The sequence below is a fragment of the Sipha flava genome, unplaced genomic scaffold (genome assembly GCF_003268045.1).
Source record: "Sipha flava isolate LNK unplaced genomic scaffold, YSA_version1 237_pilon_pilon, whole genome shotgun sequence".
NCBI classification, from domain to species: domain Eukaryota; kingdom Metazoa; phylum Arthropoda; class Insecta; order Hemiptera; family Aphididae; genus Sipha; species Sipha flava.
This window is the reverse complement of record NW_020272879.1, coordinates 273,396-393,234: the sequence shown is the minus strand read 5'-3', so window position 1 is coordinate 393,234 and position 119,839 is coordinate 273,396. Positions and strand designations below refer to the sequence as shown.

Below are 119,839 nucleotides of genomic sequence, written 5' to 3'. Positions count from 1 at the left end.
ACGCGCGCGCTCGCACACATGCACGCGTCGTTTGCTCGCACCACCGACGCCGCCATTCCCGGCAACTCGTACGGACGCGCAACTTCCTTTCGGTTGTCGGGCGCGCACCGGTTTTTTTTCCTCCTTCTTCCACCACCAATTGGTTCCTAAATCGGCGCGCTCCATCTGAAATCTAATATCGCCTTCGTCAGGGGGGGGGGGGGGGGGGGGCGACCGAGCAGCCGTTGCACACCCATTATTTCGTCATACGATTACGTTATTTCGTGCAATCACATCGCACATGAGAATGTAACGTGCCGTACGCTTTTACGAATACGCACGCAGACAGGGACTGGTTTATCCGTCATTACCTGTCCAGTAGAGAACAATGTTGTACGGGGGAGCAGTGAGCGTGAGAACGCGTCCGCGTACGATTGTTTATCGTCTCGATTGATGCGTTTGAATTACGTTTTACATACCGACTCGCAACTGCATTATATGCTTTTTTCGCCGCAGTGAAAACTTGCAATGTCCACATTTTTCGGTAATCCTATAGACTCGAAAGGATAAAATTTTAATTTTCAATTGATTCGTATTTTGTTGAAATACGTTGCGAACATTATATTATACGTGTATAATACGGATAGGATTATAGGCAGTATTGGAGCGCGTGCCGAGATATCGAACGAATAAGATTTTAGCTAATAGTTTTGCGTAATATGTGAAATACAATCAAAAATTTACGAACATTGATAGTATTATACATCTTATAAAGCTATGTATATGAATTATACACACTTAAGCACATGAATACCATAGAAAATGCATTTACCTAATAGTTGGTGCATTAATCACTACTTAAACAATTCAAAATTATTTATTTAGTTGAGTTTTCATTATATGTACAGTAATTTAAGTAAAAAAATACATTTAAATTTGGATTATAAAACACATGCAAAGTAGTCATAAGAAACACGAATATTATCAATGGCGAATCGGTACAAGGAAGAGTACAGGTAAAAAAAAACCAGGTGGACCAATCAGTGTGACTCCGTCAGCCATCTTTACCTCTATTCACCTGTACTCCAGGTATTATTACTATTACCAGTAAGGTAATTTATCCAATGACACACATTTTTGAACCCCCTTATAAGAAATGGTTTTTAAATTACAAAAGGAACCCCCGTACGAGGATTCAACATTTATTATATTAGGTTTTTGTATTCAAGATATTTGTATTATACGAACGTATACAAAAGTATTTTTCTTATGCTCAGTCTTTCCGCCTTTTACTAGTTCTCTGTCTTGTTTCCCTTCTGATTCTAAGAAATGTTGTTCAGGTCAAAAGTAACCCTTATATTGACCTTCATTTTATGTAGCCTACTGAAAAAAAGGAAGAATGTTCTTAAAAGAAAGAACGTTGTATTCATAACAAAAATAACCCTCCAAAAATATGAATGCGTATAAATAATACACGTGTATATAATAATAACGTTTATTGTTATAATCAATTTTATTATAAAAAAAAAACATGAAATTTAAATCGATTTTAATTTTGAGTCTTATTAATTATACAAGAAATGTACTCATATAGATTGTGATTATATTTTTTTAGGAGCTATATAATTCGTAAATTTATTTTCCTCAAATAAATCATCATAGAAAGATCCAAAACCATTATTATCGATTTCATGTTTAATTGGAAGAAGAACATTATTTTCTTTTTTTTATTTGAGTTTAAAGTATTTCAATCTTCTTTTGGAATTTCTTCACTTTCATCACTATACTCCACAGTTTCTACTTCATAATATATTTCCTGTTTCTTTTCTTCTTCTTCTTCGACTACAGATCGTTTAGAGTTCGTTTTCTCTTTTAAATCATTATCTTTTTCTGGCTTAATACTCTGTGTTGCTGAGTGTTTAGAATTAGGTGTAGTTGATTTTTTCCCTTTTAATGGTAAATTCTGTGATGAACGTGTAGTTTGGGGTTTAGACACGGTTGTTTTTTTATATTTTAACAATAGTTTCAAAAGTTCGTCACATTCTTTAGATGTGTCTGGTTCTTTTTTTTCCATCAGCTTTAATGCATCTTTTAATGGATTTTTGAGGTGTATATTAAAATAATCTAAAGCAGATTGATTACTGATTATCTTGGATTTTAGATTTTGAAGATCATCTTTTTTAATAAACGAATATTGCTTGGTAATTTTAGTCTCTATTTCTTCCCAAATCTAAATAAATAATTTCAATAAAAATTATTTAAATATTGTAGTGCATAAAATAGTTTTTAATAATATAGGGTGTAATGGATAAAAATCAGTAATTTAATATTAAATATGAATCCGAACTGAATAAAGTTTGGCTGGAACTAGATGCCCGTACTTTAAGTTTGTAAAGACTACCACTATCTATAATGCCCATAGAGCCATATAATTTATTTGAATTATCTGAATCAATGATGTATTTTTAATTTGTACAATACCTTATTTCTTTTATTTTCATTTGAAGTGTAAGTTGAAAACATCTTCGATTTATCATCATTAAAAGATTTAGACGTTGTTATCTATTTTTAAACATAATATGAAAATTATTATTAACATTTTTTTAATTTTATTATTAACCGAATAGATAGTGAGATTGACAAGGAATTATTATTTATTATGTTATTATTTAGACTTTAATTTATGTAATTTTATCTATTCATTCGATATTTTAAGTAAATTTACCTTTTTAATCCTTAATATCTGTCGAAGAAGTAAAGACATCATGATAAACAAGTCAAAAATGATGTAAGTTTCTATAAAGTCTGGTGAAGATACTAAGATAATGTACAGTTACTTACGAAATAATTCAATTAATTAACTACTGATAAAATTTAAAAAAATAATAGCAGACATTTTTGATTAGTTTTGGCTTAGAAATAAAACCATATAGTGTTTATTGATATTTCGTGAAAGATATTTTCTCAAAAATATAATTTTTTTATCTAAGAACTAATTAAACTAATTATTAGACATTTGTATAATATACTATATTTTTTCATTCGCAAATAAAAAAGTATTTAGAAACAAAATAATATATTTGGATTTTAATTATTTAAAACTTATTTATATTCAGTATTTTCTTAGTAATTTATTTATTAACATAAATATAATTCAAAAATTAGAATTTTTGAACCTAAAATGATTTGTTAAATGTGAATGAAATGCTATAGGCAGGGGCGGATCCAGAGCCTTGGTTATGGGGGGGGGGGGAGGAGTAAGTAATAATTTTACAAAATATTATAACAAAAATAAAAAAATAATTTAGTCCGTACAGAAATGTGTGCTACGCAATTCATGTTTTGAACATTATAAAATGAAAATATCATAGTATCATACCATAATATATTTTTTATTAATATAGTTTATTTATAGCCTTATTGGTTCTTCATAATATAGATAGCAGGTACATTGTATACACCGTCATACCTCTATAGCTCTACATACTTGTGCGTGTTGTATAATAGTCCAAATTATGGGTGTATGTAATTTGCGTCAAAAACAACCCCCACAAAAAAATATATATGTAATTTGCTCCACATCTAAAAATTAATTTTGGTAATTTGTGCTACTTTTTAAAGTTGTAATTTGCGCCACATAAAACTAAATAAAAGGGCATTAAGTAATCTACACCATCGTGTACCTACAAAAAATTTAATTTGCGCTATTTGTCACCTTATTAAAATTGTAATTTGCGCCACTTTAAAATTACTAAATCATTTTTTTTAAACAGATTAAAATATTGTATTCTTAACCATTCCATTGGCCAATCAAGTTCACATTAATAGAAAATTGCTTATAGCCTTTGGAAATTCTTCAATTGTTTTTGGTAATGGTGGCACCATTTTTCTACGGCGTTATACATATTTTGTCAAACTAATGATATATCATCGGTAGTATTGGTTTGTAAATGAAATAAATTTTCAGAAAATTCTGTTCGTAATATCTTATTTGGTTTAATATACAGAACTTCCATAGATTTTCTCTTACATCCATTTGAATATATTTTTCTGCGTATACTTGGTTGATCATGCCCGTTAGGTTCATTTACAATTTTAACTATTTATACAATATTTTCTAAAGATGTGTAGATTTTTGCAATGTAAGTTCTGACAATACAAAGCTATCGCATTGAACAATTTTTAGATTCATGAACTATTCGATACGTAACATTTTAAAATAATAATAAATCTTTGTCTCTAATACTTTTAATAATTTCACCGATATTTGTATCCATTACTTATACTTTTATATCATTTTTAAATTTGAAATATAAAATATAAACCCACACGCCATTAATATCGGACTAATTGTAAATATCAATATACTGCTGTTCAAGGCCGTATCTGGCGGGAGGGGTCCAGGGTATCTGGGACAGGGACATTTTCACTACTTTCATATAGAAAAACAAAATATAGGAAAAAAAAATATACTATAATTTATAATATATACAAATATCATTATTATAAATATATATATATAAATATAAATAATAAATGTTGTACATGTGTAATTATTAATTTCTTAGAGTTATTTTCAAGAATTTACCCTCCCCCCCCCCTTCTGAATAGCGGACACCTCTAAATTACGGACAAAATTATGACGGCCTAGAGAGTCCGGTATTTAGAGGTTTCAATGTACATGATTTGGACCCTTCCCGAAAAAAATTTCTAGATACGGCTTTGCTGCTGTTTAATATTATTCAATATTATGACAATTGATAATTTTTATTATATTTGACGTATCTATTCGATTTCGCTTCTACTTATTATTATTAGTAGAACACAACAATAATATATCCAGTACGCATTGGTATTATTGCATTTCCGATGTGTTATCGGTAAATGTATCTGCTGGTAAATTCCAACAATTAAAGTTGAAAGTGTGGCGCAGATTATATGTTCTATTTCGTTTTCTGTTGTAGCACAAATTACCAAAATTAATTTTTAGATGTGGCGCAAAATACATAATTAATTTTTATATTTTGGAGCAAATTACATACGCGCTTAAATGTACCTATTGGTGGCGCAAATTACAAGTAATAAAATTGACTCAAAATACCATCTCTCCATATTATAATATGCATTTTTATTATTAACAATATACATTTTTTTATAAATACGGTACGGGCTTGGGGGCGGCCTCTATCCCCCCCCCTAGAGCCACCCCTGTCTACAAGTGTAAAAAGTTATAACGAAAGAGAAACATCAAATAACTAAAATAGGAACTATTAGTTTGATGTACTATTACAACAATACCTAAAAACTAAAGATATGAAATAAAGTAAAAAAATATATTTACAAATACACTATGTTTAATGTACATAGATTTTTATAATATTTACCGAGTTTTTATTATGGTTGTTATATTTCCATGAGTCTATAGAATCACCATTTAAATTACGTTCAATGCCATTAAAAAGGTATATAGTTGGTAGTGAACACATGCAATTACTTTCTTCACAATAACCATACCCAAATCCTTTATTTGAATAATAACATCTAGCTGCACATCCTAGATTATAGCAACTACGACAAACTAAAATTTAAAAAAATAATTTGTATTGATCCACTTTAATTGAAATTATATTTATATTTAACCTGTATAAACATTAAGCATTAACCAACGTGTGTAACATATTTGGCGATTAGTGTTAGATGTATCTAAACTTATTTATCATGAATAAACATCATGTTGATAACTTAACAACAGTCTTCACTTAATTATAATAATTATTCATTTTGACTAACTTAAACCTAATTTATAAAAATTTTAAAATTTTGCATTTGATGTTCATATTTTTTCTCCAAATGTTACTGTACAACACAAGCAAATATCGTATTATTCTTAGCTATAACTATTAGTTAGCTTTTACTTAAAAATAATTTTCACTCAGAACATAAGAAAATATCAACATAATTGATTTAAATAGACAGTAAATAATATGGTTGACAGATTAATTAAGACCAACGAATGTCTAATGAAATACAATAACTGTATGAAATAATGATAAACAAAAGTAACAGGATTTAAATTAATTACATTTTGAATTGTATATGGATAACTCGTCAATAATTCACGGAAAATATTTCGCACGATTATTGTTCGTAGATATTTGTCAAATATTCATGTGTAAATTGTCCGAATAAAAATTAATTAAGTAATAATTTTAAAATACTACATTAAAATAATTAAATCAATAAATATTCTTATAATCTAAATTATAATTCAGAATAGGCTTAAATGGAAATAGTAACGAATTCCAATAAGTAGTATTGACAATAGTTAAATAGTTGTTATGCATTTTTATAATTGAATATTGTTAGTATTTCCTATAAGTTTTTTTTTTTAAATTCTCATTTTAGATAATTTATTTTACTTGATCCGCAACATACTGCTGGATTTTTAAACTATACATTTTTTCTTTTTTTTGAAGTACTGAAATAAATTTCTAAATTGAAGGATGGTTGGATAAATTATGTGTAGACGAAAAAGTGTTACCTCTTTCCTTCCGTAAATTAAATCACATATACTTAACTGACATGTATGTAAAAATATTATATTAGATTAAAAATTGTCAGGAAAAAAATAACCATGTACATTTTATGCGAACTATTTTCTGCAAACATTTGGCGTTTATCTTCGTATACGAGTACAAATATTGATGAATTTAGTATTCAAAACTATAATTTTTTTATTTATTAATATATTAGGACATTAAGTATTAAGTTAGTTATTATTAATTTTATGAAGTTTCCAATAATAATAAAAAAAATATCTTAATTTAAAATATATAATTTTATTTTGAAATAAAATAAAAATAAATTAGCTCTGTGCTTAAAAAGCATTGCTTACGTGTCACGTTGATAATCAATATAAAACATATAGTTTTTAAAACAAATGATTGAATTGCTTGATTCATAATATTAATGTTTAAAATTAATTTAAGAAATATTTAATACGTTCACAACAAACTCTTTTTAAACATTGTAGCCATATGACTCTTTTTAAAAATTATTTATTTGAAATATGTAATTATAGGTGCCTAATTATATTATGTCTGTCGTTAAAAACATTTGGCGTTTTAAATAATTATATGAATATATTTGTAAACTAGTTAAATTGTATTTTTTTCTGTTATTGTGCAATATATATGTTTAATAACATTGTTTATATATAATTAGGTATAGTCGCATGATACCGTTTTATGTTTCAAAAAGTATTGACCTTGAAAAACCTTAAAATAATGTATTGACTTAATGTGATGGAAACTAAAAAATAAAAATACTACTCACTCACTGATCGCTATTTCTCAATAACTACTTAACGTACGAACTTAAAACTAGAAATAGTGGTTCTTCTAATACTCTAAATATGCAATAAGAAAGGATTTAAAAAAATGTTGCTTTAATATAGATAAATTAATTATAATAATTGACTTACAATACGTATGTACGGTATAGCGGCCCGTGGGTTTCCAGCCATCTTCGACCCACTCTTTTTGTTTGACAATTAGGTGTTTGATACCGGCGCGGCATGTAGATACTAATATTTCCGATAAGTTAATCTATGTATACCTAGTACTCGTATTAGCAACTATCCTATACAGGCTGCGGTAAGGGAGAAACAGTTTTTCTACCCAGAATACCTATGATTAAATCTGATGACCCACAACATTTTTTTAGTATATTCAAAAAGTTTCAGGTGAAGTGTACGATTTCACAAGAGATTACACTTTCATTTTTTTCGTTTTTTCTCTACATTCTAAAAATGATTTACTTGGACGACCAACCATAGAATTTCCTTCACTTTTATTGGAAGATATTTCAGCCAAAGGTAATTTAAATATTGTTTCAAACCAATCATTGTTCTTTTTAATAAATTTGTCAAGTGTCCAATTACATTGATACAATTTTCGTGCAACCATTACTGGAAAATTTAGTTTATTATTTTTAATTTTATCAATATAATTACAACTCTAATTTTCACCAGAATATTTTTCACGAATTTTCGAGAATAATAAATCTCTTGACTGGATATTTTGTGATTTTATAAATCCATTGTTTCTCAAAATCATATAAAGGTCTATATATTTAAATTTTTTTAGATCTTCTTAAAATAGTTTGATTAAATTAGTTAAAGAAAATAATATCAGTAAAATATAATTATTTAGAAAAAAATATATAGTTTATTTTATATAAGTACATATTTTATACTTTTTTATATTAATAGGCTTATGTGATATAATTAATAGATATAGCTTACATAATAATCCAATTAAAAAAATGGAACTCTTGATAAAATTCATTAAGCTCAAATAATATTCATAAATTTACGAATTCGTAAGATTTAAATTTTTTTTTTTTTTGTTAGCTTCTCGGAGATTGAATGTTTATATAATATAAAGGGGCATAAAGAGGCAAACAAAAATATTAAAAAGTTAAAAAATTATATCAATACTTCATCTGAAATCTAGTTTGAAAAAGTAAATTAAGTAAATTTTTATATATTGACTAACATATAAATAAAAAAAAAAATTAAAAAATGTATTTTGATAATTAAATATTATTAATTTATATATATATATATAATAAATCACACTTGCCTTGTTCTTGAGAACTCATTTAACCAAATTTAAAAATTTTACTTAATTTTATTACTTGAACAATATTAAGTATTTCATTTCAATATTGTACAATATTTTATTTGATTTATTACTATAAAATTACGAAACTAGAGCGAACTTGATAAAGGTATAAGTCCGTAAAATGACTGATTTACGAGTTAGCATTCCACACAAAGAAAAATCCTGGATAAGCATACACGTGTTAAATGCACTTATTAATTAATGTTTACGATTCGCAAATATTTTAAAAAGTATTCATAGTTGAACTGATATAGCATACTGTACATAATAACATGTATTTTTTCTATTTTATCAAATTAGAACGACTATAAGACATCGGAAAACATGGAGTGTTTAATTAAGACTTATACACTGTATTTTCGTTTAAAATACATGTACGTTTGATATCTTTCTAGAAATAAGTATTTTTAATTTCAAATATAAAACTAAACATTATAATAATAATTAATAAAAAAAAAAAATTAAATTTTGCTCAGCTTATGATTGACTTAACTTTACCTATATGTAAAATTTACCTAAAATCCGTGAGTAGTATTATTAAAAGGTTAATAAAAATAAAAAAAACTGAAAAAAATTGAAACCCACTATTAGTCTTCAGTGATACCCATGAAATATTAATTTTTCGACAAAAATAGTAACATAGAAAAATAACTTTTCATACATTTATCTGATTGATAATTACTAGGGAACGGATTTATATGTAATAAAAATACATAAATATGTACATATGTATGTAAGTAAAATTTATAAAATATGTACTAAAACCATCCAAATATGTAGGAAAAAAATTTAAAAAAAAAAAAAATAATAATTATTAAATTATCAAAATGATTTGTTGCATTGAATAATTACAATATATTTTAAATTATCAAATATTAAATGTCGCCTATTAGATCTGAAAATATTTTTAAAACGTCTAAATGATCGTTCCACATCAACCTATATCGGTTGATTTAAGCATATTTGAAGGGCATAATATTAGAAGGCGATAATTCCAAATTTTTAGAAGGGTGTCTGCTACTAATTTTGTCATTAATTGATTTAAAATCAATATGGCCTGAAATTTTTTTCTGTAAAAACATGAATTTTCTTTTTTACTACTTCTCCTATTGGTCCGTTTACGAGTTTTCATTTTGCAATCGTTGATTCGACAATTTGCATACTTTCATTCAAGGACATATTTTTGTTTCTAATTTTTTAATTGTATGTGCAATAAAACTAAAATTCATTAAGATGAAAATTAAATTTGTTTTCAATGTTTCATTTTGCATAATATTTTGAGCTTTTCTAATAGCGATAAAAGTTCTAGATCTAAATTTGAAATAATTTTTTGTATTTTTGTACGAAGAAGACGTATGAATGATGAAATAATAAAATATGTTTAAAAATATTTACAAATTAGTGAAATATGTAAAAATATGTAATTATACCAAAATATGTAAAAATATGTAAAATAAAAGTAGCATCATATTAATAGGAATGATTTAAATCATGAACATTTCTTATCAAATTTTAAATATCTCGTTTTAATAAAAATATGTATTTACATATAAATCCGTTCCCTAATAATTACAATATTTATTTTATTACAATAATTTTTATTTTAAATTATACGAATGTTTTTAATCATTGATTATACCATATATGAAGGAAAAGTCTAATATATTTTTATTTTATAAATATGGTGTGAATATAATTGTAATGAACATAACTTTATATTAAATTATGAATATAAAATTAAGACTGACAACTTACGTATCCCAATGAATATTCATAAACGTCCAAATTGTTATGATATTCTGTATGTAATTGAGTAATGAAACAAAATACACATTTATTCTGGCATACAACATAATATACAAATTGTATATTGAGTTGTATTTAAAATGCCTTTTATAGTGATAAAAGACATTTTATGATCTACAATTCGAAAAACATTAATAACTTTGAACCTAAATGTATAAACATACATTAATTAAATTATATTAATTTAGATTAATAAAGGAAATACTTGATATATAATTATTTTATAAAGTATTTCGATAAAACATCTGATTATGGAGGTCAGTAAATTAACGAATCAGCCAACTGGCTAATATACTTTTTAAGTATAATGTAAATTAAAGATTGTTTACAACTGATGTGGTAAATTCGATAACGGTCGAAAAATTGCAATCCATAATAAAATAGGGTAAGATTGAGACATGCATGCAAAAATAAGGATGTTCAAGGTATATTGCATGGTAGTAAACAGGACTCGAAAAAAATTATAAGGTGCCTAGTAGCTACTGCACGATGAAGTGGCCGTTGATATCTTCGAATCGACATATGTACGCGGTGTTGTCTGCGAAAAATCCGTCGACCGTTTTCGCAATTGTTTCTTCGTCTGAAAAATTCAACGAAAAAAACCAGCCGTTAACGAAGTCCACATAATCACATCTAGATCGTTGTCATGGTTCGCTTTGACCAGCCCAACGATTACAAGGGACGATTCGTGCACCTACGTATTATTGTTGGTGGTATCCTCGTTGTGCGGCGGGAGAGGAGGCATAAAGGTCGTATTTGCGTATTCGATTGGGGAGGAGGACGTGAATAAAATGTATAAAAGTTACTTGGGTCGTAGGTGTGGAAGCTGAAATTTTTCGATACGAGTTCCGCGAGGACCTTGAACATGGTCTTCGTGATTCGTCCGGCATCGTAGTACGGTTTCATACGAGCCACGACCATTCGCACGATTCTTTTGAAGGATACGGACCGCTCCTCGGGCTCGGACAGTTCGAAAGCGTGTTGCGTTCCGGTGGTGTCTCGGAAGAACCGGTCGAGCATTTCGTCCACGCGGACCCGCAACTCTTCGGGCAACTCCTTCAGCCGCCTCCGGAATTCATACGCCTCGGCCACGCGGTCGCTTTTCACTGGGCTCGCGAGTACGGTGTCAACGATGCGAGGTCGCATGGTGGTTGGGTCGATGCACGCGGCAGGGATTGCCGATCTCTGGCGGATACCCGTGCGCCTGTACTTGTCGACGGCGATCGCGAATATTCCGTTTTCATCGTACGAATCTGCGAAAATATTAGGTGCTGTTGGACGCGCGACGAACAGTTAACGGTGTTTCGCATGACCATTTAAGATCGAAAGATTAAATCGTCAAAATCACGTGATGTCTACAATAATAGGTGTAATTAGAGGGGAGCTGAAGGGGCTAAGCTCCATCAAAAACATCTAAAGCTCCACAAAAACCATGCAGACCTTTATATTATTAAATTAATAAAAAAAAAATATATGTGATTACTACTGAAAAAATGAAATTATTTTTTTATTCTTAAGTTTTATTTGCCTTTCAATAAGCACATTTTTTATAGAAGGTGAAGGGTGGAAAAAGTTTCTGAGAGACATTGATTGAAAAATATATGGATGGTGCTGAAGCCCCCTCCCATATTTTTTACTCTAATTGCGCATAAGTCTACAATTGTACACGATCAAACACGTTTTGCTTGACGTATGTTCGCGCAGTAGCGCACAACTCTGATTACCGAATGCGATTCGCGTTTCCGGGATCCCTTCTTCACTGGCCACGGTAACAACGGACGGGACATTAAATTCATCAGAACTATTTACAGTTTCCGTGCATTCGTCAGATAGTTCAACATATATCGGTAGTCCCTTCGCGCACGAAGACCCGGGATCGGCCATCGCCGTCGCGTTTCTTTCTGCAGGAATTTCTTTTTTTTGCAGATCGATGTTCGCGTTGAGGATAACCGCCTTCAGTGCGCTATGCATCGATCCGTTATTTGTACTCGTTTTTACGTCATTGATCTGTGAATATTATAAACAATGTTCACCCTATTGTTTTTATTATTTAAACTGGTATGCATAATTGATTTTGTGTCAATGGAGTTTCGTGTCAAAATTGTAAGTTTTCGGTGTTCTTATGACTACAAACGATTGATGTTCAATACTTTCCCCCGGTTCCGTTCACGTACGTGAATCGGATTCGGGAAATTAACATTATCAGTTTCTAACCATGGTCGAAAACTACAGTTGAAAAAAAACGTACGATGCGCGCCATTCCTTCGCGGTATAAATTGGCCACCATGCAATTCCTGATCGCGTTCTTCTCCATCTCGGCCATGCACGTGTTGATGTAGCTCTCAATCAGCTGGTCAACGTGGCATCCCTGAATCAACGCACCAAGGTTTTGAGCCAGTGTTTCGTGCAGCCTTTTCAAATATTCTCCTCTCACCATATCGCACAGTCCAAAGCCCATGATTTCAGGATCCATATCCATTGGCGTGGCCGGCAAATCCAAATTCCAGACGTTGGTCATCATGGTTAATTATTGGTTTGCTTCCGTAAATATTATTATACAATTATAACTTTATATTCTATCGTTATAGTGGATAACGGTATTGAAAAATATGCCTTGAGCAAATGTCAAAAGTAAATTTTCAACGTAAACGACTGTCAAACGCGAATGACTAATTTCAATTCGGAAACTTTGTTAGGAAATGGTTTTCCGACTTATACACCATTAACAACCAGATTGTTATATGTCCATCTGATGATTCATGTGCTGGCTAAAATTTTTCTAAAATAAATAAACATTATATTCGTGTAAAATTTTTTTTTTAATCACAGAGAAAGTAATAACACAATCTATTCATTGCTTCGCAATAATAATATATCTATGTGTATTCCATTTTTTTCTTCGGCCCTTTAGAGATCTGTTTCTTAAAACGTAACAACACTAGATCAAAAATAATACATATAAATTACAAATAATGATAAATTTATTTGAAAGTTTATAAACAATGAATAATATAAAACATCAGTGGCAATTATCACAATTATATGTTTAATATACGACTATCATAAATATAATGAAAACAATGGATATATCAAAAACATGTGAATGAAATTTACAAAATCAATAATTTACTTTAATAAATTATTCAAAAACTTCCCTGTAAACTACATTTGATGTTTTTCCTCCTAATGCCAAAATAACTTTAATTGATGGTTTGTTACCACATAAAATTGTTCATGAGGAAAATAATCTCTGATATCGATTGTTGTTGTCGACGAATATGGATTATGTCGAAGTGACATTCTATCATATCGTCGTTGTTTAACACGTTGAGTGCATTACCTAATTAAGTATAAAATTATGAATACAATTTTTCATTATTTGATTAAAATTAAAATTATTAAAAAAATTGAACTCTAACAATTGTTTACAAACAATTGAAATAATATCATAATGTATAAAAAATATAAAAATAAACCATAAAATATTGAATACATTACAAAAAAGTTTAATTTTAAAAGTTGGTGAAAATTGATAAAACAAGGTTCGAAACACAATCTAGGATGTGTTCATACACGCACATTCAACAAACCTTACCTATGTACATTTTTTTTATCATTTTAACAATATAAGGGCCGATATTTCAACCATCGGTTTTGTCTCGGTTAAGATTTAACGCTCCGTAAGAGAGGAACGCCTGTATTACAAATATCGATAAGGGCCTTACGAATACAGTTAGAGCATCGTTTCTCAACTTTTTTAGTGTCGCGACCCCCAAAATAGGTATAAAATATAGTCAATCACTTCGCGACCACCCCTCCATCTAGGTTAGGTAAAAATTTAAACAGTAAAAATATCCTATCATTAACCAAACGAAATATAACATTTTAAATACCAATTTATAAATACCATATCTAGTAACTTAAGCTTATCAAGTTTGAAAGTTATGTATCGGGTCGTTGGGAATTTCCATTAGTGGAGTAGTGCCCGTTTTATTGATGAGGTATCTACATTTAATCGACTGCTTATTATTGTTATTTTTAATATTATTTTTGTATGTTATGAAACGATTAATTTATCGACGACAGTCGCGCGTCGCTCGTGTTGTAATGTAAAAATGTAAACTTAAAAAGTCCTATTCTTGATCGTGTTTTTGATACCATGAAAACACATTTAAGAGAATTGAAAATTCAACTACTCGAATATTTCTCGTGTAACGACAATGACTTCTCAAATAGATAGGTTCTTAATCCATTTGATGAAAATATTGTTGCAGTTGCCAAATTATCAGTTGAGACTCACAACCAACTGATAGAATTATCAGCTGATAAGAAATTACAGCTACGATTTGGATTTCAAGATTTAAATAAGGTTTGGATTGCCCGGAAAAATAAATATGGAAGTTAGGTAACAGAGGCATTGAAAATTTTGATTCCGTTAGCTACTTCTTATTTATGCGAAAAAGGATTCTCATCCATGGTGGCAATAAAAACTAAGTACAGAAATCGTTTGTTATCACTAGAAAATAACTTACTTTTATGTGTTTCAGATGTTGAACCACAAATTAAGCAACTTTTAAATGTAAAACAAATTCAAAGATCACACTAATTATTTATTTAAAATTATTTAAAAAGTCTTAAATATTTAAATAAAAAGGTACATTTTGTAAATCAGCGTTTTATTATTTTTGACCTGCGCGACCCCAAGTCAAGGTGTTCGCGAACCTTCTGGGGGTCGTGACCCCCTGGTTGAGAAACGCTGAGTTAGAGTAATAAGAATTAGTTACACTTCCGTTGAATGTCGGGCGGTTAAAATATCATTACAGTCTGTAATATCCATATTAATACATCGTTCACCGCAATAAGTATTTTCATATTTTATTAGTGTTGTTATCAATCCCGATACACTACATAGTCCCGATGCTGTTCACCGTTAACCATGCAGTCAGTATCGGTCCGAGTAAAAATAGTACACGAGGCAAAATCAAATTTACCCGCCTCTAAAAAAAAAATGAGCTCTTGTTTTAACTTAGCCCCTCTCCTATTTTTTATGTAACATATCTATATAATAGTATAATGGTTAAATATACACTGCCGCGGTGGCGGTGGCGATATCAAAATCGCAGACCTGAACACATTGCGGCGGTAGCGGTGGCAATTTTTATCCAGTATAAACATAATATATTTATATATTACATTCAATAATTGTATAATTAATTAGTAATCGCAAAACTTTCACCCATATCACCCAAAGCTATCAATGTACCAGGATTTACCTACAGCGACGCAAAAAAATATATAAAAAATCTTTATGCCATAAAGTGGCAACGATATTGGTCAAATCAATCAACCAAACTCAATGAAATTAAAAAATCAATTCTCCCATGGCCTCCTCCTCCCGGTTGTTCCAGACGACAAGAAACAATTTTAAACCGCCTAAGAAACGGCCATTCATTACTAACCCACTGCCACCTTATGACAAGAGAGGATCCCCCCAACTGTACTACCTGCGGTGTCCAACTCACCATCAAGCACATCTTCACAGAATGCAGAAATAACCAGCAAGAACGTATGATAACCCTTGGAGCCACCCACTTATATGAAATCTTCAGCCCGGAACCAACCGCAACTCAAAAACTATTTATTTTCCTAAAAAAATCTACCTTATTCAAAGAAATATAACTTTATATTGTATAAAATCATGTAAATATGTAACTATGTAATTTATTTAAGTCACTGTCTGACCAATGGCCATAGCTGCCGCGGTCTTTTTGTTCTTTTAATAAAAAAAAAAAAATTAATTAGTAAATTCCTATGCCATTGATAAATTGACGATTTATCTATATAGTACGTTAGTACTATATTAAGTACTTATACTATTGTACATATTATATTCATTATATATATATATATATAATATTGTATTGATTATTTTTATATGAATTATCTTTAATTAAGTTAAATAATATATTAAACTATAACTTGAATAGTTTCTAGGAAATAATCGAAGTCTAGACTAATATACACCATATATATAAGATAGTATAGGTACTATTAGCATATATTTGATAAGTCAATTGAAAATACCGCTGCATGGTGGCGGTGAAATCTAGCATGCTGCGGTTTTTATAAATATCGTAGCGGCGATATTTTACCGCGGCCGAATTACCGCTGCAGCGTGCGGACTCCCATTACAATACGTGTGTATAAATTTAACGCCACCGCCACCGCGGCAGTGTGTGAGGACCTTTACTTTTTTGTTATAATAAAAAAATTGGAGGTCTAGCAAACAAATTTCCAACGTTCAAGAATAAGGACCAACCTAATAAATAGTGTATTCAACGATAAAGGTAACACGAAATATTTTCAACGCATCACCTTGTATTTAATTAGGTTTTTTTTTATCTGTAAAAAGACTTGCATTTACACTTATTTTTTAAAAATTCAAATTTTTAACATTTTTTCCTCGTTCATGCGCAATAAAACAAATAGCAACATCTATTGTTGAGTTCATATTTGGATTATATTAATTTTTTTAAACAACTTTGACTTAAACAGTTTTGTTCTAGTTTCAGATATCTTTTATTTATCAGGGTGGTACTGGTAAACAGGTACACAAAATATTCTTACTAATTAATAAACAGAAAGTGTTAGGGCAATCACTTATGCATGTGTATTATTAACTATATTGACTACAGCCCGTAGAAAGTTCGAGAATTTTCCAGAATTTTTTAAAGAGTACTAACCGACCTGTCATGGTTTCATCCGTGTTTGTTTATTTAATTTGCCTTCTGACGATGATATATAGAATTTTTTAATCAAATTCTATCATTTAATAATATCGGCAAGTTAATATAAAAAACGGTTAATGTAAACGTGTTGAAATGCTTCTAGCGGGATTAATGACAAAAATATTTTATTAAAAATGAATACAGATACAAAAGAAATGCTGAGTAATTTATGGCTGATAAAGAATTTTATAAAACTTCTGAGTATATGATTTTTTTTGTTTTAGCTCCTGTTGAAATTAAAATCATAAGATTTGCAAGTATGGAAATGTATAACTCGTGGTTGTAAATCTTATTTTAAGCGAAATAGTATTGGCGAAATGTTTGATGAACATCTGGAACACACCCACTTACATTTAAATGACAATGTAATAAGGAGGAGGAAATAAGTAGTAATTTAAAGCGTAAAGCTCAAGAAAATTTGCATGAAAAGCCCGCGAAACTTCTTCAAACTCAACTTGAACCGAACGATTTAAATGTGTTGACGACACAAGATATCAATACTATTTAAAAATCTGTATACTATGTTCGTTCAAAATCTTTACTAAAATTACCAAAATCAACAGAAGAAGCTCAAGATAGTTTAGACAAAATTAATATTACAACTTTGGCGGGTGAGAATTTTTTATTTTTTAACGATAAAGCGTCAAATATTGTTATTCTTACATGTAACACCAATTTAAATATTCTTAAGGAAAACCGATGTATATATGTTGATGGCACCTTCAAATTTTTTTATCAAATATTCACCATTCATGTTTTACATAACGGACATTATCTTCCCCTTATTTACTGTTTTTTACCAAATAACACCTCAGTAACCTACAGAAAAGCTTTTTCAGCATTGTGTGATCACTTAAATCCACAAGTTGTTTTCGTAGATTTTGAGGAAGCTATTCACATTGGATTGCGAAAAACGCGGCCATCGGTTAACATAAAGGAGTATAGATTCCATTTGGGTCAAAGTTGGTTGCGGATGATTTAGTCAGTGGGACTTGCTTCAGAATTCAGAGACAAAGATTCTGGAATCGGAAGAGCGTTGTATTATTTATTTGGCCTTCCTTACTTGCCACCGTCAGACGTCTTAGATTGTTTTACAGATGATTTAATGGCTATCAAACCCATAGATGATAAAATAGACAAAGTTTTCGACTATATTTTTGAAAATTACATAACTTCAGATAGTCGTTTCCCTCCCAAAATGTGGGCTGAGTGTTCATCTGCTCTTTGACCACAAATGGATGTGAAGCGTTCCACAATAAATTCAACAAATAATTCAATACTACACACCCAAATATTTTTAAGGTTATTGACATACTAATCAATATACAATCTGAAATGCAAATTAAAACTCGAAGTTATTTTAATACACCAAGATCGAAAAAAAAGCAAGAGTTCGTCGAAGAAATCATTTGCGAGTTTTCATCAAATAAAAATCATGCATAGACTATATAAAAAAATTGTGCTTAACAAATTTACCCGATATACGATTTTTTTAATATTTTTATTTATACATTTTTTAAATATTTTTTTAACGTTAAAAATTTAAAATGTAATATTATACTATACGCTTTTTTTTATATAATTTTAATAATTTACATAGTGTACACAAAGACATTTTTAACCACACCTCTTTTGAGATTAGTCCTAAGTCTGTATAAAGTGGAAAGGAATTTGTGGTGTACAAAACCGGAGCCGTTTAGGAATTTATCTGTTCATTAGATCTTTTTGGACGGGAGCCGTTTGGGAATTGACCTTTTTGTAAAACAAGAGCCGATTAGAGAAACGGGAGCCGAATGGGCTACGACCTAAATTTAGCTAGATGTATTATCAGCTTATCGCCCATCAGGATGTAAAGTAGTAATTGCACAGTATTAAATTATCAGAGTACGACCTATAATTTCAAACAGGTTTTTATTTTATATTGGCGACGTTTTTATAAAGACTAATTTATTAACAAATATATTTTGAAATATACTCAAAATCCGACATTTTTATGAAACATTAATAAAAAAAAATATATATAGCAAGTAAAATGCAGTAAAATGCAATTTTATTTTAAAATATGCATATTTATGTAATAAACCTTAAAATATGCAAACTAAAATTTCATTTTTGAAATCGTCAGGTGGTGATTCAAATTTGTAGTTCATCCAGCAACTTTTTGATGCACTCATTAAGAACATGCTAATGCATAAATTTCCGGGCCCTAGTGATCACTATTTACCATTAATTGTGACAGGCAGGGTTTCCGAACGGAATGTAAAAAAACTGTTAAAGAACATTATTGTTATTCATAAACCAAAATATAACGGTACAAAACTAATTATTTAATTTAGTTTATTGGTCCTTCATATGAAATAACTATATAAACTATTAAGTTCACTGACTTTTTTCATGAAAAACGTTTTAATCTTAAAAAAGTTTTTTAAAAAATTGACATGAGAAGTGCCATAACCTATCAAGTTCTTTGAACAATTGCTAGAAAAATGTTATAACTTATTAAGTTCTTTTAACAATTACACGAAGAACGTAATAAGCTAACACGTTCTTCAAACTTTTAACATATTTAACAACACAAACTAAACCGTTTTTCGAACTTTGAAAATAACAAAATTATTTTTTTTAACTATTTTGAATTTAAAATTATTTAAGAATAATTAATACTTTAATATGAAAATTTGAATTACATCTAATCCTGTCTTTATTAATAACTAAGATAAGGATTAAAAATATACCCCAACAGCATAATGTGACTTTGAAAGAACTAAAGAAGCTGTAGCCAAAATAAATCCAATAGCCGATCATTTATTATTGACAATATAAGAGGATATAATATTATGATGATAATATAGGTAATAAGTTATTATGAGTAATAATATAGTAGTATATTCATATTCTTGAGAGATTCCAAATTTTTTGGTAATCTCAACATCTTCACAAATCTCCGTGATTTGTTTATAGTTGATTCTATACTTTATATTTTAAATACATTTAAAATCGATAGTTGTAAAGTATGAGCAGCACATCGCCTACTCCTCCGATGTATTGACTGCTGCACCCAAATCGTTGAAGATTGATGGTAATGTCTCTTGATTATTTTCATTTTCTTGTTCATTCAAGAACATTCAGAAACATTGTTACTGTTTTCTTCGTCTATGTGAACTTGGTCATCTTCAAAATTGTGTTCATTTTCAGAACGTTCAAGAAATAGAAACGTTATTCAAGAACGTATAACTTTAAAGCATTCGATAACATATGATTGTAAAACGTTCTTCTAATTAAATGTTCAAGAACTTAATATTTCGAAATGTTCTTCTAATTAAATTTACAAGAATGAATAACTTAACAACGTTTATTAGGTCTACCATTCAAGAACTTTAATTTTTTTTACGTTTTTTGGGCGAACATTTCAAAAAACATTAACAATTTTAACGTTTTTCTAGTAAAATTTTCGGTGAGCCATTTAGTTTACAACGTTAAAATTTAAAATAGAGATGTTAAGTTCGTGAACGAATAGTTCGTTTGAACTATTCACTTTGATGAACTATTCTGAACTGTTTCAGTACCTGTAACTTAATAGTTCACTGTTCGAAAAAAATTGGTAGCATTGTAGAAATGAAATAGTTCGCGAACTTCTTTAAAAATTCTCTGTGGTTCGTTGTTCGAAATCCTGTAAATGGTAAACAGCCGTTTACAATTAGATAACAAATACTTAATTGCCCATAAGTAGTGTGAACTACTGCTGAACTGTGTACTGCTATACTAATAGTGATAAAACGAATAGTTCATTGCCAAACAATATCAGTATGATCAATAAAATAGTGAACTACGTGAACTTAAGAATAATTCATTTGAACTATTCACTTGAATGAACTATTCACAGAAATGAACTAAACTTTCCATCTCTAATCTAAAACCGTTTGTTGAACATAGCTTGATTTAACGTTTATCATAAATAAAGTTCAAAAACAAATTATGGAACTGAATTAAAAATTAACGGTTAAGCCGGGTTCAAACTACACCGTGACGTGTATTTTACCAGACCGTGTGTTTGGAAAATGTGTGATACCAATCAGTGGCGTAGCCAGGATTTTTAAATGGGGGGGGCTAACCACTTTTTTTTGGATAAGTAAGGTAAGAGAGGATATGAGAATTCACCCTTAACCCCACCCCAACCATCTACCACCAAGTTTCTAAACTTTCAAGGATTTTAGTATAGTTTTAAAAATATTTATTAATATATAATTTATAATAATAATAATAATTTAGTTTCAGTGTTCAGTCACTTGCTCCACTCTGACAGCTGCATTCTCTTAGGCGAATTTCTGGCAAATTCAGTTATTATTTCACTTTCATGGAATTGCTCTTTTTTATTTATATTAGCCATAGCTAACCCATTCAGTCTGTTTTCCGACATGGTGCTTCTTAAAAAAATTTTTAAGCGATTAAGTGCTGAAAACGTTCTTTCCGGAGTGAAAGAGGTAACTGGTAACGTGGCGAATAATTGTAAAAGTATTTTAATGTTAGGTCGAAGATTGGTGCGATGAGAGAGTGAATCAAGAGCAGAATTCGGTTTTGGAATAGTATTTTGACTCCATTGTTGTCCCCATATGAACAGGTCAGCTCTGATTGTAGATGAAGTATCATCATGGAGATCTTGGACTTATATTTTAGCAGCTTTTATAATATTTTTATCGTCATACATATTTAAATTGGCCGGAATAAGTCCTTCAAGTGGCATAACATCAATAAGCCTTTGATTAAAAGAGCATTGATTCTATTAAATAGTCAAGATACATTATACATATAAACACGGCCCATGGGGGAAGCTATAGCCCCCTTAGCCCCCCCTTGGCTACGCCACTGATACCAATATATATCTTATGATGATGCTATCAAATTTTGGTTACATATTTTCGCAGTTTTTTTTATTAAATATGAAATATTTTCATAAGTTTCAATAAATAATAACTGATGAATATTAAATTACATAATAAACAGTATGTATTGTATAATATTATTAGGGTTCCGAACTTAATGCACTTAAAAAGTACTAAATATGCATGTAATTATGCGCTTAAAAAAATACAAATATATTTCAAAAATATGCACTTAATTTTTTTTTAACACAAAAATGTTCATAATTATATTTTATTAAATATACACGTACATAACAGTACAAATGTTGTTAGTATATTATACTAAGCTAAACATAAGTTCTAGGTATAAATATATAAGATAAAATAAAATAAAATAAATAATTTGAAATTTAAAATTTTTTTTCAAAATGTTCCCATTAGGTTTTTCATAGTGTCATGAAAATAATTTCAAGGTTACTAAGCAATAAATTGAATAGCCCAATAAAATCGTGTAAATGCAACACATTCCGAGCCCTTTGTTATTATGACTACTGTCATCATAGAATATTAAATTATTACTATTAAAATCGGTAATTACACCCTCAAAAGTTGGATAAGATCAACTTCACGGTATCTTATGGTTAGTGAGGTAACTTGTGATTTATTATACGGTATACCTTGATGTAACAATATGGTTCAGCCAATCAGAGATAATTATTGTACAAGACACGACACGGCACGGTGTAGTGTGAACCCTGCTTTAAGGAAACCCTGGTGACAGCTTGTCCTCTCACAACCATAAAAAAAAAAATAACTGATTACGGTATTGCCAACATAGAAACTCGTTAACAAGCTAGGGAGGACATTTGAATGATATTATTTTTCATTCGTAAACCTGATGTTATATTGAGACTGTACTTTTCCCTTATTGTATTTGTTTGAAAAATAAAATGTTTTTTTTAGCTAATTTAAAAAAAGCGTTATTTTTAGGATATCAATAAATTATATATTACAACATATTATAATCTTTATAATATAATGCCACATTATTTTTGTTTTATTATTATTATATTCCCTTTTTTCTTCTTTTTTTTCTTATATTGTATGAAATGTGTTAACTATCTCTTTATTCACCACTGTTATTACCATGACTGAATTTTAAATTGAATATTAGCCCATTAAAAAATATTTATATACTATGTATATAATACGATTAGTAACCAATACAGAAAACATCACACATAGTTGTTTACTCAATTCGACATGTTGGCCATAAATTGCGTTCACGCAGCAAACAGTTGCGCTAAACTATCACTCCAAAACACTATGTTTACCGATTGAGTAAACTGTTTTCTCAAAATTAACTAGTCAATACACACTTATTGTTATTGTATATTTGCCACATATTGCTACTTTAATTCGTATATTATCAATATCCTCATCACTGTGAGACAATTGTTCCACAGAATACATTTATACGTTATACATTGATACATTAAACATTGGTTGACTTGGCAAAATTAAAGAAAGGGGACACAGTTTACTAAAAAAAAAACAAGAGCGTCCCCAAAATTTGTTAAGAATTATAATTATAATGTAATAACAGTAGGGGGACACTAACATTTCTGAAAATTATTGGGGTACTCCGTCATCCCTAAAGTTGAGCACTGTTATTAAATTATAATATAATAATGTATACCTATAATACATATAATATTTAATATATTATTCTGTGATTGTTCCAAGCTTTTCAAACATAATTTTTACTATCAAAATTTGGCGACACTGTTGGCAACAAGTAACCAATGTAACAAATATCAGCAGCGAACGGCCGAACGAACGACCTAATAGCTGCCATACACCCGCGTCTCTATAATTGTTTTTCATACTTCCAGTTTATTGTTTGTCGTCTTCAAGGCGGGCTTTTTTTTTTCACCCAAGAACTTTCCAAATAACGTCCAGTTACGGCTAAATGTGTTCGCTGCACTCTTAGGGACGACGACCACACCAAGCCTTGAATTATCCGTTCAATAATTACACTTCATGTCTGCCGAGTTGAGTATTGAACACAAAAGTCGTGGTCGTCGTCGTCATCCATTTTTGTCCAGTCGGTTCCGTCTCTCGCAGTAACTACCTTTTCTAGTCAGACCGTCGTTCAGAATTTGCAAGTACTTGTCACCTTGCTTCTCACACATATTGGTTGTGTTGTTTCGATCACAAGGCACAGTGACGACTATTTACCTGACTTCATGTTATCGACATTAGTCGGGGCCGACGACTATTAAGATTTACCGGACCTACAAACGGAGACTAGTAATGGCGCCGGTGACCAGGAGAAGTAAGTGTTCTATTTAAAGTTGTTCTTGAAAACGATTTCGTTGCTTTTCTTTGATGCTATAACTATTCTTATATGCCGTCCCTTGATAGCTGATCAAACGTACTGTCCCGAGCTCATGTTTTCTAAACAGAAGTGTGCCTCACTATTCTTTATGTTGGATGTATTTCGTTTAACACCTTAAAAATATTATACAGATATCATCTGTGCTGGGCAGCAGCTATTGCCAATATAAATAAAGGTAATAGCGGCTGTTCATCACAGATTTTCACATGTATTATGTTATCAACAATTACGCGGCGTATATTAGGAGGCTAGATTAGAAATATACTTGCAGAAGTGAATGTGTTAATTGAAGGGAAAAAATAAAAATTCTCATTCAAATTAGATAGTTTTATGAGTTAGCATGGTATCATGTACCATTAATGCACTTTTAATTATTTAACTTAGCTAGTTACTGTTGTCATTAGTATGCTTTATAAAATATCTTATTCTTCTCGTGTTGATTTTAATTTAAAATTTGAATATAAATAATTCTTCTTTACCTAATGTTCTTTTATATTAAAGAAGTATTATATCCAAAAAACTTGTGGTCTAATCAGTTATAATTTTTCTCAGAACATAAGAATGTACGTAAGGTAACAGCAAAACAGCCGATGCTCAAGGATAAAATGGTAGTGCTAAGCCTTAGAGATGGTAAAGCGTGTATGTTTTGCAATAGAAAAGAAATAAGTGAAAAAGCATATGGTCCACTTTATCAACTTAACGATATCATTGTTCATTATTTTTGTATTGTAAGTACAATTTATAAATTTGCAGTTGAACTTAATTTTTAATAAAAAAAATTTTTTAGTTGTTATCTTCTAGAGCAGTTCAAAATGGTTCAGATAAGGAAGGAATTTGGGGATTTTTATTTAAAGATATTAAAAATGAATTGATTAGAGGAGCTAGAGAAGTATATAAAATATTGTATTGTACATTATAATATGTAGGATATTTATAACTGATAATTTTAGATCTGCACTTACTGTAAGAAACCTGGTGCTACTATATCATGTTGTACCCCAAGATGTCGTAAAATATTTCATCTACCTTGTGGATTGAAAAATGGATCAATGCATCAATTTTTTCAAACATTCAAGTATGTGATTTTTTTAAAAAAAATATGCATCTGATTTTAATGGAAACCGATGTGTTAGATCTTTTTGCCAACAGCATCGAGTAGCACAAAATATAGATATCCAAGACATACAACATTCCACTCCGGTTCAGTGTTCTATTTGTAAAGAAGATGTTATACCTACTCCTCTTCCATCATCTATCTGGGCTCCATGTTGCAAACGTAATGCTTGGTTTCATCGAGACTGTATTCAAGAATTGGCATTAAATGCTGGCTACTTTTTTAAATGTCCATTGTGTAATAATGTTGAATTATTCAAGAGTAGGATGCTTACTCTTGGGATTTATATACCATCAAGGTAATACTTTTTTATCTAATAAAATATTATCTTAAATTAGTAAATAGACATGTATTTGTGTAAAACAAAATTTTTAAAAACAATGAAGTAAAAACCTATAAAAAACAAATTAGTAATAAAATGAATTATTTTTTATTAAAAAATTAACCAAGTTATAATCAAGAAGAACCTTGTTAAGATGCATTTATAGAGAATATTAAATAAAATAACATTTTTTCTATTTTTGTTCCTGGTTAGTAATTGGTTAGTAATTTTTTGTTAATTCAACACCAATAATTTAACTATACTGTCTATACAAATTGAATAACTGTGTTTGCCATCAGACAAAATGTCTATACAATTTTCATATAGTTTATTAAATGTAATGTAAACAATGTTAAATGGTTTAATGGACAAGATAAAATACTTACTGATACTTGGAACCATATGAATCTGTCTTAACAAGGTTAAACTGTATCAATAATAATTTTTATCTAATAGTTAATTTCAAACAAATTGTATAAATTTATTGTAAAAGAACTTAAAAATAATTAAAATCAAGTTGAGTTATTTACTTATTAAATTAAAACTATTGTTTTGAGCACATACATAGTTTAACCGTATATCGATTTGGTACTCGTTCAATTAGTTTTAAAATATTTCCTTCTGAATCTTGTTTTCTACTATTTTTAAGAACTTGCATGGTGACATTTTTATTTTAGTACATGATTGTTCATTGCTTAATAAATCTTGTGTATTTATCAGTTTAAAAACTTATATCTTTTAATTTTAAATGTAATATTGTTACAAATAATTACAGTCAATATCATAACGCAAAAGATTGACTATTTTCAGATATTATATATATATATTAGTTGAACTATTATAATTTCTATTGTAAAAAGCCTAATTTAAATTACAAAATTATAAAATATCTATAGGTATAATAAAATTTGATAGGAGCCTATCATTATTCTTTATAATATACTTCATCACCAAATGTGCTGTAGATAGCATATTGAACGAGTGCCTAATTTTTATATATACACAGTCACAAGAAAAAATTAATACGCAGGGATGCATCATGGGAAACAGTACCTGACGCATATGTTGAGCTTTTAGAACGTCATAGTACTTGCAATGCTGATACATGTTTATGTCCTCATCCAGAGAGAAGGAACTTTCAACAAGAGACGTGAGTAATATGTTTATTTAATATTAAAATTTTACAGTTATTTTTTATTTAATAAGTTATTTAAAAATTAATAAATTAACAATTGGTATAAATGGTTTATGAATATTCGAAACACTTAGATTTATAAAATATTTTTATAGTTTTATTGAATATCTTACATTATTCAAATATTACAATTTTGATACTATAAAAAAAATAATAATAATAATAATAAAAAACAATTTTTTCTTATACGTGTGTATTATTGTATATAAATAGGGTTCATTCTGTCTTTACTCAGGACAGAATAAGAAGATGATCAGAGGCCTACATATTTATATTTGTTTCATTCAGGCAACATTATTAAATTGGCCACCAAGTGCATGTAAAGTTTACACTTAATTATTTGTATGTACTTTGGTATTTACATTTATTTATTGTGTATAATGATTAAACTCTGTAAAGAAATTGGGTGTTGGCTTGGTATGGGTAGAAGTTATTTTGTTCCAGTCTGTTGTGCACGAATGGTTATCTTCTTATTCTGATCCAGGTATATATAAACTTGTGAACATATTTTTATGTTTTTCTGTTACACATAGAATTCAATTTTGGAATTTTTGTTTTTACTTTTTTTTTTTCTATTAGTGGATCCTGGGAAATAATATTATGTCATGCTTGTGGTTCATATGGTACACATAAGTTGTGCAGTTCTCTTAAGTGTAATGAACAGTGGTACTGTAACTCCTGTCATAGTATAGCTGGTATGATTTTTTATATTATTTTATTGTTTACATTATTTTACCTCCATAATACATTTTAAAACACTTAAAATTAATGTATGTAGCAATAGCATTACTGATTTTATGAACTCAGGATTACAGAAAAATGATCAATTCCATTATTACTATATTATTAATTGAGATAATTTCTAGGTTTACATAAATATGACTTTGTAATTTAAATAAACTTATATTATTTGAATTAAAGTGCTAATCATTATTTTAGGTTTATTAAATTTAAAATATTCTTCATGATATTTTCTTTAAATTTTTTACCATAAAATTAATAACTAAATTATTTTGTGTTGGTTTTGATTATTTTTTTATATTTAATTATTAGTTACAGAAAATCCTGTCACTGTCAGAATAAGACGATTAGAAATTACTGATAACACAAATTCACCTACAACCACCCAAGTAGAAATTACATCATCCCAAACTAGTAATTTATCACAGGTTGATACAAGAGGAACATTAATGAACTTGACTTCTAGAGATAGAGCTAGACAGGTTAGAAACAACAGAGGTGTGTTAGGAAATAATGTAGCTCGGCAGCCCTTATTTGCGACAAATGAAGTAATTTCACTATTATCTGATGATGAAGAAGATGTTCATGAAAATAATGCTGAAGCTGATACTAGTAATGGGAATGACGTACAGGTAATTAAATTGTATATTATACTATTTATAAGTTTAAATAAATATTTAATTTATTATAGTTATTAAAACCACAATTTAGTTATTAGTTTGTTTTTTTTTTACATTGGTTATTTAAGCAATTGTCCTTGTTTCAAGGTTTGAAAACAATGTATTGTATTTTCTAGGTATGGCCAATTAGAATATGTGTTATTCTTTAATGTATACCATACATGTTCTAGATCTAGTACATATTCGAAGCATAAACTGATAGGTTTTTTTTTTATGGAACATTTTGTATATTGATTCTACTTTTAATACATTTTAACCATCACAAGAATGCAATTTATTCAATCTCAACCAATATTAAAAGTAATTTATGATTTTTTTTTTTTTTTTTTTGTTAATGAATATCAAAAGTGGACGTGCTAATGAAAAGTATTAACTTGGGTGAAATTATCACAAAAAGTTATGAGTTAATAGTTAGTAAAATAATCAATTAAACTAAAATAAAAAGTTCTTTTGAAAACTAGGTTATAAAAGTTAATACTGGAATTCCTTAAAAATTAAAAATTATTTTGTTGTTTCTATTTCATAATTATGGTGCACATTGCAATATTATATGTATACATATTTATTTTGATTTAAAACTAATTAAAACTCACTACTTAATGTCCACTTTTGATGAACATCTAATACTTAATATTTTCTAACTCTTCATCTATTGGTTCTTTATTTAATTTCTTTTGTTGCACTGAATGTGTATGTTACTGTAAAAATTAAATTATTAGTTAAAGTTAGGTGTTACTATTTATATTTGGTAAAAGTTAAACATTTAAATTTTATTCAGGCTTTTACTGAAGATGAACAAATTGTGCTAGTACACATTTACTGTGATGAGAGATAAAAATAAAAATAATTGCAAATCATCATCTATCTGAATGTTCTAATAAAGTCATATGACAAATTACTTCATGCTTTAGTTAAACAAATAACAAAAATTTAAATTGTCTGGTTTTTTAATTGGTCAGACAATACAAGTAAAAATTCCAGAGAATGACCAATAAATAACTTGTTTTTCTTAAAATATTAGCCATAGTTATTGATATTATTAGAATCATTATTTATATATGTTACCGGAAAAGATGAAAATTCAGGAATTGTCAATATATCCTAGTCATTGTTGACAATGACTGGAAAAGTTAGGCAATGTTGGATATTTCGTAGTTTTATCAGCATTTCTGTATTATATTAGGCAATGTTATAAATCCGCATTCAAACAAATATCAACACCGCTTTATCGGTGATCGATTTGATTATGCTACATTCAAGTTTTCATGAAATATATATTAATTTTAAATGACGAATATTTTTTTAAATTTTTTGTGGTGTTACAAACGGAGCCCTAGGCAAACCATTGCGGAGCACCAAAGGCTTCGCGGAGCATACTTTGGGTACCGCTGTACTAGATTATATAATTCCAAGTGTCATAGTAGTTTATCACGTAACAATAAAGATTAAGATTATGATTTTTACTAACTAGCTAATAAGTATTAAAATATATCAGATTCAATTTTAATGTTATCATCAATGCCTTCTTTTATTAGGAATTGTTATCAATGACTAGGTATTGACATTAATTCCTTACTAAATCAGGCATTATCGTTATTGACTAGTCATTGTCAACACGGACTGATTGTCATTTTTTCCGGTAACATATATAGTAATAATTACTGATTTGAAAAACAGTTTTTTAACAAACAGATGTATAGTTGGAATTGAAATGAATTATTTTATGTATTAATCAGATTTTACTATCACTATTTTTATATCCTAAGATGTACAGAAAGCTTTTAATTAAAATCCAAATAAAATGATAATTTTTAATTTATACTGAGTACTAGATAATAGTAAAACCTAACTTAAGCTAATTTTGAACTTTTAAGGTAACATATATATTTGCTCTAAATCATTAACAAAACTAACTAATGGAATCCTTTGGTGGTTCAAAACAAAATTTTAGGGTTTTGTATTTACTATTTATAACTAAGTTTAAATAATTTATTAGAATTTTTTAGTTTTTCTCTCAAGATCATCAGATCTTGCAATGATTTTTTTGATATTGAGCTCCCCTTTTCAAAAATTATATGCTGTAGAGTTTTGAAACTAGTTTAACTGTATACACAGCTAGTTATTATTCTTTTTTTATTGTGAAAAAGAAAGTCAGTAAGTTACGTTTTTTATAAACATGAAATGCAGTCTATGAGTAACGAATATGATTGCTTAAAGTGACATACTATTATTAGTGAAAGTTATAGCTATATGATAGCATAATATTATAAGAATGCAGATGACAATGATAAAGTATAATTTTATGCATTATTCTGTAACCAAGTGTCTTAGAGTAAACTTAGTAATAATAGGAGATTAATGAGTTAATGAGCAAGATATATTTATATATATAAAGAACAATCAACCATAATATAGTTTTTGAACAAATTTGTGACTGCCAAAGTAAAAAAGGTATAAGTAAGACAAGGATGCACTGTATCATCAATATATTTTAATGTTTGTATGGAATAATTTATCAAAGAAATTAAAGTTACACCTGCCAAAAACAAACTAGCTTAGTAGTAGAAAAAAAATTAATGCTGACTACAAAGCTTTTCTTACCAATAATATGAAGAGTGCTAATCGGAATGACAAGATGTTTCCAAGTATATCACTTAACCTAGGTAATGGTGTTTCAAAAAATACATTATATTTATAAGTTAATGACTTTAAATTGGTAATTACACCCTTCACCAAGTAGAAAGATTTAGATATTTAGACCAGAGGTTCCCAAACTTTTCCTACTCGTGGCGCCCTTTTAGAACTAAAGTTTGCTCATGGCGCCCTTAATAAAATTTACGACCTTTTTTTAAATAAAATAACATGTATAATTTTCAATAGATAATATGGAAATATTTATTTTATATAATTATACACTGAAATATTTAATTTTAATTTTATTAGGTAAAGTAAATTAGACATAGTTTATTTGTAAAAAACAACTGAATTAGTAAGATGGATGAGCCTGGACATCACTGCATAGTTTTTCAAATCTTGGGATCAAACTTGATACTGCTACTCTCATTTCTTTCTCCACATTAATTTTTGACCAATATTTGCTTTTTATCACAGCGACCGCCGAAAACCCAGCTTCACATACAAAGGGATATTCATTTTATATTGAAATATAAAATTATGTCAATTCCATATTTAAAATTTTTGATTTCAAACTACTGTCGCAAGACAACTCAATTAGACTTTCTTCTTTAGTAGAAATAAATTCTGATGGAACAATGGAGTTAAATGGATCTTGAATCTATACAAATTTAGCAGTGTCTTCATTTTTAAAATATTTCTCAAACCATATCACTAGCTGTGCTAAGTGATCTTCAAAAATGGATTTCATATCTTGAGAAATCTCAACTCTATTAGAGGTCAGAAACTGCTGCAATATGGAAAATTAATCTTTGCTCGTATCTTCATTCGTCTTCTCCATAGTTTGAGTTTTTTTATAAACGCTGTCATTTTATCCATCGACTTCAAAATGTTCATATTATTTCCCTGCAATGAGGTGTTCAATGCATTCAGTTTTTCAAAAATGTCACACAAGTATGCCAATTTTATTAAAAAATTTTCGTCAGAAAATTCATTGGCATATTTGTGCCCTTCTTCTTTAAGGAATATATAAATTTCTTGGCGTAGTTCAAACATACGTGATAAAACATTACCACGAGATAGCCATCGTGCACTGCTGTAGTACAACAAACTTGATTGTTCAGCTCCCATATCGTCACATAATTTTTTGAAAAATCTTGCTTTCAGTGGACGAGTTTTATAAAATTGACTACATTCTAATACTTGGTTCAGCGCGGGACTTAGATATTTTGCCGCAAGTGCTACTCTATGGATAATACAATGGGTCCACAGTGCATCAGGGGCTAAGTGACTATAATCCTCCATAATTGCCATACATGGAACGAGCGCCAACGCATTTAGTCCAATCCAACATATTTTCTGACATAAAATTATTATGAATATCAAATAAGTCCTGAGCTTTGGCGCTTGCTGTAATATTTTTACAAAAGAGTAGGTCTTCTAACATGACATCATCATCTATAAACCTAACATAGCATATCAAATGAGCATCCTTATTAGTATCCGTAGCCTCGTCCAGCTGCAACCCAAATTCCCTTTCTTTGATTTTTTCTATCAATTGATCATTGAGGTTCTCCGCCATATGGTGAATTCTGCGGCTAACCGTATTATTGGACAAGGACACTTTTGAGAATAATTTCCCAGCAGATTCACCAACCATAATATTTACCATATCTCTAGCAACCTGTAAGATAAGTTGTTCTGCAATGGTATGGGGCTTTTTACATTTCGCAATTCTATAGGACACCTTATAAGATGCAATCAAAGCATTGGTTGGTATTGATGCATTCTTGAAAAACGTACTTCTTTCCTGTATTAGTTCTTTTAACTTTCTAATAAAATAATCTCGAGGTTTGTCAATCATATACTTGTGGTTTGCTTCTAAATGGCGCTTCAATTTACTCGGCAACATGCATTCTGATGCCAAAACTTTCATACATACTACACATAGTGGTCTTTCTTCACCGTTAATTTCTGTTGACGTAAAACCAAAATCCAAATAACTATCATCGACAGTTTCGCTTTTTTACTGTTTCACCGCAACTGGTTAATTGTAAAATTTCTTCGTCTTCACATGTACTTGTACGTTTACGATTGTTTAATAAAAATCGATACATAATAAATAAACACAGAACAAAGTTACAACTTAAAAAAAAATCACAGAACTTACTATATATATATATTCTTAAGAAACTTTAACAAAATATTATAACACACCGAGACTGATACGTATACGTGTATAGGTAATAAATAGGTACTAACGCAAAAACGAATTTCACCAGACACGAACAGTCGTTTATCTATATCAAATACAATAATTAGTTAGTATAGTAATAATAACTTATTGTAGGAATCAAGATAATGGTAATAAAAATGACGGTATTCGTCATCATAAAATACCGTTGTTTATTTTTAGACCAGATAACATAGTCGATATCGAGTCAGCCGCGGCGCACAGTTTGGAAACCTCTGATTTAGATAGTACAACCAGCCATGATTGAAGGTAATTAAAATATAATCTAGGATTGTTCAGTCGATCAAGTTTTGAGATGTGTAGAAAAAGAATTATACAAGGTGAGAAGGACAGAATAAAAAACAAATGACATTGTAGAATACAAAATAGATGAAACTAAGAAGATACTCAATATAATTAAAAATAAAATAGGAGATATGATTGAACATGTTCTGAGACAACAAGAGAGTTTTCTACATCTTATAATAGAAAAGAAAAAAAATTACATAAAAAACTAAGAAAAATCATAAATATCATACATCAAAACCATGTCTGATACGAAACTAAAAAATTACAGAAAATTGAAAAGGCTAGTAATAGTTATAGAGTTGAGTGGTGAAACTGGAAAATTGCTAAACTAACCTTAACGTTGAATACTGAAATAAGAGAATTATTTCATAAATATTTATACATGTATTTTATATGTATACATGTTTTTTAATATAAAGATATTTATTGTATTTACAATTATTGTTATGATCAATTGTAAATTGAATTATTAATATTTAATATTATTATAATTATTCTATGAGATATAGCGATTATATAATGTTTTATAGTTGCATGGGTAATAATAAGGTTTAAACCATTCTTTCGTTTAATTAAAAAGAATGGAATTATGGATTTACTTCTAGGTAGCCTGGTCTTAAAGAGTATTTTTTAACACGCCTTTTATACAATTATATTATAATTAGTGATGGAAATAATCGAATCGTTCCATTATTTTAATAATAGAATCAATTTGATTATTTTTAAAATCATTCGTAATTTTATTAAATAACCGAATAAATCATTGAAATAAAATCATTCGAACAAATTAATCAAATAAAACATTCATATGATAAAAATTAGTAGTAAAAACCCACAGATATATATAACAACACAAAAATACATTTCCTGAACTTAATACAATTGAAATATTTATGTGTTCCCGTGACTTATGTGTGTTTTAAAAAACGGGATAAATAACGACTGTTGGAACAGACTTCATCCTGAAAATTTTAATTATATTGTATTTTAAATAGTAATTTAAATTTAACTTTATAAACCGACACTTTTTTTGCAATTTAAGACGCAGTTTCCAGATTATCATTAATATTTTATACATTATTAAGTTTTTAATATTGTGTGAGTTTCAAATATTTTATATTTATGGTATTTATTTTATATTTTACAATTAAATACTTATAATAAGTATTTGTTCTATTTTATATTTTTTATTCTTTACTTGAAATAGTTAATTCACCGATGATCTATTCAAAAGATTATAAAAAAGTAGTTGATATTACTTCCAGTGAGTTTCCTAATTGTATTACATATATTATTCATATGTATAACACACTGTACCATTAACTTTAATGTTATCAATAGTATACAGGTAGTGAGATAAAAAAAACCATTCAATTATTTTATCATTCAAGTGAGAAAACCATTCAATTTTTTATTGTTTTGAGTGAAAAATTTATTTGATTATTAAAATCAATCAATTATTTTGTTGTTGACTACTAATCATACGATTATTCGATTATTCCAATCACTAATTACAATTGTTTTTATATTATGATTTATACTCTTGCCTAAAACTAATCAATTGCTTTATTGATTTTTTTATTAACATTTTTTAATATATTCACATGTTTGTATTGGAAATTGCTTAAACCACCAATTATATTAAATTATCGTATTTACTATAATTATTATAGTTAATAATAAAAGTATGATTTTTTTTCAACAGTATATAGCCTATATAGAACCACCAAACCAAGTTATTGAACAATCTTTTCTACCAGTAATACAATGTTACTCATCAGTGAGTAGTAGTACTTCAAATGGCCTCAATGAAAATGGTTTCCACTACAAATCTATTACGCCTTCATCATCCACACTTAGAACTGCTATGTATTGCCAAACTGAGAGTGAGTATTTAAACAGTTGTAATATAAATAACTGCACAGTAACAATATAAAATTGTAAAAAAAAAAGTTTCTTTCTGTAGAAAGCTTATTAAATTCATCATTCGAAGTCCAAAAAATAGACATAATATTTAATAGAATTTATTTTTGAAATTAAGAACTATTATTATTTAATAACAATTCTTCAATATCAGTTAGTTAATTCCCATGCGGTACCTGATCCTTTTTTAAATTTAATATTTTTGTTCGTTAAATATTTATTATTAATAAAACAAGTATATTTTTATGTATTCAGGGAATAGCGGGGCGACAGTTATTTTAATTTTCATACTCTAATTTTTTAAGTATATAGTAAAGATATTAACAGTTATAAAAAAATAATATTAAATATAAAGTATGGTAGAAACCAGGGCTTGCATTCAAAGAAAAAAAATCGTTTTATGTTAGTTACAATTAAAACGTTTTAAGACTTGCGTTTATCATTATTTAAAGTTATAATGTTAAGTAACATTTATGTTTTGTGTTATCAGTGATTAAAACGGTATCCAACTTTTCATTATAAAATATTTAAAACGTTAAGATGTTACACGTTAAAAACTTTTTTTCATTTATTCTATTTATTAAAATATCTACAATCTAAATTATCTATATATATATATATATTTTGCCTTCATTAAACACATTACAACAAAGCAATTAGGTTAAAATAAATCAGACTAATTACACATAAAGAAAACTAACAACTGGTTAAATTAAGAAGCTAGATGAACTAATGAATTTGATAATGAAATGGATGAAAGAAATGGAGCAAGAATTAAGGAGAAAATTAGCTTCAGTAACTATATAACCAAAAGAAGATAGGCAAGAAAAAAAGAAGTTGTAGGCTAGGGAAAAGAGGAAGAGAATGACAGTGAAAAATAATATGATTGAAGTCACAGACGGTGTCATTGTGTTGTACATATAGAAAAAGAGTTATATGAGAGGTTAAAGCCATGGTAAAGAAGTAGATTGTAGCCTATTCTAAGGAGGGTGAAAGTGACGATTAGTTGTCTATAAATCTTTAAGTCATTTAACCATAGATATTAAGGGATAGTGGGAGTGATTTGTCTATGCCAAACACCATAATTAGAAAGGAGCATTTAGATTGCCAAGCATTCTGCAATAGTTTGCAGTGAATCGGTAAGATAACGGGAGCTGGGAATTTGATTGGAGAATTTAGTGTCTGATTGTTCATTGCCTGTGATATCAACGTAACTTGGAACTCCCAAGAATTTGATCGTTTTTTTATTAAAACTGAGGTGGAATATTAGGGTTTAGATGAAAACCCAGGAGGGAAAAGAAAGGAATTGAATGAATCAGAAGATATAGCTAGGAAACATGATTGTGAGTAGGAATTTATGAGGAAGTTACTAAAGTCAAGAGAGAAGATGAACTCAAAAAGCGTGTATAATGGTGTAAAACTTCGCAGTAAAATATGACAAAAGCGAGTTTAGGTTGTTAGAAAAGGTTCTATTTAGTTTGAATATGAAGAGGAACAATCGGCTGAACTGGTTGGTCAACACAGAACCATCTGTAAAGACCAGTAAGGATCTTGGGAAGTTAGACTGAATATAATGGTTAAACAATAAATCCACGAGGGGAGACAATTTTTATGTTTAATTTTGAGTTTTCATGGTGTTTTGGAATAATAGGACATGAGAGACATTTAATATACAAATACTCATTCTATAGTAGATTAGTGACATGACTTGTATGGGAGAGGGAACTTTAATTATTGCCAGGTTAGCACTTGGTTAACTCTTCTCGTCCATTAACATTGTAGTAAGTTTATTTTGGCTTGTTTGCTGTGTATATACTGTTATTTAAAGCAACGTTTCCCAAACTTTTTTTCTGCTGGACCCCTTAGAGATAATAAAAATGATCGCTGATCCTTTAGTACAAATAAAAATTAAAAAACAATAATTAATAATAATACTTTGTATATTTTAAATTTACGTTCGCGGACCTCCTCCGGTATATGTGAGGACCCCTAAGGGTCCACGAACCACAGTTTGGGAAACTCTGTAAATTGTAAAGGGATTAAAAAATATGGACTATGGTCAAAAAAGGCAAAGACTACTTATATACTCTGTTAGTAAAATAACTATAAAATACCTATATTATGGTATATGTATATCTTGGTTTTTTATATGGATTATACCAGTGGTCTCAAACTTAAATTACCAGCGGGCTATCTATATTTACGTCAAAGGTTCACGGGCAAAACACTTTTTTACTCATTTTAACATTTAACCTAAAATTAATTAAGACAAAATTTATTTCTTTTATTAATTATAATTATTATTACGAAATATATATATTATAATTATGACAATAATGGACATTGTACTGTGTATTGATTTTGTTTAATAATTATAATAATTTATTTTTATTATCGAGCATCACTTGATATTTGACAATTTTCTTTTATACCAGGCTGTCAAAAAATAAAATATTATATACAAAAAAAAAAAATTAAGAAATAAGTATTCATTGCGGGCCACATTGAAATGGCTCGTGGCCTGCGGGCCGCGTGTTTGAGACCACTGTATTATACATTGAGAAAATAATGATAAAATAACAATGTAAATTTAACCCGATCATCATAAATTAATCGTTTTTAATGGTTCTTTAAATTGCTAGTAATTTCCTATTTGATCATCTGTTCTTATCATCGACTGCCCCAATGAAAAAGGCCATTATTCGTTTTTTCTAACTTTACAATATGAATAAAATAAGCATTTCAATTCATATTCTTATTCTATTTTTAAACGTACATTTTCAAAAATAACATCATTGGTAGAATGGAGGATACCGTAATTATTACAAGTTTCAGTATAAAAAAATAGTCAAGTTACAACCTTTTTCATTGGGCATTTGATATGATGGTTAGAAAAATAAAAGTAGATTTATACTTGATTTAATTAAGTAAAATACAGTCTATAATGCTTATCGTTTGATGGAAATTAATTGCGTTAAAAAATATTTCCATGAAAATAAAACCCTAAAAAAAATAAAGATATATTGAATTATACAATATAATATTAATTTTATAATAAATATTCATTTTTTTATTTTGTTTTATTTAATCATTAAATGATACTTATATCTATAGTTAATTGTTATGTGGTATTTTGATTTTTCCATTTGATTAGATTTAAAAATGTTAATTTTTATTTATCATGTATAACGTTTGCAAGCCCTGATAGAAACTAATAATGACAATATTGAAGGGACTATAAAAGTAGTTGTTTTTATTGTAGGATTAACACATTAATGGAACTCCAAAGTGTATTCATAGATATTGTCATATATAACTTTTTCTACTGGATATACATTGATTCTGGTGAAAGTTAGAAAGTTAATAAGTTAAAAAGTTAGAAAGTTAATAAACTATAGCTAAGTCTTGATAACTCAAAACTGAGGAATGTAATAGTAAATTTAACTTATATTAAGTTTTTCTAATTATCAAAACTTTATTGTAATATTCCTGATACATTTTCAATAAATATAGTGTATATCTTATTATTATAATATTTATGCTATTGTTAACTTCATTCTCGATACAAATTTTAAAATTTGTTTTTTATAATAATATTAATATTTTAATAATGGTGCACATGCAAGTGACGTTGTGTGAAAATATGATGTTCTAAATTCATTTTTTAATTATTCATATTCATATTTTTCAGGTATTGACTTAACTTTAGATGATGACTAAATTTCAATTTTGAATGAATCATTGTGCAGAGCTAATGTATTTTTACATACAATTACTACTGAACAGTCATTAACAGAATTAAGACTGATGAATGAAATATTTCTTTGCCAATTTGAATTAATATTTCTAATCATTTTAAAGTAATGGTTTTTAAGAATGGTCTTTTATATTTTACCTAAAGTTTAATAAAATATTGTAAAAATTGATTCATTTTATTTGCTTAAAAAAAAAAAAAAAAAAATTAAATCACTGCCCTTTAATTATGTTTTTCCCTAACTTGTTTAATTATTGCATTTTAGTATACTAAATGTGTATTTGTTTTGAACATTTATGTATATTTAATTATATTTATAATGTATAAAACAGAATAAGAAAACAAATGCAAATGTAAATAGAATTAATGTTTAATGGATAAAAATGTGTTTATGTTAAAATTGATAAAAAATACGGTTACTTTTCTACTATTGTTGTAAAATAAAACTAATTTTATTGACTTCAGCATTTCTATATATTCTCTTATGGCATCTAAAATTGCCATGTTATTGTGATCTTCTTACTTGTTCTTTTAATCTTTGATGTTCTATATCTAATTGTTTCCTTATACTTCCCAAGTTTGACAACAAGTGTGTATCAATAAGTTCATGATTATTTTCCAACAATCTTTCATTGTAGTTCTATAAAAGATACATTTTGAAAATTAGTTATGGACAAACTAAGATAATTAATTATACAGGATACAGAACAAACATCTGATTATCAATGCGTGTACTATTAACTAACTATGCCAACAAATTTTCCCCCAAATTTTAATATACATTAATATCTTCACTTGAGTTTTTAAATTAAAACCATAGAAATGAAAATATAACATCATATTTATTTATATATACAAAAATGGACTAATAAACTTAAGAACTACGATACCGATATTTTTGTAGTTTATTGCAAAATTAGCAATAGTCAAGCATTGATGGGTAAACTAGTATCATATCTTAATACATATTTTACTTGATAAATTATGATACATGCCATATGTCCATGTATTACATGGTATGATATGATTGAGTGAAAGAAATTACGAAATAAGTCATATTGATGAAATGATTTTAAAAAAAAATAGCATATAGATGATGTCTACAAAGATACAAAGAATGTCATATATTTGAAAATAGTAAGACTTAGTAGATAAAAATCAGTTAGATCCTAATGATAATGTGTCATTAAAAGTAAATGTAGATTCATAGTATTTACTTCTCAATATCTAAAAATTGATCGATGAATGATTTTTAATTACTTACATTATTTATGCCGATAATACCATTGAGAATCGACCTGTACACATAATTGGTTAATTTTACTAGTAATTACTAGGGGTGTGCGATTATAAATCGATCTTATCAATTTTTTTTTTTTAATTATAGCTAATCGACACTACCAAACCATACCACTCTTAATATAAAAAATTCAATCGAACTTTCTTCGGATAATACACCAATTCTACTCACTCTTAGACTCATTTCACACTTATACGGTTCAGTGAGTATTCGGTTCGTTTTCTGTAGCCGCCGGACAAATGTGAAACGGTGATGCGGTGTGTGTTTGGTACCTAATAGACAACTGATAGAACCGAAAGAGCCCCCTCGACATGAATCGGTTTCGATTCGGGTCCAAGGTGCATAAAAGCAATTGGTCATTTACCCATAAACGGTTTAGTTTCGGTTCGATCACGTTTTCGGCAAGCGAAAATATTATTTCATTTTAAATGCATATGTAATTCATCAAATGATGTAGACATCCTGAAGTAATTTGAAAATTTGTCTTCGTGCTCCCTTAATTTCGAAAAAAGGGTATAAAATGCACCAAACTCCACCCTTTTGGTGAGGATTGGGTGGTACAGTGAAGTCGATTATTCCTCTTTCGTTTTCTGATTCTTCTACAGAGAAATAACATGGCAACAATTTGTCTTTTCTCCATAGTGAGTATTGTGGGCAAAATGGGTAACTGCGTATTTGGTGATTCGAGCGTGAAATCAAACCTTATACTAACCGAATGCGTGTGAAGAGTTTTAATTCGTTTTCGATGCTAACGAAAACAAACCAAATCGAATCGTATAAATGTGAAACTAGCTTTAACAATCAAATTTAAAAAATTTAAACCAGAAAATCACAGTGCCCACCACTCTATGCTGGAACAATGATACGGTTGATTCTCTTGGTTCGGCTAACTTATTTTCTAAGTACTTTTATTCTATGCATAACAACTCTATTCCTGCTCCCGTCAATATTTCTAATATTAATACTATTCCGTATGAACTTTCTTCAGTGGCGCAAATAGGGGGGGGCTTGGGGGTGCTTAGCCCCCCCAAAATCACTCAAAGCCCCCTCAAAAAATAATAATATAATATATATTAAATGTTATTGTTCTTAATAAGTCGTTTTTACCGGTTTTTTTAAAAATTTTTTACTTTTTTACTAAACATTTTTTCTTAACACTAATAAGAAAATTGCTTTTATAAAATAAAATAATATTACAATCGGGATTACAATAAACAATAATACTAATAGACAGAACTACAGAAGTTTTAATGTATTGTATAATAATGTCTAAATAATATTATATAGTTAGTACTAAATTACTTATTCCCCCACTAGCTACAGACCAATCAGTCTACTACCAACATTATCCAAACTGTACGAAAGAATATTGCTGAATAGGATAAAACCCTACCTTCACGTTATCCCGAAACATCAATTCGGATTTAAAACCAAACACTCCACATGCCACCAAATCCAACGCATATCCGAAATAATTGTACATGGTTTCGAAAAAAAACCATATACCACAGCAGCATTCTTAGACCTAACCCAAGCCTTTGATAAGGTCTGGCACAGTGGGCTTGAACAAAAATTAAAAATATTAAAATTCCCCGAATACCTACTCAAAACTATCAAATCCTTCATATCCAACAGATCTTTCAAAGTAAGAGTGGAAACAGACTTCTCACAACTACACCAAATCAAAGCTGGAGTCCCCCAAGGATCTGTTCTTGGACCAACCCTATTTAATATTTACTGCTACGACATCCCAATCCCTCTCAACTCTCAATTAGCAATGTTTGCGGACGACACGACAATTCTCACCCAAGACAGTTCCTTAGAGTTAGCAATTCAAAATCTACAATCCTCATTAAATGAAATAATCACCTGGTTCAAAAAATGGAAGTTGAATCTAAACCCAACTAAAAGTGAGGTTAAAATATTCACCCTTAAAAGATATACCAACCCCAAAAACATTTACATAAATAACCATGTCATTCAATGAAATAACAAAGACGACGCAGTCAAATACCTAGGTGTCCACCTAGATGAAAAACTTACTTGGAACATTCACATAAACAAAAAACTCGTACAGGGCTACACAAGGATGAGAATTCTTTACCCTCTAGTCAACTATAGATCAACGCTACAACTTAAGTCATCACTCCTCCTATATACCTCAATAATCAGACCGCTTATAACGTATGCCTGCCCTGTCTGGGCAGCAGCCTCAAACACTAAAATTAAAAAAATCCAAACTCTCCAAAACAAATTCCTTAGAATTTGTCTTAAAGCACCTTGGTATATGAGGAATCGTCAAATATACAATGATACAGGAATATCCCCAATAAATATCTGGATTAAAACCCAACTAAAAAAACTTTCCCACCAAACTGAAAGACTCGGACGGAGCCCGCCATTACCAACTAGGAAAGAAAACCCAAAATAGGCGACTGCGACCCCGACTACCTCAAGACATTCTCATATCAGACACCGAAGAGCCCTCATCAGAAGACGAAGAATAACCAACAAATAATGTCAAGCTTAACTATTGACTATTATCATTATAACTATATACCACCTATATACCATTGTAATCACTAACATAAATGTAAAATATTAAATTTCAACTGTTAATGTAATATAACGTACCGTACTTGTAATAGCACCTAAAATGCTGAAACATTTTAAAATAATAAATAAAAAAAAAAAAAAAAATTACTTATTATTAAATAAAATATGAACGGTACAACGATAGTGACTGTGATGTTTGATAAATTAGTCACGTAGGCCAATGATTGGGAAAACCAAAAACATTTTTAAATAGCTCCAAACGAATATTATACTGGTTTGTTCATGTATCATGTTCATACTTATTAGTGATTACCGGCACAGTCGGCACACAGACAGTTAAATTGACCATTTCACATTTCAATCTAACCATTTCACTTTTCAGTATTTCACAAAAGCACGTTTAAAATTTATAAACAAATTAATTACAATAATTTAAACAAATAATTGTTGTTTCAAACGAATTACTTATATTAGTTATAATCATATATAAATTTAAATTCGTTAAAAAAATAAAATGTTTAGTATTTTTAATAAAAAAAAAAGCTCTGATGATGATCAACTAAATGTGCTGGAACATACGCCTACGCCTTCGTCTGCAGTAAATACTGAAAGTATAATTGCAGAAGAAAATGAATTAAATGATATTGATAATGAACTTGATTTGGGTAATTTAAATTCAGGACCGCGTCAGCCAATATTAAAGGTAAGTAGATTTTTAATTGAAATGTATATTAATATTATAAATAAGATTTTCAAAAATGTTTAAAAAGGAGTATCCTAAGACAAAATTTGGAAGTCAAAATCGAGGATTTACACCTTCTTACTTTAGTGAGTTTAATTGGCTTGAATATAGTGTTAGAAAAGATAGCGTGTTTTGTTTTCCATGCCGTATTTTTGGAACTGCTCATCTAACGGAAAATACATTTACTGTAATAGGATTTAAGAACTGGAAAAAAGTAAGTTTCACAACTATTCTTATTAAGATTCTAATTAGTCTAAAGTTGAAGTACCTATGTATTTAAAACATAAAAAATAACTTTTTTTTTGTTTTTCTCGCCGCATTTGAATGTTTTTGGGAATTTTCACTTTTCACCTCTTCAAGGTACCTCCGATATCAGACTTGCTACCGAAAACACATCATGGGGTTCAAAATTGAAGAATTATTTTGAATAGTTATAGTGTACACAGGCACAAAAAAAAAAAAAAACTCATCATAGTAAAATCAATACATTCTTCACTTTGTCCAGAATCTAAAATAAAATGAAAACTTAATTATGTACCTACTATGTAAAATTATAGGCATAATTTTATTATAATAATTTCTATATATTTAACACAATATTTTATCTTATCGTCTATAGCTTTGTGGATCAAGAGATTCAAAGACCAAAAAATCAAAACTAAGTTTGCACGCTTCAACAATTAATCACATTAATTGTATGTCAAGATGGTTAGAATATAAAAATTCTTTAAAACAAGGTAGTATCATCTCCAAATTATCAACAGCCTACAAGGAGCACATTGACAAAAATCGGCAGTATATTAAATGTTTAATTGACATTGTTATATTTCTTGGGCGGCAGGGACTTCCATTTAGGGGTCATCGTGAAAATGAAGATGCTTTAAATAAAGGTAAGGATAAATAAATAATATTCTTCGTGATTTTAATGATTTCTGTTCCTTTAAAAATTAAGTATAATATTTTAATTTCTTATTTAAGGTAATTTTAAAGAGCTGTGCTTGTTGTTTTCAAAACATCATATTGAGTTTGAGAAAAAATATATTTTCAACTCAACTAACCATACTAGCTGGGCCATTCAAAATGATTTAATAAATATTTGTACTTCATATGTGAGAGATAATATTGTTTCTGAAGTTAAAAAGTGTGGCATGTTTTCCATTTCATGTGATGAATCCAGGTAAGTAAAAATAAATATTTTTAAGAATGATGCTTAGTTATTTTGTAACAGTTCAAAATAATAAATAGCAATGTGTTTGAATACAGATCTCATAAAGAAGAGCAAATGTCCATCTGTATCCGTTATACAAACAATTTAGAGGTGAAAGAACGTTTTTTAGGATTTGTTGATGTATCATATAGACAAAATGCTGATGCATTATATTCATCTATTATCGACTTTTTACGTTTTTGTAATTTATCTGATATTCCAATTGTTGGCCAGTCTTTTGACGGAGCAAATGTAATGTCTGGTCAGAAAGGAGGTGTCCAAACTAAACTTAAGCAAATTTATCCATATGCTATATACATTCATTGTATGGCACACAAATTAAATTTAGTGATTGTGGACACATGCAAATATTTGAAGGTAATCCAATTATTTATTATTTCTTTGAATAATATTTTATTACTTAGTACCAATTAATAATTTATAATAATTAAAATCGTATTTTGTTTAATTAGTATCTTAGAAAATTATTTAATGGACTAGAAGCGATATACGTACATTTCTCATATCCTTCAAAAAATAAAAAATTCAATGAAATTCAAAATCTACTTGGGTTGAAAAAAAAATCATTAGTTCAGTTAAGTGAAACAAGATGGGCCTGTCGTTTTAAAAGTTGCAGCTCAGTCATACAAAATTATGGTGTATTAATTCAGTCTTTAAAAGAGGAAATTGATGCTCAAAAAAATAAAGATGTCGCTGAAGCAATTGGTATGATTTATGTAGATTCATATAATTTAATGGCAACTATATTTTATTTTATTATTCAGTGAAAAATATTGAATTTAAATTGTTTTGTTTTAGGTATTATTTCAACAATTAAGTCTGTTGATTTTGTAATATATTTATTCATATTAAAGGAAGTCTTACAAATTATTCATATACTATCAAATCATCTACAATCAAAATCAGCAACCCTGGGTAATTCTAAATCTTTAATAACTGGAGTAATTACAACTTTACAAGAACATCGTGATTCTGAACAACATTATAATACACTTTGGAATGAAATGCTTGAATTTAGCATTAAACATGACATTTCTCTTGAAATTCCTTTGCAATGTAAGAAAAAATATAAAAATACTGAATTTGTAATTTATAATTATTTATTTATTTGGTTATAGCTGTATCAAAGAAAAGATTACGAAAAGAGCCATCTCAACTCAAAGATTTTGTTTGTTTGTCAACAACTAGTGCTAGTGATGATCATACTGCAGATATTGTAGAAACAAAAAAAAAATATTGGAAAAAAAAAAGCTTATTATAGTGTATTAGATACAATGATAAATATTTTAAAAAACAAGATTTTCTGAAGAAAGCCTTCAAGTAGCCTCATCAGTAGATAATTTACTAAAATTGAAATTTGAAAGTTCTTCATTTTTAATTGATCATTACAAGGTACATGTAAAATACATTATTATTTTTCAAGCATTTAACTAATGTTTAATATTTGTTTAGGATTTATTTGGAATTTGTAATCAGTCACTGATGTCTGAAATGTCTGTTTTAAAAAACATTCTGGGTGAAAACTCTAGTTTAGAGGAAATAAAGCAACATTTGATATTATATGATGGTAAAGTATTTCCAAATTTTTGTAAGATGTTTCAAGTAGCTATTACTCTTCCCGTAAGTACAGCGACCTGTGAGAGATCATTTTCTACTATGCGGCGTATTAAAACATGGTTGCGTACTTGTATGAATCAAGATAGGTTCAGCAATTTAAGTATTATGAATATAGAAAAAGACATTCCTATCAATAATGAAGACATATTAACTATTTTTGAAAAAACCGAGAGACGGATACAATTACATTAAATATCTATTTGATGATATTTAATGTTATATACCTATTATTATATATATATTTACATAAATGTACTATGTATAATACATATTTTAAAATTCAATAAATACAGATACCATTCTTAAAACTATGTACCTATAAATTATAATTTAAAAAAAAATGTGTTGGGGCTTGAGCCCCCCCTAAACATTTTTCCTATTTGCGCCACTGACTTTCTTCTAATTGCCACTTCACCCTCGACGATGTACATCTTGCACTCAACTCTAAAAAACACCAATTCTAATGGTCCAGACGGGATTTCAGCACGTTTACTTTTTAACTGTCAAGATTCTATTGTTTATCCTTTATTCCTACTCTTTAGGCAATCTCTTGATGAAGGTATCTTTCCAGCTGCTTGGAAAACATGTTCTGTCATCCTCGTTTTTAAATCTAGAGATCCCTAACTTGTTTCTAATTACAGGTCTATTTCAATCCTAACATACATTTCTAAATTGTTTGAATCCATCGTCTACTCTTCAATCAAAATAAGTCTTAACCATATTTTAATGGATGAGCAGCATGGTTTCCGTAGTAGAAAATCTACTGTCACTTTTAGCCTATCTTTTACATCATACATATTAAAAAGCTTTGAATCTGATTGTCAAGTTGATGCTGTGTTCACGGACTTTAATAAAGCTTTCGACACGGTCATCCATAGCCGCCTTATATCTGAATTGGATTCACTTGGTATCGGTAATCCTTTACTCTTGTGGCTCCAATCTTATTTAAGTCAAAGAATGCAATTCGTAAAAGTCCACGGCGTTGTCTCTAACTTATTTATAACTCCCTCTGGAGTCCCACAAGGAGGACATCTCAGTTCTCTTCTGTTCATCCTTTTCATTAATTCAATTAACAGATACATTTCAGCCTCTAGAGTTCTTTTATTTTCCGATGATATTAAAATTTATTCAAAAATTACATCTCCGCCTGACTGTCTTCAACTTCAATCAGATCTCAATATTTTCTCTCTCTGGGCCCAGCGTATTGGCTTAACATTCAATCTCAACAAGTGTCATGTTATGTCATTTCATAGAAAACGAACTTGCATAATCCACCCTTATTCTCTTAATAGCTAGCTCCACTCTCGAACGTGTTTTCACTTTCAAAGATCTCAGGTTCTACCTAACTCCTCCTCTTTCTTTTTAACACCTTTTTGATATTACTGTTGGTAGAGCATTAAAAATTCTGAGGTTCTTAAAGCGCAATATTATTTTTATATTTCACGTCTACTAATTATCTTCGTTCTCCTTAATTTCTCTTGTCCACTCTGCCTTAGTATATGGCTCAGTTATATGGTACCCTTATCTAGCCAAAAACCAATTATGTTTAGAGCAAGTCCAAAACCGCTTCCTTTCCTACGCCGCTTTTATACTCAATATTGATCACCCATCTTATGATTACTTATCAGTTAGAACTTCCTTAAATATCCCTACTCTTGCTTCTCGCCGTGTAGATACTGACTTCTCCTTCATCACCTCCCTCCTTAACGACTCAATAGATGCCCCGGACCTTCTGTTCTCTATCTCTTTCCGCGTTCCAGTGCATTTCACTAGAAATCACTCTCTATACCTTGTCTTCTCTCACCCCACTAATTACTCCCACAATAATCTATTAAATATGATGCTCCGCCTACTTAATAGCCCCTGATTTGTAGCTGACTATGTTGATATTTATCTCTACTGAATGTTTTAATTTTAGTTTTATTTACTTAAGCATATACTCTTTATAACTACACATTATTTAGTATAAGTTTAAACTTAAGTCTATAATTATTAACTAGTTTTCCATGTATATCATTTCATTACTATCATTTCTTGTTAATCTACTAATTATTACAATGTATCTATAAATTGCCGTTTGGCGTTAAATAAATAAAATAAAAAACAGTACCATAAATTAATGTTAATTTATTTAATTTATTAATATATATTATTAATGTATTTATAGCAATATAGCTATCAGCGATCAAGAATATTATTAATATACCTAATATTAGTTCCCAAATTTGTTGTGATAATGTCAATAAACATAAGTTATTTATAATAACACGACGTATTATGTTATCGCGTGCGGTGGCATGCCTACTACACAAAAATAGCGTTGATTTTAGAATATCTAAAAGGTTCATGAGTATCTATCTCCAATATTTTCCGTGGGGAGGACCCTTAGAGGGGCACCAAATTTTTTTGCACCGGGGTGTAAATTGTCTAAATACGGCACTGCCAATCAGTCTTTCACCCTCCCTCTCAAAAATTCTAGAAAAAATAACATTAAGACGAATCAATCCTATATTAATTAACCAAACATAATCCCCAACACTCAATTTGGATTCAAAAATAAACACTCGTTACTCCACCAAATCCACAGAATAATCGAAATTATATTAGAATCACTTGAAAATAAACAATATTCCTCAAGTGTATTCCTCGATGTTGTCCAGGCGTTTAACCGCATTGGCACGAAGGCTTCCTTTATAAAATTTGTTTACTTCCAGCCCTCTTATTTTTAATAATAAAATCTTTCTTATTAAATCGGTCCTTTGCTATTCGTTGTGAGGACGAACTCTCACTAACTCACTGCATAAAAACAGCTGTACCTCAGGAAAGTATATTAGCTCCCTCTTCTTACAATATATAACATTCGACATTCCACAATCTATCCACACCACTCTTGCACAATTCGCTGATGATACACGCATAATCTCCACCAACGCTGCCCTAACCATAGTCTCTACTGTACTGCAAACACACCTTACTGAACTTCAAAACTGGTTTGATTTGTGGAGAATTGAAATCAATACACAACGTTTTCCCTACGTCCTGGTATCTGCCCCTCCCATGATTCTCAATAATGACATGATTCCTCAAACAAAAACCACACATTACTTCGGAGTCCACCTTGACAACAAACTCACATGGGCCAATCATATAAAAATAAAGAGTATCCCTCAACATAAAACTTCACAAAATTAGACACCTTCTCAAATCAAATTTCTCACTTAATACCAACCTCCTAATATTTAAACAAATTAACCGCCCTACATTGACTTAATACAATTATGGGGAACAGCTAGAAAATCTAACATTCAAATATTTCAATCCTTTCAATCTATTTGCCTTTGCCTCATTACCAATGCCCTGTGGTGCATCAGGGTAATAGCCCCCTTGAAATATTTAAGAGGACGGTAATATTTTTTACAGTGATTTTAAATAAAACCAAATCGATTTTTTCGCATTCTCAATGGAAAGTTATTTATGAATAAATAAAATAATGTAAAAAAAAAAATGTTATACTATAAAATCAATTGTATTATTTAGTAATGTACAAAATGTATATATATTTAAGAGTTTTATTTGGCGTGTTATTTTATTTAAATATAAGTATTGGTTTAATCTTGATTTGTATGGGAATGGGTCATTCAGCCTAGATCTCCCTATTTCACGTATATACGGATTCGCGTATTCACGTGAAATTAACATTCGTTAATCTAAAACCATGTAATTGAAAAATCCCTCTACACCCAATCTTGAATTTTAGTGTTGTAAAATTTACTTAATAATAAGTCATTAAAGGTACACAAAATATATTGCAAATTTAATGTGAAAACTTGATAAATTTATAACAACAATTTTCAATTAAACTAAAAACAAAAACTTATTATTAAAAACTATGGACCCTGTTCAATCAACATAAGAGTATTCATTATTTTTATCTTCGTCACATAACTCACAAAATGCTTTATTTCCTTTACGTTTTGCATATTCCCATTTTTCTACCCCTTCTTTTTTTTACCCATTATTGTTTAAGTTTGAGAATAATATATGACGGACACACAATATAGAAAAAAGTCAACAGTGCAAACTGCAAATACTAATTAATCGAATTTATGATATTGATATGGTCGATTAACAGTTATGAAATAAATCAATAATAATTGATTAATCGATTATTATAGAGTATTTTAATAACAATTATTAAAAAAAAAAAAAAAAAAAATTGCGCACCCCTAGTAATTACTACATTTTAATGGAATTAAAGAAAATATTAATTATTTTACAATAATGTGAACCTTGTAACTGAATTACAGTTAATTTTTAATTAGGTTTCAATTAATTCAACAACAAGAAAATTTTATTACCAATTACCCATTGAATATACTTAATAATTTCATTATTAATTAGCAGTAATTTAGTTATGTACCTGATTTCTATAAACTGCTTCAGTTGGTTCAATAGCTTCACAAGTCCCATCATTGTCTTCGCAATTATTAAGCCCAGCTAATGCAAGAGTATATGGTGAATCAATAATCACAGCCTTTTTATCGGGCACTAAAACCATATGATTGAATTCATTTCTTTTGGAAGGGTTGTCCTGTGCAAAAGTCACATGAGATTTTTCTATTTTTTTACTTAAAGCTGGAGGAGAAATGCTTTGATTCAAATGCGAATTTCTATTTACATCCGTGTTGCAGGATACGTTTCTAGTATTTTTGTTGACAGGTTCATCATCATACACTATCTGAAACCATCATTTATTGTAATAAAAAAATGTATGAAATGAAAAACATTAAAATACTTTTCTTGGAACTCGAATACGAGAAGTTGGCAAAGGTACATTGTCAAATGTGCTCTCGGGGGGACAATGAAACTCCTCTTCATCAGGATCTTCAAATGATTCATGGTAACTAGGTGTATGCATGGATACTGGTTGAGATGTTGTTTCAATTTTATCTGCATTCCTTGCTTTTAATTCTAATTCTTTTTGCTTTAGTTTAATTTCATTTTGTAACTTTTCTTGTTGCAATTGTTTCTACAAGTTAATCATTAAACATAAATATTATGAATTAAAACTAGCCTTTTATAAAAAAATTATTATATAAGATATAATTAACACCTGAAGTTGAGCCAAAGTTCGTTTCTCCATTTCTTGTTCATATTCTTTCCTTATTCTTTCTTCCTGTTCCCTTGCCATTCTTTCAATAGCTTCATCTTCCATTTGCTCTTGACGCTTTCGTTCTAATTCCAACCTTTTTTTCTCTTCTATCTGTTTACTTAATTCAAGTCTGTAGATTTCTTGCTTTAATCGATTAGTTTCTTTAGCATGATCTTCATCAGCTACAATATAATAATAAGGAATTTCTTACATTTAAGAACAAAAGATAAATCATTATATTAGAATAATTAATAAATACAAGTACTCACATGTACATGATTCAGCTCCATCTACAAATGGCTGTTTTATATTTTCCTGGTATCGTACTTCATAAAATAAATGTATGTAATGTATAATATTCTAACTAATAATTAATAATTCTGAAATATAAATACTCACTAGATTTGATATCTGATTTAGTTTGATCTGATATACTATTATCTTCCTAAAAAAATTATATTACTTAAAAATATAAAGTAAAAATAATTAAATAACTTTTTTGATTGCCACATTTTTTTGTCATATATTAGAATCACAGCCCTATTTTCTTAGTAAATATACTTAATAGTTTTTTCCTATCTTAAAGAAATAATAAATTCAAAACAATGAACCACAATAACATATTAAGTGAAGCTTAAAAATGTATATTAGTACAATTCAATATTAAAATAAAATTATGCTAATAGTTTTTTCAACTATAAAAATATTTAGAGAAGAGTTAAAAGAGTAAAATTACATTTTTAAGTAAATTTGCTCATATACTTTTAATTCTGTATAATTTATGTTCATTTTAAAATACAAAAAACATAAGAATGCTTCTAAATTATTTATATAAAATAATAATGAATTTGATTGTTAAAACAAAAGGTCTTACAATTTCAAAAACAATAAAAAAAAAAATTAAAAAAAATGCATATATAAGTATAAATGATTTAATAAATGATCAAATGTTTTTATTATACCAAAGAAATATCAATATACAAAAAAATTAAAATTTTTGCCTAGTGCATTATTGAATACATGTAAATATTTAAAAATGTAATTTACATTATTATTTAAAATTGTAGTCAATAAATTGGGTGTTACTGAATTGTTTGAGGAAACTAGTTAATGCATACTTCCTGGAGCAGCCAAATTGAGTTTTTTCTTACACTTTTTTCCATCTTCAAAACCTGGGTTTTATCTAACTATCTTTAGAACAATATCTTAAATCTAAAAATCAATATTTGTAAAAAATTTCTTGCAAATTTATCATGTGATTCAATATGAAAGTTAGTTATTTAGCATATTTTATAATATCGACAACTTTGAATCGCCATACACGCGTAATCACTGCAACTTTAAACTTCCATAACTTAGTTCAGAGCCATCACGACTAATATTTAAAGTTCAATTTAATATGAAGTTTTGGTAAGTTTGGATGGACTAAGTGTTTCAGTAGAGCAAATTAATAGTTTAGGAAGAGTGCACAAAAAAATCTTCGGAAGCATTAGACTGCACGTTGCAAGATTTACGAAAGAACCAAAATCAATTTGGTGGTGCAATGATTTTATTGGCATGTGATTTAAACTACCAGTAATACCACGACCAACGCCAGGCGAAGAAATTAACACATGTTTAAACTCATCAATTTTATGGAAAGACGTTAAAACGCTCAAATTAAATATGAAAATGCGAGTCGAATTGCAGAACGACCTTATTTTTTTTTCCAAACAAATGCTCGATATTAGTAATGGCAAAATACCTGTTGACTCATCGTCTGGATATATCATATTTTCTAACAATTTTTGTCACTATACTGAAACTAAGACCGAACTCATCGAGAAGGTTTTCCCAAACATTGATCAAAATTATAAGGATCATGTATAGTTGAGTGAATGCTATATTAGCTGTAAAAAACGTTGATGTCAACAAAATTAATTTTCAAATCCAAAATAAGATAGCTCTTGAATTAATGACATAGAAATCGATTGATTCCGTTAATAACCAAGATGATTGTCGACTATCTAACGAAGTTCTTAAATTCGCAAGAATTGCCTAGATTACCACCTCATAATTTGCAATTAAAAATCGGATCGGTAATAAAAATGTTGCGAAATATGAACCAATCACATCTTTGTAATGCCACCTGACTTGCGGTGAAGAAATTAATTAATAACGCCATAGAAGCCATAATTTTGAAAGGGAAGTACAAAGGCAAAGACGTTTTGATTCCACGGATTCCTTTGATTCCGAACAGGCCCGTACTGGACCACCGGGCAACCGGGCAGATGCGCCCATAAAAATTATGGCTACATTAAGATTTTGGAGAAATATCCATTGTTTCTCATTACCTAACAAATAATAACCCGATAGTCTTCAGTAATACGTCATTGAAAAACGTTTATATTTTTGTGAAGACAAGCGTTAAACCTAAACTATGATTCTTTAATCTGTTATCTATTGGGCCATAGGTAACTCGAAGGATTAAATAACAAAAGTTGAGACGCCCTTAAATATTTTCGTAATCGCCCCATGAGAGCAGCCAATACGGGCCTGATTCCGAACGACATACCAGTCAACTTTAAACGATTGCAATTTCCAGTGCGTTTCCTAGCATTTGCAATGTCGATAAATAAATCTCAAGAGCAGTCGCTAAGTGTTTGTGGCATCAATCTTTAAAATCCATGTTTTTCACACGGCCAGTTATATGTCACCTGTTCTCGTATTGGAATACCAACAAAACTATTTATATACGCGCAAGAAAAAAAATAAGAATTATCATAAAGCAATAGAATAATAAACACTTTTCTTGAAATATTTTTTTCTGTTAAATATACTAAATCGAAATTAATATTTATAATTAAGACAGGATAACATCTGTTGGGTCAGCTAATATACCAATAAAAAAATTTATCATTCCATTTTTGTATTGACATTTTTTTTACTTAACTAAAGCCATGGTTTGCAGCCGAACAATATGTATCATATACAAAAAGATTAATTTTAAATGCAAAAAATTAGTTTGACCAATAAATAAATTAGATGAATTAATATTTACCCAAAATGAAAATTATATCAGCGTATTAAGAGTTAGTGTACGTCACTGTTTGAAATTTAAATTGATAATTTTCAAAACTCTGTTGTTCAATGCGAAATATTGAACTGACAAAAGAACTATGTTACTCTAATAAATAATAAGTTCAAAATAAAATGTTTATCTTATTGAGACAAAATAATGATGATACAATGATAAGCAAAAACTGGATAAAAGTTACATTATTTTAAACACAAATAATTTTAATTTATGATATGAAATTTGATAATTTAAAAATAATTAACTCTAATTTTTTTTATTATTTTATAATTTTTATTAGTTGACCATATAAAACTGAGTTAAAACTGGGCGTAATGAGGGTAGGGCAGGAAAGGCACTTGCCCCCTACGCCTCAAACTGAATTCTATTTGTTTATAACAAACGTGTAAGTTTTACATTAAAATCAAAAATTAAATAAAATATAAGTCTAAAAATAGTTTAGTGGGACCGAATGCTAGTATTATCCATACGTGTAATAGTTTTGACGTTTTATGTGTTATCCAATGATCTATCTGTAGATTATTTAAATTACGAGTTTAACGCTAATCACTTTATGTTTTTGCCCCTCTTCCCCCGATTCAAATCCTAGCTACACCCATGGAGTTATTAATTAATCAAATTTTAATTAATTACATTAATTAATACATGTTAATTAACAATATACTAATGTCACCATCATTTATCTCATAGAATTCTCTACAAATTGAGTAATTTAATAATTTAGTTTATCATAATTCAAATAGTCAAATTTAGTTTTAATAGTAATTTAACAATAATTGAATGAAGCAATTTAATTATAAGGTTAATAACTTATCCCTTTATTCGTTAATGCTGGTTTATATAGACTTAAATATTTTTATGATTTGTGTAATGGTAACTTTTTTTTAAATAATTAAGATTTAATGCTTTTAAAAAATTAAAATTAATTATATAGAAGAGAAAATGTATCAAGAAATTTATTGAATATATTTTTTAAAATCTTAATTATCATTTTTATTCTTCTATATAAAAACATTCCTATAATTAAAAATATAAAAAAAAAGTTTAATTTATTTCACAAAGCATAAATATTTCTTAATAATCAAATTTATACTTATATACACTTTAAGCATTACCTAACACATTATTATAATTTATTGAATTTGAGTTTCATATTTATTTTTTTCATTTCAATATTAAACAGTTAAATTTACCATTGCTGTTTTAAATGCTTCTTCGCAAGAATAATCTGCTAATTTCGGTAAATCTGAAGTGTTCTTATCTTGTTTTACCTAAAAAAATTCAATTATTTAGTAAAAATGGAAATAATAAGCAATTTTTGGATAAGTACATTTTTGTAATAAAATATATTGAAATTAATATGGAATTTTTCTTTTAAAATTACAACTTAAACTTTAATAATCATAAATAATACTATTTCCTTATTATAATGATGTATTTATTATTAAAATGTCTTTAACAATTTTTAGTTTAGTTTAGTTTTTTAGAATTATAGAAAATGTTAGAATGAAAAAAAAGATTAAATTCAAATTATAATGCATTTATCTTTAGGTATTAATAAATTATCATTGATGATCAATTACTAAATGTAAAAAATGATAAATAAAAGGAACTTAAATTAAACTCCAAAGATTAAGATAATACATATATTTGATAAAATTACTTTATTCCTATAGGAATTATTGAGAACATATTTCAAAATATTTTGAAAACTTATTGCATCAACAGTAATTAATGCTATAAGAATATTTTACAACTTGGCAAATATTTATTACTATTATATTTAAAATTTAAATTATTAAAAATGTAATGATATTAATAATTTTGTTTAGGACTACCAAGTCTGATCCTATGTCACTTCAGTATTTTATTTAATAGTTATAACAATTAATAATAATAAATAACAATTAAATAATTAAATACTTATTTATTAAAAATGGCATTCAACATTTTTAGTCTATTTACTTTAGATACATATTCCATGTATTCCTTCCTTTGTAATTCTAACATTTTCTTTTTTTTATTATCATATTCTCCAATTCCTAAAAAGGGCTGAGCATTTACTTGATTGGCTGGATTAAGAGGTGAAAATTCTCCAAATCGTACATTTCTTTTCACCTAAAAAAATAAAAAAAATTGATTGAACACCATATAAAACATTTATAAGGCAAAATTGAATGAGTATCATCCCAAAAAATATTCTAATTCCGACTATTTAATTAAAATTTTAATAAAAATGTAATATATTAATATATTAAAATTACCTTGATATCTGGAACAATTGAATTGTTGTTATTTTTGTAATTGACCAAATCCTTATAGTCATCAAATTCCTGAAACCGATTAATGTTACAATTATTACAACTATTTGATATAGACTTAGTACAACATATTTATATGTGTTATATTACCAAGCTATTAAAAAGCAATACCTAAAAATAATTTATTATATACTGTAATATTAATGATAGAATCAAGGACTTACATTGTGCCTTTGTATAGGCAAATTTTCTTTAGATGTTCTTTGATTATACTCGACATGAATACTATTGTTATTATTGTTTGTTGAAAAAAAGCTAGGTGACTGAGTAAATAAGTTTGCCAACCTTTCAATTTCTTCTACACGATCACATGAATGACTTCGTTTAGGTGAATAACTTCTAAGATGTCTATGAGGTATATTTTGTTTAAATTTGTTTTCATTTTCTTTAAATGATTGTTGAACCTAGAAATCATAAAATATTTTTATAAATATATGTAATATTAAATGATTAACATTACATTTATATAAATTTATCACATAAAAAAATTTGAATGAAATACTAATTTTAAATTTTTTTATTAATTATTGTATTCTAACTTCCAATACCCATTTGTCTAATAAATAAGTTTTTCAGTTTCTAAAAATTTAGATAAATAAACTATATGATAGTTGGACAGTTAGAAAAGAATGTATGATAATAATTCGATTTCGTATTCTGAGTAGAATAATAATTTTAACATCACATTTACTATTAAGTAGTTATTATTATTAATAGTATCAATTGAATTATTATTAAATTGATCAAACTATAATAAATGTTTTTTTAAATAATTTACCTATGAATTTCAACTGGTTTCAAGATCAAAAGTCAAGTTGCACCAGCAAGAAATCCTGAAGACAACTGGCTAACATAAGATTGATTACAATAGTTTCATCAATACCTACTGAATACTTGTTAACTAATAATTATGCATAGGATTTTATTAAAATATATTAAATGCATATTAAACAGTTAATTTTAAATGTTTTAATAAACTTTTAAAGCTGTCAATTAGTAAACATATTTACAAATACAGATTTTGGATAAATAATAATTAATAAAAATTATAAGGAAATATAAAAATTGACCTTTGGTGTTTTTGATTTCTTTGATAGCAGACCAGTGTTTTTATCCATCTCAAGTTTCCAGTTTTCTTCTTGAATTATAGCATCCAATGAATCTATCATTACAGTATTGCTTATTTCACATACACTATAATCCATTATTAGTCAATGTTAAAATAAATTATGAATAGCAACATTTTACGAATTTTATTTTAAATGGATAATTATAACAAAAAAAAAGATCATAAAATACTAGAAGCAGGGATTTAAAAATTATTAACTTATTAATTTCAACTTTAAAATTCAAACGGCTTTTTGATAAAATATATTTTATGCTGATAAGAGTTACGACATAACCTAAAAAAAAATTATATCTTGGAGTCCAGTGGATTTGATCATTGAATTAATAATTTAATAGGACTTGTAATTCAATAGAATAATTATTTTTAAATCACCATTTATAAATTTGAAGAAAAGTTTAAAAATTCTTCTAATATATAGGCACAACCATAGACGTATAATATATACGATTTTATGTGTATTATATTTCTATGGGCAACAACTAGGGTTTTATATTTGGGATTTTTTTTTGGTAACATTTTGGTAAATAACTCTTACTTTTTTTATCTGTAATTATTATGTGAAGGATAAATAAATATTTGGGAGGCTACGTCCCGCCAAAATTACACCTAATTATGCCAATGATTTAGTGTATTTATTGCGAAGGATAGTCTTTTTAAGATTTATGTCTCGAGACGACGTAATGTAGAAAATTAACACTCTCTGGTAGTTGTAGTTATCGGTATAAAAAATAGTAGTAAACATAGCCATTAGAACCACAGTTGATAATGATAATTATCACCACAGTTCCATTCTCATTTAGACGAAGAGAATTTTTAATTTGAAAATTGTTTTTTTGCATGATCATTAACAAAACTTAGGGGCAAACCATTGATCGTATAGACAGGCCCTGCACAAAAGGATAGATCAGTAAGGTCTATGGTCCCGGGGCCGTGCAAATTACATAATTCATTACGTATTTTACTGTATTATTTATTTACTGTTGTTTCGACACAAAACATTTTATTGTGACGATATAGTGACACGCAGGGGCGGAGTGGCCAACCGGGATACCGGGAAAAATCCCGGTAGCCTGGAAGCAAAAAGTCCTGCTAGCCTAAAGTGTAAATAGAATAAAAAGATAGGAAAATAATAGATAATGCAAGAATTTTCTATCGTTTCTTTTAGATATTTATATCTAATTCTTACATGCGCATGAATATATGGTCGAAAAGTGATAATCACCATAAATAATATCGATATTTATCGGTGTATCGGGAATCGGGTAAGATAATAAGACAGCAATCAAATATAAAAATAACTATTGGGCGGACGACATATTAACTAAGTTTTTTTTCTCTAAAACCACTCAATAAGCCGTAATATTGAAACGCATAAACACGTGTTCGTATGTGTTTTTTGGTGGTGTGGCGTCTTCTTCACCTAATAAATTATATTATAGTCGCCATGATATCAGCCAGGCTTGTAGTTAGAAATTTCTAAGGGGGGGAAGGGGATGTTATTCAAAATTAATTGACAAAATTATACACACGAAATTGATTATTTTACGTATATTTAAATTTTTCACATATATATTATAATTAATACAAAAAAAAAATTAAATTAAATTAACTTAATGCATCTACTTTTTAAAGCTAGAGTATCTATTGTTTTGTCGGTGGTCACGAGTAAATCCCGATGAATATTCATAACTGCTAAGCCGTTCAACCGATTTTCACCAGATGTGTTCCTCAAATATGTTTTTAAGTGCCGTAAAGACGAAAAAGATCTTTCACTGCTTGCAGTGGTTACTGGTAAAGTAATCAATATTTTTAAAAGTCGATGAACAGTAGGAAATATTTATTATTATATATAATAATTCATTAATAAGTGCTATTGTTTCGTAGTTTAATTTAATAATTTTTGACTCGGTCGGTAACTGCGCAATTGAAAATTAATTAATAAATGATACTATTAAAAACTATTTAAATGCTATTAATTTTATTTTTGGTATTAAATGACAAGTATTGCATAAATATTAAACGACAAGATCCCGCAACAAGTGCTAAAACAAACAAGAATGTTAATTAGAAGTATTATTATGCATATCGGTTGATGATTAGATGCGATAAAGACGTTATTCTACGTTAAGCTTTGTCAATAATTCATGGTCGACATGTATGTAAAGATAGAGAGCAAACAATTACGATACTTGCGATTCAATCAAAAAAAGCTGCGTGCGAAAGATTCTCAAAACAATTGTTAGATATCGGCGATGGGAAAGTTACTACAGATGAAACGGGATGTATAAAATTACCGACCGATTTCTGCACAATCATTTATTTACAAGATGCTCTCATTGACCAGATATTTCCCAATATACACAGACAATACTCAAATCATGAGTGGCTGGCAGAAAGAGTAATTTTAGCAGCAAAAAATATGGACATTAACGAATTGAATCTCAAGATACAACATTTGTTACCAGGAGACTTGGTGTCATTCAAATCTATTGATACAGTTTATGATGCTATTGAAGCTGTAAATTGTCCAATATAGTTTTTAAACTCATTGGATTTACCAGGCAAGCCACCGCATAATTTACAACTGAAGGTTGGATCTCTGGTTATTTTGCTTCGTAATTTGAACCCACCACGGTTGTGTAACGGCACGCGATTAGTCATTAAAAAATTAATGAAAAATGTTATCGAAGCCATCGTTTTAAATGTCAAATTCTGTGAAAATATATTATTACCGCGAATCCCTATTATACCCACAGATGTGCCAATACAATTTAAATGCCTTCAATTTCCAATTAGATTGGCATTTGCAATGACTATCAATAAGTCTTAAGGCTTAACGATGTCTGTCTGTGGCTTAGATTTGAGCACATCATGTTTTTCACACGGACAATTATACGTGGCGTGCTCTCGAACCATCCAGTTTGTTTTGGCGAAAGATGTGATAGCAAAAAATATTGTACACTCGGTTACATTAAGGGATTGATATTGTTTTTTACTAATATTGTCATAATTAGGGATATACGAGTATATAATTATAAAGGAACAATTTGAATAAATTATTAAAAAATAAATGTTTGATGTGTTTTCATTTTTATATTCCGTCACCGTTCACAGCACTCCATACCTCTTCTACTTATATACCACATCCTTACACACTTATATTAAATTAGTTATTTTTTTCTAGCAAAATATTCTCTAGAAATGATTTATATGACAAAACAACGTTTGTCGGGTGAACTAGTGTTATTATAATACCCATTATTAATGGGTATTTATATTTCCACATAAAACTTGACCATATCAGAATTTTTATTGCTGAATATATTTAAACTTTGTAATCTTCTTTCTTTTTTTTTTTTTTTGAAATATCGCTGAAATTTTCAATGTGTTAAAATTTAATATTAATATTTAGTTGAAGATTCTATGAAAAGTAATTAGAAAAATACTGAAAGCAAATATAAACAAGGTTTATCTTAGATCTTAGACCTAGATCTCTAGTCTTAGACCCACCAAGTAACGTGATATGTGGCGTAGCAAACGTATAACAACAAAATTATGTATGATGTGACACAACACCTAGGTACTTATATATCTAGTAACTAGTGGCACCAGTAGTCAATATGTTTTCTGTCAGTATGTTATGGCATTGGTAAATTCAATTGATGTTAATAACAAAAATAATTGAATATAGTTTTGAGTTCATACATACTGGAAAAAGAATCAAAAAATTAAACATATTTTTGTTTATTTAAAAAATTTCTTGCTTATCCAAAGCAATTCCAATAAATTTATAAAATAAAATAGTTTTTAAGAATAATATTTATGTACAAAATGTCTACGGAGTGGAATTTTAATATTATAGGTGTTATTACTCATAAAATCTTTTTCCAAGAATAAGCAATTAAGTTTTTGTTGCAGTAGTCCTAAATACTAATTATAAATTGGCTTTAGTTTTACCAAAAAAGAGCATATTACAAATTTTTAAATTGGTATATTTAATCTTTCAAAAATGAAAAATAATTTCAAAGATTTTATCACTTATTAAATCTATTTCTTGAAATTATTCACACTCAACTTAGATTATGAAATGTAATCATTAAGTATAAATAATTAAAAATTATTGGTTACCATGAGTACATCAATTCATTATCAACATAAGTGAATATATTCTATAATGTTATGATTACCAATCATTTAATTGATAATTTACACAAATTAGTACAGAATTCTAATTAACTCTTGCTGATAATTAAAGAATTCAATAAAAAAAATTTATATTTGTTTATTTAGTATGAATGGAACACTTTAAGCTACTTAATTTTCAAAATAATCTTTAACCAAAAAGCTTTAATTTACAAATAAAAACTCACAAATTGTAATCAATATAAATGTAAACTTTATTAGTTTAAAAGTATTACAATGTTTTCATAAAAGGAACACAATTATTACTTATTTGAGAATAAATTATTAGCTTATAATAGAGGAAATATAATCCTATTGTAGTATGTATTTTTACAATACCAAAAAAATATTGGATTCTAGAAAATACAGTAAAATTAATCTAATATTATAAATTATTAACTAATATAATTAATTTTAAATCATTAAAATATATTAAGAAAAAAAAAAATATGCGTAAGATTTACTGATTGACTTCCATACTCTCACAGTTTTCTTTATCCTTGTTCGAAGACTGTTTGATACTTGGTTGGTTAGTTTGAACAATTTGAATCGGTCTTTCTCCAGCACTTTTTTCAGGTACCTACATTCATAAAAATATAAGTATCATTATAATATCTTTTGTTAAGATAAATTAAAAAATATCAATAACAATATATAAGTACCTTTTTCGGAGCTCCAATACTCAACACACCATCTGAGGATAATGTAGACTTAATAGAATTTGTATCAACGTTATCTGGTACCTTGTATCGCCTGGTAAACTGACGTGAAATGTAACCGTGTTCATCACTACGTTCCTCATGTTTTCCTTCAACCACTACATAGCCATCAGCAACTTTTACAGAGACTTCTTCAGGCTTGAACTGTTGAACATCCAAGTTCACCTTGAAGTTGTTTTTGTCATTTTGGATACAAGATAATCCACTCTCTGCAGCAGAATTTAAGCGATGTGGTCTTAGGTAAGACTTCAACAAAAATGGACAATGAGTTGGACCATATTGACGTGGTGCTAGGAGTAAATCGTCATCTAGTAAACCAAGACCAAAATGTTGATCATACATGGTTGGCCGAGCCAATTCATCCAATAAAAACGGCAATATAGACATCTAAAACAAAGTAATAAATATATATATTATCCCTTTTAGGTGAGACATTAAATGAAATGTATACATTTTGAAAGAAAACATTAAGTATATTTGACATACCGAGAGATAACAGATATGCGAGAGTAAGAAAATAAAATCATACAATCATACTATCAATTTCATAAATAAATATAAGTATAAACATAAATAAATCAAAATTCCATAAACTTCCATAGAAAATAAGTTAATTTAAATTACTAACGGAGTCTTAAAGCTTACCTTGAATTATAGTCAATGGATATTACAAGAAAATAGGAAAATCGTACAACACAACTCGCAGAGATAAATGCAGAAAATGATCAGTCGAAATATTAACGGACGTGATATACAACGACGTAAACACTCAGCTGATGCGATGATACTGAAGCGACTGTTAGCAAACGCAGCGCTTTTATTGGACGTAGAAAATTCGAGAACGCCAGGAGTTCAAAACATGGACGATTCTAGAACATTCTCGATACACATTTCCTTCTATACAATACAATGACTTTATTTTTATTTTTTTTTTTATTTTTTCATTGAACAATGTATTGTACAACTGTACAATTAAGCACAACTAGTAATGATGAATAAGAGATTTTTTTAATATGAAAACTACCTACATAGAGAAGCATTCTTTGAATACCAGAGAGGAATAATTTTAATAAAGATCTCAACAGTATATTAATATATTAGTCTAATACAATGTCTATACATTTTTGTTCAAGCGCATACAAATATTTAATAACTCCGAGTATTAAGTCCATTGGAATAAAATACGCTTGTAAAAACACCTGAATATTGTGAACCAACTACAGGGACGCCGAGACCTATATTGATGTAGGGCGACTGCCCTACATATTGAAATGGGTGGGTAGGTGGGTGGGTGGGTGCCGGGTGGGCAGTAGCTGATGCCTGATAGATGTTAACTGTAAGAAAGATATATAAGAAATATATTAGGTACCTATGTAAAGTATAATTATTATATGTAATACACTAAATAAAAATTAAAAATTGATCTGTTATGACAATATGTTATTATTATTTAAAGTCATAAATTTTAAAAATGTAAGCAATGAATTAGAGTTTATATATTTGTATTTAATTACCATTATTACTAATGATCAATAATTATATTCATATTTTATATTGAATTTAAACATAATATCTATGTTTATCTAAAATAGTACTAATCAAAACTGTAAATTGAGGAACATAAAAATACACGAATTTTTTATAAATACCTTTATACCTCTATAGATTTCATGTAAGTACTATATATTTCTTATTAGTAATAGTTTATTTGTATGATTCTTAAATGGGTACCATAATTATGGATTTTTGCTTGTTATACGTATAACACAGTTTTATGAACTTATTAAGGATATATCTATATTATAACTGCTTTATTGAATGAAATTAAGATAATTAACTTAAATAGGTATTTAGGTAAGGTGGGTGGGTGGATGGGTTGTCAATTATGATTTGCCCTACATATATTTTTATATTTCGGCGCCCCTGACTAACTAGGAACATTAGTATTTAAAGCTTATGCGGATCTTGGGAATCGAATTGATATTGATTAACTGATAATTGTTACCTACTATAGTTAGTGCCAGATCTAATTCTCAGGATGCCGGGATGTAAATACCAATTGGAGGCCTTTAAAAAAAATGTGCTTTATTACTTTCTGACTTCTCCCAATAATACCAGCATACAACAAGCCATTTGTGCTTGCGCCTCTGCACAGATAAGGGGTTGAAATTGTTTAATATACTTATATATATATATGCATGTAATTAATTTAATTTAAAACAATGATATAACATCGGAACACGAAAAATAAAAAATAAATACAACAAAACATTATATACACATTTCGATAAACACAATCAATAAAAATAAAAACCAACAAATTATATGAAACAACCAAAATTACTATAATGGTTTGAGTAGTCTAAAATGGGTTAATTTTTCTCAGGTTTAAGTTTACGAGTTACAACCGGGTTTAGTTTTTTTTTGGGGTTAGTTCAGTTGAAAAATAAAATGTTTCTTATTGATAGTATCTGTCAACTTTTATTAGACATTAGAAAGTAAAGACATCAGTGAAGGACATTATTCATAATAATGAAAAATAAAACCTAATTTTTATTATATATAATTTAATCTAACCATTAATTAATTTTAATTGCATTATATTTATTACGAGAACCATAGGCGTGCGCAGGTGGTATGCAGGGTATGCAACTGCATACCCTAAAGTTTAGGGCCTAAACATAGAGCCTTCTATCCAAAATTACAAAAATTAAATAAAAATTATGACATATTTGGTCTTATGTATATATTATGTGATTTCGTATTACATTATGATTTTTATTATATTTTTATATTCAGTCCCAGACAGTTTAATTCATTTTTGAAACACAAATCATATACTATAATAACGATTTAATTTGTTAATGAAATTAAGAAGTACAATAATTCAAGCGAGATTAAATAGCTATCAACTACAGAACAAGAAATGGATATAAATTAAAATCCCGAAAACATTATTGGTGATATTAAGAACTCAACTGTACGTAGAATCGTTTTATGATTAATTTTGCTTATTCATCAAATTTATTTTGTTTTTCATTTAAGTACCTATACAATTACGTTTTGATTTATTTACTCTATACTTATTACTCAAACCATTTCAAATGTTATGTATTTAATATTTTTTTTTGTCGTAATTTATTTTAAATTTTAATTATGAAGACAGTTATAACGATTAAGAAATGACTATTCAGTCACTTTTTTCAGGAAAAAAAATTAAAATTTTAAATTAAATAGTTATTAAGACTGGAAATTCGAACGCTTAATTTAACTTTCAGTTTTAGGTGGTGGGGGGGTTAGGCAGTGGCAGCCTTTTGCATAGCTTGAAAAAGAGGTCTGCGCACGCCTATGATGATAACCTATGTACTCACATACCAAATGTGTACCATAAAATAGATAAATAAATAAATACATTTTCATAATCCTCTAGATTATCCTTTTTTTTTTTAATTTCATGAGAAGTCTCAAAATATCGCAAAAAGATAAAGGATTTATCTATTTTTTGATAATATTTGAAGACTTTGGTAAACAAGGTACATACATATTTTAGTAATTAGCTTCAAAAAATATTTGTATTTTCCAAAATTAAATTGGATACAGTATTTTAATCTCGATGTGTGTTATGTTTTTAGTGATTTGGGGTACTTATTTTCGAATAGTCCTGGTACCTACATGGTTACAATATGTAAAAAACATTTTTAAATACTACAACTAACTGAAAAATATTGTACAACTGAATTACGTAGAAAAATAAAATCTATCAATATTAATGGTTGTTGAATATTTAAAATTTGCAAAAAGTTATGAAAATAAATGGAAATTTATTACAAAAACAATTCAGGAAAAAATTTCAAAATTATTTTAATTGTAAAATAAATGAAACTTAATGTTTTATTCTTTAATTTTGCACTGTTGAAACAATTTTAAAAACAAACAATGATTACTATTGTTCAATTTGAAAAATATGAAAACGGTAACTTCCAAGACAAATAAAATATTCACATCAAATATTTATAACGAACAATCGAGAAACGCGCGAATGTTCTAGAACGTTGTAAATACGTTGTAACGGTGAAATAGGGTGGGTACTACGCCGTGGATTTTCTAGAACATTCTCTCGGTTATAAATACGCGGACGGCGCACTACCCGGCAACAGTTGTATCACGAGTGCGATTGAATACGGTGCTATACGTATACCTCATAGAGAATTTACCATACGATTATTTACTGTGCGATACATTATTATACACTGCGATTATATTTGTGCTTCATCTCTAAAAGTTTTGTGAAGTGTTGTGTTTATTATTTTTTTTTCTCTCCCCATTTGTGTGCGAATTTCTGAATAACACGAACAATGGTCGGTAAAACGGCAATCGGTATCGATCTCGGCACCACGTACTCATGCGTGGGTATCTGGCAACACGGCAAAGTGGAGATCATCGCCAACGATCAAGGTAATAGGACCACTCCAAGTTATGTGGCGTTTACCGACACCGAGCGGCTGATCGGCGACGGAGCCAAGAACCAGGTAGCGATGAACCCCAAGAACACGGTGTTCGACGCCAAACGGTTGATCGGCCGTCGTTTCGACGACGAAAAAACGCAAGCGGACATGAAACACTGGCCGTTCAAAGTGGTAAACGACTGCGGTAAGCCGAAAGTGCAAGTGGAGTTCAAAGGTGAGAACAAAGTGTTCGCCCCGGAAGAGATCAGTTCGATGGTGTTGACGAAAATGAAGGAGACGGCCGAAGCGTTCTTGGGACGGACCGTAACGGACGCGGTGATCACGGTGCCGGCGTATTTCAACGACTCGCAGAGGCAAGCAACCAAGGACGCGGGCGCAATTGCCGGACTGAACGTGATGAGGATAATCAACGAACCGACAGCGGCGGCGTTGGCGTACGGTCTGGACAAGAACCTAAAAGGTGAGAGGAACGTGTTGATATTCGATCTTGGCGGCGGCACGTTCGACGTGTCTGTGCTGCAGATAGACGAGGGTTCGATATTCGAAGTAAAGTCCACTGCTGGGGACACGCATTTGGGTGGCGAGGACTTCGACAACCGGCTGGTGTCGCATCTGGCTGAGGAGTTCAAGAGGAAGTTTAAGAAGGACGTGCGCGGCAACCCTAGGGCTCTGCGACGGTTAAGGACCGCTGCGGAACGGGCCAAGAGAACGTTGTCGTCCAGCTCGGAGGCCACTATAGAGATCGACGCCCTAATGGAAGGCATCGATTTCTACACCAGGGTGTCCCGAGCACGTTTCGAGGAGCTGTGCGCAGACCTTTTCAGATCGACCCTGCAGCCGGTGGAGAAAGCGTTGGCTGACGCCAAGTTGGACAAGGGTTCCATACACGACGTGGTGCTCGTGGGTGGCTCTACGAGGATTCCGAAGATCCAGAGTCTCCTGCAAAACTACTTCTGCGGCAAACCGCTAAACCTGTCCATAAACCCCGACGAAGCGGTCGCTTACGGTGCTGCCGTGCAGGCGGCCATTCTGAGCGGTGACACGAGCTCTGCCATCCAAGACGTGTTACTCGTGGACGTGACCCCTCTGTCATTGGGCATTGAGACCGCGGGTGGTGTGATGACCAAGATCGTCGAGCGCAACTCGACAATTCCGTGCAAACAAACGCAAACGTTTACCACGTATGCGGACAACCAGCCGGCTGTTACCATTCAAGTGTTCGAGGGAGAACGGGCCATGACCAAGGATAACAATCTGCTGGGAACGTTCGATCTGACTGGCATTCCTCCGGCTCCGAGAGGTGTACCTAAGATCGACGTGACTTTTGATCTGGATGCCAACGGTATATTGAACGTATCGGCGAAAGACAACAGCTCTGGTCGGTCCAAGAACATTGTTATCAAAAACGACAAGGGCCGTTTGTCCCAAGCTGAAATCGACCGAATGCTCAGCGAGGCAGAACGGTACAGAGAAGAGGACGAACGGCAGAAGGAGAAGATCGCGGCCAAGAACCAGCTGGAGAGCTACGTGTTCAATGTGAAACAAGCGTTGGACGATGCTGGCGATAAGTTGACCGAATCCGAGAAGAATACCTGTAAACAAGAATGCGATGCAGTTGTTCAGTGGTTAGACAACAATCAGTTGGCCGACAAAGAAGAGTTCGAGTTCAAATTAAAAGAAATCCAAAAAAGCTGTTCGGGTCTTATGATGAAATTACATGGCGGACAAGCGGGAGGACCTCAAATGCCTGCTGGTGGCGCCGCTGGACCACATTCCCGTGGACCTACTGTCGAAGAAGTCGATTAAGTTAGTTTCTTAATATAATATGTCTTGCTGTATATAACTTGTAACTTCTTTCCTATTTTGTTCGTATTTGACTGTTTATTTATTATGTAAATATTTTCATTAATTGTAATTTAGGTACGTTGATTTTATATATCAATATATGTTAAGTCATTAATGTATAGTATATTTATTGGTTATTTATTATGTAGTTTATTTCGTGTAAATAAAATTTGTATCATAGAATTTAAATTTGACGTTTTTCATTTTTCTCAAATCCTTATATTCATAGATAATTATTAGGGTTCGAATTTTATAGCCTTTGCTACTTATTATTGGATAGAGAAAAAAATAGCAGAGTGGGCTATAAATTTGTTTAATGCACCAGGAACTCTAAATATGAAATTTTATTTTGCTATTTTTTGCATATTAATTTTTAAATTTTAATTATTTTAAATTTAAATTATTATTTTAAAATGTTGGTGCTATGTTTTGCTAATATTCTTAATTCAAAGCTTTATTTTATATTTTTTATAAATCTCGTTTATATTAAATTACAAATAGCATTAATTTAGGCGTGTCAATTAGAAAAATTCCCACATTTTTGTTTCATAAATAATATGATATTTAACATATCATAAACTATTTTTAAATAGCCTTATTATAGCTAATTTTTATGTGTTGCTATTTTTGTTGTTTTTAAGGCATATTTTGCGGTTTTTTTGGTCATAATAGGCGGGCTACACACGTGCATCAAAACTGTATGATTTGACTGTACAGATAAGTCTTACGTGTGTAGGTTAATACGGCATAATTTTTAGAACTGTTCAGTTCATCGGAAATAAATTGAAAGTATCAATTGATAAAACTTGCGATAATTAAACTGCACAGATAAGACGATCCGTGTGTAGGCAAACTGTACACTGTACAGTTTTAATTTCATTACAGCCACACGGTAAAGTCAATTCGTAATTTTAAAAACTGATTAACAACGTATTTTATACTATTATTTATTATCCTCACCATTTAAACTATGACAACAAAAATACTTGAGTGGACAGAAGAATTGATTGAAATGTATCGTTCCAAACTGTGTCTATGGAAAGTCAAGCAAAAAGATTATCATGATCGAAGCAAAAAAGATGCTGTTTATACAAAATTAACCTAATTAAAGAAAGAAGGTGCAAATAAGAATCTTCATTCATCCTCAAGTAATTAATAAATTCTTTTGGAGTAATTCTCAATTCGTTAATCAAATTTGTATGTGAATATTCACTTTTTTTTAACAACCATTGTTTACACCATAAGTTACGTTTTTTTATATAGATATTTTATTTTTTAAAACACACATTAATCCGAGAATTGCGAGAACGCCATCTGTCTTCACCATGTTAATCGACTATGACTCCACGATTTATTCTAATTGTACAGTAAAATCACTCAGTTTTAATTGAAGGTGTGTATACTGAAGTGTAAAACGATTTATATGTACCGACAAAACTGTACAGTCGAATCGTACAGTTTTAACTGCACGTGTGTAGCCCGATTTATAGCGCATATTTTAGGATTTATGGTGCTATAAAATCCGAATCCTGGTGATTATTCATGTGTATGGGACAGAGGTGGCTCGTAAACACATTCTACCGAGCCCGTCGCACCAGTGGTCCGAAAATGAAAATATTTGGCCAAAAATAATTTTTTTGAATTTCAAAAAATTAAAATTTTTCTTTTGTATATACTTTCTACAGAATTTAAGGAACACAACTGTACAATAATAATGGCATAATGTGTTTATAAAATAAAACATTAAAGTAGATAAATGTATATAATTTTAACGAATACTGCGATTTTTGATTCGTGATAATTTCTTAATGAAATTGTCCCCACCAAATAAAATAAAAGTCAACCAAAATGTTTTCGTTTGATTTATATAATTTAAGAATTACTGATATTATTTAATAACCACATTATCAAATAACGATTATTATCGACCTGTAGTGATAGTGGAAATGTATATGTTATCGGAAAAGATGACAATCAGTCAATGTTGACAATGACTAGTCAATAACGATAATGCCTGATTTAGCACGGAATTAACGTCAATACCTAGTCATCGATGACAATTTCTAATAAAAGAAGGCATTGATGATAACATTAAAAATGAATTTGATATATTTTAATACTTATTAGCTAGTTAGTATAAATCATAATCTTAATCTTTATTGTTACGTGATAAACTACTATGACACTTGGAATTATATAATCTAGTACAGCGGTTCCCAAACTTTGCTCCGTGGAGCCCTTGGTATTCCGCTGTGGCTTGCCTAGGGCTTCGTTCGTAACACCACAAAAAATTTAAAAAAATGTTCGTTATTTGAAATTAATATAGGTATATTTCATAAAGACTTGGATGTTCCATAATCAGATCGATCGCCGATAAAGCAGTATTGATATTTGTTGATTATGCGGATTTATAACATTGCCTAATATGAAACGGAAATGTTGATAAAACTACGAAATATCCATCATTTTCAGTCATTGTCAACAATGACTAGGATATATCGACAATTCCTGAATTTTCATCTTTTTCTGTAACATACACGTTTTTAAATATTATAATAATAAATTCATACGTTTTTAAAGTCTATAAAATTAATAATGTTTTTCACCGAGCTTCACAGATAATATTGGTATCATTTAATTAACCATTATCTATTGAACAAAAATGTGTAATATTTAGCTGCGCGTTTTTGCGTATCTCGTTATAGTAAGCCGTTGAATTTTGTAGTGATAAATATTCAGAATTATATAATTTACATAAATTAACTATTTTTAAATATATTATAATAACAAATATTTAAAAAGAAATAATATTATGTTATTTTATGATTATCGTTAAAAATATTTTATTTCCCATAAAACAGAATTATATTGTATACTTTTTTATTACTTCATAATTAAAAAAAAATCAATTAAGAATGAAAATATAGTTTTATTTATTTATTGTGTATTATTTTTAACTAGTTTTGAAAAAATTATATTTTTGGCTAACTATTTTCATTTTAGGACCACTGTGTGACGCCCCGGTAAAAAAATTTGGATTGGATGGTTGGGTTGGCCAGTGCTCAGTAGTTTGGTAAAATGAAACATAATAAAATTTAATAATAATATATAGGTAATAAATGTTGGATACAAATATTTAGAAACGTATCTTAAAATCTGTTTTAAATCAATGCTAATGTAATAGGTACTATCTAGGTATATTATAATTTGATTAAATTAAAATATTATATTATAAGCTATAACCAGAATAACAAGACAAAGTATAATTATATAGTGTATGTTCCACCTTTTTTTGTTCTATGACCTGCCTAGTACTTGCTTATTCGACATCGATAATGTTGATTTTGGTTTAGATGCTCTAAAAAATGTTAAGCCTATAGGCCTTGATGACCTGTCTGGTATCTTCTTATATAGTAATAAGTCTTCAATATGTTTTCCACTGTGGCTACTTCTTAGGCGTCCCCTTGATAGCGGAGTTTTCCCCTCCATTCTTAATATCAGTTCCGTCACTCCTATATTTAAATATGGTAATAAGGCCGTTGTCAAAAATTAAAGACCCGTGTCGATTTTGAGCCACATATCTAAACTCTGAACAATTAGTATTGAGTAGTATTCAACTGCCTGTTAACTTCTGTGATGGTTTAAATCCATTGAAGATTTCTTATATTTTGAGTTTTTGGTAACATTGTTGAGATCTCAAAGTATATTATAAATTAATTGTAATTTCTAATACACTTTAAAGTTAACAATGTTACCAAAAACACAAAATATAAGAAATCTTCAATATTATTGATGATGAATTACTAATTTACCTGACCAGAACATATTTTATGTACGTCTAATTTGTTTATTGGTTTAATTTGGTTAGACATCTAAAATACTACTACCTACTGGGGTATAAAAATAATAATAATAATTAAACACCGGATGATTACAGCCTTACACTGTGGTCAAAACAAGATTCGTGTTATTTATTGAATAAAAATAAACTTCTAAAACCAACAGCATAAAAACATTAACAACCAAAACTAGCTATATGTTGACAAATTACAAATTTCAATAAAATAATTAAAAAACGGCCTGTTATTGATAATATAAGTGATTTTGTTATTATTGTTTATGTTATTGTACGATTTAAGTAAAAAACTGTGGTCAGATGATAATCATCATGACCGTGATAATAACACTTGTAACCAAAGTTGTGTATATATTACAAACCGTGATTGTAACCGTTAAATTAAACCGTGCAATAACTTATTGTATACTTCTAAATTTAACCGTTATTACGTCAATATACGAGCTATATTATAATTCACTCTGAGCTTTAGCGCCTTTTGAAATACTGGATAGATTATCAAAAGTACATATTCTTTTTGTCTAAAACATGTGTAGAAAAATAATTCACAGTTATTCTTATAAAAATGTAATTTTCCCTAGTAGATGGAAATGGTAAATTATAGCATATTCCAACTTCATGTTATATTCTAAAATATAGAATGATCTAATTAAATCATTTAGTCACCAAGTTCATTAACTAAAACTTTGAATATAATGGGTAGAGCAGATGACTTGTAGCATTTGCAAATTTTTTTGCACAATCACAAAAATAGCAGAATGCGAAACAAATACGTTTCATGCTTCCACAAAACTAGTTTTGAAATTTTATTGTGCATATAAATGCATATTTTGTGTTTTTTTGGTTTTTAGGGCATATTTTTTTTCCATATTATACTTTTAGATGCATATTTTAAATAATTTATCATATTTTTTCGTCGACATTTTTGTTTATAATATTTATACAAACAAAATAACGTTGAACTTAAAATTATTTTAAATTTTGATCATAATATTAATATGATTTTTGACTTTTCCCAGACCTATCATGGTTTTACTAAAAACACGTCTCGAGAGTTGTCGATAATATTCATATACATATTCATATTTCAGTAATCGCTGTGTTTCTCAATGGTTGATAGTCCAAACACGTTCTATTTACTATTTATTATAAAAAATGCCTAAAATAAGTATCCAAATAATAAAACTCATAAAATAAACCCGATTATTTAATTGTAACTGGTAAGTTGTTAAATAAAGTTGTAAATAAAATATATTCATTATAATAAGTACATACAGAAAAATTCTTATTTTTTGTTCAAAAAATTCTTTTTAAAATGCATATTTTAAAAGCATATTTAGTATATTTAAGTGTATATTTTTAATGCATATTTTGTATATTTAAGTGCATATTTGGTGAATTTTTAGAGCTACAAGTCCTCTGCCCTATTTATAATCATTATAGCTCTGAATAGTTAGGTTGATTCTATTTAAATCTTTTTTTACCACCGATTTTTCTTGACCTTTGTTTATGGATGAAATAATTGTCTCAGTTTCGCCTTGAGTTACTTTTAAACTTCTTTAATTTAATTTCTTCTAACTGCAGTATTTAACAAACATAACTTGTAACTGCACACTAAACTTAATACGCTCAGAATATCCCCATTCCTACATTGTTGAAGTTTTATTTATAAAATTGGCAACATGTGTCCACAATAGTGTAATATTCGGGGGTCCGCTGATAAACTATAATTTTGATTAAAAAGGTTGCCCCGATAAGAACCGTCCGAAGTCGTGTACGCATAACTTTGATGTATTGCACGCGCATGCACTTGTAAAATTGTTTATCGTAGATGACGGTTCAAAATATTATTTAGTTATATAATAACACGAACAAACGTAGATTTTATATATATATGGGCCCCTGCAAAATTCTGCACCGGGCTCCGAAAACCGTGGAGCTTCCCTTAATCATTCCCTTAATCTCGTTGGTGTAAATGCAGTACAATTAAATTCACGAGTTATAACTTCTTTTGGATGTGTACAAAGCTATATGTAAGTTTTAGTAGCAACAAAATGGAATGTTTTAAACGAAGAGGTCGGTGAATCGTTAGAATTTCAGTCTGACATATTTTTTACAACAATTTTATGCTATATGAAATTATCATGTGCAGATCTTGAAATAAACGTAAAATAAAAATGAAGGAAATATATTCTAATGATTTATCGCCAACCATATATTAGACAAATTATTACATTTAAAAACAAACACAAAAATCAGTTTCTCAAACCGACATCGAAATACTTATACTAAAACTATTAAACGAAATGTATGCAAAAAAATTAGAAACTATTATTATAAATACTTCTGTTATTCTGAGAATATATTGTACGCTAACAATCTCCGTTTCTGAAGCAGAGAGAGCTTTTAGTAAGTTAGGAAATCAGCTTGAAATTTGACAAAGCACTTCAACCGGACAAGAACGACTTGGATAATTCCCTTGGAATTTTATCAATTGAAAATCGACTTGCATCAAAAATTAATTTCGATGATATTATACATGACTTTGCCAAACAAAAAAGCAAGAAAAGAAAATAATTCAAATTAATTAAAATTAACTAATATTTATTTGACGCTTATATTATATATAATAATAGGTCTATAGGACCTATAGGTCTATACATTTATAATGCACAGAATTTATATAGATATTTTACATTATTTTTCAATATTTATAAGACATTTTAAATACTTTTTAACAATTTTATGATTTTATGGAGTGTATTGAATTTTTTTTTTTATTTTTTTTTTATAATAATTATACAATCTATACTTCTTAGCATAATAAGTATAAGTTAAATTAATATAAGTGAATTGAATATAAATTAAAAATATAATGGTATATTTATTTCTGTTTGATAATATTGTTGTTTAAATATTGCGTTGTTATTCAATATTCGCACGAAGTGTATACGTATGCACAGTTGGCTCAAACAAAAGATAACCTTCGTTACTCCGTTTGTCATATTGTAGGTACGCCGTAGCCAAGTGCATCGCACTTAATTCTCGCAGCTGAATTTAATAATAAATATTTGTTGCCGCGTAATTTTTCTTTTAAAATATATTTTGTTGTTTCGAATATATGCTTAGCATATGTTTTGGTCAAAGGCGAGACAACAGTTCTGTTGAAAGTGCACACATTTTGTTAACGTGCATTATACGTATACTATTACCAACAGGGCCGTATTAACGCATAGGCATTATTTTATTTTTATTTATTTATATAAAATCAACGGGCCGAGCCCTTTAACAATGAAAGAAAAATATTAATATATAAAATGGCACAATATAAAAAAAAAATAGACAAGTGATAATAATAACAGTAAAAATAGTAAGAAATACAAAGATAAAATTTTAGTATATAGAACAAAACTATAAAAATAAATATTTTTATTTATTATAGGCAATATGTCTATGATTTTTTTTTTTTGTATGTAAATTGGTATAAAAAATTTTTTTTATGGTTTTTGACAATTTATATTATATATGTTTTGGATTAAAATTAATTTTTAAAACATTTGTTAAAACTTTTATCGCATAAAAATGTATAATAGTTATCATATAAAAGTTTAGATTTGATTTTTATGTTGTAAATAAAATTGTTTTTAAAAGCTTAACACTACATGAAATTCAATACTTCCTCTCCCAAAGAGAAGGTTTTTTAACCATTTAAATACTGAACAAAGGCTCTGCTGGGACTAGGGGCCTAGAGCCTACGATAGTGTTAATCCTGGTCTGACTACCGACACGACACAAACTATACACACACGCTCCGACACCCGTTATACCTCCTCTCACCACTATCCAGAGCCGTATTTAGGGGAGAGTTACAGGGTGCTGTTGCCCCGGGCGGCTGAATATGAGAGAGCGGCTAATTTTTTTATATTTTAAATATTTAATGATCTAATATTTTTGAAGTAAAACTTCTTTACAAAAAAAAAAGTGTATCTCAAAAAAATATATATATCGCCAATCACGGCGTCACGACATACACACACAAATACTCTGTAACGGTCGAGTACTGTCGATAGATCCAAAGATTTACAAAAAATCTATTCTTATGTTGATATTGCACTTAGAATGTTTTTGTGTACACCAACAACGATTTGTTCTTCAGAAAGATCTTTTTCAACCCGCAGAAATTTGTATTTGGTATAATGAGGCGTTTTTTATTGTTGCCCCCTGGTGTCAAATTCTTAAATACGACCCTCCCACTATCATACACTAAATATATATATATTTGATCTATGCCTCTGTCTTCTACGCTGCAAAACACCATTGGTACAATGATGAATTATACTATACGTACCTATGTAATTTTCTTATCGTACATTATTTTACAATGCATAGACGACGTTTTAACATTTGTAACGTGTTAACATAATTGTTCAAAAGCCGTTAAACCTTCGTCGTCGATGTTCGTGTCAATCGGAAACCCGTGTCGTTAATATTTAAAATTACGAATCGGCGTCCTCCTACGGATGGGAAGGGAAAGAGATGGAGTGTGCGAACAAAAAAATATGACAAAGGAATTACACGCGCGTAAAGTGTTTTGCGCTTAAGTCGTTAAACCATGGTTTTAGATGTTATACGGATTAAGGGGGAAGGACTTCCGAACTTAGATTTTGCATATTATTTCGTAGTGCTGTGATGTATAATATATACATGTGCGTATTTGTATGTAATAATTAAGTGCCCTAGCGTGCAATATTAGGATAAAAATTAAAATTAAAATCTCATTTCACAGTTTAAGGGCATATTTTCATATTTCAGGACTAGTTACATTATATACACGCCATCTTAAATTGATACACGCGTTTTCAACTTCCTTTAATTTCTTTGTTTTTAAAAATGTTGAACTTGTCGATTGTTTGGATCAGTGGTTTTCAACCTTTTTGTTAATGCGGCACATTTCATCTCAAAAAAATATTCGTGGCACATCAATCCAATTATTATGTGAACCATATTTTATTTATGTAAATGTACACTGTTTATAGTCTACTCTGATCCTGATCAATTCTAGAGGGTTATATATTGTGAAATATATTAATATAACCGATCGATTGAGACGACTGCGACTTACAATAAGTAATATTATATGTATCTACGATTAGTTCGATCAGTTTTCATCGAATATCGATAATAAGTTGATAAAAACATACTTATAAAACAATCTATAGATTTATCGCTGCACACCTCAAGGGCACATCGGTTGGGAACCACTGGTTTAGATCTATAAATATTTTGAAATCCAAACATTTCAGCTTAATATGCATACATAATTCATATTAATCTTCAAATCGATCGACTTTCAATTATTATTTGCTTAAATTGTTTTAATAGCACGGTACGTATTGCATTGCATTTCAAGATTATTCAAGGTCATATTATATTACAATTTATAGTGCAAGTAACTATAATGCTTAAATGCATAGCTACGTACACATACTATTTGATTATGATACGTTTTTGAGTGCTATGAAATCTGAAAGCTGCACGTACACCTACAATTACTAACTATAGTAACGCGTTTGCGTAACCAACAAACATATTATTTCAATATTACAAAATTATATCAATGTAGATACAGGTACTCGACAATTTTAATAATCTATAGCTACTCGAGGCATTATACTGACGAGTTCATATTTTATTATTATTCGTGCCGTTACGTAGCGTAACGCGTCATACAGCATGAGTAATAAACATTATTTTAGTACTATTACGATCAGTCGACGGACTCGTGAGCGTATGAAATTTAATATTGTTTGCATAACATTACTACTGAGACTTTCGCATTGAATATATCCGGCATCAGCCGTACGTCGTGTGTTGTTGACGTCACAATTCACATAATATTTTTGCTTGGAACAGTATAAATATAACAACGTGAAGACTTGACGCAAAAGTTTTCCAAGGACGACGTTTAAACGTCACAGCTAGTGGCGTAGCCAGGATTTTTAAATGGGGGGGGGGGGGCTAACCACTTTTTTTTGGATAAGTAAGGTAAGAGAAGATATGAGAATTCACCCTTAACCCCCCACCCCACCATCTACCACCAAGTTTCTAAACGTGATTCAAGGATTTTAGTATAGTTTTAAAAATATTTATTAATATATAATTTATAATAATAATAATAATTTTGGTTTCAGTGTTCAGTCACTTGCTCCACTCTGACAGCTGCATTCTCTTAGGCGAATTTCTGACAAATTCAGTTATTATTTCACTTTCATGGAATTGCTCTTTTTTATTTATATTAGCCATAGCTAACCCATTCAGTCTGTTTTCCGACATGGTGCTTCTTAAAAAAATTTTTAAGCGATTAAGTGCTGAAAACGTTCTTTCCGGAGTGGAAGAGGTAACTGGTAACGTGGCGAATAATTGTAAAAGTATTTTAATGTTAGGTCGAAGATTGGTGCGATGAGAGAGTGAATCAAGAGCAGAATTCGGTTTTGGAATAGTATTTTGACTTCATTTTTGCCTCCATATGAACAGGTCAGCTCTGATTGTAGATGAGGTATCATCATGGAGATCTTGGACATATATTTTAGCAGCTTTTATAATATTTTTATCGTCATACATATTTAAATTGGTCGGAATAAGTCCTTCAAGTGGCATAACATCAATAAGCCTTTGATTAAAACAAGCATTGATTCTATTAAATAGTCAAGATACATTATACATATAAACACGGCTCATGGGGGAGACTATAGCCCCCTTAGCCCCCCCCTTGGTTACGCCACTGGTCACAGCTGACGTGTTCTGGATTAACGGTATCCACGCCGTCTTCGTTGTGTCAGATACGCACGGTTTTTAATTAGAAAACCCGAAAAATAATTCGGTATATGATGAATAGTGAAACGTGGTTGACCACATGTATTGTGCCGAATAATTATGCACGATCATTTATTTATGGTATTCGATGTGAAGAAAACGTCAATAATTTAGAAGAAATCGATAAAGCGACAGTAGTGTGGATTGTTTACGTGTCGAAATAATTGAACTATAGAACTGTGGTAAAAAATGAAACCGCGAACACTTAAAAAACAATAATACACAAAATAAAGATTTAATTGTGTATTAGTTTAAGTTACTGTTATAAGTTATTGTTTTCGACCAACTTTAAAAAAAAATCTACGACATAGATCTCATTGAAATTCATCACTGGGTAAAATACAAAAATAATCGGATCTGTGTATATCTACACGTAAACGAAACGGACGTGAACGCTGATAAAATATTTTGTTGATACTCATGACATACTTGATTTCAACAAGAACTCAACAATAAATTGGCAGAGTTCGATTAATAGAGTCATTAAATGAAAATGACGTAGCAAGTTTGAGAAGATGTAAGAGACTGGAAATCGTACAGGAGCGTAATAATTCTGCAATAATTGACTGTATTGTACTACTAAGGTGCAGGTAGGTGTTGCCGTTGATTTTGGAATAATAACAATTTATTTTATAATCAAAGGTAATACGTGTAAGAAGTGTTAAATCGTCGCCGTAATTGTTGACAATTCAACGTGGAGTTTTCTCAAAGTTTGTGGCGTTTGAGGAGTACTCCTATTTAACATGTATGTTGTAAGTCGAGGTCGGTCGCACACAGGTGTTGAAAAAATTGTTCAATGTGCAATGTCCATATCGGTAAATGATCAACTCGACGTGAATAATGCGTAAACGTGGAATACATTATATATGAAAAAAAAAAATAAAAAATAACCGTAGAAAATTCGAGATATTTCTCGGTTGTTTTTACATTCGCATACCCATTCCGCAATATTATCATCCCCACCGCTCGACAGCTGTGACCTGTGGGATGTGGCTGCGACGAATCACGGTGGGCGGATCATATACGTGCCACGAATACAACGGCGCGCGGTGGGGACCACGGGTTCGATGGTGAGAACCATGGTTAAATCGTTGATTTCTCCATGACCGATGCCACGATAACGCACGCGATTGGCCAACGGATTCCGCTGCGCAATAACCTCGTTCCCATCGATCGTTGCCCACCGTCGCTTCGCCTTGTTCCAAAAACTATTTCAATAGCCCTTTGCCTGACGTCGACTACAGTACTGCAACGCCAATCTGTTCATCAAGTTAATCGATATAAAGTTGTTTGGCTTTTGTCTATTTGCGCATTTATTCATTATTTTCCAATCGAGCAGATCTACATTTAAAGTGAGTATTGTTTACGTTCTTATTTTTTAACTCCGTTTGTATTATCCGTTGTTTTAACTCCGTTTGTTTATCCGATGTTCTCACACGTCCGAAAACATAATCGTCCGTGCGTATGACAATGCCGTCGAAGCGCTTCAATCGCAAAACAATATGTCTGCCATACGGTATTCATTGCTGCGATTTGGTTTACGAAATCTTTCAACTACTCTAAGCATTTCCTGAAGCTTATCGATTTCTATTCTCGTGATCATTACATTACGTGTTTTAAAATTTTTTACTACTTTCTCGTTCTTCCGATTTAGCGTCGGATTATATATCGCCTTTGTTCCTTTGTCTCAGAATGACTACTGAGCCGCGCCCATTTGATATTACGAAACTTCAAACATGTAATGGAATCTTAATAGTAATCAGCAGTGGTATAATAAACCTAAACGTTTAAAATAAATGAACCAATTTGATTTTTTGTAAATGCGATTATTGTATTATAGATTCATAATTTTTTTTGTCATGTCCTCCAACAAAGACTAGGATTGGTTTTCTTTTAACTTATTTTGGATAATTGTCTATTATTAGTTCAATTACACAATTCAGATAGTACATTTACATATTTTCAGACACTTTTGAATGGAAATTAACTATAATAACTATGAATATTTAACAGTCTTGAATCTAAATTATGTGTGTATTAATTGTAAGTTATGTTTAATTTAATAAAACTTTTTTACTTCTGTCAACCTTATTAAAGTTTACAATGGTTCTAAAATTACTAACTTAAAACAATATTTTTTTTGAAAAATTAAATTTGTTAATGAAGTAATTCTAATTTAGGTACTACTTAAAATAAAGTTTTATTTTTTGTTAGATTGACTTATTGATTTACTTTAAAATATTGAACCAATGAAAATATATACTAAATCACCAAGAGTATTTAAATAAACAGATATATGTTGAACCATGTACTTATTCTGAATGAATTTAATGCAATTAAAAAAAATTTAAATCATGTTTTATTTATTTTTTATTTTTAATTTTTTGATAAATTAAATATTTTATTAAAATTCTACTCAATATTTTCATAATAAGAAAAAATAATTGTAAGTCAATGTTCCATGATTGGGAGTGCACTTCAGTTTTTGATAAAGTAGCAGAGCTGTAAAGAATACTTTTAAAAAGTATTTAAGATACTATTCAAATACTTTAGTTGTATAGTATTTCAAATACTACTCATATACATTAAAAAAGTCTTTGGAATACTTTTCAAATACTTTTGTTAAAAGATATTTGGAGTAATTAAGCCATTGTAAGCTAACATTTTGTAGAAAAATAGTCGAAAGAGATACATTATGGGGTTCTGAATCACTTTCATCATGAGTCTTATGGCTAGAATTGTTCATTTTAAAACTTGAAGTAATTGTAGTAGCTAGTAGGTTATAATAAACACTCAAGTCTTAAAATTAATAAATAAATACTGTAGGCTTGCAGCTATATAGTTTTTTTGGTGAAATCTTTGTTATTCTTGTAATCCCGTGTAACCAGGTAGATATCGTATATGATATTAACAGTTACCTATGTAATAATACAAAAGAAAATTCTGCTATTGAATATCTATTTTTAGAAACCTGTTTTTCACTAACCTTCAGGCTTTCATTATTGGCAATATTTTTCCAACAAAATACTTTGAATAAAAATAAAATGTTCATAAAATACTAATTATTTAATACAAAATATTCAATAGAAAAAAAAGTATTTAAAAAATTATTTGAATATAAATACTTAACAGCCCTGTAGAATAGTCAATGCATTAAGTTACGGTAATTCAAATAATTCCATTTATCAATTAAATTTAAATTATAATATATCAATTTGTGTAAATTTACTTCAGTCATAATTACTTCATCAAGATTTAATTTAATATTTCCATATCAATTAACCTTTTTTATTTGATTTTTCAGTTTCATAATGCAAATTTTTGTCAAAACCCTCACCGGAAAGACCATTACTTTGGAAGTCGAATCTTCGGATTCTATTGAAAATGTCAAGGCTAAAATCCAAGATAAGGAAGGTATTCCCCCAGACCAACAGCGTTTGATCTTTGCCGGTAAACAATTGGAAGATGGACGTACACTTTCTGACTACAACATCCAAAAAGAGTCCACCCTTCATTTAGTTCTTCGTCTTCGTGGTGGTGCCTAATAATTTTTAACCTATGCAATAATTCTGATAATTTTTAATAAAACGTTTTTAAAATTCTAAATCATATCCGTTTTGGAATTTATTATCAATTTTGTTTTTTATTAAATTTTTTTTTCAACTCAATTTATTAAGACTAAGAGGTTCAATAAATATATGATTTTGTTTATTATTCAATTTTATGTTATTATTTCTGTGTTGAATGAATGTGTCAATGAGTTGTAGTAGTTAATGCTTATTAACTTACATCTAATCCTATAATCGGATATTGAGTACTTTATAGTGTGTCTGTGTACTTATTTTTAAGATTAAATAAATGATATATCTAACAATTTGTGGGTTTGGAGAAAACGTGAGCAGAAAAACTAATATTTTGAAAATGTGTCAATTGTTTGGAGTTTAACACATAAAGGAAAAAAAATTGAAATAGAAATTATAATTTTATTGAATTTTATTTTGTCTTTGTTAAATACATTACAGAAAAGCATGGGAATTGGGTTTTTTTAAAAAAAAAATATTGGTTTGTTTTTCAAAAGTGTAATTATCTATCAGTTAATAATATTAATTATTGGTGTTATTGTGTCAAGAATAAAATATTTTTGATTAATTAACAGAACCTGCTCAAGGTATAGGTGAGCTAGGCACTGGTTTAGAGTGGCACTTTAATATGGGCGTCTGCTTTCTGTATCTGAAATCAGTTCTTGAGTACTTGTATAGAAACGAGGTAATTTTTACTTCAATACTTATGTGATATCAAGAATTATATTTACTGCTCCAACAGTTCAGAGAAGTTTCATAAGACTTAAAGCATTAAAAAATTATTTGGGATCAAATATATCTCAAGACTTATAAGTCAATATTTCTACTGAAAGCAAATTCGCTAATGAATAAGACACGGATAAACTTATACAGAGCTTTGCTTTACTAAAAGCAAAAAAAGTCAATTTTAAATAATACAAAGTTTTTTTTATTTTATTTTATCAACATAATTTAATATATAATACAGTAAAACCTCGATAAGACGGAATTTCTTGGGACCATGATATTCTTCCGTGTTAACGTGGTTTCCGTCTTGACGGGTTTCAAAAAAATTAAAGTGAATTAAATTAAAGATGACATATTTATTTTAAACCAGTTTATATATAATACATACAATTTATATTTTAACTTAATTATTTATTTATATGTACTTAATTATTTATATTTTTTTATTACATATTTACTTTTAGCTAGTATACATTAATAATTATATTTTTTGAAAAAAATCGGTTATTGATTTTTGCTTTTTGTTTCGTAAGGTGTCGCGTTTCACCTTGGCTTTCAAAGTCAAATTCAAAAGCTCACTATTGGACACTGTGAGGGAAAATGTAGTTTCACGAGGTAGCAGATAGTAGTTTTGTAATCTTTTACCAGATTTTCTGGTTCTCCATATTAATTTGCGTCGTTGTCTTTGTCCTTTTCACATTCATTCTCAATCATGGATGTAGCCGAATCATGAATTTACTGTGTCTCAAGTTGGCCATCAATATGAAGAAATTCTTCTAGGTTAAAATCAATTTCAACAAAGATATCTTGAATTTCAGTCCGGGCATTCTAATTGGGATTCACGTCCATTCCGTCAATAATGAATCCAGCTTTACGGAAACAGTTTTGAACACATTTATTTTTCAAACAATTAATCATGTTATATTTCCGTCTTAGCGAGGATTTTCATCAACTTTTATTACAAAAACGTGTTCGTTTCCGGCTTGACGAGGTTTTCGTCTTGGCGGGATAAAATTATATGTAATTTGAAACGGGACCAAAAAAATATTCCGTAATACCGGGGTTTCCGTCTTATCGAGGTTTTACTGTATTATAATAATAATTTATTTAATTTTTTAAGTTTATGACAAAGGTTTAGTTATTTGTATGGTTAAAAGTGAAAAATATTTTTAAAAGCAATAAATATCATATAAATTCCTAAAATCTAAATGCATGCTAAATAAAATGAATTTATAATAAATTATATAATTTTACAAATTTGGCGTTAAAATAAAAAATATGTCAAAATATCCCGATAGTCCCAACACTACTTGTTATTTCTTTAAAATAAAAAAAAATTAAAATGTTTTTCAAGGAGGTGTGTATCACAAAAAAATAAGAGAGGGGCTATCTTAAAATTAGAGCTAATTTTTTTTATTTTAGAGATAACAAAATTAGATTTTGCCTAGTGCACTTTTTTGTTTGAGCCGGGCCTGATAATTAAGATAAAAAATGATATGGGAGGTTTGACCACTTTTGGTCTCGGCTTCAAATATCTATTGATCTGTTGGTGAAAGTTATTCGATAGAATTTATCACGAGTGTTGATTTAGTTTGAGCTATTGCGTCTTAACATAATGTAAATACATTTTTAAATAAAATACAATTAATAATCCGTTCGTTGGCTGTATATTTAAAATTTTCTTTATTTCTTATTTTTATAAAATCATATTAAATTGATATCTTGAAGGATATGATATGGATTTTATTAAGCGCATAGATGCTTTTATAGTTATATTTGGAGTTAATTTTAAACTTGTTTATTATTTTGCTACTGTCCATAAAATTAATAATAAAGACTTCTGTGAAGTTGGCTCCCTGTTTTTAGAAATCTGTTATTCACTTAGGTAAAAAAATTAATTTGCATTCATAGTATCTATAATTTTTATAAAATACCGCAGAACATTTTAAAATAGAATGTCTTAATGGTGAGCAAACAATCTTTTTTTACTATTCAAATATAATATTTAAACTCTGGCTATATGGGCTTTTAATTTATTGCTATGCTCATTAGAGGGGAACCTCGGAGTATCTAAAATTGACATTTTGAAATTAGGAAGCAAAATGTTTGTAGCTGTCAAAATTGTACTATTTATGTAAATATTTACATCAAATATAAAACTGTTAGTAACTTGAAGAAATTCTATCCCAGTCACCCAGGCATTATCAAGTCAATGAAGACTGGTTTTTGGTTCCTCATGGCTTTATACAGCATTAAACTTCAACATTACTATTTTAAACTGTCAATATAAGTACAAATGTAAGATAACTGTAGTAAAATTAACTGACTTATCGACTAATTGACTGTACCTATTTAGTTACTGAATTTTTTTTTGTTTTCATCTAAATAAAATGGCCTCCAGGGGCAGACTCCATCTCATTTTTTTATTTCTTTTTTAGAATTTAAATTTTGAATATCAATTTAAATATAATTTCAATTCATGTTCCTTTGTTTAGCAATTCATTTGTTTGTTATCTAAATAAAATTGTGTTCTGGGGCCCCCTTTTAATTTTTTTGGTTATTTTAAAGTTTTGACTTATGACAATAAAATTGTAGACATATAATTGACCTAATTGTACAGTAGATAAACTTAATACTACATCCCCAAGGTAATTCGGTGAACAGTAGTGTTCATGAACAAATAGTGTTATTGTTATGTCATACAGATTTACAATATAACGATCAAAACATCACGTAAATCAATTTTAACATTGCATTTTAAGCCATAGACTACAAATATAAGTATACTTAAACTATGTTTGACTATATTACTGACCAAACATTTATTGTCTTTCTACGTTTTGATGAACGATCAAACATTTTGGACTATCTCGCAAATACAACACAGACTAAGTAAAGAGTAATGTACGATGAATAGATGCTATAATATTTCTCTATAACATTAAGATGAATAGTTCTTAATTTAGGTTTAAATGTCATAAGGTAATAGGTAATAGCATATATCATATATCATGTAGAAAAAACATCTTACAAGTTACAAATTATATATATATATTACTTTAGTCGTTTTCTTTATCAATTGGACATACATTTTAACAATAAACTGACAAAATACTTTGCTAAGATTTACACAAATTCAGTTTAAAAAATAAAAGAAGATATATGTATATAATTAATGGCTGAGAAAAAAAAAACATAAACGTAAAATTCAATATCTATTTGGATACAAATAAAAATTACATTTAAAAACCGTTTTACATAAAAAAAAAGTAAAAAGTAATTAAAAAAAAAAAAAAAAATAATAATAAAATAAACCAATTATATTATATTGAATAGCGACGATTTAAAAAAATAAATTAAAAGGTTAGTTGTATAGATATCGCTATTAAGTTTACAAAATCAAATCAATGATTAAGACATGTTCGTTTAGTATAGTTTAGATATTTAAAAAACCTTTCTACGTTACTATCGATTTAATAATAAAACAAAAAAATAAAAAAACATACAAAATTGTCTTTGTCTTCCTTTACAATAAAAAGTCATTGTCGTACAGAAATACATATCATCCTACTACAAACTGTGGTTACATATTAATCCGTCGGAAAAAGATTGTTCACTTTACAATAAAAAAATTTAAGACGATTATAATAACAAATCACTAAAAATTCATAGGTATCTAGTCTTTGTGAATAGATAGACTCGTAATTAAAATATTATACTTCGTCGCTGGGAAGGTTAAAAAGTTTTTCTTTTGTTTTGAGATTGATGAAAAATAAATCAAGTGCATGCGAGCACAAAGTACACAATTTCCTGAAAAATGGCTTTATCCAAGCAAATAAACTTGCGTTAACTCTACCATTACGAATAAATAATAAGAACAAAACTTCTTGTGGGATTAGGATTTGCACGAATGGGTCTGCAAGCTAGTAAAGACTGTCAAGGAGTTCATCGTCGGGCTATACAAAAGCACACAAAGTGAAAAGGTAGTGGGCGGATTTCTGAAAAAAAAAAAAAAATTGAAAATAAGGTTGTAACAAGTTGATGAGATGAAAAATACGGACTAAATACAAGGATAAGGAAAAGACAAGGAAAACGGAAAATTCCAACTCGACGATATTGTCAGTGTGTATTGTTTGAATGCCAAGAGATGTTATAGGGACAGGTTTTCTTTTGTTGGTAAGACAAAGCAATTTGTATGTCATTGTATTACATAGATAATTAATACATCAAATGATTTTTTATTGTTGAACATTAAACGCAATAATAACGATATACATATGCTTGTGAATATAGTTAACAAGGTAAGATTATTACTAGTATTATTATCATTATTATTATTATATTTATGAAGACAAAAATTTATTAAAAAGAAGGATTTTATTAGATAGTTAAAAATATTAGATGGATATATTTGTCTTCTTGATATAGTAGTATGTCTAGCCTTGGCTAAATAATAATAATAATAATAATTGTTATTTAAATGTTTTATTTTTTTTTAACTACTTAATAATTTAGATAAAAATAATAAAATAACAATAAAGTAGCACTCTTGTTTAATACTTCAATCTACCGCCAAGTATACAATACCCACAACAACGCACTACAGGTCACTTCAATTCTATTATGACAGTAAATCTGAAAATACAAAAAAACAATGTTTTAGAAAAATTATAAACTATTTATTATTGTTTAGTACAAATAGTACAATCACTAAAAAATTCTTTATAGTTGTGTAACTAGTATCTATTAAAGCTTTTGAATTTTGTAGAGAATTAACTCAGGAATTTAAATGAGTATCAATGAGTATTAAAATCAGTGTTTATTTAAAATAGATTTTATTGTAAAATAAGACATTTTTTTTTCAAAAATTTATCATAAATTATAATTTATTTTTATTTACAACTTTATTTTTAGGAAGTATGAAATTAGTTATTAGGTATACCTAATATTAATATATATTTGGATTAATAAATATTTATAGCGCATAATACTTAAATAGCTTGTTTTTTTTTAATTTATATCAATTTATCAATTTATTGTTAATAGATAAAAAAAAAAAAAATTACACATATACCTAAGATCCATAGTACTTGTAGCCATTATATCCTGTATCAATATACTTGTTTCAGTACACATAATTGTGTGGTCTGAATTTTAGAGAAAATGCACAAATATAGCCTATGAAATTTTATTGATTTTAAAAATTTATTTTTCAAATACACAGTACATTTTTTCTCTTGAAGTAATGTATTTGTGGTGTTAATTAAAAGAAAATAGTAATTTACCGTTGACAATTTGTTTTTCTGATCTATTGGTTTCTTGGTACGCGGTAAAGTCTGTGGCATTGTCTTGAATGCACTTGCTCATACCAATATCAATGATTTGTTGTGTAGATAAGGTATCTGATGGAATGGGTTCCAGCGATAAATCGAGTAGATTATTTGTCACATTGTTTAATTGTCTGGAAAAAACAAAAGAAATTTTTTTTTAATTCATCACTTAGATTAAAATAATTTTTTAGTTCAATTACAAGTGGTAAATATTTAATCCATTAATGCTCAAATTTAATACTCTAATGAGAATTAAGAGTTTAAAGAGAATAAATAATCATAAGAAATACATTTTTAAGTTTATAGATTACAAGAGTAAAAGAGTAATAAATAATTTTTGCTGTATAAATCCAAAACCAAACCTAACCTGTGTTACAAACCCCTCATCATCATAAAAAACAATAGACAAACATATTATTTTAATTGTCTTATACCCATTTGAAATAATATTAATAATTTCATAACAGATCTACCATCAATAATGATTTTTAAGTTCTATCTTTTACTCAAAGTTGATATATAGTGTTTCCGAAATGTATGAAAGGTAAATATTTTATATTTTAACCACCAATATTTTTATTTGTCTTATTTGTATGTAGAAACATCATATGCTTTGTAAGAAATTATTACTATACGAGTTATAATCCATAAGTATTAATTTTGTACTCAACAACTTAGATTTTATTAGTATTACTTTTATTAGTATTTTATTTAAATTTTAAATCATAAAAAAATTGATATAATCAAAAATAAAATATGATTATATATTTTGAGGTGAAAAATAAATTTTTGTAAGTATTAACATTTCAAATATATATTTCATTGTAACGTAAAATTTAGTCATTCATTAAATATATGTATATTTAATCAAATTTATAATTAAAATGTCAATGTTACTAAAAAAAATTATTGAATTTAAAATTAAAAATGATCAATTTTAATATTTAGCCAGAGCTAACAAATGATAATTCATTTTTAATAATAAAAGACTAAAATTAATGCTAAGATATTTTTTTTTATAACTTAATTTATAATATACATACACTTCAGAGCCAAAGATACTGCCATTTGCTGCTGAGTGACCATTACTGTGGTGTATGGCACCACTGTTATTGCTATTATCATCATTATTCGTATGGCCATTTTGTTTGGGACCTGATGGTTCAAGCAGCAATCCATTGGATAAAACGTCATCTGGTGGCAATACTGATGATGACGAATGATTCCTTTCGGCAGTCAACATTGCTTCAGTGTCAGACACCGGACCTTGACTAGTAGTCATCAGATCCGATGACAATTTTTCCGTTTTTTCTCCGGCTTGTTGCTCGGTAGATTCAGTCTCTTCCTGAGAATATTAAAAAAAAAAAAAAAAAAATGTGTTATTTTAGTTGCATATGATTGTTATTTTACACAACTAAAAATATACTTTTGTAGACGCGTTACTGGATCCTTTGCCTTGGTTCCTAGTTCTCAGCATGATAGCTTCGACTCTTTTGCGCCTCAGTTGCCTGTCTTCTTCCTCTTTCTTTAATTTGATTTCCATTTCTTGTCTAAGCCTAAAAAAATAACAATAGTAATTGATAGAATTTAACCAAAATATTATAGTATAGAAGTAAGTTTTTCAAAAACCCACTCGAATAAGGCAATAACTTTATAATAACTTACTTTTCCGCTTCTTCCTTTGCTTTGCGGTCCGCTTCTTCTTTTTCTAATTTTAACTTGAGCTCTTCTTCTTTCCGTTTCTTTTCTTCTTCTTCACGTTTTTTCGTCTCTTCTATAGCCAATTGTAAACGCAATTCCTCAGATTTTCTAGCTTCTTCTAAAAGCCTTAGCTGTTCTTCTTCTTGTCGACGTTGTTCTTCTTCTTCACAACGCAAACGTTCTTCTTCAGCTAATCTTTCAGCTTCCTATAATTTCGTTAACAATGTAAGTATGAAACAAGTAGTTCTATAAACAGCTAACTTATATTATAATACATAATATAGTTTCAATGTATAATATAAATAAAGTTACCAATCGTTGTCTTTCTAATTCTGCGTCTTTTTCTGCTTGTTCACGAGCAAGCCTCCTGCGCTCCGCCAACGCGGCTTTAGCTTCTTCTTCTGTCGAGATCTTTTGCTTGGTAGCCAACATAGAAGCGGTCATATCACATTCGGCCAAGTCGCTGATAGACTCTTGAATCGAATTCTCTTGACTGTCTTCATCTTTGGACATCACTGCAGTTGAATGGTGTTGAGAAGATTCGACATTTTCAGAAGTTTCTGAAGATTTAGTGTTTTTAATTTTTTCCTGAAAATTTGGCATAATGTTGTAATGCAACGAATTACTCGCTATAAAGCCCAATTTAAACGATGTTAATAGTTTAGTGAAGGAGCAAGTGATCTAATAATTACCAAACGTTTTAGTATCTGAAACTTGTTCATTTTACTACTGTTTTAGTAAATTAGTTAAGTATATATAATAAATTATAATTTATAATATATACTTATATTAGTTAAATATACGTCATATAAAATATAGTTGAAAATATGAATAGTCTATAAAAAAGAAAAATTAAATAAATAAATAAGATTTATTGAAACTGCTATTTTAGAAAAGATAGAAGAACCTGAAGAGTCAAAGCGAATATGAGTTACAAAATGAATTAAAAGAAGGGATAAATTGGGAGTTAGTAGAACAAGGACAACTAATACACTAAACTAAAATAACGTGTTCAGATCACCTAGTTAGTTAAAAAAAATAGTAAAAATAGAAATAAATGGATCCACTATATTACTTTACTAAACTACTCAATTTAATCGGTCTGTTTAAGCACATTTAGTTGCTAAATCACTCGTTACTTAACTGAACTACTAACATAGCGTGAACTAGGCGTTTATAGTAATTGTATGCAACTAAACCTTGCTTACGTCCTTTGTCGTAGACTGTTTATTATCATTTGGGAATTTTTTCGATTCTGTTTTTGGAGTAATTGTTTTTTTGGTAACATTCACTTTAGGCAACGGAGGTCTTTCGCCAGTGGCCGGAGATTTCGCAGATTGATCGGTGGACGCTGTTATGCCGGTCACAGCTATACTGATAGGCCGCGGTTTGCGAGGTGTCGCCACAGGTCTTGATCTTGGTTGGGACGGCAAAGGTCCAGTACTCGACTGACTCATAGAACTTTGAGGACGACTTGGTGTCATTTCACCAGATTTCATACCTAAACAGCCAATCCATATACAGTTAAGCAGATTGTTACACAAGATTATGCACGTTAATCATAAAAAAAATAAGGTTAAACAGTATGTAAATCGAAAATTCATACACGCAGGAAAACTCCAAAATAATTTTTCACACTTATTTAAAACGGTAGTTAAAAATATTCGCTTAACTATTCGTTAAAAAATTTATTATATAAATTCATATCAATACAAATGATGGTACTGAATATAAGACATAATTATAGCATCGATATTTTTTTGTTGAAATAGCTATTATAATTTTGATAATTTAGATTTCAACTTTAAATAGGTCAATGTAAAGCAATAGTTTTAACCAAGATTTGCGTTTAAACGAGTCATTAAATTAATGACAAACCCTTGGATTCATTTTCGCTAGCTTAAAAAAAATAAGTTAATAATAATTAACTTTTATTATTTTTTAATTTAATCTTTATATTAATATTAATATTTAGTTTTATTACTTTTCGATGTAAATAATCATTAAATCCAAAAAGTATTTAACACATTTTGTTATAAAAATAAGAAATGGTTGAATATTAAAAAAAAAAATCCTACGTGTATGAAAGATCGGTACTAACAACCGGTATATTTTAAATTTTAATAGACTTGATATTAATGTGACTGAAAAAAAGAAATTAGACAAAAGTGATTACAGTTAATATAATAAAATATTTGTAAAATTAGTTTTATATTATAAGGAAACTCGGTGTAGGTATGAATCGCCTTGGCCCAAGGTAGAGTACCGCCACCTGTTGAATGAAGTGCACTTACTGTTTGATCGGGTTCAGGTGAGACAATACGCATGCATATGCAACTATGCATACATAGAACTATGAAGATAATTTATTTAAAATACATGCATTTAACTTTCCAACGATACATATAACATTTATGCTAACAAATATACCGTAGTAATAGTTATATTCAATGTAGTATATAAATAAATCAAACTACAATTATATGTAAATGCTTGCCGACAGCTTATTAATTATTGAAATATGCAGTCTTATGGTACGGGATCATGTCTTAAAGTCCAGAGACTGCGCGACCCGGTATGCATCGGAGCGAGCGGCTTGTCACTCCGAACATATATAGAACTTCTGCGGTCCGCAAAGAACTCTCAATTTACGGTTCGCAGTTGAAGGTGAGCGCTTATATGAGCCGAAAACCCTGTGAGAACCGTGCTTATAAAATTTATTAAGGGTTTATTCAACTTAACGTAAAAGTATGCTTTCTAATTTTATTACATGTACGGTTTAAAACGATTTGACACTAAAAAAAAAAAAAATAATAATAAACTGTTGCATACATATTTTAACCAAGTGGAATAATATAGTATTTGACTATAACTCGATTTCACGTAGATTAATTATCGAACTAAGATTAATTTGGTCGTTTCGAGAGTTCTCGATTTAAATTAAATTAAGTATAAAAAATATATTTATAACCTACATTATAATATTTTATCACAGTCAAATGGTCGATGAATTTAACTAAATATGTATTCATATAAGGTAGTATAAAATTTAAACGAGGTTTGAAATAAAAGAAAGACTATTCGGTCGAAAAACCTAATTAAGAGCAGTTAAAAATACTTAGTAGATCAATAATATTAAGTTACATGAATTGTCATACAAGTGATAGCACCATTCACGTGTGACGGATTCAATCATGCATTCGTGCAATATATTTTTTTATATGTTTATAACAAATAACATAAATAAATAAGCATAAAAAGCATTTAATAATACGTGTGTATCATGCAAACTTCCACCTTGAGTAGTAAACGCGTGAACCTAAATTTGTTTGTCCGTATAGTATAAACGAATCAAATAAATAAATCAGGCAATAAGAACGAATAGAAAGAACAATATTGAAAATACGTCAAGTGTTTGAAATGGGTATAGGTGATGCAAAAAGTGTCAAGTAGTTTCAGTATTAACTATATGTATAGAACTTCTATCATTACTAGGTTGAATCGATAGCGTAACCTCCACGTAAAAAGTATATCCCGTTCGGAGGATAGCTTTGCCTTCCGTTATTCATGTTTCGTGAGGGTATACATAATAAGTGTATTAAAAAAAGAAAGAAAAATATACTCAACATAAACGTGTACGGAAATGAATTTATCGTTTCTTCGAAACTTTGGAAACATTTCTCTGTACACCACAGAGTGGGTAAAAAACGCGGTATCGATAGGTAACGGTATGCGCAAATGCATAACGACGGGGTAGGATAAAATTACACTCGAAGGGTTCACGGAGCGGGTAGATGGGGCAGGGTATATACCGGATTCTTGTACTCCGCGTGTTATATATACAAATCTATGTGGTCTGCTCTGCACGTACCTGCACCACCGCCGTTTGCGAATTCTCTGGCGCGTTTACGCAGTCGCTCGGCTCTAGTGAGCCTGGGCGGCGGCACCGGGTTCAAGGCGATCATACTACGGTGGTGCGCTGAGCGATCCTTGACACTTAAAGCGGATCGCCCGCCGCCGCCGACGGCCAAATGGCTCATACTGCGCGCTGACGACAGGAGGTGTCCTCCTCCTGCTCCAGCAGCACCACTGCCGCCGCACGTTGCGGCGGCGCGGTCCAGCCGAGTCATCGAACTCGCCCTACCTGGTGACCGACGGGACGAACTGGCTGATCCGGGACGGCTGCACGGCGTTAGATCACGTGGGGACAGGATGGTGGGCATCAGGTCCGTCTTGCGTCTGGCCGCCTTCCGTTCGGCGCTCCCGTCACCACCTTCTAAACACACATATGTTACACATGTACAAACGCGCACCATCACCTCGAAGAACAGACACCATCACATCGTAATAATGTTACGTCACACGAACACATCAACAATTAACTGTTGATCATTTTTTTTTTTTTAAATTTTAATTTCTCATTCGATACATGTACACGCGGAACAGTGCGCAACCGGCGTGTACGTTTTAGCGCATTGAAAAAATAAAAAAAAACCAGTGACGTTGCGATCAAATCGGTGCGATGGTTAGTACACACATAGTACGATTACATAACGTGTACAATACGAGCGGTTAAGTCGGATCGACGTGCTGACGTGATTTTTCATCGTCGATACACGCAGTTACGATTCTAAAAACGCTTCCTTCAACTTTAACGAGCGATTTTCGAATTTGTTATTGCAATACTATACAATTCCATGTTTAGGTGAATGGTAGGTTTGATAGGCCGATGATGTAGAGAACGGTTGGCACTGATTTGACAATGTAAAACGTGTTTGAACGTTATTGTTTGGAAATAATTGGACCCGACGGGGTATTGTTAGGCGTTCACAATGCCACTGTTACCTATATATACATATAGGCGCATATAGTGCACACGATCGACGCTACAAATTGCGTGCATGCAGCAGCAGAGTTTATAGCAATAAGCTCGTTAAGTTAATAGAGCTAATTAATTAATTAGTTAATTAAAATTCAAAACGATTGTAATTATGTTCTAGATATTGCACGCGCAGGAAGCGGTAAAAAAAAAATAGAAAATAAAATAAAGGCGTGATCGCTAATTAAAATACATATAATAATTTGATATGCATTAGTCGGGCAAGTGAAAAAAGTTCAAACATCTACGTATACACTACTACAATTACTACTACCACCCTGGACGCGTTTTCAAGCTGTTCGCGTCAGTATTACAACACATTTTATTCCAGGTACTTTAATCTTGACAAATATATTTGTTAGTTTTTTAAACATCGTCTTATTCCTAGCTATACTATATACTTTGAAACGATCAACGATTCAACATCGGTGAACACTTATAATGTTTATTTATTAACAAAGCTCTAAATTATGTAAGTATTACACGTTACACGAATATGATCGTGTATAATAATACACGGATGGTGTTAATGCATAAAAATATAATCGCACACTAATTCTTATTAATTGAAATCTGGTAAATTTGATGTCGATCCAATAATTTACCTACGCTGAAAATCCATGCATAATACGCTACGGATTTTTAACATATATTAAGTTAGGATAAAACACTCGGAACACGTAATAGGATTTTGTATCCCCAAAAACTCACCACTCCCCATATCTACAGGGTATTCTGGGATAACAGGATAATACACATCACTCCAACGCAAGACATCCGTTACGGATTGTCTCTTATTGTATTCTGAAAAATCTAATGTTTACACCATTTCGTTTCCCAATGTGTGTTTAAACGGCAATAGTATATCAAATCACATTAAATCTAACCGAAGCAAATATATTTACACGTGATTTACCGTCAGTGTTGCGGTTTGATAAACCACCGGCTGAAGCAGCTCTTTTTTTTCCAGAACATTCGTTCAGCTCACGTTCTGATGATCTCCTTGTAAGAGGGCCCATAGGAGTTGTACTGCTCAACATCATCACATTGCTGGTAGAAGTAGCTCTAAAAACGAATAATATTATTATAAATAATAGAACATCTATTGCATTTATTTTCAAAAGACGAGTGGAAAATTTGATGCTTAGGAAATATATTAATTTTATAAGTTAATATAATTTAATTTTAAGGAATAAAACTGAAAAAGAAATAATTTAAATATTTATTTACCTGCGACTGGCCCAATACGATCCTCCTGTTTCAGACGGTTCAAGCATGCGAGGCGTGGAACTACCAAATGCAAAGACAATTGAACTACGTTCATTTCTTCTTTTTGACTCTATTCTAGCTTCACGTTCCTTAGAAATCAGCGAATAATTAAATCAATACATTTAAAATTATACATATATCTGGCTTTTATTAATTACTTGATTTTTTTTTAATATAGCCTCCCGTTTCTCTCGTTCAGCTTCAAATAATTGACGTTTTCTTTCTTCCACTTGTTGCCGCCTTTCGAAATCACGTGAACGCATTTCCTCTAAACGTCTTCGTCTTTCCTCTTCTTTTTGTTCTCGATACCTTTGAACAGCCAGTGCCTAGAATAATAAATATAATAGAGTTAATATATTTCGATAATATTTGCCGGATACAGAAACGAATTAGGTCGATAAAATATTACTTGTTGTTTGAGTTCTTCAAGTTTTCTTTGGCGTTCTTCATCGTGCTTCTCACGAACAAGTCGTAATCGTTCTTCGCGGTCTTTGATAGCATCTTTTCCTTTATAAACAAAAACCATAATCCATTTCAATATGCACTAACATGTAATAGAGAAGTTATTCAATTGATAATAACAGCAATCACCCACTAAAGTGGCATTGAGAAGTACGTGTGAGCAGATACATAATGCTCATGTTAAAGATCAAAACATGAGATTCACGATATTACAATTACGATAAAACAAAGGAAAAATACAATAGTTTTGTAGTTTGCTACATATACTATTGATGTAAACGTTTAAACCTCACGTAACATGATAAATTAAAAAAAAAATGATAAACATATCCAGATCAAACAGATCGCTCCTCAATTATAAATTGTACATTCAATTTAAAAAGCGTATTCATATATATTATATATATATATTTTTTTTTAATAAAATGCATTTGAAATAATAATACTGCACATATTTTTAACACACACACACACACACACACACCTATATATATATAAATATATGTTGAGTATTATATATAAATCTATAGAAATAATTTAAATCGAGTAAAATAAAGAATGTCTTAACTTTAACTTTGAAATCAGCATAAAAAACTATGTGCCATTAATCATACCCAGAACTAATAATAATTGTTAGTTATTTTTCACAGTAAAACAAAAATACAAACAAATGGACCAAAAATTATTCAATATTATGTTAGTATATATTTGTCCTAAAATACACAGGCAAGAGGAGAACATTTAAGTAAACCTGTTTCATATGTTTCACCATAAAAGTCAAATGAATCTGCGCCATGGGCAAACCAATGAAGTCCTCCTGATCGTATGAAAAAAAAAATAAACAGTTAAAATTATACCACAGGAAAGCATTTTTTTAAATTTGGTATACATTACAATATGTTTGCTTATAAGTATATTATCTATACATTATTAATATTCCTGTAAATCAAACCGTCTAATAGAAATTAATGTACGACTAAGTATCAAAAGTGTTTTATTATAAACAATTTTTAAATACAAGTATATAGGAATTATCATAAACATGGATTCTGTGATAAAGGTCAATTTACGATACAAAACTTTCATTTATGTTTCTGATTACATCACATTACAATAACGAAGAAATAAATCGAAAATAGTAAATAATGTAATGTACCAATTACCTATTCAATGTTGGGAAATATTTCTATTATATTAATATAAATTGGAATTGTGTACATTGTATTAGTATTATTATGTAGTTAACGTTACCTTTAGAAGGATTTTGTGGTGGTGTTGGTGCAGTACTTGGCCGGTTGTCAGAGTTAACAGTGGTTACTCCTGCTAAAAATAGAAAAAAATAAATTAGAATTTTTTAATATTTAAAGATCTAACAAGCATAATATATATCAGTGTTGATAAACGATTATTCTTAGGTGAAAAGTCAAAACCAAAAAGTATTATTCGTATAGTAAACAATCGGCCAATCCTATACACTAGTACGTTTTATAATAATTCTACACGAATAAGTATCTATTGTTATTTATCAAGTCGAGTGGGTATGTATAATTCGTGCCCACTCATGTACGACTCATCATACAATGTTCGTACAGAGTAAACACAATAATAACTCTCACGAATCATCATCTAGTTGAGGGGAAAAAAAACGATTCTATTTTTATTCGGTCGACTGTTGGGCAAACGCGTGTAAATATCACGGACGAATTCGTGCCTAAGTATACCTATAATAAACATGTTATAATTACACAGTCATGTGAAATTGGAATTTATATATATATTTTTTTTTATACATTTTAATAACATTATTGCCGCGTTTACGTTGTGTATCGATGCCGCCGATGGAAAAAATGACATCATGGCGGTCGCGACCTCCACGAACACGGCGAGTGACCGCTCCTAAAAAAGAAAACGTTCGCGTCACGCGGACAATGAGCACGCGGGACGGTGGCGGCGGCGTTCTTGTATTCGTTGGTGTACCTACACACGCGCGGCGAGCGAGCAAAGAGAATGGCGGTTTTGGTTTCAAACCGAACAATAATAGTACAATAATAACAACAACATCGTTTTTGGTTTTCGGTTCGTCACGCGCGGCCGCCGATCGCAGCTCGCGCGTCCGTTGTTTATCTGGTGAAAAACACACACGTACGAGGCGATCGTGTGACGGACACGGCGATAATACATATTATTGTGTTATTGACGTTGACAGCATGGGCAAGTTTCGAACAATCGATTTTTCGCAAAACCAGCTAAGCGGTTATTCGAGTCCGAATTCACATCCATACGCGCGGACGTGTTCACGGACAATCCGGGTTACGGAGACGACGGTTTTTTCGCGCTTTCACGATTGTCCCCGCGCACTGGTAATTAAAAATACAGACTGCTTCACGCAAACGGATATAAATGCGTGTACGAGTATTAAATGCGATCGAACGCATAAAAAAAAAACCGACTGACCGTAAGTCGAGTTTCCCATCGTGGAAAACACCGTCGGTGGTGAGAAAATTAAACGCACGTTGCGCAAAAGCTATACGTGTATAGAGAGTGAGAGTCCTCGAGCTCGGGCGACAATCGACGACGGGTTAGAATAAGGTCGGCAAGGGATTTACATCGGAGTCCTAAAGTTTAAAATAATAAATCAACGAGGTCCAGTGAAAAAAATCTTTTTCAAATCTTTAAATTTTAAAAATAGCAGTCTAAAAATAAAAGTTAACAGGGTCCAGAGTATTGCCTTCCGACAGTTGCCGACCCTAGGGTTAGAACATCGTTCGAAGGGGATATTATTGTAAATGCGTGCCGTGGTATCGTACCGGCGGTGCGGGTGCAGGCTGCAGGCGAGTCGAACGTGACGTGTCGGTCTGGACGTTGAGGCGGCGACGCGTGCCGACGATGAGGAACGTAACGGCGAGCGGGCGGCACGGGCGCGGCGGCGGCGGACAGCGATGTCCTGAGAATGCCCCTGAGGGCCGTCAGCGCGGACTCGGGTATGTTGCGGGGGGCTGAAAAGCACCCGAGCGTCATCGGCGCGACCGTCGGACGTTCCATCACGCGCGGCAACAACGGCGGAGATCGCGCGCGTACACGACGACGGCGACTGACACACATACGCGCGCGGGTCCGCTCACGCGTGTTGACGGAGGCGGCCCCGCAAAACACGCGGCGTGAGCAGTGGTACAGAGGAGAAAGGACGACGCGAATCGCGCGAACACGTCGGACGATCGTCATTACCGCGGCGACTAATTATCGCGCACGCGTCTCGCCACCGTACACATTCGTTACAACGGTTTCGCGTATCCGTAACGCGGCGGCGATCGACAATTGGAGGATGCCCGACCAACACGTACAACAGGAAGGAAACGTATAACACGTTATAGCATGAAACACGTATTATACGTACGTATAAAAATAAGATCCCTTATAAATAATTATCATTATTTTATCGCGCACGTATTTAGAGTAGATTCATTGTACCTACATTTTTCATTACCATTGTACATGTGGTATTTGTAACACTTTTAATGTTAATAGATTATAAACGAAAAATTATATTCAAAATATATTTTTACTATGCATAAAAATTAAAAACCTTACTTAATATCTGACATAGGAAGTATTTTCAATTTTTAAAAGTGAATTTCAAAAACAACCCGTATTATACGTTTTATACACGTATATTACCAACCCTGATGTCATAGAGGTAATTATGGGATGGGAGACTTGGGAGGGGGAGGGAGCTAAGCCCCCAACATGAATTTTAGCCCCCCTCTCCTGTCATGATTCTTAGTCTTGTTAACGGTAACTAAATTTTTAATTTTAATTTAAAATATCGTTTTATTTTTTTTTTGGTTATACATACATATACATATATATATATATCACTGTAATACGATGATTGTATTTAAGGTTTTACTGCATAAATATTAATTAGAAATTATTAAAAAATTAAACACAAAAATAGTCGTAAAAGACGTACGATTATTAATAACTTATGATAACGATTAACGAGTAACGAAATATTAATGAAACTAACTTAAAATCAGAAATTTTGGTTCCGAAAAACTGTTATGACAATTAATTGGAAAACATTAAGAATTAGGAATATTTAAAGTATCTAAAGAGTATCGTTGAAAAATCTGGTTTTCCAAATTTATACAAAATGCTACATTTAGGGCTTGCAGTTCCAACAAACATCTTGTAAAAGAACATTCTCAGCAATACGTCAAATAAACACCTACATAAGGTCAACTACAAGGTCGTATCTGGGGGGGTCCAAGGTGTCTGGACCCCCCTGAAATTTCTTCAATATTTTATGAATGTTTAAAATACTTATTTATTTTTAATAAAAACATAAATATTTTCAGTCAAAAATGGCTTAAGCTCCAATTAATCATTGATTACTTTTAATTTTATATCATAATATCATATGAACCTAACCTAACAGGTTTTTCTTCTATTAAACATATTAGGGCTGAAGCCTCCCCCAAACTTTAGGATCTAGTTACGCCAATGCCTAACGTAAAACACACGTCACGCGCATACCGGTGGCGCGTCGGTTTCGTGTCGTTTGTTTTACAACGATACTTCGCGTGTTAACGGGTATTGAGTTTAAACGGAACGCTAATTAATTAATACGTTTTTGTATGCCGGTTTTTTTCCTTCTCTTTCCGTAGTTTTCCAACGAGTACGTCGCGTATACATTGGCGAGCGGTGCGTCATAAAAACAATTTAAACCTACATAATTTAAATCAGAGTGTATACATCGATTATAAGCGGCAGCGGCGCGTCACAAATCAAACATGTTCGAATTTTGACTCGCGTTGCTCTTGAAAATATACTGTTATCTATACTATACTATCAGTTATTATTTTAACTGTCAACACACCGCTAATGTCGAAGAAGACAAGTCAAAATACACGTGAATTTTAATTTCCGAGGTGCGGATTTACCCGAGTCTTTGAGATGTCACACATCCGGAACATAAAAATTGCGAAAAGATTAAAAAGAAATGAGAGGAAGTTGAAAAAATCATTGGATTGACTGGTATTATACAATATAATATTAATTGTTTTAATTATATTAATAATATTTATAGTTTATTATATAAAAAGTAGGTTAATAGGTAGTAGTTGGTACTTGGCGGATGCTCACACGTTCTTTAATCTATGTACTATGTACGACAAGAATTAATATATTTTTAGAATAGTACTAACACTGAAACCTCAGACAAGATAAATTAAAATATATATAAAATATAATATTCAATTTTACATCATAACCTACTGTCTTTTAAAAAAATAATCGACGAACGCTTTTCTTATGTATTTGGCTCTTTGAAGAACATTTGCACCTCTTGCTGGTTGAACCGTTGTTTTATTTTCCTCAATTATTTTCTGTGCCTAGTATAATGTTACAATAATCTAAGTCACTATTGCCATCTTTTTTCCTGATAATTTGTGTAATATACATATAAATTTAATAAATGTAATAGTAAATAGTAATAATAAATGATAATTGGTTTTTTTGAGCTAACTTCTATACCTTTTCCAAGTAATCTCCATTTAACTCGAAGTATACCAAAAATTCACTCAATTCATTTGCGTTCTTTCGATAAACTATCGTTAAAATTTTTTGTAGCTGCATTTAACTTCGAGAAGGAAATAGACACATTTCGTCACCAATTAACACATGAGAAACTTTAATATTTGTCGCAGGCATATTTTTTTCTGGGTCATATTAAATTTATTGTTGTGAATCAAATAAAATAATTTTGAAGATGGCAAAAGTTCCACCATCACTCTGTTTTTCTCTTGCGCCGACTTCAACAGTTAAATTAATAGAACTCGAAGAACAAAAAGTTGCTATTCTTCAAAAAACACAAGATAGTGAAAAAAAAAACCTGAAAATGCAGACGCTCAATTTCTATTAAGACTTTTGCCTCATTTTAATAGATTGCAACCACTTAAGAACTGGAAATTAGAAGTGAAATACAAAATGCTGTGTTCAACGTTTACAGAAGAAAAAGCTATTCGTCTAATAGTTATGAATGTATTTCAGAAGTATCACCAATACAAACCACATCATCTCATCAACCAGCGCAAAGAAAAATTTATCGCCCTATAATGATGTAGAAAATTATCTTTACTAACAAGTGAGCGAACCCAATGGAATATTCTTGGAAATATAGTTCCATTAACCGTTTAATGTTATGTGCCGAACACGAACAGAACCTTAAGTGTTGGCATACGGTGTGGAAATATTTCATTAGATACTAATCAACATTTGTATAGTCTTGATAAGACACTAGATTAATATTTTACATACAACTAGCAACACGTATCATAACATTTTTAGTACCCGTTATGAAACAGACTGTTTTTTTTTATTATTATTAGCAATACATTAGTTACATAGTATACATGTTATAAGTTAATTTCCAAATTTTGTATATTTATAAGTTAAGAAGTTATAACAATTTATAAAGTTTACTTATTATAATCAGGAGCGTATTTAGGGGGGGAGGGTGATGTGAGTGTTAGAACACCCCCCCCATCTACCGTATTTTATGGTTAGATTAGGTTAGGTTTCACCAAATTGCAAACTTATAGTATAATTTGAATAAACGTTGTATACAACTTGTAGATTTTATATATACTGTCTTAATTTAATAATTTATATAAATACATGGTATTTATTAATGTAATACGGGGGAGGAGGAGGCAGACCCCTCAATTACCATGAGTTGATTAAATTTTAAAACACCCCCGTTAAATGAATCCTGGATACGCCACTGATTATAATAACACATTTATGGTAGTACATTGTATCCTTGTTTTATTATTTAAATATTTACTTACCGTATAGTTACGTTTAATCTTTCGGCAGGTGATTTATTTTTTAATACTATGAATGATTTTTTATAAAATAAAATCATACGTCTCAACTGACATTCGTAAGTACTCAAAAATCTCTCTAGTGATTTTTTTAAATCATTATACAAACTATGATACTTTCCATAAAATTTTATTCGGCAATTTATGGGGTAAACAGCAATTTTTTTTTTTTTTTTTTAATTTTTTTTTTTTTTAGTAACTTACTACGTAAAAACGGATTATCCAAAATTAACGAGATACGTTCTACTGTAATGAACGATATGGTAATAATGTGCACGTCACACAGAATCCAGACAAAATACAACTATGTACCGAAGACAGATTAATAAAAATATAGCAAGCCGTTGAAAAGAACGCGCCTCAATGTACCACAATGGTACACACTTAGTTGCTTGCCAATGTACACGCGACTTTATGAGTTTCCGAGCGACACGGGTAGTACCTATAATATTTCTATGGTGTATCCGAATTGGTTCCCACATGATTTCAAAGTACCGCCTATACGCGCACATGTAGGTTTGATAAAGATTGTGTGTTTTTTTGTTTTCAAGCCAGTTGTAGTATATTTTATTTTAACACTTAATAATGATTATGAATTTTTAATGATCATCCGATTCGGATGATATCAGAGGGAATTTCACATTTTTTGAAAGCTTTTATCCGTATTAATGCGTGCTACCTAGAATTTCCGGAACCAATTAGGAATTGCGATGCGGTCGTATTTTTAAATTCACGTACTCATAACTAGCTTATAAATTAAACGTAAGTAAAAACTTACGTACGAAAATATTTTGATATTTGTATTAAGCTGACAACTACTAAATACAGATTTGCAGTGTTTCACGTAAGAAAGACGCAACGCGGGTTTTTTTAAGGTGTTTGAGTCACCGAGAAACGCAATTTGTAAAAAAATTATATCGAAATCACACCGGGAGTGAAACGATTTTATTTTATTACTAGGAAGACGTGAAATATCTGATAGCGATTCTATATAGTTCCAGAAGTCTGTGCTAACGAATATTAAGATAAAAATCTCTTACATTTTTTTTTCTTATTCGTATTTAAGTAATACCGCAGTTAATAATTTATTAGTGAAAGTTTAAGTACATATCTAATTAGAAAAATAAAAATAAACTTTTCTTTTATAGATCAATCTTTCAAGTATAATAAAACACAATAAATATAAGTAACTAATTAAAGTATTTACTGATTCCAGTACTGATTTTACCCTATATTTACTGTGGAGTTTAAGTTTCAGGGTACACAGTTGGCGTGGACAACAGCAAAAATATTCCTACTTTATTAAAAAAAAAATCATTTCTCGTTAGTTTATCTAAAACCACGTGCTTCTCATGACTATCACATTAATACTACGTTATAACATGGGCTGGGATTTTGATGCAAATATATCTTTTTTTCTGATTTCACAACACATAGGTCCGTAAGAAGAAAATATGTTTCAATTTATATTGATTAATTTAATGTAGTTTTTATTTCGCATTTTTTTTTCATTTTATGACAATTTTAACTTTATAAGCATTTTTAGGGCATTTATCAAGTTTTTAGGTCATTGTTCAGAATTTATCTATAAATTATTAAATATTAAGGTATTTAATTATGTATTTCAGCATTTTTTTGCTCAAAACTTGTACGTTTAGTTTGTAATTTACTAAATTGATAAACTAATAAATACGAACATATCGACTTATGTTCCTATTTTATCAACAATAGAACAAAATTAATATAGCTGAATATTTTTTTTTCTATTTACCAGAGTCCAATGACGATCATAACAGCAACTTATGAAATGAATTAAATTTAAATAAAGTTAAATCAAATTTAAATATTAAACAGAAAAGTACCTATTTTGTTATTATTATGTTAAATAAATATAATTAAATATGTTTGGTAACATGATTTTTATAATCTCATTTTTAAAATATGATAAATCAATTTTCTTATGCATTTTTTGATAGTTTTTAGAGCATTAAAAATCCCAGCCTTAGTTGTAACAAATTAAATAAATAACTTTAGTACATGATATGTAACTGTTCATGTAAATCGTTAATTATTTTTAATTATATGTCTGAATTTCAGAGTTGTCGTTTAAATATCATACTTGGTACTTCCGTATGGTCTAATAAGTACCAATTATATGGTTTCTTCAAATGTTATTTAAGATATTTAACTTCAAAGTGATGTAGTGTAATTACGGTATAATTTACAAATACAGAATACCAAATATATACGTCCATACTGTAATCATTGTATACATCCCTTCATAGTTCTATCATTGCGCTATAGAATACGTAATTTAACACTAATATTTAATATTTAATCAAGTATGTGTTCATAGGTTTGTACATTTTAGATAGAAAATAGGTAAAACTCGTTATATTATCTCAATTTTACTGATATTCTTATATATATATATATATATATGAGAACCTAATGAATATTAATTTTATTATTTTAATGAAAATAAATTTACTTTCCAAGATGAACTTCTAACATACTGATAAAAAAAAGCAATATGGTATTTTATTTTTAAAATTAACTAAATTTGTAATTATTTCAGTAAAAATGTTAACATATTTTTATCAGCCTGAAACTATGTTTTCAAATATACACTGCAAATGATAAAATGTGAACATCAAATTTCAAGGACTCAATATAATGTAACAAGAAATAGGGGTTAATTTTAAAAATTATAGTCCTATTTATTCTTTTTTTTAATTCATATAAAATGTTATATTTTCACTAAATTGAATTTTAATTCATGCGTTTTTTGTTAGATTACTGTAAATATAATAATAATGATAAACAATATTCTTTTACGGCTGATCAAATCTGAGATAAGCTCTGACATCACAGTCAATTTTTTTAAAAGAAATAATGAAATAATGAAATTTAAGAATATATAAGATGTATTTAAAATGTTAAAAACATGTATATTTATTTTTTTATTTTTATAATTCAAAATTAGTTTTATTGAGATACGAGTAAGTTATAATGAGTATATTAGAATTGCTTGTATTTTAAAAATCTTTCTTCACATAAGTGGAATTAAATATTGAAATCATTTCACATGCACATTTTTTCAGATTTGAAATAATGACAAAATATCAGTAAATTTAGCGGGCTGGTTTGAAAAACTTGACGGGCCATAGGTTGGAGGCCCCTAGATTTTAGATACTTAAATTTAATTTTTTTAACATAAATTAAGTTGGTATTTTTTTACCAATACATATAATATTAAAAAAAAAGTAATAATAATAATGATCCTGAATCATCCTGTTAACCTAACTTTCACTTTCAACTCTACTATATCTCTATACATTTTCACATTACTGATGCTCACTCGGACATGTCCTCTTTTATAACCTTTACGTATACCCGTATTAGATGCAGGTTTCTTCTGAATAAAACGTGTTTAAAGTGAATAAATATTCATAGATAATCAAAACAATTTTTTTATTTATAAAATATGACTACCCAATAACAAAGGTGAATAAAAAAAAAACTATTATTTAAATTATTATTTAACAAATTAAAGCCACCCATATTTTAAGATCATTTTGAATAATAAAATAATCCCAAATAAAATTACAGTATATAAACAGATATAATTATTTTATATTGTATTTAAGTTTTTATAAAATGAGGTCAATTAATTATATGCATACAATGTATGACGATCTACCGTGTATGACAACGATAGTGTAGAGAAAAATTAATGGCTAATTGTAGAATTCAAATTTTAATTAATTCCTTATACGGAGTTTCGAATGCTCAGTGAATTATGCATTAAGAAACAGTAAAAACGATTTAATAAATTTTAGGAACTGTAGCGAATACATTAATTACTAAACATTAAAAAATATTAAAATGTGCGACTGATTTCCATAACTAACGTTTTTTTAAAATCATATTGATGGAATAATTTATTATTTATTCGACGGATGTCATTTCGTAGAACTAAGTACCTATTTAAAAGAAGATAAATATTTTACCAAATCGTTAATAATTAACGATTTGGTTTTGATTTTTCCTCAATTATTGAGGAATTTGAATAGTTGTTGTGAGTGATAGGTAAAATAGCTTTTAATATGAAGTATAGAATTAAAAAATAATATAAAATGTTTAATGTATTATTAATGTAGTAACTATACTTTTATAGTTATGAAATGCAAATAATCAAGGGGCTCACAAGATAAATAGCTACTTGAAGAAGTAAATAATCTATATTATTACAAAATATTCGCAAATGAGACGGAAGCTTAAAAATATCAATGACCTTCCAAAACATGTAAAAAATAAATTTGACTATCACTGGGAAAGACAAATGGTTATTCATTAAACCTTACAATTGATTCGAAGAGGAACAACTAACTTTCTACATATAGACTTATCTGTAATAATTGATAAATGTTCATTAAAACAAAGTAACAAATACAAACTTTGACAACAACAATTTTTCAATTATCTTTAAATTACTAATTTGTGTCAACCAATTCTAATCAATGAGAAGCTGAACTGAAAGTTCTGTAGAATTCCTCACCAATACATTTTTTTTCGCAGTATGGTAATTATGTTAACATAGAGATCTAGTTATTATTATTATTTTTTAATTTAAATTGATGTGTATACTTTCAAATCTAACGTGGATATTATGTTATTATTCCTTAGTTATATTCAAAATTTTTATATGTACGTATAAATATGAAAATAATTAGATATCTCAGAATCTTCAGGGCTTCAATGTCAAGGTTTATCCTGGAGGCGAAGGATAAACTATAGAATAATAGTAATTTATTATTGTAACAACTGCTAAGTTATGAATTATTATGTTAGTTTGAAAAACGATTCAATAAAGATCCTAATTTTAAATCTAACTCTACCTTTTGAAACGGTTACAAAACATTTAATTGATTTTTTTTTTTATGAATTGGAAATAGTGTTATGGGCTATAGACTATAATGTAATTTGGTATAGTTACACTTTCACTGAAAAAATTACAGTAATTACTTGATCGTGAAAATTGCGTCATTTCTAGTTTAATGTTCAGTCAATTGTTCCCAAATACTACTATTGAAGTAATCAGTCGTAGAATAGAATATAAATAAGATAAAAACGATAAATTTTAGTTTTAAACCGTATATTGTTCACCATTGATCATTACTGTAACTATTTTTTTTTCAGAAAACCAATATATTTATTTACGATAATTATATATTGTAAAATTACATTAATAATATAAAATAAAAATGTCAAGTAATTTGAAATTAACACGAACTAATTGTTTGTAATTATCATATCATAAAGTATAACATACATATGTAAATACGAATTATACCGAAGTACTTTATACTTTTAAAATAAACCCTTATGGGTGAAAAATATATAAAATAATATAAGAATAAGCTTGTGACAACTATCTACTGTATATCTTCCGGTTTCACAGCTATTATTTTTGGTTAATTAGGACATTCTTTGGATGGTCATTGAAATAAGTTTATTGCGCGATACGGCCTAAATAATAACAATGGATGTACGTGTCAATCTCAAAATGAAAATAATGCAAGAAAAAAATATACGGCTAACGTTTATGTACGTTAGCCATTATAAAAAAGAAAAAACGTACTGTCTATTCGAAGAATTCGTTTACTGTAAAAAAATAATCATGAAACCGTGTCTGACACGTATAATGTTTAAAGTCGCTAATAAAAACAAATTTTAACCGTTTGAAATTAATTTCTATACCAAAAACTAATAAAAATGGCAAATCTAAAGTTAAGATAGATAAATTACTAAAAGTTCTCCGCAAAAAAATAATCTTAATTTTATATTTTCTAGTTATTAGTTTCATTACTATATATTTTATATTTAGTAGTCATTATTATATTCAGGGTTTATAAGTATGTTATCATGTTGTAAATTATAAATAATATACATGCACAATCTTATAATATTATGGCATGTTCATAAATTATTTAAAACAAATAATAAAGAAAAATGTAATTATTAAAATTTACTAGAAATAAAATATATGAAAAAGTTTTAAATAGTCCTATTAGACAAGAACTTTCAATAAAATGTTGTATTTTATTTGAAAACTAATTACTTAAATGGAAGTTTTTGTTGTTAAGGGTGTGGTAAATCTAATACATTAGATATATTTAGGTACAACTACATTTTTTTTTAATGTATTAAACATAATATAATAACATTGCATTGTTAAATATAAAACGATATTTTATGAATTTAATTAATTAAATACACACAAGGATCAAATTTAATAAGAAAATAAATTTAGGTCACTGTGGGGATCAAAACTCCAACTAAATTATTTTCATATATATTTTCATTAATTGACTTAATGTTGAATTCTGCTATAATATAATTCGGGGTTAATCAAACATCAATACATGCATGCTTAGCTATTTAAGGTTTTTTAAAATAATTCAGTGATATTATACTTCGAAGATATATCCAACATAATTCGAATATTAATAAATACTATAAATCTTACATATCCAAATATTTCCCTGAGGACCAAGATCCGCTTGCAGATACTGTTTTCGAAAAGCAAATCGTAATCCGTTTAAGTCGTCTCTAAGTTGATTACCATCCATATCCAATACACTCTCGGGTACTAACAACAAATTATCGATCCCTTCTTCGGGACCAGTTCGTCTGCTGTCCTCGTTATTATGTCGATAATGTGGTACCCTCAATAGACCCGCCATAGGTAAATTTGTTGAACATATCACGTAATAATCCACATATTTCGAACGAATAAAATAATAAAAAAAACACACTAAACTACTATATCCACATGCGAATTTAATGAAATTTGATAAACATATATTTGTCTACATCACATGGTCGGAGAGACTGGCGGTTGGATAGCTACAGCACGAACGACACTTACTAACCTACTGAAGCCTGAAACCAGTGCAGAAACCAACATTCCGCCGGCAGCACGGCTGGAGGGGAGCAACTCTGTCATTGATGTACTCTTGCGGATCACTTTCAAAACGGTAACCGATTTTCTTAGGTATAATTTTCCAGTATATTTATAACAATTTTATAATTATTAATAAAAAAATAAACACTTAACGCTTTTCAACAGAAACTTCTTAATTATAATTTTATATTATTAGGCGATATACAGGGAATTAATGATCTTATTTTTGACCAATTGTTATTGTTGTTCACAGAGCGTGTGAACACATATCTCATATTTAATTTCAAAATTATAAGAAATATCCCGGATTCTTGTTTTAATTTGTACTTAAAATAACATGGTAAATTAACAAATAGATACAAAATAATTATCGTAAGATAGTAGATATATATAAGAAGTGCAAATTTTGGTATACGATATTAGATTTTAAAAGTTTTTAATAATAGTTAAGATTAACGTAAATATGGATATTTATACTCTTAAATTAAAAAAGAATAATTATCCCATGAATAGGATACTTGGCTTGTATGAATCAATGGCTTGTAAACGCTAAAAAAATCATCCTGTATTATAATATTAGTATAGAACAGTGGTGGCCAAACTTTTTTTTCCTCGGGCCATAAAAAACAACTTTTTTTTTATCGCGGGCCATAAAAAAATGCATTCTAAATTTTTTTTTACGTAAATGCAAAATATTACAGTTATACAAATAAGTGCTGTAATATAGAAGACTTTCGCGGGCCGGATTTGGCCCGCGGGCCGTAGTTTGGCCACCACTGGTATAGAACATATATACATTAAAATAATGCAATTTAGTTCACGAATTTAATTTCGAGAATTTATTCAAATTTGTTACCACTTACATAAAAAAAAAATAATAATAAAATAATGCATACTATTATTTTATAATATAATACTACTTATTCTACAAAAATATCGTTATAAAAATTATAGTAGCAGAAATAGTATGTAAGATTTCTTTTAATACATACATTATAAGTTTTAGTATGAAAGAATAAGATCAAATAGAACATTAATAATAAGTATTTTAAATACTATAACTTAATTTAAATGTATAAAAATTAATGAACGTACAATATATTATAAATAGAGAAGTGAGAGTCGTAAATGGAGATTTCCTGTTGCATGTGTATACGTATATAATGTATCTGTTTAACATAGTTGCTGTAAGACGATGATTATTACTCATCACTTCATTAGGATATACATGACCCTGACCCTGACCATTCTGGTTGGATAAGTGTATTATAAACCAGTAATGCTGTGAAATTTGGGTCATAATACAAGAAACAAGAAAAAAAAACAGCCAACAGATTTCAAATTAATATAGATATGAAACAGTATAAATAACGAAACTGAACACACTGTTTTATTTTAACATTACGTACTTATAAAACTTTTATTATGAACTTTCTAATTTTAATTTTTTTTTATTATAATTTGTATTTAAAATTGCTCTCTCAAGCTTTAATAATAGAATAGGTAAAATTTTTATAAAATAAAAGAATACGTATTGAATTTATTCAAAATGACTGTAAATTAAATAGTAGTATAAAAAAAAGTACTTAAGTAAAATGACACATGCTCCGCAATTGAATTACATACATCATATTCAAGTAGTATAAGTAAAATATGTTAGCTATTAACAATTGTTTAAAATAACAAACATAAATATTTCCATGCATTTGAAAAGTGAAAATTGCATAGAAAACAGTGGGATACTTCAAAATGATTGGATACAGTTACGGTCCATCACCTTTATATACCACGCTTTTCATCGACACCTTCGATTTTCTACAATTAAACTGGGACACTTTCTAAAAATATATCCCTTTCAAATGTCATAACACACCATGATTGACGCATATTTTGTAAAACGAATAAAAGATTTTCAAATTTTTCTTCTTTCATATGATGAACATGTAAGTGAAATTTGAACTAAGGAAGATAATCTTTTGAAATAAATAGAATCAAACAAATTAAGTGGTTAAGATGTTTAATGTTTATGCATAATGCATACAAATATCTTTGTTATTCTTAAATAGTAATTTAAAATATAATATATTATATGATAAAATTCTTTGTTCTTCCATCATGTTGTATTACGTACAGTATTTAATCTGAAGAAAATTTACTTACTCCAGTTCTCATTGTATTGATTACTTGCTAACCAATCCATTTGCAAAACAAATGTGAGAGCATGGTTCATTGTTAAAAATATTAAAACGATATTTTTACTTATGGACTTATGTTTCAAATAGCATGTAATAGAATGGATTACTCACCTAAAAAGTAAAAAGATAAAATAATTAATACATTGATAATAAATATAAATGATATACTATAATGGGCATATATATATTATTAAATAACTGATGATTGACTAATAATTTTTTAAATAACTTCATTATATTTAATATCTTTAACAATACCTAACTAATATTGTTAGTAAAATTGTCTTTACTGGAAACATTATTGTTGGGAAGATTAAAAAATAAAACAATAGTCAATAGGAATAAATAATTTTAACTATAGTGAAAATGAAGGTACTTCGACAAAGGAGAATTCGTAGTTACATAATATTCAGAGACCCTGTTTGCAGCATCATATTATAAGGCCTCGAAAAAAATACATTGCAGGATCTCTATAACAGGGGTGGCAAACCTTTTTTGGTTCAACTGATAAATTTTTCAAATTAAGGTTTTGAAAATCGTTCACGTGTCTAAAGAAAATTATATTTTCTAAGAATAAAAATTAAATGATAAGATTTATTACATAATTTTTATTAAATTTTAGTCATTCTTAGTGAAACAAAGCAGCAATTGTTTCATCGGTCTAACATTTCTTTCTTTCGATTTAATTAAATTCGTTATGGCGAATAATCTTTTACAAACATAAGATGACGAAAAATATGAAAGTACAAGGAATATTATCATTTTTAATATATATATAATTTGTTTCTTCGAATTTCTTATAACCAATATTTTATAAGTAGTATAATTTTTTTTTTTTGTAAAATTTTTAATATTTTCAAATTTTTGCGCGTGCCATAGTTTCGCATCCCCTGTCTTATAACGTAGAAATAATTACATCAATAATAAGTACCTAATATAAATCATCATAATATATGGTAGAATGCATAATTTTTGATTTTATAAACAAATAATGTCTGAAGTTTTACGGTTTTACTAATTCATTTACGGATTGGCGAAATTATTTTAATAGTAAGTTTTATAATAATAAATAATTTGAAAAAAATTTAAATACATACAATCGTATTTTTATATTTTGTCTAAAATAAATATCGTAAAATAATAAAAAAAGCTCACGATATTATTATTATATTAGTATATTTTAATGTACAATTTTTATCTTTATATAACAATAACTAACGTAAGGAGTGACGATCTAAAACAGTGATTCCCAACATGGGCGCTACCGCCCCCTCGTGGACATTTTTTAATTTGAAGCGGGCGTTTATTTATCATTTACATTTGTATTGTTTATAACTAATTGCGATGAAATGTTAAACAGCGTAGAATAAAAATTAATTCAAAATATCAAATCTAATATATCGAATTATATAAGTATAATATTTATAAACACTTATATAACACCTAAATAATTATCTTATAGTACTATAAATTCTAGATATTAGGTAGGTGACAATAATAGCTTGATGTTATTATTGTCTTATCGGATTTATCGTATCCGTCGACATACCTAGTCGAAAGTCTTTAGAGCAGTTCAACAACTTTTGACCAAATCAAGAAACAAATTAGAAATATGTGAAAGAGGAGATTAAGGGGATGTCACACCCACATGTGTTGTCTTCGTCTACATACGTACAACATAACAAATTTGAGTTCAGTGATTCAAATGTAGTGAAGTTAGCTTTAATATTAGAGCAAACTGACCTATAATCAAAATTTAAGGGAAGAACATTATCTGTATTTTATTGGTCGGTTTTTTCCGATATTTTAATTTTTAAGCGTGTTATGAGTATGTAAAATATAATAATTAAAAAAACATAACTCGTTAAAAACTAAAATATCCGAAAAACCGACCAACAAAACACAAATAATGTACTCTCTTAAAGTTTGATTATAGGTCAGTTTACTATAATATTAAAGCTAACTTCACTACATTTGAATCACTGAACGCAAATATACTATGTTGTACGTATGTTAGACGGAGACAACACATGCGGGTGTGACGTCCTTTTAAGACTAATTGTGACTTCTATTAAGCCAGATAAAATTTCGTTAGCGGGAAACCATCAACATCAGGGCAGTCATTAGTCAAATAAGTATTTTTTGTGTTATTATTTTATATTAGCAATTTTGAAATCAAATTATATAATTCATATTATAAGTAAGTATTTAAATATAAAATTAACTAAATTGTAGAGTTAAAATGTTTATCTTTTTAAATTATTGATTGTGAGGGGGGGGGATGAGATTTTTAAAAAAATTACCAATAATTAATAAATATCATAGTCTTTTTTTATACGGTCTATATTAAATTCCGAAACTAGGAAATTTCATTGAATATCATACCAGTTTTTTGTGTTATCTGGCCCGTGAACCCTTTTTAATTTGTGTATGTGACCCAAAGGTTCGAAAAGGTTGCCAACCACTGATATAGTGTATAGAAATTAATCAGTACTCAAACTGTGGACTACAGAATTCTTGAAATATTTAAGAATATTACTTGAGTGTTGTATTAGTAAATAATAATTTTAAAGACATGTAAAATTAAACATTTAATTAGATGTACCTATTTTTATGTTAAATACATAAAACACATAACAATGTATACATATATTTAAATTAATTATCAAAAAATTGAGTAAAAATGTAGTAAAGAGCAATATAATTCGAGGCTTTAGATCATTATTAGTCTCCATTACTATTTTAACGACTGTATTGTATTACATGTATAAAAGACATTAATGAAAGTAAACAAATACATGTACATTGTTATAATACATTTTAGAAATGTGCAATGTCAACGAAGTGTAAACAAATTTTCAAATAAAAAAAAATAAAAATTAGCATAAGTGTAACGAAGATGGAAATTTTGAATAATTCAATGAAAAAATAAAGAAATTTTCTTTTAAATGAGGACAATCCATTTGAGCGACTGACCTTTTTTGTTTATTGTTATAGTTTGAGAAAAGTTTAATTATTTATCGAAAAAATGATAAAATGATACGTAAAATAAATAATAATATAACGTATATCAGTTTTGATATTATTATATTATAGAATTTAATTGAAGTTCGTATTCAGACGATTAATCGATCAACAATTATAAATAAATTATATTCGTTGGAATAGCAATAAATGGACATTAGCCTCAGTCTAATTAAAAAAGCAAGTTGATGGACCAGTTGCTAGTAAGATTGGCCTACCCACATTTTATATATTTTTAAGGAACCATACAAAACATAGAACAAACCACGACTTATCATTTTACAAGTGTGCCCCCTTTTCAAAATATTAAATGACAAGACTAATTTGTTAGTTTATCATAGATTTGAAAGTTAAAGTTATCGATTACACAACAACTAAGTAAATAAAAGGTAGATGTAAATGATGAAATAAATGGTTATAAATGTATACCGAATAATTTAAGAAAGTAAGTTTTACGTTACCGATATAAACAAACAAAAAAGGGAGCAATTTTGCACTGTGTAAATAAATTTAAACATTGTAGAATGAAACAGATACAAATTTAAAATATTTTAATAATATGGATCACAAAATCTTGCAAGAAAAACAGTTGATATTTATAAAAAAAAAGGAGTACTTAAAATTGTAAAGAAGTAATAATTTCATCAAAAAAATTGGTATAATTGGTACAAAGGATCTTTTATTTATGAACCAGTAATTTTAACTTGCCAAAAAATTATGTATAGTTAGTATAAATTAGCTTTGAAATAAGGACTAAATTGGTAAATAATTAGAAATTAAAATTCATTAAAAATTCTAATAAAAAATAAAAATATAATAATTATTGTTACATACAAATATTTAAAAACTACAGAGTAATTAAAAGAAAACGGTGCGTCACTTATGTTTTTTCTGTAAGGAAATGCAGAAACGTATCGACATAATCTGAAGTAGATAATAAATAGGCCAATAAATGAATCATACACTAAAAATGTACGTATAAATAAGAAATACAAAGTTATGTCATTATTTTTTCTCAAAAATCGATTGTATTGGCAGTAGTGTATAGATTCATAAATAATTATTTTAATATATAAAATGAAAAACAATAAAATTTTTATACTTAACATCATGAAAAAATAAAGAAAAGTTTCTATATCCTACATTTTACTCCATGACTCGAAATTTTAAATTAATGCCATAAGGTACATGCATTGATTATCTTATTAGGTATTATCTTGTATAGATTTGACAGAGAAATATAATTTTGTAAAATAATCAGATAAAATTATAAATAAAGTAATACAATATTAAAATGAATGGTTTTATAATAAAATATAATACAATTATAAACAACTGAAACGAAAGTAGGAAAGAATTGAGTTGACAGCAAAAAATGTAATATTTACTATTAATTTTAGGTTTTCATTATTTAATTCATTCGGTTTTACGTCGAATGATTTTAAAAATCATAGATTAATATTAAGTCCTGTCCACAAGCTGGAATTTTCATAACTTATGTGAATACTAAAAACGTAGTGTAAAAAAACGTTATAATTCATCTATTAGGAGCAATACGCTAATTTAATACCTAGTACTCAAAAAGAAAATAAACTATAATTTACGCATAAAGCTAGTATGTTGGAAATACATTATAATTATACTCTAACAGGAAATCTTAAAATAAATGTCTGGAGTAATAAGGGTTGACATTGTCCTATGGACAGCAAAAATAGATTAAAGAATTTCAAACAAAAACGATGTTAACAAAATTAATGTCAAAATCGTATGGCTACGGTGAAACTGTAACAAAGTAATAAACTATAGTTGTTGAATATTTAACAGTAATTTAGAATAATGTACATTAATACAAACATATTATCCAAGTATTTATTAAAAATAATAATAAACGTAAAATCAACTTACAGAAAATAACGTTCGTATAAGAAAAATATATGATTTATGTTTAGATGTATAAACATCACCGAGTAAAGCAGAATTAAAACTGGCAAAACTATTTCCACGCATACATATAAACAATAAAACTACCGGAAGTACGCATATGCACAAGTAAAATGAGCAACGGTGAGACCGGCTGTTTAAAGTATACTTCCGAAATTTAAACTATAGGTAACAAAACAGAAGTGATGGTAAAAAATATTCGTTAATAAGTTTTGTTTTGTATGCATTTTCTGGTTTATTATGCTGATCAAAATTAATTATCATTTGTAATCAATTAAAATAAAACCACTTACTATCTACGTTTTAATTCACAACTTTTGACAATAATTTTGAATCATAAATATAACCTATATTTTTAATGGTTTTAGTACCTATTTAACAGAATTT

At 29.1% G+C, this 119,839-nt stretch overlaps 9 protein-coding genes across 34 annotated transcripts in view; 5 read left to right on the top strand and 4 right to left on the bottom strand.

Annotated features, from left to right (window-relative positions):
- Positions 1-1,551: 1,551 nt before the first annotated feature.
- On the bottom strand, positions 1,552-6,956 carry LOC112683942. Of its 2 annotated transcripts, none has more exons than XM_025555195.1 (4): positions 6,875-6,956; positions 5,364-5,557; positions 2,461-2,541; positions 1,552-2,209 (listed from the first exon to the last, which is right to left on the bottom strand). In XM_025555195.1, the coding sequence occupies exons 1-4, from the start codon at positions 6,939-6,941 to the stop codon at positions 1,727-1,729; spliced, it is 825 nt and encodes a 274-aa protein (XP_025410980.1). In that variant the 5' UTR covers positions 6,942-6,956; the 3' UTR covers positions 1,552-1,726. The 2 variants fall into 2 exon arrangements, with proteins under 2 accessions (XP_025410980.1, XP_025410981.1); XM_025555196.1 differs by lacking the exon at positions 6,875-6,956 and adding an exon at positions 5,620-5,699.
- A 16,990-nt stretch (positions 6,957-23,946) lies between these two features.
- Positions 23,947-39,601, top strand: LOC112683940 (PHD finger protein 7-like). Of its 3 annotated transcripts, none has more exons than XR_003148627.1 (10): positions 23,947-24,457; positions 25,073-25,248; positions 25,308-25,409; positions 25,471-25,595; positions 25,654-25,932; positions 26,963-27,106; positions 27,731-27,846; positions 28,205-28,524; positions 28,689-28,872; positions 35,454-35,543. XR_003148627.1 is itself a non-coding variant. In XM_025555193.1 (10 exons), exons 1-10 carry the CDS (start codon positions 24,436-24,438, stop codon positions 39,389-39,391), a joined length of 1,470 nt encoding a protein of 489 aa, XP_025410978.1. In that variant the 5' UTR covers positions 23,948-24,435; the 3' UTR covers positions 39,392-39,601. The 3 variants fall into 3 exon arrangements, 2 of the variants coding, with proteins under 2 accessions (XP_025410978.1, XP_025410977.1); XM_025555193.1 differs by lacking the exon at positions 28,689-28,872 and adding an exon at positions 39,363-39,601 and having other exon boundaries at positions 23,948-24,457; positions 26,987-27,106; positions 35,454-35,634; XM_025555192.1 differs by lacking the exon at positions 28,689-28,872 and adding an exon at positions 39,363-39,601 and having other exon boundaries at positions 23,948-24,457; positions 35,454-35,634.
- A 176-nt stretch (positions 39,602-39,777) lies between these two features.
- On the bottom strand, positions 39,778-58,705 carry LOC112683938 (general transcriptional corepressor trfA-like). Of its 3 annotated transcripts, none has more exons than XM_025555187.1 (12): positions 58,488-58,705; positions 57,582-57,821; positions 57,361-57,429; positions 57,062-57,214; positions 56,290-56,367; positions 52,420-52,465; positions 52,290-52,346; positions 51,982-52,202; positions 51,664-51,897; positions 51,498-51,606; positions 51,289-51,416; positions 39,778-40,065 (listed from the first exon to the last, which is right to left on the bottom strand). In XM_025555187.1, the coding sequence occupies exons 1-12, from the start codon at positions 58,620-58,622 to the stop codon at positions 39,931-39,933; spliced, it is 1,605 nt and encodes a 534-aa protein (XP_025410972.1). In that variant the 5' UTR covers positions 58,623-58,705; the 3' UTR covers positions 39,778-39,930. The 3 variants fall into 3 exon arrangements, with proteins under 3 accessions (XP_025410972.1, XP_025410973.1, XP_025410971.1); XM_025555188.1 differs by having other exon boundaries at positions 51,289-51,459; positions 51,547-51,606; XM_025555186.1 differs by having other exon boundaries at positions 51,289-51,606.
- Positions 43,781-46,535, top strand: LOC112683939 (zinc finger MYM-type protein 1-like). 2 transcript variants are annotated; one of them, XM_025555189.1, is made up of 8 exons: positions 43,781-43,984; positions 44,052-44,237; positions 44,643-44,913; positions 45,002-45,200; positions 45,287-45,608; positions 45,704-45,956; positions 46,050-46,166; positions 46,370-46,535. In XM_025555189.1, exons 1-8 carry the CDS (start codon positions 43,796-43,798, stop codon positions 46,510-46,512), a joined length of 1,680 nt encoding a protein of 559 aa, XP_025410974.1. In that variant the 5' UTR covers positions 43,781-43,795; the 3' UTR covers positions 46,513-46,535. The 2 variants fall into 2 exon arrangements, with proteins under 2 accessions (XP_025410974.1, XP_025410976.1); XM_025555191.1 differs by having other exon boundaries at positions 43,909-43,984; positions 44,030-44,237; positions 46,370-46,534.
- Positions 46,547-47,089, top strand: LOC112683941. The gene is made up of 2 exons (XM_025555194.1): positions 46,547-46,643; positions 46,704-47,089. The coding sequence occupies exon 2, from the start codon at positions 46,734-46,736 to the stop codon at positions 47,058-47,060; it is 327 nt and encodes a 108-aa protein (XP_025410979.1). The 5' UTR covers positions 46,547-46,643; positions 46,704-46,733; the 3' UTR covers positions 47,061-47,089.
- Positions 58,706-63,009: 4,304 nt separating the features above from the next.
- Positions 63,010-64,242, bottom strand: LOC112683917 (alpha-crystallin A chain-like). The gene is made up of 3 exons (XM_025555128.1): positions 64,093-64,242; positions 63,391-63,834; positions 63,010-63,308 (listed from the first exon to the last, which is right to left on the bottom strand). The coding sequence occupies exons 2-3, from the start codon at positions 63,832-63,834 to the stop codon at positions 63,189-63,191; spliced, it is 564 nt and encodes a 187-aa protein (XP_025410913.1). The 5' UTR covers positions 64,093-64,242; the 3' UTR covers positions 63,010-63,188.
- A 3,372-nt stretch (positions 64,243-67,614) lies between these two features.
- Positions 67,615-69,833, top strand: LOC112683920 (heat shock protein 68-like). Its single transcript, XM_025555131.1, has one exon. It carries the CDS (start codon positions 67,803-67,805, stop codon positions 69,717-69,719), a length of 1,917 nt encoding a protein of 638 aa, XP_025410916.1. The 5' UTR covers positions 67,615-67,802; the 3' UTR covers positions 69,720-69,833.
- An 11,868-nt stretch (positions 69,834-81,701) lies between these two features.
- LOC112683947 (ubiquitin) lies at positions 81,702-84,096 on the top strand. The gene is made up of 2 exons (XM_025555205.1): positions 81,702-81,839; positions 83,792-84,096. Exon 2 carries the CDS (start codon positions 83,799-83,801, stop codon positions 84,030-84,032), a length of 234 nt encoding a protein of 77 aa, XP_025410990.1. The 5' UTR covers positions 81,702-81,839; positions 83,792-83,798; the 3' UTR covers positions 84,033-84,096.
- Positions 84,097-88,146: 4,050 nt separating this feature from the next.
- LOC112683934 (ensconsin-like) overlaps positions 88,147-119,839 on the bottom strand; it is a 39,008-nt gene continuing 7,315 nt past the window's right edge. The window contains exons 2-17 of one of the 20 annotated variants that reach the window (XM_025555174.1): positions 114,453-114,479; positions 99,687-99,758; positions 99,187-99,252; positions 98,383-98,480; positions 98,132-98,299; positions 97,935-98,062; positions 97,621-97,769; positions 97,416-97,517; positions 95,697-96,101; positions 93,037-93,326; positions 92,138-92,413; positions 91,790-92,031; positions 91,551-91,680; positions 91,168-91,469; positions 90,080-90,255; positions 88,147-89,429 (exon numbers count right to left, since the gene is read on the bottom strand). In XM_025555174.1, the coding sequence (XP_025410959.1) occupies positions 89,416-89,429; positions 90,080-90,255; positions 91,168-91,469; positions 91,551-91,680; positions 91,790-92,031; positions 92,138-92,413; positions 93,037-93,326; positions 95,697-96,101; positions 97,416-97,517; positions 97,621-97,769; positions 97,935-98,062; positions 98,132-98,299; positions 98,383-98,480; positions 99,187-99,252; positions 99,687-99,758; positions 114,453-114,479 (2,645 nt within the window). In that variant the 3' untranslated portion in view covers positions 88,147-89,415. Of the gene's footprint in view, positions 89,430-90,079; positions 90,256-91,167; positions 91,470-91,550; positions 91,681-91,789; positions 92,032-92,137; positions 92,414-93,036; positions 93,327-95,696; positions 96,102-97,415; positions 97,518-97,620; positions 97,770-97,934; positions 98,063-98,131; positions 98,300-98,382; positions 98,481-99,186; positions 99,253-99,686; positions 99,759-101,242; positions 101,517-111,854; positions 112,261-114,452; positions 114,480-119,839 lie in introns of those variants that run through there. The other 19 variants (XM_025555177.1, XM_025555170.1, XM_025555171.1 and 16 more) reach the window with 19 other exon arrangements.

Bases quoted from the DNA above. Each gene is read 5' to 3' on its own strand.
- LOC112683942 (XM_025555195.1), bottom strand. From the start codon at position 6,941: ATGAATCAAGCAATTCAATCATTTGTTTTAAAAACTATATGTTTTATA. The intron at 5,558-6,874 runs GTAAGCAATGCT...TTTAAATTTTAG, and splicing joins ATTGATTATCAACGTGACAC to TTTGTCGTAGTTGCTATAAT. The intron at 2,542-5,363 runs GTAAATATTATA...GTTTAAAAATAG, and splicing joins ACAACCATAATAAAAACTCG to ATAACAACGTCTAAATCTTT.
- LOC112683940 (XM_025555192.1), top strand. From the start codon at position 24,436: ATGGCGCCGGTGACCAGGAGAA. The intron at 25,249-25,307 runs GTAAGTACAATT...AAAATTTTTTAG, and splicing joins TTGTTCATTATTTTTGTATT to TTGTTATCTTCTAGAGCAGT. The intron at 27,107-27,730 runs GTGAGTAATATG...TTTTTCTATTAG, and splicing joins AGGAACTTTCAACAAGAGAC to TGGATCCTGGGAAATAATAT.
- LOC112683939 (XM_025555189.1), top strand. From the start codon at position 43,796: ATGTTTAGTATTTTTAATAAAAAAAAAAGCTCTGATGATGATCAACTA. The intron at 43,985-44,051 runs GTAAGTAGATTT...ATGTTTAAAAAG, and splicing joins CGCGTCAGCCAATATTAAAG to GAGTATCCTAAGACAAAATT. The intron at 45,609-45,703 runs GTAATCCAATTA...TTGTTTAATTAG, and splicing joins ACACATGCAAATATTTGAAG to TATCTTAGAAAATTATTTAA.
- LOC112683941 (XM_025555194.1), top strand. From the start codon at position 46,734: ATGTCTGAAATGTCTGTTTTAAAAAACATTCTGGGTGAAAACTCTAGT.
- LOC112683938 (XM_025555186.1), bottom strand. From the start codon at position 58,622: ATGGATTATAGTGTATGTGAAATAAGCAATACTGTAATGATAGATTCA. The intron at 56,368-57,061 runs GTAAATAGACTA...GAATTTTTTTAG, and splicing joins ACATGGAATATGTATCTAAA to GTAAAACAAGATAAGAACAC. The intron at 52,466-56,289 runs GTAAATTTAACT...TAATTTTTTTAG, and splicing joins AAGCATTTAAAACAGCAATG to GAAGATAATAGTATATCAGA.
- LOC112683917 (XM_025555128.1), bottom strand. From the start codon at position 63,834: ATGTCTATATTGCCGTTTTTATTGGATGAATTGGCTCGGCCAACCATG. The intron at 63,309-63,390 runs GTACTTATATAT...TTATGAATGTAG, and splicing joins GTATTGGAGCTCCGAAAAAG to GTACCTGAAAAAAGTGCTGG.
- LOC112683920 (XM_025555131.1), top strand. From the start codon at position 67,803: ATGGTCGGTAAAACGGCAATCGGTATCGATCTCGGCACCACGTACTCA.
- LOC112683947 (XM_025555205.1), top strand. From the start codon at position 83,799: ATGCAAATTTTTGTCAAAACCCTCACCGGAAAGACCATTACTTTGGAA.